The following is a 136,871-nucleotide window of genomic DNA, read 5'->3' as shown; positions in this document are numbered from 1 at the left end:
AGTCTTATGGCTTGGGGGTTGAAGCTGTTAAAAACTTCTTATGGCTGGGGGCAGTATTGAGTAGCTTGGATGAATAAGGTGCCCAGAGGTGCCCAGAGTAAACAGCCTGCTACTCAGTCCCAGTTGCTAATATATGCATATTATTATTAGTATTGGATAGAAAACACTCTGAAGTCTCTAAAACTGTTTGAATGATGTCTGTGAGTATAACAGAACTCATATGGCAGGCAAAAACCTGAGAAAAAATCCAACCAGGAAGTGGGAAATCTGAGGTTGGTCGTTTTTCAACTCATTCCCTATTGAAGATACAGTGGGATATGGGTCATGTTGCACTTCCTAAGGCTTCCACTAGATGTCAACAGTCTATAGAACCTTGTCTGATACTTCTACTGTGAAGTGGGGCCGAATGAGAGGGGAATGAGTCAGAGGTCTGGCAGAATGCTTTGAGCTCGTGACGCTCGTTCATGTGAGAGCGAGCTCTGTTTCATTTGCTTTTCTGAAGACAAAGGAATTCTCCAGTTGGAACATTATTGAAGATTTATGTTAAAAACATCCTAAAGATGGATTCTATACATCGTTTGACATGTTTCTACGGACTGTAACGGAACTTTTTGACATTTCGTCTGCTCCTAGTGAACATGCTTCGTGACTTTGGATTTCTTTACAAAACGCACTAACAAAAGTAGCGCGTTTGGACATAAATGATGGACATTATCGAACAAAACAAACATTTATTGTGGAACTGGGATTCCTGGGAGTGCATTCTGATGAAGATCATCAAAGGTAAGTGAATGTTTATAATGTTATTTCTGACTTCTGTTGACTGCACAATATGGCGGATATCTTTTTGTCTTGATTGGGCTCTGAGCGCCGACCTCAGATTATTGCATGGTTTGCTTTTCCCGTAAAGCTTTTTTGAAATCTGACACAGCGGTTGCATTAAGGAGAAGTGGATCTAAAATTCCATGTATAACACTTGTATCTTTGATCAACGTTTATTATGAGTTTTTCTGGAAATTGATGTGGCTCTCTGCAAAATCCCCGGATGTTTTTGGAACTACTGAACATAACGCGCCAATGTATAAAGAGATTTTTTTATATAAATATGAACTTTACCAAACAAAACATACATGTATTGTGTAATATGACGTCCTATGAGTGTCATCTGATGAAGATCATCAAAGGTTAGTGATTCATTTTATCTCTATTTCTGCTTTTTGTGACTCCTGTCTTTGGCTGGAAAAATGGCTGTGTTTTTCTGTGATTTGGCGGTGACCTAACATAATCGTTTGTGGTGCTTTCGCTGTAAAGCCTTTTTGGATGGTATAAGATACCATTTTAAAGGTCCTCGTGTTGTTAATCCCACCACAGTGTCCGATTTCAAAAAGGTATGTTTGAGGAAAGGTATGTTTGAGGAATTTTAATTATGAGATTTCTGTTGTTTGAATTTGGAGCCCTGCACTTTCACTGGCTGTTGTCATATCGATCCCGTTAACGGGATCTCAGCCATAAGAAGTTTAAGGAGCCTTTTGGTCCTAGACTTGATGCTTCGGTACCTCTTGCTGTGCGATAGCAGAGAGAACAGTCTATGACTTGGGTGACTGGAGTCTTTGACAATTTTTTTCGGCCTTCCTCTGACACCGCCTAGTATATAGGTCCTGGATGGCAGGAAGCTTGGTCCCAGTGATGTACTGGGCCATACACACTACCCTCTGTACCGCCTTCCGGTCAGATGCCGAGTAGTTGTCATACCAGGCGGTAATGCAACCGATCAGGATGCTCTCGATGATGCAGCTGTAGAACTTTTTGTTGATCTAGGGACCCATGCCAAATCTTTTCAGTCTCCCGAGGGGGGAAAAGTGTTGTCGTGCCCTCTTCGCAACTGTCTCGGTGTGCTTGGACCATGATAGTTTGTTGGTGGACACCAAGGAACTTGCAACTCTCGACCAGCTCCACTTCAGTCCTGTCGATGTTAATGGGGGCCTGTTCAGCCCTCATTTTCCTACAGTCCACAATCAGCTCCTTTATCTTGCTCACATTGATGGAGAGGTTGTTGTCCTGGCACCACACTGCCAGGTCTCTGACCTCCTCCCTATAGGTTGTTTCATCGTTGTTGGTGATCAGGTTTTTAAGGATCTCTCTGTACTTTGCTCTGTTCATCTTTCCCTCGATCCTGACTAGTCTCCCAGTCCCTGCCACTGAAAAACATCCCCACAGCATGATGCTGCCACCACCATGCTTCACTGTTGTGTCGTCAGCAAACTTAATGATGGTGTTGGAGTCGTGCTTGTGAGACCGTATATAGACAGGTGTGTGCCGTTCCAAATCATGTCCAATCAATTGAATTTAACACAGGTGGACTCCAATCAAGTCGTAGAAACATCTCAAAGGTGGTCAATGAAAACAGGATGCACCTGAGGTCAATTTTGAGTCTCATAGCAAAGGGTATTTTTTATACATTTGCGAACATTTCTAAAAACCTGTTTTTGCTTTGTCATTATGGGGTATTATGTGTTGATAGATGAGAAAAAATAAGGCTGTAACGTAACAAAATGTGGAAAAAGTCAAGGGGTCTGAATACTTTCCGAATGTACTGTATGTATTGTAACTGACAAATAAAATAAATCAATCAATCCAAACTGTGCCATGTGATGAATGGAAAGAGATATCTGTTACAAAACACAAAAAGTTTAATGACATTTAGAAATTGTAAAGCTAAACCTACGATATTGAGTTGGCCTTCAAGGTAGGGAGGGATGTGTTTTCTGTTTGTCGAGATTGACATAGTCTGTTTATTGTGGTGTTGAAAATGCAAACCATGATATTGAAGTGCACGAAGTCAGTATGCTTTGTTTTAGTTTTGTTGAGTGGTGCATTGGCAAATTCGTTGCACATTTTTTATATAATTATTAATATGGCATCAAATTGTTGAAAATCTGATTTCCCCGTAGCTGACCATTGTCTGCAGGTGGCTCCTCAACCATCTGGCCCATAGCCCTGCATGCTGTTACAGGCAGGGAGAGTGAGCTCGTCCGTGGTCGCTGGCAAACCCTCAACCATCTGGCCCATAGACCTGCATGCTGTAACAGGCAGGGAGAGTGAGTTCGTTCGTGGTCGCTGGCAAACCCTCAACCATCTGGCCCATAGCCCTGCATGCTGTAACAGGCAGGGAGAGTGAGTTCGTTCGTGGTCGCTGGCGAACCCTCAACCATCTGGCCCATAGCCCTGCATGCTGTAACAGGCAGGGAGAGTGAGCTCGTCCGTGGTCGCTGGCGAACCCTCAACCATCTGGCCCATAGCCCTGCATGCTGTAACAGGCAGGGAGAGTGAGCTCGTCCGTGGTTGCTGGCGAACCCTCAACCATCTGGCCCATAGCCCTGCATGCTGTAACAGGCAGGGAGAGTGAGCTCGTCCGTGGTCGCTGGCGAACCCTCAACCATCTGGCCCATAGCCCTGCATGCTGTAACAGGCAGGGAGAGTGAGATCTCCTCTTACAGTACAAGGGGAGAATCTTGTGAAAATATTTTATACGTTGGCGAGGGGGCGGGTCCATTTTTATAATGACTCCTTGAGTTCGACCAATCCATTTCGAACTCTCTCTCAATGTAGTTCCACCTCTAACACCGCCAAAACAACCTCTATGCAGATGTCAGCTAAAGCGGATCTGATTGAATAGAACCCCATGTGTTCTTTAGCACAGAAGTAGAAACACGAATAGGTCAAATGATTTAGGCGCATTAGCATAATGCGTCTTCTCTGTGTGTGATGAGAAAACCGTTCAGCAGCTTTTAATTTCTACGGGAAGTCGGGAAGTCCCTGATAACCTTTTCACACTATTTTGCCAAACCGGACTGTGCTGACTCGGATTTTTCATGAAACATTATCCTATCTAGCAGCTATAGTGAATGCTTTACCAGTACAGCTCAGTAGTGTGAGAAGGGTACATAAAATGTCTCTCTGTCGTGTTGTGACACAGAGCAGAAGTACCAGCGTGGATCCACTTCACACAACCTCTTCTCCAGAAGCACCGCACAGAGGCTTCTGTAATCACTCAAGGGCAAACCTAAGGCACGATCAGCATGTATTAAGCAGCCCTGGGAACTCCTCCTGTCAGAGACACAGAGCGCGGGAGAGCGACGTTATCCACCTGTCTGGCGAACAGGGAGGGAACACTTTAGAATTGCACGACTAAGAACTCCTTGGCAAAAACGTCAAAATGAACTACAGATTTCTTTGGTATTTTGAGGAAGTTTACTTTTGCTACGGCATCTCAACAAATCGTAATATTACCGCTTTTTTCTCGTTTTCTAAGCAAAGGTATTTTAAGGGCGTGTGCGAGCACAGACTTTCACTTCGTCCCTAATTCTGCTAGGAGCAAACTGAACCAATTATGTGGAGGCCTTTATCCCCCCCACCCAACTGTGATATGTGGTTGTCCCACCTAGCTATCTTAAGATAAATGCACTAACTGTAAGTCACTCAGGAGTGTGTGACAGTATATGTGTGTGTGTGTGTGTGTGTGTGTGTGTGTGTGTGTGTGTGTGTGTCAAATCAAATCAAATCAAATCAAATTTTATTAGTCACATACACATGGTTAGCAGATGTTAATGCGAGTGTAGCGAAATGCTTGTGCTTCTAGTTCCGACAATGCAGTAATAACCAACAAGTAATCTAACCTAACAATTCCACAACTACTACCTTATACACACACAAGTGTAAAGGGATAAAGAATATGTACATAAAGATATATGAATGAGTGGTGGTACAGAACGGCATAGGCAAGATGCAGTAGATGGTATAGAGTACGGTATATACATATGAGATGAGTACTGTAGGGTATGTAAACATAAAGTGGCATAGTTTAAAGTGGCTAGTGGTACATGTATTACATAAAGATGGCAAGATGCAGTAGATGATATAGAGTACAGTATATACATATGAGATGGGTAATGTAGGGTATGTAAACATTATATTAAGTGGCATTGTTTAAAGTGGCTAGTGGTACATTTTTACATAATTTCCATCAATTCCCATTTTTAAAGTGGCTGGAGTTGAGTCAGTATGTTGGCAGCGGCCGCTAAATGTTAGTGGTGGCTGTTTAACAGTCTGATGGCCTTGAGATAGAAGCTGTTTCTCAGTCTCTCGGTCCCTGCTTTGATGCACCTGTACTGACCTCGCCTTCTGGATGATAGCGGGGTGAACAGGCAGTGGCTTGGGTGGTTGTTGTCCTTGATGATCTTTATGGCCTTCCTGTGACATCGGGTGGTGTAGGTGTCCTGGAGGGCAGGTAGTTTGCCCCCGGTGGTGCGTTCTGCAGACCTCACTACCCTCTGGAGAGCCTTACGGTTGTGGGCGGAGCAGTTGCCGTACCAGGCGGTGATACAGCCCGACAGGATGCTCTCGATTGTGCATCTGTAGAAGTTTGTGAGTGCTTTTGGTGACAAGCCGAATTTCTTCAGCCTCCTGAGGTTGAAGAGGCGCTGCTGCGCCTTCTTCACGACGCTGTCTGTGTGGGTGGACCAATTCAGTTTGTCCGTGATGTGTACACCGAGGAACTTAAAACTTTCCACCTTCTCCACTACTGACCCGTCGATGTGGATAGGGGGGTGCTCCCTCTGCTGTTTCCTGAAGTCCACAATCATCTCCTTTGTTTTGTTGACGTTGAGTGTGAGGTTATTTTCCTGACACCACACTCCGAGGGCCCTCACCTCCTCCCTGTAGGCCGTCTCGTCGTTGTTGGTAATCAAGCCTACCACTGTAGTGTCATCCGCAAACTTGATGATTGAGTTGGAGGCGTGCATGGCCACGCAGTCGTGGGTGAACAGGGAGTACAGGAGAGGGCTCAGAACGCACCCTTGTGGGGCCCCAGTGTTGAGGATCAGCGGGGTGGAGATGTTGTTACCTACCCTCACCACCTGGGGGCGGCCCGTCAGGAAGTCCAGGACCCAGTTGCACAGGGCGGGGTCGAGACCCAGGGTCTCGAGCTTGATGACGAGTTTGGAGGGTACTATGGTGTTAAATGCTGAGCTGTAATCGATGAACAGCATTCTCACATGGGTATTCCTCTTGTCCAGATGGGTTAGGGCAGTGTGCAGTGTGGTTGCGATTGCGTCGTCTGTGGACCTATTGGGTCGGTAAGCAAATTGGAGTGGGTCTAGGGTGTCCGGTAGGGTGGAGGTGATATGGTCCTTGACTAGTCTCTCAAAGCACTTCATGATGACGGAAGTGAGTGCTACGGGGCGGTAGTCGTTTAGCTCAGTTACCTTAGCTTTCTTGGGAACAGGAACAATGGTGGCCCTCTTGAAGCATGTGGGAACAGCAGACTGGGATAAGGATTGATTGAATATGTCCGTAAACACACCAGCCAGCTGGTCTGCGCATGCTCTGAGGACGCGGCTGGGAATGCCGTCTGGGCCTGCAGCCTTGCGAGGGTTAACACGTTTAAATGTTTTACTCACCTCGGCTGCAGTGAAGGAGAGCCCGCAGGTTTTGGTAGGGGGCCGTGTCAGTGGCACTGTATTGTCCTCAAAGCGGGCAAAAAAGTTGTTTAGCCTGTCTGGGAGCAAGACATCCTGGTCCGCGACGGGGCTGGTTTTCTTTTTGTAATCCGTGATTGACTGTAGACCCTGCCACATACCTCTTGTGTCTGAGCTGTTGAATTGCGACTCGATTTTGTCTCTGTACTGGGACTTAGCCTGTTTGATTGCCTTGCGGAGAGAATAGCTACACTGTTTGTATTCGGTCATGCTTCCGGTCACCTTGCCCTGGTTAAAAGCAGTGGTTCGCGCTTTCAGTTTCACGCGAATGCTGCCGTCAATCCACGGTTTCTGGTTTGGGAATGTTTTAATCGTTGCTGTGGGTACGACATCGTCAATGCACTTCCTAATGAACTCGCTCACCGAATCAGCATATTCGTCAATATTGTTGTTGGACGCAATGCGGAACATATTCCAATCCGCGTGATCGAAGCAGTCTTGAAGCGTGGAATCAGATTGGTCGGACCAGCGTTGAACAGACCTGAGCGCGGGAGCTTGTTGTTTTAGTTTCTGTTTGTAGGCTGGAATCAACAAAATGGAGTCGTGGTCAGCTTTTCCGAAAGGGGGGCGGGGGAGGGCCTTATATGCGTCGCGGAAATTAGTATAACAATGATCTAGGGTTTTTCCAGCCCTGGTAGCACAATCGATATGCTGATAGAATTTAGGGAGTTTTGTTTTTAGATTAGCCTTGTTAAAATCCCCAGCTACGATGAATGCAGCCTCAGGGTGTGTGGTTTCCAGTTTACAAAGAGTCAGATAAAGTTCGTTCAGGGCCATCGATGTGTCTGCTTGGGGGGGAATATATACGGCTGTGATTATGACCGAAGAGAATTCCCTTGGTAGATAATGCGGTCGACATTTGATTGTGAGGAGTTCTAGATCAGGTGAACAGAATGACTTGAGTTCCTGTGTGTTGTTATGATGATCACACCACGTCTCGTTAATCATAAGGCATACCCCCCCGCCCCTCTTCTTACCGGAAAGATGTTTGTTTCTGTCGGCGCGATGCATGAAGAAACCAGCTGGCTGCACCGACTCCGTTAGCGTCCCTTGAGTTAGCCATGTTTCCGTGAAGCAGAGCACGTTGCAATCCCTGATGTCTCTCTGGAATGCTACCCGTGCTCGGATTTCATCAACCTTATTGTCAAGAGACTGGACATTGGCGAGTAGTATGCTAGGGAGTGGAGCGCGATGTGCCCGTCTCCGAAGCCTGGCCAGGAGACCGCCTCGTTTGCCCCTTTTACGGCGTCGCACAGGGTCGCCGGCTGGGATCAGATCCATTGTATTGGGTGGAAGGCAAAACACTGGATCCGTTTCGGGAAAGTCATATTCCTGGTAGGAACGATGATGAGTTGACGTTAATCGTATATTCAGTAGTTCCTCCCGACTGTATGTAATGAAACCTAAGATTACCTGGGGTACCGATGTAAGAAATAACACATAAAAAAACAAAATACTGCATATTTTCCAAGGAATGCGAAGCGAGGCGGCCATCTCGTTTCGGCGCCGGATGTTCATGTGACAGTATGTGTGTGTGTGTGTGTGTGTGTGTGTGTGTGTGTCTGTGTGTGTGTGTGTGTGTGTGTGTGTGTGTGTGTGTGTGTGTGTGTGTGTGTGTGTGTGTGTGTGTGTGTGTGTGTGTGTGTGTGTGTGTGTGTGTAAGCTAAGGGCTGAGAGATACCCTGGAGCTGAGGGATACCCTTGAAGTCACAGTCACACCCCACCAAGTAGAGAAGGCCAGTTGTGTTGCAGCCAGGGGCTATCTCATCCAAAGTCTGCATGTTTCAGCAGTAGTGGGACACCCTTCTGGTTACACATCAGTAAACAAAGAAAATAGGAAGACAGTTCAGGGTTGTCCTATTCCAAAATTACAAAGAGACCTTGGATCATAGGACTGTGATGTTGCTGACAGGGCATAGCCAAATAGTAGAGCTCAGTCATGCATAGTTGTATGAAAGAAGACTAGTGAATGCATGTATTATCTTCTAGACTCTTGCCCTGGATCCACACGTTAACAACACTGTCGAATCGTAATGTGACAGGTCAAATAAGGGTTAGATAGACATTGTTGAACAGACTTTTTAAAGACATTTAAAATGACAAAAAGATTGCGGGCAGGTTTGTATTTTCGTCAACGTTTCTGGAAAGTTTTGACAGCAGAGCCTCACGATAATTTAAATTCACCCTCCCCCTTGCAAACTTCTAGGAAGAAAAACAACATTCATATTATTACCAAGCCTCAAGCCCCTCTAGTCTCTGAGAGAGAGAGAGCAGAGAGAGAGAAAGGGAGAGACAGAGAGAAAGGGAGAGAGAGAGAGAGAAAGGGAGAGAGAGAGGGAAAGGGAGAGAAAGAGAGAAAGGGAGAGAGAGAGGGAAAGAGGGAAAGGGAGAGAGAAAGGGAGAGAGAGAGGGAAAGGGAGAGGAAGAGAGAAAGGGAGAGAGAGAGGGAAAGGGAGAGAGAGAGGGAAAGAGAGAAAGGGAGAGAAAGAGAGAGAAAGGGAGAGGGAAAGAGAGAAAGGGAGAGAAAGAGAGAGAAAGGGAGAGAGAGAGAGGGAAAGGGAGAGAAAGAGAGAATCACACTAGGTCATCAGGCAGATGGCCACAATTACATGGCACCTTTATGGCATCCATATCACAATGCACACGAGACATGAGAGGTCAAAGTTCAGCCTGCCTGCTGCCATTATTGTACCTTTCAAGTGTAGTGCTGCTAATGCTTTGTGTGAGGTGCAACTCCCAGTCGCTGCACGCTAGCCCAATGCGATTATGCAGAGTCTGCGTAGGGGAAGGTTAAAAGGGCTGCTACATTGGAATATTCAAGATTTGGAAAGGAAATAGGCCTTTCGGAGCCATGTGGGGGAGATAAAAATTACTCAGGTGGATCGATGGTTTGGTGGGCCAGTGACGAACAGGATACTATAATTCCCTTAGTGTGCAGTGAGCTAATGAGCCAACAAGCAAAGTGAATTCATACACATTGTAACCGCCACAAGACTAAAATTGAATTGAATTTGCTCTCCTGTTAAATAAAATATGCTTGTGAGAGCATTCAGATGTTGTTCATTGGAAATTCAATCCCTGTCGAAATACAATCCCCTTTAAAAAAAAAAACGACTTCACGTGGAATATGCTGATCATACTGGGAAAAACCCCTTACTGTAATTCCCCTTTGTCATACCTGATATTATCTGATTCCTGTTTAGCTACTTTTCAGTCAGGTTTGAAGAATGCAGGGGGTAATTCTGAGGAAGACAGATTCTCCTAGCTACCCCCTCATTCACCCGTGGCAAGCGCTGCTCCGCTCTGGCAGCCTCTCTATCTTTGGCCCTAGTTATGATGCCATTCTGGCTCTTCTCCCAGTGTCTGGGAGGCACAACCCTCATAGACTCACCCTTCTTGGTGGAGTATTACTCCTATCAGGGTCGGGGGTACATTTCATTTCAATTCCAGTCAATTCAGGAAGCATACTGAAATTGCAACTCCAATTCTCTTTTACGCAATTCAAAGATGAACATTTAGAATTAGAATTGGAATTTGGTTTACTTTCTGAATTGACTGGAACTGAAATGGAATTGACCTCCAACCCTGACTTATCTGCCCGAAACCTGTAGAAACATAGTATTGTTATGAATGGAAGTTGTTTAGGGCATAGGTAGACTTTCCCTCTACACTTACTCTACACACATCACAACTCTGGAAGGCAGCAGCAACTGGACGGGTGAGTGATAAGCAAGTGATTGCTCACAGGTGATCATTGTGGAGCGGTGGATTAAGTAGCCTTCCCGCGGTTGTTTGCTACATTTTTGCGATAGTATGCATTTTTCATGTCTTTCCATTGTTCGTTTGTGTCATTAGCCTCAACATTAATGATCTGCTTGGGATGGCTGACCTCCGAGTCAAGACAGAGCTCGCCCTGGATCCTGGTAAGAATGCTGTCACCTCGGCACCTGTATCTAACAGAATGAGTTACAGTGAGAGAGGAACAGTGTATGTTAATGTGTGTATGAATATAGAAACCAAGAGATTAAAGTTGAGTTTAGTTTATTAGGATCGCCGTTAGCTATTGTACATGCAGCAGCTACTCTTCCTGGGGTCCACATAAAATGTACAAATACACGATAATGTACAGAACGATAATAGACTGGAACAACATAAGATATTACATTCAATTCCAAATAAACACATTTTTACTCCAAGAGACAACAAAAATACTATTTATACACTATTCATATATACATATTCGTATTCCTAATATAAAACACAGTTAAATTAGATATTTGGAAGAGGAGAGGCGCTGTGATACACAATGTTTTTTATCCCAGGAAATGCTTTACTTGCTTTTTGTCTGAGTAACCTCTGGTGGCAGAGTATTCCACGATGACATGGCTGTATACGTAACTTAGCAACGCATTGTCTGTTTTTGGTTTGGGTACCGTGAAGAAACCAATAGTGGTGTGTCTGGTGGGGTATGTATGTCTGTTTGAAGTGTACGCAAACAGATTATACAAGTGGTTAGGCATTTTCAACACAAATGTTTCTTATTAAAAAATACAATAAGATTAGTCAATTTCTCCTCAACCTTCAACCATAAAATAATATTTGTATTTACATTTGAGTCATTTAGCCGACGCTCTTATCCAGAGCTACTTACAGTTTATGCATTCATCTTAAGATACTGTAGCTAGGTGGGACAACCACATATCACAGACGATCATGTTGTTGATGTTAGGTCTGTGTGTGTTAGTCATAATGCTCCATTGTTCTTGTCCTGATCCAATGCCACCCAGAGCCCAGAGTGGCACAGTTGGCATTCCAAGCACAAAGCCAAGACCTATTTTGCCAATGGTTGGCAGTGACTAGTACCTCCAGAATGCTACAGCATTGTATGATCCGATCCCCAAAGTCCAAACACAAAGAATAACCCTGGCGATAAAATGTGTAATTCCAAATGGGCTGTTAGGCCCATGCTATTGTACCTACTGTAAATCCCCTAGTATTGAAGTAATAACTGCTGGAACACAAAGCCACAGGAGTTGTTTGCTCTGACCACCAGTCCCTGTGCATTCTCCTGGAAATAACCCCAATGTCACTCATTGTGTCATTGTGTCATGTGTGACTCTTCGTTGGATGACGTCATTCCAGAGTCATTTCTAGAATTCATCTCTTTTTTTTCACTCTCTCAGGTATTTCCTCATTCTGTCTTCCCTGTCGCCGAAATGTAGCACGTAGGTCTGTTCCGTGGACTGAATGGAGGCATAGGTGGTTGACGTAGACCACAGGAGGTTGGTGGCTCCTTAACTGGGGAGGACGGGCTCGTGGTAATGGCTGGAGCGGAATTGGTGGAACGGTAGCAAATACATCGAAGACATGGTTTCCATGAGTTTGATGCCATTCCATTTGCTCTGTTCCACCCATTATTATGAGCCGTCCTCCCCTCAGCAGCCTCCACTGTTTGTGGACATCAAAGCACGTAGAGTAGGAATACCAGAGTAAAACCATTTGTTACATGGCATTTAGAATGAGTTTTCTGCATTCCTTGCGTAGCCACACATTTCATACTGCACCACACGTTCACATTAAAGCCATACATGTAGGCCTATCCACACATTGTGAATTATGTTATCTCTTCAATATGAGTGATTGAATGAGCTTTCCATTTGTTCCCCTCAAATCAAACACATGTAAGTGCACACGTTCTCGCCAGTCCACACACTGTCTGGCATGTATGTCTACTTCTCTCTCCTCCACTCCTTGTTCTGTTACCAGTGTTTTTCCTTATCAGTTGACCTCTGTTGTGTGGTATCAGGAACCCAGACATCCAGTTCTAGGCGTTGGGATTCATTTGCGTCCTGGCAGCCGCCCCGTGTTTCTGTTCTGTTACATGGATATGTTAATTATCTAGCACAACAACGGACTAGGTTCATTTCCAGCAAGTCAGCCATTCAGCCAGTCAGTCAACCAGCCAGCCAGCCAGTCAGCCAGCCAGTCAGCCAGCCAGTCAGTCAGTCAGTCAGTCAGTCAGTCAATTAGCTTGCCAGCGTCAAGTTCAGTCAGTCAGTCAGTCAATCAGCCAGCCAGCATCAAAGGCAGGCAGCACTGAGAGTGTTTCCCCCTCCACCCACCTGAAGACACCCACCATAGTCGGGGTAGTGGTGTGAGGAGGGTCTCCTTGGCTTGAGTTTTACAACCAATTTTACTCAGTAAAGTGAAGTAGACCAGGAACCCAGACATCCAGTTGTAGGCGTTGGGACTCATTTCCGTCCTGGCAGCCACCCCGTGTTTCTGTTCTGTTACATGGATATATTAATTATCTAGCACAACAATGGGCCAGAGTTCATTTCCAGCAAGTCAGTCAATCAGTCAGTTCTTCAGCCAGTCAACCAGCCAGTCAGTCATTCAACCAACCAGCCAGCCAGCCAGCCAGCCAGCCATTCAGCCAGTCAGTTGGTCAATCAGTCAGCCAGTCAGTCAGCCCGTCAGTCTGTCAGTCAATCAACTAGCTAGCCAGCGTCAAATTCAGTCACAGTCAGCCAGCCAGCATTAAAGGCAGGTAGCACTGAGAGTGTTTCCCCCTCCACCCACCTGAAGACACCCACCATAGTCGGTGTAGTGGTGTGAGGAGGGTCTCCTTGGCTTGAGTTTTACAGCCAACTTTACTCAGTAATGTGAAGTAGACCCCTTGCGTGTTATTAAACCACCACAAAGGTTTACAGGAAATTAGGCCGGATGTGTTAAGTGGAATGATGGTCTGGTGCTCACATTGTAAAGTCCTGATGGAGATATCAGGTTAAGTAGAGAACAGTAGACCCACATGCCATCTTTGTATTTGTCATGCCCTGACCGTAGAGATCTTTTTATGTCTCTATTTTGGTTTGGTCAGGGTGTGATTTGGGTGGGCATTCTATGTTCATTTTCTATGTTTTGTATTTCTTTGTTGTTTGGCCGGGTGTGGTTCTCAATCAGAGGCAGCTGTCTATCATTGTCTCTGATTGAGAACCATACTTAGGTAGCTTTTTTCCACATGGTTTTTGTGGGTAGTTGTTTTCTGTTTTTGTGTCTTCACCAGACAGAACTGTTTCGTGTTGTTACATTTTGTTATTTTGTCTCAGTGTTCAGTTTTTTAAATAAATAATCATGAACACTTCCCACGCTGCGCTTTGGTCCACACCTTGTTCATACGACGATCGTTACAGTATTAGCAAGGAATATATTGATGACCCCTTTCCTTAGTTAGTAGACTACCCGCACGAGGCCTCTGTCTGGAACTTGTGTGATGTTTATTAACAATGGCACAGAGGAATGTTTTAAAATCATTATTAAATCAGAATTTAATTTAGAAAAACTGAAATACATGGTTTTCCATTTCAAGCTCATACTACATCGTTTTTCATGGATTGTGTTTTCCCCACCACCAGTCCATTGGACAGACGGTGCCAAAATAACTTTCGTGCCAGCTACATTCACAAACCTGGGCTACATTCCAAATTGCATCCTATTCCCTATATAACGCACTACATTTGACCAGGTCTCAAAGGGCTTCTGTAGGGAAAAGGGTTCCATTTGGCAGGGTTCTCTTGTCCAATTTTAATATCTTCCTGTTAAGGGCTTCTAAAAGCACTTTAAATATCCAGTATCAAATGAATTTGTACCATTATGACTGTGATATTTACACAAATGATCGAATTTTGACGTGAACATAATTGAAACATCTATCTTTTAAGTGTGTTTGATATAAAACAATATTTCTCAAACACCATATTTACTTTGTATTATATCTCATTCAGCTTTTGATTATTTTCTTGGCGTTTCTTCTGTGGACACGAGTAACAAACCGTAGTTTGTTTTGGATAGGCGGCCAATAGTTCTAGTTTTGAATTGACAGGTTTGAGTTTGTGTTCCTCAGTCTATCAGATGTCACTCAGTACTTTATGGAGCTACAAGTAACTGAAATAACATAACAAGTCAACATTTGCTTGTATAACACACTAAACAGGCACATACAGGGCAACTACTGGCTTCTGAACGCAAAGGCTTTGTGAGGGCTGTGAATTTATACCCCTCCACCCTTACACCCACCCTCTCCATTGTTGTCCACTGAGTCAAAGACACACCCCTTTCCTAGCACAGAGACACACACCTATAATGGGAATCTACATCCCCCACACCCCTACACCCCCACCCCTTCACAGAGGTCATAAGTCATCCACAATTTCAATAGCAGGAAGAGCGCATCATAGTAAATAATGGGCACAATGATGGAATATACGGTGTGAACGCTTCGACTGTGCCACAAACGCTTATCTGACAATCAGTAAGACCAAGGCAATTGACACGGTTTCCTTCCCTTGGTGGAGGATATTGATCATCCTTTTAAGAACCTTTTTCGGTGGTTAAGGCGTTTGTTATTGTCAAACCGTCTCCAAGGGGACAACCCGGACAACAAACTATATTCCAAAGACATCCTGTGAAGTTAGATGTATTCATTGGTTTTAGGATGTGGATTGGTTAGTTGCAATGGTGGTTATCTCACATTTGAAAAGATTTGCTTCGTTTTATATATTATCATTTTAATTTGAGACTGGTGTATTTTCCTCCAGGACCTCTGTGTAACCTACAAGGTTCTTGCAAAATATTGAAGTTGAGAATTTAAATTAAAAGCAAAACATCTGGATTGGCCAAACTTCATTTTCAGCAAATTATACAAATCATCAAATATATTATTTTTGTTGATGCAGCCTAATTTTGCAACTCTTCTGTGGCAAAGGTCTTACTGTCAAACAGCGAAACTAAGAATGTTGGTTTTACAATTATGGACAGTAAGGTTTGATGCTGTACTGCCCTTTCTAGTTTGAAATCAATGCTGCGACAAAAGTTTGAATAGCACTGAAAAACAAACTGCAAACTGCAGGTAACTAAGAGGACTTGGAGACTTGTCTCTAAACTCAATGTCTCATGGGATTTGTATTTGTGTCCCATAGAGAAAGTATGACGTCTGTCTCTTGGCTGGAGAGAGAGAGACCTGTGAAACATAAAGGAACATGGATGATTTGTATAACAAACCTGTCACAATTTCCTCCAAAACGCTGACAGAGCTTCTTGTCGGTGGGCGGCTTGTTCCCCTTGATTAGAATGGATGGCCCTCTTCTGCAGTGTGGAAAGGAGCAAAGTGAGGAAAATATGAAGAGGAAGTACAGATGTAGGATCTTAATTAGAGAACTTTCCTACAATGAAGGAAATGTAAAACTTGTAGTGTATTTGAGGTTTAAATAGGCATCTGTAGTTTATAATTTTCACTTTGAAATTTCAGACTTGATTTTACCTTACAAAGGTAAAATCAACCCCTACCCAAAAATTCCCAGGGAATAATAATCAACATAAATAATTCACATTTCCTGTTGCTGCAGGATAACTTTCCTGCTATAGCAAACTGGCTCAAATTAAGGTCCTACATCTGTATGGAAGCTTAGACCAAGGTGTGTGTTAGGATTTAGACTAGGAATGGAAATCCGATCTAGCCTGTGGCATACACAAAGACATCAAAGGTAACTCGGTTAGATAGTTGGAGCCAGTTAGCTGTACCAAGCTTGTGCAAGCTTCTAGTCTTCGTCTCTTGAGCTGGAAGTTCAAATTCTAACACAGCCCAGCAGTATTTTTTGGGGTGTTGCAGTTTGTGGCCATGATGAACATCTGTGTCTCCCCGTGGCGATATTGGCACGTCGAGGCCTACTCAGTCTTTCATGGTTTGCAGAAGGAGTGTGAGAATTAGATTTTAAACGCTGTAGCGAATCAGTCTTCAACATAGTGGACCTCTCCACAATTCCCAACGAAAATACATTTAGACACCCTGCCTGTAACTTAATAGGGTGCTCATGAACCTCTTATAAGAATCTAAATTCACTATTGCTTAAGCTTCCCATGAACCTTAGAAGGGGAGACATAGTACAACTCATGTTTGTTTAAAAAAGCAAGTTAAAGCATTTTCTCCTTTTCAAAAACAGCATACCAACAAGTGTCTGTGACAATTAAGCAATTCCAAAACTTGAGAAAAGCAATCTTTAGGCAGAGACACAAAAGCCTTTCGTTTTCTAGGTAGCGTTCCGTGTTTATGGCTTAAATTGGACTTACTAGCTAATGGGGCGCATGCCATTGATTCTGTTTGAATTTCCATCCAAGTCTAAAAAAGATAATCATTTATGGGGTGCAGAGTGGGCCAGAAAAGGAGTGTTGTGGACAGATGGAAGCTCTCAGATTGATGTGGAAACGCTGGGTCATAACTCAGCTAGAGAGGACTACGATGCACCCCAAAGTCTACAAGCGCTTGAGTTATGGAACGAGGAGAAAACGAAGAGAAAATATTCACTTTTTTGAGAACTTTGAGAACCTTTTGTTCGTCCTAAAAGGGGTGCCAGTGAATTTTGTATGCATGTAGTTGAAATAAAATGATTGGAGGACATGTTTATCTGGGACTGTGGGTGGCAATTACGGTTAAAATGAAGCGCAACTGGCAATTACGGTTAAAATGAAGCGCAACTGGCAATTACGGTTAAAATGAAGCGCAACTGGCAATTACGGTTAAACTCATGTTCATACCCTCTTGCTTTAGTGAGTGACATTACTGATATAATGGCAGAACTATACTGTCACTTCCCTGTCACCAGCACGCACCCCATTACATATACAATAGAACCTACTACTGTATAGGCTTTCTTTATGGATAGGATTCATATATTCTAATTGGTGCCCATTCTTTGGATGAATTGTTGCCAAATCAGAGTTTTTTTCCCCAGTTTTAGTAGTAGTAGTATTGGAAAAAGCTGGATCCTCACTAGTTCCTCACTGTAGTCAGGCAGGCACACTGCTGGAGTTGACCTAGAGTTCAGGAGTCAGGGATCCATTGCTGAGAAGGTCATCTCAGTTAGCATCACCAGTGTGTGGCCTATGAGAACATAGAGCTACAAACCACCCATAAACACAGCGGAGTCTGTTGGGTATAACTCCGTTTGCGTGATCTATGGACCACTTGAGAATATGGTCAGATGGCTTTACACCTTGAGAGGAAGTAAGACTGAATCATAGCTGAGTGGACAGAAGATTTTTGGATTTGATGAAAGATGTATGTTTTGGTAAGAAAACGGAATGGTTGTTGTGATTGTCTAGCCGTGCCACAAATACACTTTCTAGTAATCTGTTTTAAGTACTCTGTGCTGTTTTTCTCCCCTATGAAAACAATGGTTAATTAAATTCATATCTACAATTGTTTTACACTGACACAAATGAGAATTGCAAGTGAAAATAAAAACGTGTTCAGTTCCAACTTTGTTTGCTTAACTTGTGTTACTTACAGGATACCGAAATTGGGCTCCAGTGACTTTAGTGCCTGTGAGAAACTGTCTGAGTAGTAAGGTTGGAACAGAGTAACGTCTCTGTCTCTATTCTCTTCTAGTCAGTCTAAACAATCAGTGGTCTTCCTCAGCTGTCTCTTGGAGCCATTTACGCTGAGGAGCAACATCACCGCATCATTTAAATGGGCAGAAACTCTGAGAAAACGGTGGGGTTCTGCCGCCTCTCACCGGACGTCTCGTTTAAAAAGCTATCCGTGGTGGGAAACACTAAACAGATGTAGTGTATTGTTTCTATGGTGGAAACGTAACAGTACACACAGTGAATATTGGACCAGTAATGATGCATTTCAATACTCATCCTTTACCCCGCTACTAATTGCTAAGCAATGACAAGACAACTTTTTGAGTTTTTGAGTTTGAGTTTACACAGCAATAGCAAGATCGAATGCATTTAAGTGAAGGGTATTCTAAGAAGATGAAGAAAGACTCATTTGAAAAATGTCCAAATATATTATATCGTTATCATGAAAGCGCCAAGTCTGTAAAGGAAAAAATGTATAAGATTAAAACAACCAATTACAGCCAAATCAAACAATTCAACAGTTGGGAAAAATATGTCAAGACAGGACAGAAGAACTTCTGCTACACAAAATTAGAGTAATATCCTGTTTACTTTTCTTTGACTTGTTTCAACAGTGTTCTGTGTACCTTGTGGTGGGGTTGAATTTGGTGCTGCCCCTCTTCGTCTTGATGTGACTAGTGTTTTTGTTTGCTCTGTAACCCGATTATTGGCTTGGTGTGGACCACCAACTCTCTCGCTCTGTCCATTCCTCACATGCTGGACCTTTCCTTCTCAGCATAACAACACATCCCCGTGGGTTTTAGAGAGACTAGCATGCCTAATCCATTACTCAGTCAACCAGTCACCGTAACAGTGTCCCTAATCAAGGTCCTTGAATACCCCTCTGTCGGTTTTACTAGCCATCTCTGATTTGGTTTCTCTGTCTAGACTCTTTACCTATTCAACTGTTTCTGAGGGACCCACGTCTGACATCAATCACTGTTATTAGTCTATAATACTACTAAATTAACAATAATTATCCATTTCCGACAGCGGATTTTAGAGATGGATGGAGCCAAAGAACAGAGCACCAACTGTTGGTCAAGGGTCTAAATTGTCAGGGCGAATTGTGCAGTTTCAGTTTCTGTTAAGATGCTGTCTTTTTACAGTGAAACTGTGAGTCATAATTTACTGCGGGTTTCAAACGTCATAATCACACGACCGAGTTACCAAAGGAAACTGTGCCTCTTTGAGATTTGAACAACCAAGCCGTGTTGACGTGACGATAAGGAATATAGCAAGCTCTTTGAGAACTCTGCATACGACACATACAACATACAACATCACCAGGCACATCCTGTAGGAATGGACCCCGAGCAGTAGGCTTTCTGAGGTCCAGTAATCAGAGAATGTGTGCTGGTGGGAGCGAGTGTGTTGTAATTATTGACTTCTTTTCTGTACAGGTGGACGTATGGACGTTTTCATTGCAGAGAGAAAAACACACCCAGTCTCCCACTTGGTCATTTCCACATCCTCCCTTTCTTGCCTTAAGATCCATTTTTCATTACTACTTAATGGTTTCCCTTTCCCACAGCCTAAATAAACACTAACCATTAGAAAAAGCTTATGCTCACCCTGGCTGGCCTCAACACACACACACACACACACACACACACCCTCTGATAGGGCTCAAGGTACTCTGACTCTCAGGGTGTTGGAACTCTCCCACATTTGATTTGACTTGTACCTGTTGGCGTTCAACATATATCTTTCTTTCAATTGATTTCAATCCAAGTTATTTTATGACTGTCAGATATATGGGATTGTAAAAAGGCAGGGGATGGGAAAATATGTTGTTTTTGTTATGAGGTGTGTGAGAAAAAATGATGCGGGTTTTAGTTCTACCGCAGTATGTAATGCGGTCATAGCTTTCTTTCGCCTAGGAACCACTTGGTAGGCGATTGTAGCTAGTATATACTGGTACATTTCTCCTGTTGATTGTTGAGTGGTTGTAGAAGAAAATGACTGTGGTCAGAGTACTAAGACAGGAAGAGGGTGAGGTCCAGAGACAGGAGTAGTCAGGCCACTGGGGGGTGGAGGAAACTTTGACCTGATCTAGGATCAGTTCTAGATCATAAGAAATAAGATTATATGGAAAGCGGGGACCTGATCCTAAATCAGCACTCCTACGCTATTAGAATACAGGCCCAGGACTATTCAACAGAGGAGAGAAAGAGAAGTGAGGGCCGGGTATTGTTCCGCATAACGTACGATTCATTTGAATTCCAAACTCTTTCTATAAGACCCCTGTGGATATTGCTGACGAATTGTGGACGGCCCAGTTCCTCATGAAATGTACCGTTTCATACATTAATAACACAAAAGTCCCATTTTGATCCAAATTCCGACAACTATCAGCTTGAGAGAGATCAATATTAGAGCAACCTTATGAGTCGTTTATGTCACTCATTTTCTAAAGGAACATGAACCATAAAACAATAGCAGAACTACACATCCCGGCCAGATCCATAAACCCACGGAGAGACAGAGGATACGTCCCAAAGGGAATTCTATTTCCTAGGTAGTGCACTATGCGCCCTGGTCAAAAGTAGTGCACTATATAGGAAATAGGGTGCCATTTGGTACGCACCCAAAGAGAACAATGGTCTTTTCCAACACGTCACATAACAGCCAAACACTAACATGATTTATGAGTTCTGAGAAGACAGAAAGACACAGAGTCTGTTTCCCATACCTGTCACTCAATCTATATCTGATTCCAAGTACATGTCACTGGGATACACGTTCACATCAGCGCATTGTAGTGGACGATACCAAATGGCAGGATTGTTGTTGTAACTGGAATGCAGTCAATGTAGCTAATGTGTGTGTGTGTGTGTGTGTTTGTGTACGTGTGTGTGTGTCTGTGTCTGTGTGTGTGCATTGATGTGTGTGTGTGTGCATTGGTGTGTGCGTGTGTGTGTGTGCTGTAGACATTAGGATAATCCTACAGAAAAATAAAATATAAGAATAGACCACAGAGTTTGGACTGAGGTGAAAGCCAGACCTCTCTGGTGGGCTGAGCGGGTGGTGTGTTCCCTAATCAGCTGTGAAAATAAGCTTCACCTCAACAGCTGTTTTAAAGGCAAACAGTACAGACAACAGACCCCTCAGACGCCATAATAACTCCATAACCATAATCCAGTTTGTGTTTAACGGTAATCTGAGAATGAGTTACTTAAGAAGTAAATCATAATGGATATATGTGTGGACATCAACTCTCGTACAGTATGTTACTGGCTACGGGCCGTACAGTTTTGACAGTGTTCCATTTGGCCTCAGTAATGCACCAGAGGTTAGTTATCAGCGCGTTACAAAGATGAATAATCGTTTTTAGGATCATTTCTAGTTGATTGTCGAATTAAAATGAATTTTGAGGAACACATCCCCTTATGACCAAAAGGCTTTTTGGTTGAACTATTTGCTGGCTAACGATGTAGCCTGTAACTATTGGCGGACTAACATTATATCCTGAAACCTTGGCCAGGTGGAAGATCTGCCGGTGACTGATAGAAGTTTAGGGGAACAGAAGAAGTACAAGGTGTAAGATCCATAAGGTAGACTTAACCTAACCTAAAGCTCAGCAGTTCCTCTGTCCGTACCTTCCTGTGAAACAGGGAAGCACTATTCCAGTAGCCCCTCTAGTTAAAACCTTCTACAAGGTTCTGTTGCTATTTAACATACTGGCAACTTGACAGACATGTGTGTAGTATTACACCACACCTGACCAACATGATATACAGTTGAAGTCGGAAGTTTACATACACTTAGGTTGGAGTCATTAAAGCTCGTTTTTCAACCACTCCACACAATTCTTGTGAACAAACTATAGTTTTGGCAAGTCGGTTAGGACATCTACTTTGTGCATGACACAATAACATTTTCCAACAATTGTTTACAGACAGATTATTTCACTTATAATTCACTGTATCACAATTCCAGTGGGTCAGAAGTTTACATACACTAAGTTGACTGTGCCTTTAAACAGCTTGGAAAATTCCAGAAAATTATGTCATGGCTTTAGAAGCTTCTGATAGGCTAATTGACATAATTTGAGTCAATTGGAGGTGTACCTGTGGGTGTATTTCAAGGCCTACCTTCAAACTCAGTGCCTCTTTGCTTGACATCATGGGAAAATCAAAAGAAATCAGCCAAGACCTCACAAAAAAATTGTAGACCTCCACAAGTCTGGTTCATACTTGGGAGCAATTTCCAAACGCCTGACGGTACCACGTTTATCTGTACAAACAATAGTATACAAGTATAAACACCATGGGACCACGCAGCCATCATAACGCTCAGGAAGGAGACGCGTTCTGTCTCCTAGAGATTAATGTACTTTGGTGCGAAAAGTGCAAATCAATCCCAGAACAACAGCAAAGGACCTTGTGAAGATGCTGGAGGAAACAGGTACAAAAGCATCTATATCCACAATAAAACAAGTCCTATATCGACATAACCTGAAAGGCCGCTCAGCAAGGAAGAAACCACTGCTCCAAAACCACCATAAAAAAGCCAGACTACGTTTTGCAACTGCACATGGGGACAAAGATCATACTTTTGGGAGAAATGTCCTCTGGTCTGATTAAACAAAAATAGAACTGTTTGGCCATAATGACCATCGTTATGTTTGGAGGAAAAAGGGGGAGGCTTGCAAGCCGAAGAACACCATCCCAACCGTGAAGCGCTGGGGTGACAGCATCATGTTGTGGGGGTTCTTTGCTGCAGGAGGGACTGGTGCACTTCACAAAATAGATGGCACCATGAGGGAGGAAAATTATGTGGATATATTGAAGTAACATCTCAAGACATCAGTCAGGAAGTTAAAGCTTGGTAGCAAATGGGTCTTCCAAATGGACAATGACCCCAAGCATACTTCCAAATTTGTGGCAAAATGGCTTAAGGACAACAAAGTCAAGGTATTGAAGTGGCCATCACAAAGCCCTGACCTGAATCCCATATAAAATGTATGGGCGGAACTGAAAAAGCGTGTGCGAGCAAGGAGGCCTAAAAACCTGACTCAGTTACACCAGCTCTGTCAGGAGGAATGGGCCAAAATTCACCCAACTTATTGTGGGAAGCTTGTGGAAGGCTACCTGAAACATTTGACCCAAGTTAAACAATTTAAAGGCAATGCTACCAAATACTAATTGAGTGTATGTAAACTTCTGACCCACTGGGAATGTGAAGAAATAAATAAAAGCTGAAATAAATCCTTCTCTCTGCTATTATTTTGACATTTCACATTCTTAAAATAAAGTGGTGAACCTAACTGACCTAAGACGGAATTTTTACTCGGATGAATTGTCAGGAATTGTGAAAAACTGAGTTTAAATGTATTTGGCTAAGGTATATGTAAACTTCCGACTTCAACTGTATATAGTATTAAAAACTGCGTGGTTCGAGCCCTGAATGCTGATTGGCTGACAGCCGTGGTATATCAGACCATATACTACGGGTATGACAAAACATAAATTTTTACTGCACTAATTATGTTGGTAACCAGTTTAAAATAGCAATAAGGCACCTCAGGGTTTGTAATATATGGCCAATATACCACGGCTAAGGGCTGTGTCCAGGCACTCTGCGTTGCGTCGCACATAAGAACAGCCCTTAGCCGTGGTATATTGGCCATGTATCACAAACCCTGAGGTGCCTTATTGCTATTTTAAACTGGTTACCAACATAATTAGAGCAGTAAAAATGTATGTTTTGACATATTGTGGTGTACGGTCTGATATACTACGGCTGTCAGCCAATCAGCATTTAGGGCTGGAACCACACAGTTTATATATAGTAGTGCACCACAGTGCACCACACCTGACAGCCATGTACCATACATTACACTGGATTAGTGAGAGGGGCTAAGTAGAGCAATAATAAATAACATGACTAACGCAGGCCTTGTTCACCACAGGAGACCTGGCCCTGGCACTAACAGCAGACAGACACAGAACACATAACTCAGCCCAGATGTAGCCAGGTCACTCAGGTGTGTTAGAACTACTACACAGCCTGACAATGAGACTGGAACGGTTTCATAATGATTTTAGGCCATGAGCACTGCACTCAGACCACACTCCACACAGACCACACACAGAGAGAGACCTCGATGTAGACGGTGTCACATATCGCATGCTTGTATAAATGTTATTCGTATTTTAGACTACCCCGAGATTTTTTATTCTCAATGTGATCTAGTTCATATCAATGTATGTTTCCTATACGATTATAGATTATTATTTTTTTACCACAGTCTTTGTAAATTTTCTACCTAAACACACCGTGTTCAATGTCTGGAACTGTAGAACAGACCGACTAAACAAGACCCTGGTTTGTTTAGACGGCTGTCTGCTCCATCCTGCAAAGTGTTTTTGTTTCCCGCTCGGCATAACACACCAATACCAAACAAAGGCCTGATCCCGTTCCCGTGGCGACCCACTTTAATACAGTGGAATGTAAACTTTAATCGTTGACCGCGAAAGTCAAAGAAGGGTTAAATCAGTGAGACAATGTTTTTTCTCTTTCAGCTTTCTTTCTTTCCTCTGTGGATGCGATGGCTGTTTCTGGTTTTCTGTCTGTTTCACGGTCCACAGTCCCACATGTTCTGTCCGACTCCTTCTGAGGTGAACCAATGGGAAAACCATTTGGACGGAATTCAGAGACAGAGCGTGTTCTACCATGTCATTGGAAAGCCCTGTTTCTGGAAAGGAAGGAACTTACTTTGAACATACAGACATACTTTGAACAGACATATATACAGTACCAGTCAAAAGTTTGGACACACCTACTCATTCAAGGGTTTTTCTTTATTTAGACTATTTTCTACATTGTAGAATACTAGTGAAGACATCAAAACTATGAAATAACAGATTGGAATCATGTAGTAAACAAAAAAGTGTTAAACACATATAATTTAGATTTTATATTATTCAAAGTAGCCACCCTTTGCCTTGATCACAGGTTTGCACACTCTTGGAATTCTCTCAACCAGCGTCTGGATTAAGATAACAAGTCCGGATAAAGATAAACAGTCTTGATTAATATAAAGAGTCTGGATAAAGAGTCTGGGTTGAAGATAAAGAGTCTGGGTGGAAGATAAAGAGTCTGGGTGGAAGATAAAGAGGCTGGATGGAAGATAAAGAGTCTGGATAATGATAAAGAGTCTGGATAAAGATAAAGAGTCTGGATAAAGATAAAGAGTCTGGGTGGAAGATAAAGAGTCTGGATAAAGATAAAGAGTCTGGATGGAAGATAAAGAGTCTGGGTGGAAGATAAAGAGTCTGGATAAAGATAAAGAGTCTGGATAAAGATAAAGAGTCTGGATAAAGATAAAGAGTCTGGATAAAGATAAAGAGTCTGAATGGAAGATAACGAGTCTGAATGGAAGATAACGAGTCTGGATGGAAGATAACGAGTCTGGATGGAAGATAAAGAGTCTGGATGGAAGATAAAGAGTCTGGATAAAGATAAAGAGTCTGGATAAAGATAAAGAGTCTGGATAAAGATAAAGAGTCTGAATGGAAGATAACGAGTCTGGATAAAGATAAAGAGTCTGGATAAAGATACAGAGTCTGGATAAAGATAAAGAGTCTGGATGGAAGATAAAGAGTCTGGGTGGAAGATAACGAGTCTGGATAAAGATAAAGAGTCTGTGTGGAAGATAAAGACTCTGGATAAAGATAAAGTCTGGATAAAGTGTAACAGAGAGTGAATAGGTGGAGGTAATGGAGGTAATGGAGGTAAAGTGCTCCAGATGTTTTACACTGGTGAAGTGAACAATGGTTAAGGGGTGAGGGTTGGGGGTTCAAGAGAACAAGGGCCCACCTGGTGTGTAAATAAGAAAGAGGTGGAGCTCTATTTAACTGGGGAGATAAGCCCCTTTCTACCTCTCACCCCTCCCCTCCCAATGGAACTATGAATGTATGGCATTATTGGGGGGCTATGCACTTTGAAATACTTTATAACGTAATGAGTGGTACCTCTAGTAGTTGAGGTAGGCCCAAAATGGTAATGTCCAGGAATATGGCATGCACACACACACACACACAGACACACACACACACACAAAGACAAAGACAAACACACACACACACACACACACACACACACACACACACACACACACACACACACACACACACACACACACACACACACACACACACACACACACACACACACACACACACACACAGGCACAGACGCACAGCAACAACAACAACAACAACAACAACAACAACAAAAACATACACATCACAATAACACTGATGCATTGGCGTGGGACAAGAGCAGCAAATGATTTACTATATTTACAGTGCTCAGACGAAAAGTGTGTTTGAATATCAGGTGGCCCCAGGCCAGTTCCAAAGCTCATAAATACACATTTATTAAGTGCCATCTGTGGTCTTTCACATACCAACCCGGTGGCTAGCTTGCATATCCATGTCAAGATAAACGCGTTCCAACTCTCCAGTTGAAATAAGCCAAAACCCACAGTCCATCTATCTTGCCTTCCCTTCCGCCCAAACGCTTTGCTGCGTCCATTTCTAGTTTCTCTGCACACAAGACAAAAGACAGGACAAGTAAAAAGGAACTATTTGCTTCCACATAATCGATCAACCGTCGGTCAGTTACATCAGTCCAATCACTGACTCAGAATAGCTGTGCGTCTTGCGAAATCGGTGATTTATTTTCCAGTAGAAAAACATAGGAACAATACAAATACAGTCGACGTAGAAAATGACCGTGACATACTTCAACACTATAACAACAACTCAACCTGCTCTTCTTTATACCCATACGGAGTGAGCACCTTAGAAACAATCTGTGTAACCATTTGTCCTTAGCCCGTTGTCTCTTTCATGGTAGACTTTGAAACATCCATTCACTTGTCCAATGAGTTTTGGTCAGAAGATTAGGAGCATTCTCATACTGGTCTTCATACTGCTGTACTGTAGACTGGATATCCTTGTCCATTTTGCTGATTTGGGTTCTCCATAGTAGTAGTATTCATTCATTGACAAGGCAGGATTCATGTATTAGTTCACGGTATCCCTTCCTTGGAGGTCTCCTACTGGTGATTTCCATTCATAGGATATCCTCATGTCATAAAATGGGCCAAACCTGGGAAAACGTATGGCCCTATCATCATGATCCTAGAACTGAGAGTCCAATGTTAGTATTGCTGGTGAGGTGGTTGACCAAAGATAAAAGTGATATATAGTATATTTTCAAGTATCTAACATAAATGTGTATGCTGTGGATGGCAGTTCAGAAATGACATGCTATTTTGGGTTAATTCATAATGGAAATTTAAATTACATTTTTGTTGTGTAAATATAGCCTGCCATAAGATCATAATTGTAAGATAAGTGTGTACTTTAGTTATTTACAATCAGTAACTACAATTCAATATGATAAACTAGATTAGAAATAAGTTAACAATATACAACTTTAATTTTAAAGAGGCATCACATGATACACACATATTGATCACAGTGTATTTTCTTGGAAAGGTTGAAATTGCAATAAACAAAGAAATTGCAAACATTTAGTGGCAATAAATTATATAATCAATATCTGACGTACGAATATCAAAAAAATACAAAATTGCTCCCCATCCTTCAGTCTTTTCATTAGATCCTCTCATGATATTTGGGGTTCACATCAATATGTCCATAATATGTCCCAAGTGCCACTTTATAATTCCAAAGTAGCCCACAAACTCTGTGTCCTTTCAACCCTTTCCCGACCTAGGTCCAGGCTAGGTACTTCTCCACATGATTGCGGCTAGCATAATAGATTATAATCATTATAATCGGCTAGCAGGTCAGCTGCATAATGTGAACTCAAAGTTAATCCTGTCTTCTCCAGTATGTTGGTACGCATCGGCAGACCTCCTCGCTGAAGTAAAAACCTGATGCACAGCGCCGATTCCTCCGCACGTCACACGGTGGTCCGTAGCAACTACGTAGGGGAAGACAAAGACGATTCATGTTAAAGGGACATTTAAAAAATTCATAATCTCCAGCACCACCCCAACATCAACATCAATTTCCCAACATATGGGAAAATGTCGTGTTTCTATGTTTTGTAGTAAAAAAAGGAAGATGTGTTTCCAATGACATCATCATCCAATTAGATGACTATTAGTAGACAATTAGTAGGCAAATAGTAGGCATTGCTCATAGTTGGTTAAAATCACATGATGCACACCGATGATGTCATTGGAAACACTTACGTTCCTCTATATTTTTTACAACAAAACACAGAAACGCGCCATTTTCAGACATGTTCATGTTGGGGTGGTGCTGGAGATGATGAATAGGAAGTTGCATTTTTTGTAAATTTCCCTTTAAATCATGTAATGTGCAGGAGTTCTAACCATATATATAACCACAGGTTTATTACTCCATTCTGGCATACTCTTTCTTTTAATATTTGTCCTACTAGGGACAACCTCTTACTCAGTATATGTTAATGGTATGGCATCGATATAAGGAAGTCCCTCAGGTGTCTGACAAAAACTCCCTCAGTTGGGGTCGAAATCAATAACACACATTTTCTTCAGGAAATTAACCTTTTCTAGTAAGTTTGGTATCAAATAAAAACAGGAATAAACGAAAACTGATTCTATTCTATCTGCCGTGTTCCCGACATTGGATCCTTACTGCAGATGGATAGTCATAAATCATATTAACGTGGGTTTACAAGGGGTCACCATAGTGGGTTGTGGGTTGTTCCTTCAGGCAGGGGGAACTAGCAGTTAACTTACAGCAGTGAGGCAGTGAAACCTTTTATTTGCCAGTGAAATATGTTGTACTGTAACCAATGAACACCAAGCCCTTAACGAGGGCTCATATTGACTAACTGGGTATAGTTTATCACCCTGGCACTGGTTTAAGACCACAGGAGCAGAACTGGCAACGTAACCTGAGTGAGATCACTGGTAAATGGGCTGCCCTTATTCCAGTGTTTTTATCGCAGGCAGGACTGCAAGTTCATTTACAACCCTGGGCGGATTTGTATTCACAGGACTTCTCTCCTTGCAGACTTCTAAAAATAAAGCAGTTGTCAGCTTTGAAATTAAAATGATTTATGTCGAATTTGTGTATGAGGGCATCTGGAAAATGAACATGTATGACTACCATTCATGCAATGTCATGTCACAGACATATATACACTAAATGGCCAAAGGTATGTGGACACTTGCTCGTCGAACATGTCATTCCAAAGTCATGGGCATTAATATGGAGTTGGTCCTCCCTTTGCTGCTATAACAGCCTCCACTCTTCTGGGAAGGCTTTCCACTAGATGTTGGAACATTGCGTGGACTTGCTTCCATTCAGCTACAAGAGCATTAGTGAGGTCGGGCACTGATGTTGGGCCTGGTTAAGCCTGGTTCGCAGTCGTTGTTCCAATTCATCCAAAAGGTCTTCGATGGGGTTGAGGTAAGGGCTCTGTGTAGGCCAGTCCAGTTCTTCCACACTGATCTCGACAAACCATTTCTGTATGGACCTCACTTTGTGCACGGGGGCATTGTCATGCTGAAACAGGAAAGGGCCTTCCCAAAACTGTTGCCACAAAGTTGGAGGCACAGAATTGTCTAGAAAGTCATTGTATGCTGTAGCGTTAAGATTTCCCTTCACTGGAACTAAGGGGCCTAGCCCAAACCATGAAAAACAGCCCCAGACCATTATTCCTCCTCCACTAAACTTTACAGTTGGCACTATCCATTCGGGCAGGTAGCCTTTTCCTGGCATCCACCAAACCCAGATTCATCCGTAGGACTGCCAGATGGTGAAGTGTGATTCATCACTCCAGAGAACACGTTTCCACTCCTCCGTAGGCGACGAGTCTTACACCACTCCAGCCGACGCCTGGCATTGTGCATGGCGATCTTAGGCTTGTGTGCGGCTGCTCAGCCATGGAAACACATTTCATGAAGCTCCCGACGAACAGTTCTTGTGCTGGCATTGCTTCCAGAGGCAGTTTTGAACTCGGTAGTGAGAGTTGCAACCAGGGACAGATGATTTTTACTCGGTACACGCTTCACCACTTGACGGTCCAGTTCTGTGAGCTTATGTGGCCTACCACTTTGCTTCTAGATGTTTCCACTTCACAATAACAGCACTTACTGTTGACCGGGGCAGAAATTTGACGAACTGACTTGTTGGAAAGGTGGCATCCTATGACGGTGCCACGTTGAAAGTCCCTGAGCTCTTAAGTACGGGCCATTCTACTGACAATGTTTGACTATGGAGATTACATGGCTGTGTGCTCATTTTTATACACCTGCCAGCAATGAGTGTGGCTGAAATAGCCAAATCCACAAATTTGAAGGTGTGTCCACATACTCTTGGCCATGTAGTGTATATAGTACAGCAGTTCATATGAGTTTCCCTGTATGCAAATAGACATGTTTTTGAGTCCTCAATTGTAGTCATCAGTTATTAACTAATTCATATATTCCAGTGGTTCGCTGACATAATAACTCTTCACGTTCTATTTGAGCCCGCCATTCTAGCTTTGTTGGAGTTCTCAATGATAGAACACTGCACAGCTCTGGATGTGCAGCCGCATACATTCTCTCCGTTACCCAGAGTCTGGAAGCATGGCTCTGCTACACACCAGCTGGAGAGGGTTACTCTTACACAGGCCAGGTCATTTTAGGGTTTGGCAAACACAGCTGTGGTACAGCCTTGTGGCTTCGCGGCATGGATCGAACAGGACTTATACCTAGGCTGCGTCCCAAATGGCACCCTGTTCCCTATTTAGTGCACTACTTTGGCCAAGAGCCGTATGCCCTAGTCTCGTCTCCAGTAGAGCACTGGGTTCAACTGGAACTGGAATATCATCAATAATTCAGGAACGCTCCAAACCACACTCTCCTCCAAGTCACTTAGTCTCTTCTTTCCACATTGCTCTACGGAGGAGATTTTCATCCCCCCCTTCAGTCCTTCATCTTGATTGGCTACCTGAATTACCAATGACTATGCTAATGTATATGGTCTGCTATGGAAATATGCACTGAAAAGACCTGAAAAGGCTGTCCCGATAGCAATTTGTAACGTCGTCATGAGACTTATCCCTATCCTCCGTTCTTTACCTTTCTCCATGTCGTCCTCCACCTCCTTTTCAACAATCCTTCTCATCCATCCTCCATCCATCCATCCATCCATCATCATCATCATCAAGCTGTATTTACCTGCAGGTGGCCTGGTGGAACCTTTTGCCTTTCAGGAAGCACCTGTTGGGTGACTCGTTGCACTCGCAGGCACATTTGGTGCGGTTGAGCGGCTGGTGCTTGGGGCACGTCCTGGCGCAGGAGCACTGGCACGTGTCTTTATTGAAAAGCTGGTGCGGCCGACAGGACGATGGGAGCGTCTTACACACACACTGGCACGTGTCTTTATTGAAAAGCTGGTGCGGCCCACAGGACGATGGGAGCGTCTTACACACACACTGGCACGTGTTCTTATCCAGGTAGCGGTGGAGTCCGCATGCGCCCGAGGCCCGAAGCTGTCGTCTGCACACACACTGACACGTCTCCTCGTCCAACTCCTTATCTGACCCGCAGACATCAGCTTCAAACGAGTCTAGAGAGATATAGGGGAGGAGATTAGATTAGAATTATACTGAGCAAAAATATAAACACAACATGCAACCATTTCAAAGATTTGACTGAGTTACTGTTCATAGGAAATGAGTCAATTGAAATAAATTCATTAGGCCCTAATCTATGGATTTCACATGACTGGGAATACAGATATGCATCTGTTGGTCACGGACCTTTAAAAAAAAGGTAGGGGTGTGGATCAGAAAACCTGTCAGTATCTGGTGTGACAACCATTTGCCTCATGCAGCGCGAACCATCTCCTTCGCATAGAGTTGATCAGGCTGTTGATTGTGGCCTGTGGAATGTTGTCCCATTCCTCTCCAATGGCTGTGAGAAGTTGCTGGATATGGCGGGAACTGGAACACGCTGTCGTACACGTCGATCCACAGCATCTCAAACATGCTCAATGGGTGACATGTCTGGTGAGTAGGCACATTTTCAGCTTCCAGGAATTGTGTACAGATCAGGCTGAAACATGAGGTGATGGCGGTGGATGAATGGAATGACAATGGGCCTCGGGATCTCATCACGGTATCTCTGTGCATTCAAACTGACATTGATGAAATGCAATTGTGTTCGTTGTCCGTAGCTTATGCCTGCCCATACCATAACCCAATAGAGTGCCCCAATGCCATGGGTCACTCTGTTCACAACATTGACATGAGCAACGACATCATACACGTGGTCTGCGGTTGTGAGGTCGGTTGGATGTACTGCCAAATTCTCTAAAACGACATTGGTATGGTAGAGAAATTAATATTCAATTATCTGGCAACAGCTCTAGTTTAACAATCCGGCAGTCAGAACCTGAGACATCTGTGGCATTGTGTTGTGTGACAAAACTGCACATTTTAGAGTGGCCTTCTACAGCTTGTTGACATGCCACACCTGTCAAGTGGATGGATTATCTTGGCAAAGGAGATATACTCACTAACATGGATGTAAACAAATTTGTGCAAAAAAATGTGAGAGAAATTAGCTTTTTGTGCATAATATTATGGAACATTTTTGGGATCTTTTATTTCAGCTCATGAAACATGGGACATGTTGCACTTATATTTTTGTTCAGTGTACATTACAAAACTTTATTGTCCATTAGGTTTGCACAAAATTGAATATTGGCTTTGGCACTCTTGGCATTGAAAGGATAAAAACAGACATAAAAACATACATTAAAAGCATAAAAACATACACATTACACACATTTAGCATTTCCATGTCAGTTCACCATATTCTTATTGAGAGACCAGGGTTGAGGTCAGTTATATTTCCATTCAGTCAATTCAGGAGGCGCTTCCTGAATTGAAATGGAATTGACCCCAACCCAGGAACAGGCAGGATGTGATCTGATCTGATCACATACAGGTGTTCTAAAGACAGATGTGTTTTATATCCCTGGTTGCTATCGTTTGTGAGTTGTCAGCACTTGTTAACAGATTGTGAAATGTTCTATTTTCGGCTGGTCGTCTGTGTGGAGACGTTGATGTTGTAACCCCCTGGATCGGATGGTATGGAACACTTTTCTCAAGAGCTTACAGATGTAGGATCTTAATTTGATAACCCTCTTGTTGCAGGAAATTTCCTGCGCAGCAGGAAATGTAAACTTGTAGTCTATTCAAGGTTTAAAAAGCTTCTAAAGTTTGTAATTCCCACTTAGAAATATCCGACTTGATTTGCCCTAACTAAAAATGTATCAACATCTATATTTGCTGTTGAGTGGCAGGATTATTTTCCTGCTGTGAGAAACTGGTCAAATTTAGATCCTGTATCAGTACATAAGAAGAAACATACCAGTATCCTGCAGACTTGAAAGCTAGCTAGAGTTGTTGTTTGACATCACAGCAGCAAACTATTGGAGATAGATTGAATAGAATGAGCCCTACATTCCTCACAATATATTTTCCCCCCAGTGGAGCAAACAGATGTTTTCTTTACAACACAGGCGAATAAACGAATGGGATATCTTCCAGAGAGAGAAAGAGAGATTTGGCTGCAGTCAGGAACTAAATTCCTGTCGTTTCTGTGTTTCTGTGTTTGCTGATGAACAGACCCAGATTGCGATGGCAACGCGTGGAGATGTTTACCACAGTGAGGTTTTCTGCACATTAATGGACTGTTTGATTGTATATGGGGCTGTTGTGGTGCTTCAGACAAAGAGAAAAATACATTTCCACTTTGAGCAAAATATCAATTCAGAATTCATGAGTCTTTAGTGATTGATGCTATTCAATAACACATCCGATAATTGGTCAAGTATCCCTTATTGGGTATGCTTGAATATGCATAATGTTGCACTGTGGTTTATCATGAATCATGAATCAATGTCAGTTGTCAATTATTGAGTTGAATTTACAGTAAATCATGAATCAAGTTTGGCTTGATTGGGAACGGTCCAACAACTTCGCAGTCTGAAAATAATCAACACATTTTCAGTGGCATCCAAGTCAACTTTTTAAAAACAGTTTTACACAGAAGTTTGACACTGTGCCCGCTGACGTTGACCATAATTAACGATGTGCCGACGGTGTCTCTGTGATTTTGGTGATCATCAGGGAGGTAGTGTACTGTAGTTAATGGAGCTAGAAAGGTCTCTCACGGATCTCCAGCTCCTCTGTCTTGTGTAGAGATCATTATAAGCCAATGTTCTGCTTATCTGAAGAGAGAGAGACAGGAGGGAGTAAGGATCTAGCTGCCATCCAAACTCTGGTTTATTTGCAGAGGGAGTCACCCATAACTACCATTACTTATGTGACTTATGAGATCACCACAAACCTTGAGACGTGGTAGAAAAAAAGAAAACCGTTAATTACCTCTACGCGCTCGCTCGCTCTCTCTTCCCTTCTCTTTCTTTCTCTCCCTCTACCTTACTCTCGCTCTAATTTTCTCTCACTCTCACTCAACCACTCAATCACTCACTCTCTTTATGCAAGAGGATGTGATCGCAGAGAAATAGGAGAGAGAGCCCTCTATTAGTCATTAGTGACAACCCTGATGCAGTCGAACCAATGAAAAACAAAACCCAGGTCTAGCTACCCCACCTCCCTCTGTGAATGATACCGCACTCTAGATGATGGTTAAATCCGGACGGACATTAACCACGGCACAATGACGTATCCGTCTCCCTAAATCAAAGTCCTAATCCCCTATAGGAGTAATGACCCCAACTGTATATTAAACAGGCGCTATAACTGTCCAGCTCTAGGGTTTTGGTGTCTGCTCCTCTGAAGACTTCAGTTGGTGTTTCATACTGACCTGGGGAGCCTCTGACTGCATAGCGGAGGCATTCTATTCCATGGTTGCGTCTCAAATGTGGACATTTGGGATAAACTGTCCCTGTGAGCGGAGTAGAGCAGAGCACGCACCTCTAAGCTTCTAGATCTACCTCTGATTGGGCCTGTCAAAGTTGGTTAGCGTGAAGAGGAAACCCAAATCAGCTCTGCCGCTCTCGCATGGCTATCAAGTCCTCTCGTTGATGTATTCGTCTGTAATGTGGAGGATATAGGCCTAGCTAAATGTTTCTTTGGGTTCCATCAAATTGTAGAACATGGCAATGGGGTTGAATGATAATCAATGAGAAATTCAATGAACTGTCAGCCAGTAAATGTCATCGTATGACTGGACAATAAACCTACAGATAACCAACGTCTTCTTTAATCTGGTAACTGCATGATAAAGCTATGCTTTGATCATAAAGTCAATATCAGCTGATGAAAAAGGGTGATCCCCATTAAACCAAATCTTGATGGCTCGATGTTCCCAATTTACCCAGACGCTTTTTAATATGAGTAAGTAAACTTTGAAGCCAAGGTCTGTTAAGAGAGATTAACTTTCATGCAACAACAGAGTTGTTTGATTGGCTTCCTGCTTTCATTGCCTCATAAACATTTTGTGGCTGGGGTAGAGTGGCGTGAGCCATGGGCTTCGTCCCAAAGGGCACCCTATTCCCTACATAGTCCACTATGGGTCCTGGTCAAAAGTAGTGCACTATAAAGGGAATAGGGTTGCACTTGGGACGAAGCCATGGAATCCAGTGCTCTGGGATTCTTTTTGAATTCTTCTGTCTCTCGTTTGTTCTGTCTACTGCGTAGCCACGTCTACTGAAAAACAACTGCCATGTTGTGTTTTCATAGTGACAACTCACTGGGTGCTTTCAACATCTGCCTTAGAAAAAAAATGGGCTCAGGTTGTAAATAGTATATGGGGATCACGGGTACGTTCTCGTGTCACATTGAGTGGAGTGTAATGACTTGTTCTCTTGTTGGTGAGTTGTTGAAGAGACTCAAGTGCTGGTCTGTGTCTCTGTGAGGATTTTGAGGGCTGTTGTAGAAAACCAAGAGCACATTGTCCTTCTCTGTATCCGTTTTTTCCCCCTCTATGATACTCTAGCATGTCGCTTCACTCTGTCACAGTCTTGTAAGAGGCCATTAAAAGAGCGTTAATCGTGCACAACACATTCTCTTGACTCCACATTTCAATCCATACCACAACTAGGACACCCTCAGAACAGCATAAGCCTACTTAGTAATATTGAACTCAAAGAGAAACATAATTCACCACATTAAGCGGTAATTCAGTCTAATACGCAGTAGCTAATTCAGTCTGATAAGCGGTATTTCAGTCTAATAAGCAGTAGCTAATTCAGTCTAATAAGCAGTAATTCAGTCTAATAAGCAGTAGCTAATTCAGTCTAATAAGCGGTAATTCAGTCTGATAAGCAGTAGCTAATTCAGTCTGATAAATGGTAATTCAGTCTAATAAGCAGTAGCTAATTCAGTCTAATAAATGGTAATTCAGTCTAATAAGCAGTAGCTAATTCAGTCTGATAAATGGTAATTCAGTCTAATAAGCAGTAGCTAATTCAGTCTGATAAATGGTAATTCAGTCTAATAAGCAGTAGCTAATTCAGTCTGATAAATGGTAATTCAGTCTAATAAGCAGTAGCTAATTCAGTCTGATAAATGGTAATTCAGTCTAATAAGCAGTAGCTAATTCAGTCTGATAAATGGTAATTCAGTCTAATAAGCAGTAGCTAATTCAGTCTAATACGCAGTAATTCAGTCTAATAAGCAGTAGCTAATTCAGTCTAATAAGCGGTAATTCAGTCTAATAAGCAGTAATTCAGTCTAATAAGCAGTAGCTAATTCAGTCTAATAAGCAGTAATTCAGTCTAATAAGCAGTAGCTAATTCAGTCGAATAACAGGTAATTCCATCTAATAAGCAGTAGCTAATTCAGTCTAATAAGCGGTAATTCAGACTAATAAGTGGTAGCTAATTCAGTCTAATAAGCAGTAATTCAGTCTAATAAGCGGTAATTCAGTCGAAATAAGCGGAAATTCAGTCTAATAAGCGGTAGCTAATTCAGTCTAATAAGCAGTAATTCAGTCTAATAAGCAGTAATTCAGTCTAATAAGCGGTAATTCAGTCTAATAAGTGGTAATTCAGTCTAATAAACAGTAGCTAATTCAGTCTAATAAGCGGCAATTCAGTCTAATAAATGGTAGCTAATTCAGTCTAATACGTGTTAATTGAATCCAATAAATGGTAATTCAGCCTAATAAGCGGGAGCTAATTCAGTCGAATAAGCGGTAATTCAGTCTAATAAGCGGTAATTCAGTCTAATAAGTGGTAATTCAGTCTAATAAGTGGTAATTCAGTCTAATAAGCTGTAATTCAGTCTAATAAGCGGTAGCTAATTCAGTCTAATAAGCGGTAATTCAGTTGTGCAACAGGTGCAGTATCAGCATCAGTACTAGGGCCTACTCACCCGAGCGTTGTGTCTGGGGCAGGGAAGGGGTGTTGCGTTGCACCGCCATACATCTGCACAAGCGGTTGCTCCAGCTGTGGTTCTTTGGGCAGGTTTTATTGGCTACCAGACATCTGTAAGGGGAAAGCAGTTATTAGCATTAGAAGAGGAGGAAACCGACAGACCGAGGCTGTTGACCAGAGCCATATGGGCCCTGGTCAAAAGTAACGCACTATATAGGGAATAGGGTGCCATTTGGGTGCCAGTAGCTGGAGAGGGAATTCCTCACTTCATCGACATTCATTAACCACAAAGCTGTGTAGCATTTGATGTTGTTTTGGTTGTTGGATGAAATGTGACAGGGATGGACTGATAGGGCTATTTTAAGGGTTATCAGCACATCGATCTTAGAGTGAGAGTGAATAAGCCAATTGGCTCTGATGACATGAAACATTTCTGTCCCCTTAAAGATAAGAGGGATGCTGATTGGCTGAGTTTAGACAAACAACCATCAAAGAGAGAGGACTCTTGGGAAGATATAAATGGACAGCAATGGAAAAAAAGTAAGAAGAATATACACTGCTCAAAAAAATAAAGGGAACACTAAAATAACACATCCTAGATCTGAATGAATGAAATATTCTTACTAAATACTTTTTTCTTTACATAGTTGAATGTGCTGACAACAAAATCACACAAAAATGATCAATGGAAATCAAATTTATCAACCCATGGAGGTCTGGATTTGGAATCACACTCAAAATTTAAGTGGAAAACCACACTACAGGCTGATCCAACTTTGATGTAATGTCCTTAGAACAAGTCAAAATGAGGCTCAGTAGTGTGTGAGGCCTCCACGTGCCTGTATGACCTCCCTACAACGCCTGGGCATGCTCCTGATGAGGTGGCGGATGGTCTCCTGAGGGATCTCCTCCCAGACCTGGACTAAAGCATCCGCCAACTCCTGCACAGTCTGTGGTGCAACGTGGCGTTGGTGGATGGAGCGAGACATGATGTCCCAGATGTGCTCAATTGGATTCAGGTCTGGGGAACGGGCGGGCCAGTCCATAGCATCAATGCCTTCCTCTTGCAGGAACTGCTGACACTCCAGCCACATGAGGTCTAGCATTGTCTTGCATTAGGAGGAACCCAGGGCCAACCGCACCAGCATATGGTCTCACAAGGGGTCTGAGGATCTCATCTCGGTACCTAATGGCAGTCAGGCTACCTCTGGCGAGCACATGGAGGGCTGTGCGGCCCCCCAAAGAAATGCCACCCCACACCATGACTGACCCACCGCCACACCGGTCATGCTGGAGGATGTTGCAGGCAGCAGAACGTTCTCCACGGCGTCTCCAGACTCTGTCACGTCTGTCACATGTGCGTGTGAACCTGCTTTCATCTGTGAAGAGCACAGGGCGCCAGTGGCGAATTTGCCAATCTTGGTGTTCTCTGGCAAATGCCAAACGTCCTGCACGGTGTTGGGCTGTAAGCACAACCCCCACCTGTGGACGTCGGGCCCTCATACCACCCTCATGGAGTCTGTTTCTGACCGTTTGAGCAGACACATGCACATTTGTGGCCTGCTGGAGGTCATTTTGCAGGGCTCTGGCAGTGCTCCTCCTTGCACAAAGGCGGAGGTAGCGGTCCTGCTGCTGGGTTGTTGCCCTCCTACGGCCTCCTCCACGTCTCCTGATGTACTGGCCTGTCTCCTGGTAGCGCCTCCATGCTCTGGACACTACGCTGATAGACACAGCAAACCTTCTTGCCACAGCTCGCATTGATGTGCCATCCTGGATGAGCTGCACTACCTGAGCCACTTGTGTGGGTTGTAGACTCCGTCTCATGCTACCACTAGAGTGAAAGCACCGCCAGCATTCAAAAGTGACCAAAACATCAGCCAGGAAGCATAGGAACTGAGAAGTGGTCTGTGGTCACCACCTGCAGAACCACTCCTTTATTGGGGGTGTCTTGCTAATTGCCTATAATTTCCACCTTTTGTCTATTCCATTTGCACAACAGCATGTGAAATTTATTGTCAATCAGTGTTGCTTCCTAAGTGGACAGTTTGATTTCACAGAAGTGTGATTGACTTGGAGTTACATTGTGTTTTTTAAGTGTTCCCTTTATTTTTTTGAGCAGTGTATTTGGTAGCCTAGTAAACATTGGTTAGCATTGGTAAGACCCTTCACTTTAGATTAGAGCTGTATTCACCTCTTCTTGAGCTTCCTTCCATTCCACATAGTAATACATTAGAACGTAGCACTTCAATCGCCCCTGGATCTGTCAACGGGGATGATCATTTAGGGGGAGGAAAGTGAAAAGGATAAAAACCGGAGACACTGTCTGTCGCTCTAACTCAAAGCACATAGTGAGGCTGGCACACACATCTCTCTTTCTCTCTCTCTCTCTCTCTCTCTCTACTCACACACTTTCCATTGGCTTTCCATTGACAAAACACATTCGACAAATGACTGACCATCGTGGACAGTGTGTTTCACACGCACATCTGACACTTGCCAGACCAATATGGGTCTATTTAGTTTTGACATTTCTGATATCATCCACTTCGGAGCCCAGTGCTTTGCTTTTTCTCATACTGTTACACATTAGGCTAGACCACTGCTGAGAATCCAGTTGAAATCACATACTGGCAACCGACCCACACTGACTTGATCAGAGCCAGGGTCAGCTGCATCCATCTGTCTTTTTGCTCTGAGACAAACGCACGGCTCGTGCTACAGTGCAGCCGCTGGCCAGCGAAAGCACGGTCGCATTCCAAGCTAAACTTGATTCTGGCTGCTTTACCTGTTGTGGAAGAAAAGGGATATAGCTCTCAGCAGGGTGGAGTTGTGGAGTGACATGTTTGTACTATCGAAGATGCACTGGAGTGCATTTGAAACACGTCAACTCTATATAAACTTCATATGGAGAAGGACTGTTGTTGTGCAACATCTAATCCACATCAATGTAACAGCAGTCGAATTGCAAGAGCTTTGACGCAAAAAATAAAATGGCAGTATATCCAGTTAAAATGTATTGAAGTGAATTGGTATTTACACTGAACATACTGAGGAGTATTTCTTTCTGTTTGACAGACCTTTTGTGGGGAAAAACTCATTCTGATTGGCTGCACCCATGGCTGCACCCCTGCCCCGTCATGTGAAATCCATAGATTACGGCCTAATGCATTTATTTCAATTGATTCATTTACTTATAGGGACTGCACTGAAAAGAGAACCACATTAGTTCCCTTCAGCCTCTGAAGAGAGAGCCAACAAATAGCACTTAGCGCCTCAACGGGGAATCGTTGTTGTAATCCTTTCAAGAGGGTGGAGAATACGAATGGAGCAGGTGGGAAGTTTACGGTAAAGAAAACAAGTGTATGAAATGAATTATTGCGTTTACTTTCCGGTGTGCTACACACAAGGGTAGGTGCTGTGCTAGAGCTAAGGCTTCCGCTGTAGCTCCTGGAACTCACACTCGAAGCTTCATGTGTTTAGGTGCAAAAATGCTAACAAACTCTACTATCCCCAGCATGGAACATTCCTAAACAGTTTGATAAAGCTGCGTTCAACGCACACGTGCGTAACTAGCCACCGTACTGTGAGTGCATGCAGGTCTAAGGCTTCATTCAACGTGCAGTACAACTGTTTAACTAAAGTGTTACAGTGCATTCAGCTGGTCAGTGCAGTTGAAAAGGCATCCGTAAGGGCAAACCCACTGTTAAAAAACGGGCCTCTGGTTCAGTAATATATCCTTTTTCTATAACTCTGTCCTGAGGAAATGCCAACCATGCACAAGCTGTGCGAGAGGCAAACTAACGGCTTGACAGTGGAACTTAAACCTTTTTTTTTCATGAAAATGTAGACCACTTGTTTCCTCATGGAAGTGAAAAAGCAGGTCTTACCCTTTTCTGGTAGTGATTTATGACTCTCCCCCTCCATCTCAACCTCCGTCTCCCCCTCAGTCTACATCCGTTTCCCCCTCCGTCTCCCCCTCTGCTCTGGCAGTTTGATTTAAATGGTCCAGTCATGGCAGGCAGCTCAACGAACGTCCAGGGCATCACCCCCAATATCACCCAAATATCAGACCTGATCTGTAAAATATCACCCCAAAAGCAGACCTGATCTCTAATATATCACCTCAATATCAGACCTGATCTCTAATATATCACCCCAATATCAGACCTGATCTCTAATATATCACCCCAATATCAGACCTGATCTCTAATATATCACCCCAATATCAGACCTGATCTCTATTATATCACCTCAATATCAGAGCTGATCTCTAATATATCACCCCAATATCAGATCTGATCTCAAATATACTGTAACACCTCAATATCAGACCTGATCTCTATTATATCACCTCAATATCAGACCTGATCTCTATTATATCACCCCAATATCAGACCTGATCTCTAATATATATCACCCCCAGCAGGCAGGGGTGCAGGGGTTCAGCCTCAAGCTGACTGAGTCCACTATAAGGGACAGGAGGACCCAGACCCATGCCCCGCTCCAAGCCTCCAAATTCTGCCCCAAGGAGCAATCCCTCACCTTTGCACCGAGCCCCACTGAGAAAGTGGACAGATGTAACAGCTAAGGTTACCCCCCTCTCTGCGATTGATTGAGCCCCCTTTGTCGGGGGGTGATGGGGTGAGAGGGGTGAGAGAGTGAGACGAGTGGCACGGTCAGGGGTTTATCATACACAAACGTTCAGGTAGGCCTGGGAGTCAGGTAGGGAGGCATGAAGCCTCCTTCACCTTCCCCATCTCACGTCCTTGCCCTCTCACCTCTTCCCTTCTCTCTGCCTTCTTCTCCCCAGGTCTAGGATCATCCTGTCTTCAAACGGAGGTCCTGTCTGATATGTGACCCTGGTACAACATTCTGTCAATGGAGTGCGTTGGGGTGAGTAAGGGGGATGGGCGGGCACTTTTATTATGGAAATCCCGGCAATAACAAAATTTGTCAGGCCTCTTTGAGTTCAGAACCTCTGAAACTCCAAAAACATATCTGAGACGTTCCACAATTGGTGTGCTAATCACAGTAAACATCCATATGCTTGAAAGCAGGGGCGCTACTTTCGTTTTAGAAGTGGGGGGGACATAATTCATTACATTTTTTTATCCAGTCAGACAAACACTCCAAACAGCCTACCCGACCGTTCAGAGGCATTCACATGGTCCTAAAGCACACAGTTGCCTTGTCTTGTATCACAATCCAATGATAAAACTGTGGCGGACAAAAATGCAATTTCAGAACATGTCCACCCCCCTGTCCCCAGTGAAAGTTGTGCCCCTGATTGAAAGTGAAGAGTGAGCTTAGTCGACCTGATAACAAATTACAGTTAGTGGTTAGAGCACTCCAGAAAAAATAAACTGTTTTGAATTCACAAAAGCATTCGTTTCAAATGCAACAATGCAAACAGATGTTGGCTAAATTGAAGTTTTGGGTTGATTATCTACGGAAAACAACAACGTACCCTTTCGACTATTTATTTGAAATAAAAGTTGCCATGAAACGGCTCAATGGCCGCTCTACACGTTTGAGGGATTGTCAATGTGCTTTCAATTACCATACACGCAGTGGCTTAAGCAGACACCACATTCCAGCACATTCCAGGCCTGCTAACAAAGAACAGATTTTGTCACCGCAGTGACACCACCTGCGTCACTACCTGTTGACTACCTGTTGAGTCTGCAGACGTGTTGCTGTGCGTTTTGCTGCCAACTTTACTTTACTTTGCTAGCTGACAACTTTACGTTTTTTTTGTTTTGTTTTTAATTACCGTTTATATTTTTCGTTTTTCCATCGCAACTTTCTTCCCTCATTCAACTTTTTCACTCCGGACGCTTTATCTGGACATGGTTCGTCAACACCTTCAACAGCCGAAGCTAAGTACTAACATTAACATGATGTCTTTTAATTGCAGTCGCTGTACTCATAATATACAGGAGAACGATCGCCTTACGGCGAGAATAGCTGTGCTACAAGCCCAGCTTCAGACGCAATCGTTAGGCAAGGGTAATTTCAGTGTAGGAAAGGAAGAAACAGCGTCTGTGCCACCAGTAAGTACAGATAGTAACGTTAGTATAAATCCCCCCGCACAGTCCCCGCAGCCGGACAACTTTCTCATGGCTTCTGGAGGGAAATGCTGTTGGAATGCTCAACCGGTGTCGCTCATTCAGCCGACAGAAACTTTCAACCGGTTCTCCCCATTATGTAGCGAGTCGGAGTCTGAGTCTGAGTTTTCTCTTGTCTCTACTCCTCCCGTTACGGGGTCTGAGACGCCGAAGGCTCCCACCATTAGCTCTGACAAATTGAAAACCCTAGTCATTGGCGACTCCATTACCCGCAGTATTAGACTTAAAGCGAATCACCCAGCGATCATACACTGTTTACCAGGGGGCAGGGCTACCGACGTTAAGGCTAATCTAAAGATGGTGCTGGCTAAAGCTAAATCTGGCGAGTGTAGAGAGTATAGAGATATTGTTATCCACGTCGGCACCAACGATGTTAGGATGAAACAGTCAGAGGTCACCAAGTGCAACATAGCTTCAGCGTGTAAATCAGCTAGAAAGATGTGTCGGCATCGAGTAATTGTCTCTGGCCCCCTCCCAGTTAGGGGGAGTGACGAGCTCTACAGCAGAGTCTCAGCACTCAATCGCTGGTTGAAAACTGTTTTCTGCCCCTCCCAAAAGATAGAATTTGTAGATAATTGGCCCTCTTTCTGGGACTCACCCACAAACAGGACCAAGCCTGACCTGCTGAGGAGTGACGGACTCCATCCTAGCTGGAGGGGTGCTCTCATCTTATCTACCAACATAGATAGGGCTCTAACTCCTCTAGCCCCACAATGAAATAGGGTGCAGGCCAGGCAGCAGGCTGTTAGCCAACCTGCCAGCTTAGTGGAGTCTGCCAATAGCACAGTCAGTGTAGTCAGCTCAGCCATACCCATTGAGACTGTGTCTGTGCCTCGACCTAGGTTGGGCAAAACTAAACATGGCGGTGTTCGCCTTAGCAATCTTATTAGGATAAAGACCTCCTCCATTCCTGCCATTATTGAAAGAGATCGTGATACCTCACATCTCAAAATAGGGTTACTTAATGTTAGATCCCTCACTTCAAAGGCAGTCATAGTCAATGAACTAATCACTGATCATAATCTTGATGTGATTGGCCTGACTGAAACATGGCTTAAGCCTGATGAATTTACTGTGTTAAATGAGGCCTCACCTCCTGGTTACACTAGTGACCATATCCCCCGTGCATCCCGCAAAGGCGGAGGTGTTGCTAACATTTACGATAGCAAATTTCAATTTACAAAAAAAAAAATGGCGTTTTCGTCTTTTGAGCTTCTAGTCATGAAATCTATGCAGCCTACTCAATCACTTTTTATAGCTACTGTTTACAGGCCTCCTGGGCCATATACAGCGTTCCTCTCTGAGTTTCCTGAATTCCTATCAGACCTTGTAGTCATAGCAGATCATATTCTAATTTTTGGTGATTTTAATATTCACATGGAGAAGTCCACAGACCCACTCCAAAAGTCTTTCGGAGCCATCATCGACTCAGTGGGTTTTGTCCAACATGTCTCTGGACCTACTCACTGCCACAGTCATACTCTGGACCTAGTTTTGTCCCATGGAATAAATGTTGTAGATCTTAATGTTTTTCCACATAATCCTGGACTATCGGACCACCATTTTATTACGTTTGCAATCGCAACAAATAATCTGCTCAGACCCCAACCAAGGAGCATCAAAAGTCGTGCTATAAATTCTCAGACAACACAAAAATTCCTTGATGCCCTTTCAGACTCCTTCTGCCTACCCAAGGACATCAGAGGACAAAAATCAGTTAACCACCTAACTGAGGAACTCAATTTAACCTTGCGCAATACCCTAGATGCAGTTGCACCCCTAAAAACGAAAAACATTTGTCATAAGAAACTAGCTCCCTGGTATACAGAAAATACCCGAGCTTTGAAGCAAGCTTCCAGGAAATTGGAACGGAAATGGCGCCACACCAAACTGGAAGTCTTCCGACTAGCTTGGAAAGACAGTACCGTGCAGTACCGAAGAGCCCTCACTGCTGCTCGATCATCCTACTTTTCCAACTTAATCGAGGAAAATAAGAACAATCCAAAATTTCTTTTTGATACTGTTGCGAAACTAACTAAAAAGCAGCATTCCCCAAGAGAGGATGGCTTTCACTTCAGCAGTAATAAATTCATGAACTTCTTTGAGGAAAAGATCATGACCATTAGAAAGCAAATTACGGACTCCTCTTTGAATCTGCGTATTCCTCCAGGGCTTAGCTGTCCTGGATCCGCACAGCTCTGCGAGGGCCTGGGATCGGGAGAGACACTTAAGTGTTTTAGTACTATATCTCTTGACACAATGATGAAAATAATCATGGCCTCTAAACCTTCAAGCTGCATACTGGATCCTATTCCTACTAAACTGCTGAAGGAGCTCCTTCCTGTGCTTGGCCCTCCTATGTTGAACATAATAAACAGCTCTCTATCCACCGGATGTGTACCAGACTCACTAAAAGTGGCAGTGATAAAGCCTCTCTTGAAAAAGCCAAACCTTGACCCGGAAAATATAAAAAACTATCGGCCTATATCGAATCTTCCATTCCTCTCAAAAATTTTAGAAAAAGCTGTTGCGCAGCAACTCACTGCCTTTCTGAAGACAAACAATGTATACGAAATGCTTCAGTCTGGTTTTAGACCCCATCATAGCACTGAGACTGCACTTGTGAAGGTGGTAAATGACCTTTTAATGGCGTCAGACCGAGGCTCTGCATCTGTCCTCGTGCTACTAGACCTTAGTGCTGCCTTTGACACCATCGATCACCATATTCTTTTGGAGAGACTGGAAACCCAAATTGGTCTACACGGACAAGTTCTGGCCTGGTTTAGATCTTACCTGTCGGAAAGATATCAGTTTGTCTCTGTGAATGGTCTGTCCTCTGACAAATCAACTGTACATTTCGGTGTTCCTCAAGGTTCCGTTTTAGGACCACTATTGTTTTCACTATATATTTTACCTCTTGGGGATGTTATTCGAAAACATAATGTTAACTTTCACTGCTATGCGGATGACACACAGCTGTACATTTCAATGAAACATGGTGAAGCCCCAAAATTGCCCTCGCTAGAAGCCTGTGTTTCAGACATAAGGAAGTGGATGGCTGACAACTTTCTACTTTTAAACTCGGACAAAACAGAGATGCTTGTTCTAGGTCCCAAGAAACAAAGAGATCTTCTGTTAAATCTGACAATTCATCTTGATGGTTGTAAAGTCGTCTCAAATAAAACTGTGAAGGACCTCGGCGTTACTCTTGACCCTGATCTCTCTTTTGACGAACACATCAAGACTGTTTCAAGGACAGCTTTTTTCCATCTACGTAACATTGCAAAAATCAGAAATTTTCTGTCCAAAAATGATGCAGAAAAATTAATCCATGCATTTGTTACTTCTAGGTTAGACTACTGCAATGCTCTACTTTCCGGCTACCCGGATAAAGCACTAAATAAACTTCAGTTAGTGCTAAATACGGCTGCTAGAATCCTGACTAGAACCAAGAAATTTGATCACATTACTCCAGTGCTAGCTTCCCTACACTGGCTTCCTGTTAAGGCAAGGGCTGATTTCAAGGTTTTACTGTTAACCTATAAAGCGTTACATGGGCTTGCTCCTACCTATCTTTCCGAGTTGGTCCTGCCGTACATACCAATACGTACGCTACGGTCACAAGACGCAGGCCTCCTAATTGTCCCTAGAATTTCTAAGCAAACAGCGGGAGGCAGGGCTTTCTCCTATAGATCTCCATTTTTATGGAACAGTCTGCCTACCCATGTGAGAGACGCAGACTCGGTCTCAACCTTTAAGTCTTTACTGAAGACTTATCTCTTCAGTAGGTCATATGGTTGAGTGTAGTCTGGCCCAGGAGTGTGAAGGTGAACGGAAAGGCTCTGGAGCAACGAACCGCCCTTGCTGTCTCTGCCAGGCCGGTTCCCCTCTCTCCACTGGGATTCTCTGCCTCTAACCCTGTTACAGGGGCTGAGTCACTGGCTTGCTGGTGCTCTTTCATGCCGTCCCTAGGAGGGGTGCGTCACTTGAGTGGGTTGAGTTACTGACGTGATCTTCCTGTCTGGGTTGGCGCCCCCCCTTGGTTTGTGCTGTGGTGGAGACCTTTGTGGGCTATACTCGGCCTTGTCTCCGGATTGTAATGTTGGTGGTTGAGGATTTCCCTCTAGTGGTGCGGGGGCTGTGCTTTGGCAAAGTGGGTGGGGTTATATCCTTCCTGTTTGGCCCTGTCCGGGGGTTTCTTCGGATGGGGCCACAGTGTCTCCTGACCGCTCCTGTCTCAGCCTCCAGTATTTATGCTGCAGTAGTTTATGTGTCGGGGGGCTAGGGTCAGTTGGTTACCTGGAGTACTTCTCCTGTCTTATCCAGTGTCCTGTGTGAATTTAAGTATGCTCTCTCTAATTCTTTCGTTCTCTCTTTCTCTCTGAGAACCTGAGCCCTAGGACCATATGTCAGGACTACCGGGCATGATGACACCTTGCTGTCCCCAGTCCGCCTGGCCTTGCTGCTATTCCAGTTTCAACTGTTCTGCCTGCGGTTACGGAACCCCTACCTGTCCCAGACCTGCTGTTTTCAACTCTTAATGATCGGCTATGAAAAGCCAACTGAGATTTATTCCTGATTATTATTTGACCATGCTTGTCATTTATGAACATTTTGAAAATCTTGGCGCTCTCTAATTTTCTCCTTCTCTCTTTCTTTCTCTCGGAGGACCTGAGCCCTAGGACCATACGTCGGGACTACCGGCCGTGGTGACTCCTTGCTGTCCCCAGTCCGCCTGGCCTTGCTGCTATTCCAGTTTCAACTGTTCTGCCTGCGGTTATGGAACCCCTACCTGTCCCAGACCTGCTGTTTTCAACTCTTAATGATCGGCTATGAAAAGCCAACTGAGATTTATTCCTGATTATTATTTGACCATGCTTGTCATTTATGAACATTTTGAAAATCTTGGCTCTCTCTAATTTTCTCCTTCTCTCTTTCTTTCTCTCGGAGGACCTGGGCCCTAGGACCATGCGTCGGGACTGCCGCCCGTGGTGACTCCTTGCTGTCCCCAGTCCGCCTGGCCTTGCTGCTATTCCAGTTTCAGCTGTTCTGCCTGCGGTTATGGAACCGCCACCTGTCCCAGACCTGTTGTTTTTCAACTCTTGATGATCGGCTATGAAAAGCCAACTGAAAATTATTCATGATTATTATTTGACCATGCTTGTCACTTATGAACATTTTTGAACATCTTGGCATAGTTCTGTTATAATCTCCACCCGGCACAGCCAGAAGAGGACTGGCCACCCCTCATAGCCTGGTTCCTCTCTAGGTTTCTTCCTAGGTTTTGACCTTTCTAGGGAGTTTTTCCTAGCCACCGTGCTTCTACACCTGCATTACTAGCTGTTTGGGGTTTTAGGCTGGGTGTCTGTACAGCACTTCGAGATATTAGCTGATGTACGAAGGGCTATATAAAATAAAATTGAATTGAAATTCCAAAGGGCTGAAAAAAATTACTAAAATCACCCTCCTGACATGTTTGTGGCTTCGTAGGAAGACACGTAATCTGATTAACAACACGTGCACCGTGCACCTTTCATAACACGCAACAGACGTGTCCGTTTAGACAGCCGAGGTGTCACCACCTTGATATTACTGTACATAGGCTGGGGTAATCCCAGGAACATGTTAGTTCCACTTCAGCCGGGAATCTTTGCTGCATGGGATTTGATTAATACAGTGCAACTACTGTCTACAATTCATCTCAGGATGGGATTTGTATGTGGTATGTGCAGACCTCTGGCATGTGTTGTTTTGATTCATATAGCAAATCAAATGCTGTCTATATTTCCTATGATAAATGGATTGGTATGTTCAGGGCCTCCTCTGGAATGTGATGAATTGAAATGAATAATAACTGTGTGCATAAATAGAAGGTAGACTATGTGTTAGCGGGCTATCCACCTGATTTAGTAGCTTTTCTTATGTTAAATTGATCTGGTGATATAGATCATCACTGCACATAATGTTATATATTATAGCTCTGCAGTCTTGGCGGTACCTGCTGTAATGTCCTTTCCTGCTCCAACTTATGGCACAGGTCTACAGAGTACGCACGTCAGCATTCCATATGCCAAACGTCCTCTCGTTGTATAGGTCCCCCATTTAAATGTTCATCTGTAAAACTAGCTACGCATCTGTTGCAAAAAGCCTTCATCTTTCAGAGTAGAGAGTAGCTTCACTCAACATTTTACCCACACATACTGTACAAGCTCAAGCAAATGTGTTTATCTTTTAAAAGTGGAGGAACAAAGCTTTAGCAGCACATCTGTGTTACGTCTCTTGACATCAAGCGTTTTATTGGCACTGGGTTTTTTCCCCCACCGACTGACTGACAGCCGCACGCCAGGATAAACGTCATCTTAGATAACGGATGGGATGCCCTTTGAGCTCCTCCTCGCTCCTCTCGCTCGGGTAATGGCTAACTGTTTATCCTGGGGTATCACAGAGAGAGATTTTATTTTCATTACGCCTGTGAGTAACTCACAACACCTCCATCCCAAAGAACAAGCAAGCGAGCGTGAAACTCTTAGCCAACTTTTCATAATTATTACCAGTCTTTTCACCTCACACACACTCTATTATTTGACATTTGAGGAATTGGGATGACCTTACACTCTCAAGTTGAAAGCATTTCTCTTCACTCTGAAGAGTAGCTCATCTCTCTAATGGTTTATTATGTCCAGTGTGTGTGAGGGTAGAGAGCTCCTTCTTTGGCACTTCTTAGCCCTGGGTCTTGATAAGTAACGTTAAACCACATTGTGTCAACTCTGGCAGCCTCCAGACTACTATATGATCACGAGATGTTGCCATTCAGACAACAGCGTTCTCCATAGGTTTTGATACGTGTCTATTTATATGACAGCTGAACTGGCCAACATGTATTAGACTACCATTACGTAGCATCTCCTCATGATTCTTCTACTGATATCAATAGGTGAGATCCTTACACATGTTGAGAGACCTGTGCTTGTAATGGTCTGTGTGTCCTGAGCATTTACAACAGTTAAGAGTAAAGGTCCATGGAAAAGAACCGCAGAGCAACAGACGAGAGAAAGATCAGAGCTCTACTACTGGACCCACGGGTCTGTTTAAGTCTTTAGCAGCTAGCTGAATCCGCAGCCCAAACTAATCAATTATTATTAGCCCTCACAGCTTAATTTGGTCTTATTTCTGTAATCCGGAATAATGCTGGGGATGGATTGGTCTAGACTAGACTCCATTAGGTCACTTTTAGATGTTGTATACAGCTTTAATGCCTCTATATCCACAATCAGAACATAAACTGTTGCTGCTATGTAACCATACCCCCACTGGAGCTACAGACAGAAAGGAATGGTGGAAAGAGACACCCCTTAGTGTCAAGGCAAAGAAGAAAAACACAAGGGATGTGTCCCAAATGGCACCCTATTCCATATATAGTGCACTACGTTTGATTAGAGCCAAATGGGCCCTGGTCAAAAGTAGTGCACTATGAAGGAAAAAGGGTGCGATTTGAGATGCATGCTAGCAGAACAAAGTTCTGCTCGCCGTAGGAACACATCTGCTTTTTCTTACGCGAGGCGCTGAGCGAAGCCTGGCGATGTATGAGAGAGAGAGCAGCTCACTCACCGAGGGATGATGCGTTTTCCCCTTCCCTCCTGCTATTGAAAATCACTCTGACAGAGGAGCAGGCAGAAAAATACTGTTGTAAAATATCCCGTAATAATAAACTGGTCTGCTGACTCTCTCTGGAATGATAGTTCTGACAACTCCAGGACCAACTCAGGGTCTTAGGGGACGAACGCTGATCATTTGTCAACTTCATTCCCTCTGAAATAAAACCTTTATTCCATCATTTGATATGTGATGATGTCACAGCCAGATAAGTCATAACATCATAGGCATCCTGAATATGAACTCTCAGCCTCTAACATATTTTTAAAATTTGACTTAATCCTTATTTTACCAGGTAAATTGACTGAGAACACATTCTCAGTTACAGCAACGACATAAAGAGGACCATGCATTTCAATTAATCACGTCAGGTAAGATTCTATCCATTAATCACACATTGTTAAACGTTACTACTGAACTCAAGCATTATACCATGAATAAACGTTTCCGTAAAAAAAACACTCAGTCACCTACATTGTAATTCATTGTGCTTCAACCTATCCTATTGATTGGCCCCTATGACACGGCTAGTGCAAAACAGCCTTGTAGCATGGCTCATATCCTGCCATAGATCTTTCAGTCAGGTAGTCACGACCTGGACCTCTGGTCTCCATCCCAAATTGCACCCTATTCCCTATGGGCCCTGGTCAAAAGTAGAGCACTATAAAAGGAATAGGGTACCATTTGTAACGCAGCCCTGGATCTGGCTGTAGCAGGCCTCTCATCTGGGATCGATCTGCAGCTCTCTCTTGGCAATACTGTCCTCCCTGGTCGGTCACAACAACACCACAGCTTTAGGACATGGAGAACATTAGGGCTTACAGATCAATGGTGTTCCAATTGCCATTGCATTGCTAGAGGAGAGTTTTTCACCTTGGGGAATGAGTCATTTCTCGGCATGCCGGCGCATGTCAAGAACGGGCGAAAGGCTAATCCTTCAGTCTGTGGGGTTGACACAAGGGCAATAAACATTTACACTAGTCGCACTGTAACAGCGCAATGCCGAGCAGAAATAGAGAGCAAGATCCCTTGTTAGTATACAAAGCGCACGTATGAGACTTACAGAGATTTACAATTGATCTAAACATTGTGTCTCATTAGAGACTATAAATTGACAGTACATGACATGACAAGGCCAGTGAACATGTCGGTTGGTGTTGAGTTTCTTATTTTGGTTTGAAATGAGCCATTCAATTTTGGGGTGAGGAGTTTTTCCTGAACATGTAAACTGAAACAGGTCAAACTCTGGGCCTTTGTTGATTATACCTATGCTCCAGAGTTATACATAGTACAACTTGTTTTTAGCTATGAGCTCATTGTCTATAGAATATTCTAAGTGTTTATGGAGTGTTGCTCTTAAGCCTGTTTGCTTGCCTTGTGCAGCCCTGGTCTTGCTCTCCTCTCCTTGGGGTGTTGACAGGCCCTCCCCACCCTGCTGCTCCTTATATCACCACTGTTACTGCTACTGTTAGTGCTACTGCTACTGTTAGTGCTACTGCTACTGTTAGTGCTACTGCTACTGTTAGTGCTACTGCTACTGTTAGTGTTACTGCTACTACTAGTACTACTGCTACTACTACTGCTACTGCTTCTACTACTACTACTGCTACTGCTATTACTACTGATATTACTAGTGCTACAGCTACTACTAGTGCTACTGCTATTACTACTGATACTACTGCTACTACTACTGCTACTGCTATTACTATTGATACTACTAGTGCTACTGCTACTGCTACTACTAGTGCTACTACTAATGCTACTACTACAACTGCTGCTATTACTACTGATACTACTAGTGCTACTACTAATGCTACTGCTACAACTGATGCTACTGCTACTGATACTACTAGTGCTACTACTAATGCTACTGCTACAACTGATGCTACTGCTATTACTACTGCTACTACTAGTGCTACTACTAATGCTACTGCTACAACTGCTGCTACTGCTATTACTACTGATACTACTAGTGCTACTACTAATGCTACTGCTACAACTGATGCTACTGCTATTACTACTGCTACTACTAGTGCTACTACTAATGCTACTGCTACAACTGATGCTACTGCTATTACTACTGCTACTACTAGTGCTACTACTAATGCTACTGCTACAACTGCTGCTACTGCTATTACTACTGATACTACTAGTGCTACTGCTACAACTACTTCTATTACTACTGATAATACTTGTGCTACTGCTACTGCTACTGTTACTGCTATTGCTTCTACTACTGCTACTACTACTACTACTACTACTACTACTACTACTACTACTACTACTACTACTACTACTACTGCTGCTATTGCTACTGCTTGGTGGAAAACCTCTAGATACATGTACCGTAGAAGAAGGACTGCTCTAAGTCTGGTGGAGGCTCTGGGAACATTATTGTCTCCCGACTTGTTCTGATTAACTCTCCTACCGCTCCCAGAAAACGACTGTATGTAAACACGGCTTAATGTACAGTACATGTGGGGGCGTGAGACTGGGGGCCGGGCTAGGTGTTCGGGTCCGGGACCAAGTCTACACTATATCTTGCTCATGATATACTGAAGTTTTCATAAGGTAAGGCAGGTTAAGTTATGCTTCTGGACGTTTACTACAGGAGTAGCAACATCTCATCTTTACACCACCCAAGTGGGTGCTGCACAGGTGTGTGTATGATGGAGGAAATTACACTAACTCTAATTATGTAAAAGTGATTTCAGGTCTGGTGACAGAAACGCAATCCTTTTAACTGTCCTCACTCTACGTAGTGACTATGGACTCAGTCCATAACGCTCCACAGTGCACTGCCCTGCCTAGATGGAAAGTTAATCAAGGTTCACTGCTGGGATTTCCTGTAGTAGCACCTCTTCTATCAACACACTGACAGGAAGCCTTCACAGCACAGGAACAATAGGTGTCCACACTAAATTGGCCAATATGAACCTCTATATCCGTTCAAGGGAAAATACTGATGCTGTACAACATAAGGAAACCTCCCACTGTATCCAAAACACACACAACCCTTTCACCACATATACTCCCAATAAAGACAACCAGAATCCAGGAACTGACTGGAAAAACTGAGCGAGTTTGTTGGAACTGGGGACTTTTGGTTAGCATGCTGACAGTGGAGACGCTATCCTTCGTTTCTTGGTGCGAGAACGAGCTCTCTGCAGGCTTAAATACATCCGCAACATCTTGCAAACTGTGCTTGAAGTGTATTTCCTGTCCTTTGGTGGACAATGCCTCCTTCTCACTTTCTGGGCATTTGGAAAAGTCCCTGTGACAGATATCTGTTAGAATGCTTTTAGCAGTTCATTCAACGGACCCAATGTACTGGATCTGAAAACACAAGGCATAGACTGGATTAAGAATCCAGAAAAAAGGCACTAGAAGAGGCCTATATAATGCAGAGAAGATACTTTACAGAACTACTCCTACTATTACTACTACCCCTAACTCCTACAGGGGTAGGATCAGATCAACATAGCTAAGTTAACTAGTACTACTACCCCTAACTCCTACAGGGGTAGGAGCGGATCAACATAGCTAACTTAACTATTACTACTACCCCTAAGCAGATCAACATAACTAAGTTAACTAGTACTACTACCCCTAACTCCTACAGGGGTAGGAGCGGATCAACATAGCTAACTTAACTATTACTACTACCCCTAAGCAGATCAACATAGCTAAGTTAACTAGTACTACTACCCCTAACTCCTACAGGGGTAGGAGCAGATCAGCATAGCTAAGTTAACTAGTACTACTACCCCTAACTCCTACAGTGGTAGGAGTGGATCAACATAGCTAACTTAACTATTACTACTACCCCTAACTCCTACAGGGGTAGGAGCGGATCAACATAGCTAACTTAACTATTACTACTACCCCTAAGCAGATCAACATAGCTAAGTTAACTAGTACTACTACCCCTAACTCCTACAGGGGTAGGAGCAGATCAACATAGCTAACTTAACTATTACTACTACCCCTAACTCCTACAGGGGTAGGAGCAGATCAACATAGCTAACTTAACTAGTACTACTACCCCTAACTCCTACAGGGGTAGGAGCAGATCAACATAGCTAACTTAACTAGTACTACTACCCCTAACTCCTACAGGGGTAGGAGCAGATCAACATAGCTAACTTAACTATTACTACTACCCCTAACTCCTACAGGGGTAGGAGCAGATCAACATAGCTAACTTAACTAGTACTACTACCCCTAACTCCTACAGGGGTAGGATCGGATCAACATAGCTAAGTTAACTATTACTACTACCCCTAAGCAGATCAACATAGCTAAGTTAACTAGTACTACTACCCCTAACTCCTACAGGGGTAGGAGCAGATCAACATAGCTAAGTTAACTAGTACTACTACCCCTAACTCCTACAGGGGTAGGAGCAGATCAACATAGCTAAGTTAGAGGACTGGATTAAGAAAAGGAACACTTACTCTGGTAGAGATCGTCGTATGATGGAGTGTACTTGTTTGTAGGCGTCCAGTTTGGACAGACAATTGCACACGGTGTGGTTGGCAAAGCTGATAGTCACTAGGTTGTTAATTGTACTGCTGGAAACTGTGATTTCAAACAGCTAGAAGAAACAGAGAGAGAAAATGAGTCAAGTAACAGATAGTAGGACTTTTAGACTTTTTTCTTTAGTCAACATAATGGTGAAACCTACAATGAATAGTGGTTTCCAGACAGTTATGAGAGAAAAAAAAAACAATTATCAAGCAACTGACAGAGATAATAGTACTTTGTAGGACCTGTATTTGTCTTGTTGATGTCACGGTGCAACCAAACTTGATGATCAACCTTTTGCCACAGTTTCTTTGCAGCATTCTAGTCAGAACCATTTGAGGGTTGAAGATTAAATCTAAAAACAACCAGATAAGTAGGGCTAAGAATGGGGCATGTTGTGCAACTCTAAATTCGCAGACCCCTGACACACAACCACACTGTGTATAAACTCTCTAATCACAACTACAGACAACAATGAAGTGGATGGGATAGCAGCCATGAAAGAAGGAATGAGGCAAGGGAGCTTGTTTTTATTAGTGTCGGCAGGAGCTTTCTGTATCACGGCTTGATCAATTAATAAACACGATTCATTGAGGTTACTCAGTTCTAGGGCCGCATAGGGAGGAATGGAGTAGAATCAAGCAGTGATTGAGAGTGAGTCTGTGAATGGCCATTGGCCCCAAAGCATGAATAGCAAACAAACGTCTCTGTGACTTGAATCCAGACTTTTCTTCCCTTCAATGAAACAGGTCAGTCCACATTCACTCAAAAAAATAACAGACCACTCAATGAGGACTATAGTCCTTAAGGATGATTAAAACTGACCTAAGCAATCACCCCGATCCTCCTCCTGGCAGACATGTTACCAATGCAGCCCAGTCTGATTAGTCTCAGCACTTTGGCATGGGCGTTGGCGTAGGCCATTCCAGCTTCCTTTTAAGAAAGCAGTAAAACCTGACAAATGCCCACCACAATAAATACTGCAACCCTTATCCCAATACATTGATGAGATTGGGAATGGTTTATAAGTGAGGGGAATACCCGTGAATACCAAAAATACTGTAATAACGGGATGATCTGACCCCCATGCCCTAACGTCGTCCCAGAAAGTCCTCCCTGGTGACAGGGAGGTGTGCTTCCCTACCTTCCCCTACCTGCCCTTCCTTCCCATCCACACCCGGCTCCTTACAGCCGTGCTTATGCACTTACACTGCATCACACATCCCCCCCACCGCTCTAAAGACAACACACTAACCCCTCGTTAAGCTGGCAACGTACATGAGAGAAATTCCTTAAGGCGTCTTGATGTACTGTACCTGACACTGGACTCTACGCACATCTGCGGAAAGAAAGTGAGCACTACCAAAGAGTTGTCTTAAAGAACACTCCCACTGTACCTACAGAATAGTTCATTGAGGGAAGAGGAAAGAAATGCTTAAAAGATCCGTAAAATCAACTAGCGATGCTCAAATAAAATAAAATAAAATGTTATTGGTCACATACACATGGTTAGCAGATGTTAATGTGAGTGTAGCGAAATGCTTGTGCTTCTAGTACCGACCGTGCAGTAATATCTAACAAGTAATCTAACACATTTCACAAAGACTACCTTATACACACAAATGTAAAGGGATGAATGAGAATATGTACAGTTGAAGTCGGAAGTTTACATACACCTTAGCCAAATACATTTAAAATCAGTTTTTCACAATTCCTGACATTTAATCCTAGTAAACATTCCCTGTTTTAGGTCAGTTAGGATCACCACTTTATTTTAAGAGTGTGAAATGTCAGAATAATAGTAGAGAGAATGATTTATTTCAGCTTTTATTTCTTTCATCACATTCCCAGTGGGTCAGAAATTTACATACACTCAATTAGTATTTGGTAGCATTGCCTTTAAATTGTTTAACTTGGGTCAAACGTTTTGGGTAGCCTTCCACAAGCTTCTCACAATAAGTTGGGTGAATTTTGGCCCATTCCTCCTGACAGAGCTGGTGTAGCGATAGTCATTTAGTTCAGTTACCTTAGCTTTTTTGGGAACAGGAACAATGGTGGCCATCTTGAAGCATGTGGGCACAGCAGACTGGGATAGGGATTGATTGGATATGTCCGTAAACACACCAGCTAGCTGGTCTGAGGGCGCGGCTAGGGATGCCGTCTGGGCCGGCAGCTTTGCGAGGGTTAACCCGTTTAAATGTTTTACTGACGTTGGCCACGGTGAAGGAGAGACCACAGGCTTTGGTAGCGGGCCATGTCAGTGGCACTGTATTGTCCTCAAAGCGAGCAAAGAAGTTGTTTAATTTGTCTGGGAGCAAGACGTCGATGTCCGCGACGAGGCTGGTTTTCTTTTTGTAATCCGTGATTGACTGTAAACCCTGCCACATACGTCTCGTGTCTGAGCCGTTGAATTTCGACTCTACTTTGTCTCTATACTGATGCTTTGCTTGTTTGATTGCCTTGCAGAGGGAATAGCTACACTGTTTGTATTCTGTCACGTTTCCAGTTGCCTTGCCATGATTAAATGCGGTGGTTCGCGCTTTCATTTTTGTGCGAATGCTGCTATCAATCCACGGTTTCTGGTTAGGGAAGGTAGTAATAGTCACAGTGGGTACAACATCACCGATGCACTTGCTAATGAACTCGCTCACTGAGTCAGCGTATACATACATTTTATTGCCTGAGGCTACCCGGAACATATCCCAGTCCACGTGATCGAAGCAATCTTGAAGCGTGGAATCTGATATGTCAGACGAGCGTTGGATAGACCTGACCTGTTTTAGTTTCTGTCTATAGGGTGGGATCAACAAAATGGAGTCATAGTCAGATTTGCCAAAGGGAGGGCGGAGGGGGCAGGGGAGGGCTTTGTATGCATCGCAGAAGTTGGAGTAGCAATGGTCGAGAATGCTACCAGCCCGTGTCGCACATTCGATATGCTGATAGAATTTAGGAAGCCTTGTTATCAGATTAGCTTTGTTAAAATCCCCAGCTACAATAAATGCACCCTCAGGATGTATGATTTCCAATTTACATAGAGTCCAGTGAAGTTCTTTCAGGGCCGTCGAGGTATCTGCTTGAGGTGGGGATATACATGGCTGTGACTATAGTCAAAGAGAATTCTCTTGGTAGATAATAAGGTCGGCATTTGATTGTAAGGAATTCTAGGTCAAAATGACTTATTAAGTTCCTGTATGTTGTTATGATCTCACCATGAGTCATTAATCATAAGGCATACACCCCCGCCCTTCTTCTTACCAGAGAGTTGTTTGTTTCTGTCGGTGTGATGCATGAAGAAACCAGACGGCTGTACCGACTCTGACAGCCATGTTTCCGTGAAACAGAGAATGTTACAATCTCTGATGTCTCTCTGGAAGGCAACTCGTGCCCTAATTTCGTCCACCTTGTTGTCCAGAGATTGGACATTGGCGAGTAATATGCTCGGAAGCGGTGTATGGTGTGCTCGCCTTCTAAGTCTGACCAGTAGGCCGCTCCGTCTGCCTCACCTGCGGCGACCATGTTGTTTTGGTCGGCCTCTGGGATAAGATCCTACGTCCAGGGTGGAGGTCTGAACAAAGGATCCGCTTCGGGAATGTCGTATTCCTGGTCGTAATGTTGGTAAGTTGACGTCGCTTTTTTATCCAATAGTTCTTCCTGGCTGTATGTAATAACGCTTGAGATTTTCTGGGCTAACAATGTAAGAAATAATACATAAAAAAACTATTTACTGCATAGTTTCCTAAGGACCTGAAGCGAGGCGACCATCTCTGTCGGCGCCATGATACTGCAGGTCACGTAAAGTAAAAGTCAGGTAAACTGTTTATTAATTAAGTTCACCCTAACTATTCAGCGAGTCAATCTGTCTCACTGCCGGCCCTGTCAAACACACGAGTTCGTTGAGTCATTTACAATCCACTGAGCCTGCACATTGTTTGGGTTCAGGTGGGCATAAAGCCAAATAAGAGGTATCTGGAGAGACTTTTGATTGGCCATTAGTTCTGGTAGTGGAAACCAAACAGTAGGCCTACAGACCAACCCACCTGTCCACAGACAAACCCGCCTGGCTACAGACCAACCCGCCTGGCTACAGACCAACCCGCCTGGCTACAGACTAACCCTCCTGGCTACAGACCAACCCGCCTGGCTACAGACCAACCCGCCTGGCCACAGACCAACCCGCCTGGCCACAGACCAACCCGCCTGGCCACAGACCAACCTGCCTGGCTATAGACCAACCCACCTGGCTACAGACCAACCCGCCTGGCTACAGACTAACCCTCCTGGCCACAGACCAACCTGCCTGGCTATAGACCGACAGATAATCCAAAGGTTGTGGGTGATGTCAGGTGGAGTAGACACAACAAGCTAGTCTTTCTCTGGGGATACCCAGTAGTAACATGAGTCACTGGTTTAGCTATGAGTCTCCAAGTAAGCCAATCAAAGAGTCATGGGAGCTGTAGTTGGGCTTGAAATCAATCAAATGTATGGACAGAATAGCATGGAAAACACATGCTTCAATTTTCAATCTGAATCCAATCACACTTCGTTTGTATCCAACCACCAATGTTTAACAAGTAGTTACGTTACCAAACACATGTAGGCTATATTACTTAGCTGTGTTATTGAACTGCAGGTTTCAATTTCATTTTTTGGTGCCCTGCGTCTTGCTAATTAGAGCTATATAGAAATATAGAATCCTTCACTTAAATCTGACCCCTTTGGATGGAGAACATATGTTTTATCTGCATAGATCAGGGCACGCCAGCGCTCAGCTGAATTGTACAGACGAGTCCTAATCTAACATCTATGCTCCCCCAGTGTCTCCTTGAATGTTGACGCATACCTATACTCTGACGCAAACACAGCATAAACAGAGACATCAGTTACTGTACCACACAGAGCAGAACCCCCCCCCTCAAATACCCATCCCCCCCCCCGCCCCCCCCCCCCCCCCACACACACACAGCAGATCACATCTCAGGGCCTTATGAATCTAGTTCACTGGTCATAAAAACACTGCACTGTTGATTTGCACGAAAACAATTGCACAACTATTACGGTATTTTTTTCTGATCCCCTAAAATAGAGATTCAAATTTATTGAACTATACAATACAAAAAAATGCTATACAAAAAAATGTGTTAGGGCAGTAAATATTATAGGAAGAGCCCTTAGGTTCCCAGGGGTGACCAGGATTAAGTCAAGTAGGTCATTGAGCTACACTTACAGAGGCTGTGGTAAGTCTCCATACATTAGCAGTCTAACAACAGTTGTAATGTTAAGGCCTTGACCAGGAGGACTCAGACTCAAACCCCTGACTGTGAGCGTGTCATGCTTTAAATCACACAGACTCAGAATAGCCCGGCTGGGGTCAGCCCACCCAAAATAAGTGGACAATTAAAAGAGGCCTAGCCGCTAATAACTCCAACACACACACAACCTTGCAGAAGACCCCCTGCCTGCCGTTTATCCCCTGAATCAATGTGGGACACTGAGAATGAGCCCCTCACTCACCTCAGTCTAGTAGAGAAAAACTAAGCGCAGGCTTTAAAGAAGCTATAAGCACATCAGAGTACATCCAATACGTCATTGGAATTTCCACAGATCACACTCTGTAAAAACAATGCGTTGTTTTGGCATTTTCATGCAAATCAACTAAACCATTTCTAAATCATATGAAGCAAGGCTTTAACCCAACTCCAGTCCTCAGGGGCCTGTGTGTCTAACGGTTTTCAGGTCTTGCCATTCAACTAGTAAAATGATCTGTGAGTGATCTGTGACCTCCGATTTAATTGATCGATTGAGCCCCTGGGGACAAAGCAAACCTGAAGATACTGTGGCCTGTGAGGACTGAAGTTGAGTACCGCCGCCACGCACACACACGCACACTCACACCCCCACCCCTCCCTCTTGCTGTCCCCCAGGTTATGTGCAACTCACCGTCTTGCTGATGTAGGAGGTGCTGATGTTCATACACTGATGCGCCTCGCTGTTGCAGCAGCCCCCACATCTGTAGACAGACACGCAGGGTGGTTTATAGAAGGTGTTTGTAGCCGCCCCAAACTCTTTCCCCACATCTAAACAAACTTCTCGTGGCATGCACTGGGTCTTTTTCCACTCTGACTCAATACCTGTTGGATGCACGTTGAGAGAATCAGACAGGAAGACCAGAGCATTAAAATTACATCATCATTCGACAAACCATGTATTGACGTCAGTCAAGATAAGTGGCCAATCAAATGTATTTTCTTTTTTAGGTGATAAAAAATTGTTTGCTAAAACTAAGCACTGATCTAATTGCTTGTCATAGTCAAATGCTACTATCCTACAAGGTCAGTTGGTCAACACCCAACAAATCTAGACAGGCCAACAGTGACAGAGAAAGCATCTCCTGAAAACAGACACTTACTTTTCAGTGTGTCAGGGTTGAAGGGAGCACCAGCGTACGCCGGCAGTTCGCCGCTCGACCGCGTTTCCGTGGCTGTGTGTTCCCCTCTCAGGGTGAAGCGTGCTCCCCGCTTTGACCGGCAACTGAGCATGCTGTAGTAGTTAGGGTACACTATCCTCATCAGTTCGTCAACACTGGCCACGGAGCGCAGCTGCTGCTCAAGGTCTGGCTCCGACGGCTCCTGGATGGAAAGAACAGAGAGACCATATAAGGGCTGATGTACTGGTACCGTTATCACACGTTAAGAACTGTGGAGAAGACATGAAGGTATTTGGTTTGAGGAGACCTCCCACAGTAGTGTGGTGAATGATACAGATAGGGTTCACGAGGAACTGTGTTACCAGAGTCAACTCAGAGTCAACTTAGATCGTATTGTTATTTGTTAGGAGGAGGAAGAGTGTTTAGAAAGGAATCTCATGGTGATGGTTTTGGCTCACGGACATAGACATGTCACTAACCCCCTAGAAAGTGTAATAAATGCTTGTTTAGCCATATTGAGCCTTCTCATTAGTTGATATAGTTTGGGTTCTGCTGTGTGATGCTGTTGGCCTTTTGGATAAAACCATTTCAATTGCATTGGTAAAGCATTTCCTGTCCTGACGGCCAACAACGATGCAGTGGAATCAGGTGATATGCATTTTATATACAGTCTTATCCAGAGTGACTTACAGGAGCAACTAGGGTTAAGTACCTTGCTCAAGGGCACATCGCCAGATGTTTCACCTAATTGGCTCGGGGATTCGAACCAGCAACGTTTCAGTTACTGGCCCAACGCTCTTAACCGCTAGGCTACCTGCCACACCGTATGTAAGCTCTTTGAGCAATCAGTCGCTCATTCATTCACGGACTGCAAACCAGGCCTTAGTAGGCTCCTGTACTTGTTGATCTCCCATGACCTGCCATGAATCAGTTCAATCTACTAACTGTGTTAGTTTTACTATTCATTCCAAAACATAATTCTCATTCAATGCTGAGAATCTCGATTTATTGCGCCGCCTTTAACAGTTGTATCAACCATAGACCAGTATTGAAATGAGAAAATAAAAATGATAACCACAAATAGGTGCAGAGTGAATGATAAAAAGCCTTTAACGTATGGGCTAAGACATTATTAAAATACACCAACACGTATCGGTTACGCCTTCAGGGTGTCTACACAGTGGAGAGGCAGACCAATATTGTCTGAACGGGTAGGGAGACGTGAATAAAACAGAACAGTTGGTGTGAGGGTAGCTACTATAGCTAATGACCTGTTCTCCTTCAACAGTACAACCAACCCCTGGAAGACATCTGTATCCGAATCGTCTAGTACACTTTCAGCACCCGGTCGTCCCTCACCGACCAAACAACTGACAGGCTGCTTACACAGTAAGCCGAGCAGGGTGTTAAACGCGGCCTGGGAGTTGAGATCTTGAGCTGAAGCAGCGTCCGCAGCGAGAATGTTTCATCGTGCAGCCGTGCCTCCCCCTCTAACGTAACCCTCCCTCCACCCCGCCACTCCTTGGGGGATACGAGTTTGCAAAGTGTGAAAACATGAGCACTGTCTAACAGAGTGTACAGGAGTCGCCGATGAAAAGTGATACTGCTGTCTGGAACATTCCAGAAAACATGCCCAGTAACCCTCATGAGTCATGACTGATCACCCCCGATGATAACCAAAAAAGAGAGGGAAAGAAAGAGAAAACCTCCCTCCCTCACATTTGTCTCCCTTCAAGGTGTCAAAAAGCGAAAGTAAGAAAAAAAGGGGGGTTAAATGTTTTTTTAAATTTCAGACAGACTCTATCTGGGTAATTCATCATAGTTTATTATCCAAGACCGGGCTGGGATTATTAAATGGACATTACATTTTATTCTGTGCTGACAACCATGGATATGTAAGGTTCTTGACTCTAATTTACAGAGAACACATCTCTTAAATGCTTGGCTTGGAGAACATGATAAATTATAAATACACATGGCTCATATGTTTGCCTTAAAGCTTGTGGGATGTTTAGTGTTTTAAAACATGTTGACAGGATAGGCAAATTCAACAAAGACATGAACCATTATGTTTTCCCGAGTTGAGTTGTTTCCAGAGAAGGTTACTTAATAATATGTTGATTTGTCTAGTTCATCTTGTCTTCAAAGATGAGCCATGCGCTGTTTGCAAACATTTCACCCAAATGATAATAAAGAGGATTGAACTGAAAGGGGGCGTGCTTTGCAGTTCGCAGAAAATTGACAGATTGGTAACATACTGATTGTATTATTCAGTTCAGGGAATGCTTGTTGGACTCCAATACCCTCCAAGGACACAGGTTCAGGCCTTTGCTATGACATCAGATGTCATGACTTAATAAACAAGGCCGTGCAAATAACGGGATGGAACAGCAGGTCCATCTTTTACTCCCGTATCGCCAATAGTTAACGGACAATACGACCTCAGCTCCTCTGTAATTGACATCATCCAGAAACAAAGAGAGAAAGAGCTTGACCTTTCTATCAGGTTAAAGTGGAACCTTAGAGTCGTTCACATGTTGGAATCTACAGTGTACTGCCTGTACAGCAGTGGTCTTCAACTCTGGTCCTCTAGACATGCAACATCTCTCTCCCGAGCACTGCTTCCTCATCAAAGTATCAGTTGAAGAGGTAGAATTCAATTCCTTGTAGGAAGCGGCCATTTTCCCCTTTATTTGTTCAGGAAAGTCAAACACCAGAGAAGCCCTGAACAAGACTATTGTATTAGACTCCTTTCATGTGTTAGTTTACAATGGTCCTAGAGATAACACGCAATGGTCTGTTTCCTACCAGAAACAATAGACACTGTGTGTGTGTGTGTGTGTGTGTGTGTGTGTGTGTGTGTGTGTGTGTGTGTGTGTGTGTGTGTGTGTGTGTGTGTGTGCGTGTGTGCGTGTGCGTGTGCGTGTGCGTGTGCGTGTGCGTGTGCGTGTGCGCGTGCGCGTGCGCTTATTCACACCTTGGTCCACCCTCACGTTCTTTCACTAGGGAAAGAAGCGTCTGACGTCTTAAATCAATTTTAAGAGGCAAAGGCGAACAATGAACAAACGTATCTCCGACTAAACATTCCGTTTAACTAGAAATAGAACCTATTGTTGTTTTACTATTGACTTGGGAGCACAGAGTACAGAAGACCAATATGGAAACACACAGTAAGGATCCACAGTGGAATTCATCCACCAGGCAGTAGACACTTGACAGTATAGTACAGTAGAAAGGCTGAACATTCGATAGGTAGCCCTTTCCTGCAGTCAAATGAGTGGCCTCATGGGTGGAATGTTATTATTATTTTTCATAATTAATACACTTTTGTTTTTAAATCACGCCAATAATCCGGTGTTTCTATGTCAAACAGTTTTGTTATATTTCAGTCGATTTTGATGTATATAAAGTATATTATTGGGATGCAAACTCAAAATGTAATACATTTCAACTCTATATCTGACATGGTACAGGTGTCTTCTTTTTTTTAAGCCCATAACCACGTGTGTGAGGTGTATACTTTGTTTCAAAGTAGATTTGTTTAAGACTACCAAGAAACGCTGTGTGACCTTGATTTAGCCCACTGCAGTGAAAAGCTTCAAATGAATCACGTCCACCACAAAACACATCCCTTTCATTGGCTCCATGCAGTTTAGAACTCTGCCAAGCAATCCCACTGATGACACTTACATTGGCTACTTTTGACTAGGGTTCATGTGGTGAAAGTTTGAAGTCACAGGATATGAATGACCGCGCGGACAGACATACAGTCCGGATAAAAGAATGTTCAAAATGCAACACATGAAACCTCAGCCAAAGTTCATTTTTTGTCAGTCCTGGTCTTCATCCAAAATGACACAGTATTCCCTTCATAGTGCACAAAAGTAGTGCAAGTCTCTGCTGTTAGTGGAATGCACTGCCACGGGCACAGGAAGGTGAATGTATGACCCAGGGATGGTCATGGAACATTATTGCCACACTACAAGCAGACACAGGAAATCCTCCTGACCACTATGACAGTAATAACATGCCAGTGTGGTTTAATCATCAGCGTGTGTGGTTCCAATTACCAAGCAAACATGCGCACCCTTGCCTAAAAGCTGTTGTGTTTGCACTTGAATGACCTCTTAACAGTATTGCAAATTTAAATGACTTTCAATTGTTCACTTGACACAATTAGGAGGGAGTGGCTAGGGCCAGGAGTTTTCCCTGACCATGTGATCTGACCAGGAAAAAGGAGATTCCCCTTGTCAGGGAAAACGGACAATAAATAATGTCAAGATGGAATCATATGTGTGGGAGTTACTTTCTGTAACGAACAGAAGACAACTGTGGCCTAAGTGATGGCCTCAGTACTGAGTTCCTGGAAGGCTGCTACATCCTATACTGTACAGTATGGCTCTAGGTATTTCCTATGATGACAGGTATAAACCACAGCCTGGGCCTGGGCTGGATGGTGAAGGAGCAGTGTTTGTGCTTCCTCTGACTAAGCAGAGCAGAGCAGAGCAGGTTTATGGGTACCAGGCAAGCCAACCTCCCCCCTCCCTCCCCCTCGTCCCCTCTAAGATCCAGGATCCAGCAGCCCCAAACGATCTTCCCAATCTGAGCCTGGAATTCCTCTCTTCCGTTCTCCTGCAGGGCCAGGGATTTAATCCGTGTTGCCAGGAATCAACTAGAATCTAACTCTTCAAATATATTACCATGTATTGCCATGGGGAGTATATGATACTGTATGGTCCGTTTGTATCTGTTTTACACTGCCTAAAGACGGAGCCTGATGTCATGTTCTGCATTAGAGTGACATTTAGTGAGCAAACCGCCTGACAAGATTTTTCCATTCCCAAAAGTGATGTCATAATCAATAAAAACACAGTCAAAATACTGCCAAAGTCAGACAGTGACTCATCAATATTGCAAAAATAGTGAATTAAAGATTTCCTAATATGTCCAAACCGCTTAATCTAATGATATGAGTCATATTGAAAGTAAAATAACCGATTTAAAATGGTTCCCTTAAGAACAAACAAGCATCCTGGTTTGGGAAAAATGCTATATCAGTGGCCAATAATTATTTACAATGATGTATTTGATGTCAACGGAATGACAGGAAAACCTCAAACTATTCCTGTCCTTAACTTGTGAAAGTAACTTATGTTAACTCCATCCAACAATTTAAAACTGATAGTCTTCCACTTCCCAAATCAAATTATTTTTATTTGAAACCAAACAAAGAATTGTATTCGCTGTTGTACATCAGGACAGAACTCACTAAACAGATCCATTAAAACCAAGGCATATCCTCTTTGGGTCAAGTGAGATCCAACATTCAGTCATCTGAAGTTTGATCTGACGACATTATGTTATAGCCACAGATGTGAAACCACTAAATATTCAAACCAAAACAGATCCATGACGAACCATAATATCTTGATGTCTGCATATCATCCACGGTCTGTACATGAGGAGGAACCATAACCGCGAAATGGGTATAAGAGTTTATGGAATGGCATGTAGCCAAAGACAAGGTGGAACAGAAGGCTGCTAAAGCAGGATATGGTCTTTTTCGCCATAGCCTGATCCCACTACTAGCTACCTGCACAAACACAGGAATTACACGTGTAGCATCTGTTGCAGCCATTACTTTGATCCATATTTATTAGACCCTCAGGACCAGGCATAGAGACAGAGAACAGGAAGTAATGGACCTAGAACAAGCCTAGCTAGTGTAGGACAGGACAGGCTTAGAGACAGAGAACAGGAAGTAATGGACCTAGAACAAGCCTAGCTAGTGTAGGACAGGACAGGCTTAGAGACAAAGTTCAGGTTGTAATGGACCTAGAACAAGCCATGCTAGTGTAGGACAGGACAGGCTTGAGACAGAGAACAGGAAGTAATGGACCTAGAACAGGCCTAGCTAGTGTAGGACAGGACAGGCTTGAGACAGAGAACAGGGGGTAATGGACCTAGAACAGGCCTAGCTAGTGTAGGACAGGACAGGCTTGAGACAGAGAACAGGAAGTAATGGACCTAGAACAAGCCATGCTAGTGTAGGACAGGACAGGCTTGAGACAGAGAACAGGAAGTAATGGACCTAGAACAAGCCTAGCTAGTGTAGGACAGGACAGGCTTAGAGACAGAGAACAGGAAGTAATGGACCTAGAACAAGCCTAGCTAGTGTAGGACAGGACAGGCTTAGAGACAAAGTCCAGGTTGTAATGGATCTAGAACAAGCCTAGCTAGTGTAGGACAGGACAGGCTTAGAGACAGAGAACAGGAAGTAATGGACCTAGAACAGGCATAGCTAGTGTAGGACAGGACAGGCTTGAGACAGAGAACAGGGGGTAATGGACCTAGAACAGGCCTAGCTAGTGTAGGACAGGACAGGCTTGAGACAGAGAACAGGAAGTAATGGACCTAGAACAAGCCTAGCTAGTGTAGGACAGGACAGGCTTAGAGACAAAGTCCAGGTTGTAATGGACCTAGAACAAGCCTAGCTAGTGTAGGACAGGACAGGCTTGAGACAGAGAACAGGAAGTAATGGACCTAGAACAAGCCTAGCTAGTGTAGGACAGGACAGGCTTGAGACAGAGAACAGGAAGTAATGGACCTAGAACAAGCCTAGCTAGTGTAGGACAGGACAGGCTTAGAGACAAAGTCCAGGTTGTAATGGATCTAGAACAAGCCTAGCTAGTGTAGGACAGGACAGGCTTAGAGACAGAGAACAGGAAGTAATGGACCTAGAACAGGCATAGCTAGTGTAGGACAGGACAGGCTTGAGACAGAGAACAGGGGGTAATGGACCTAGAACAGGCCTAGCTAGTGTAGGACAGGACAGGCTTAGAGACAGAGAACAGGAAGTAATGGAACCAGAACAGGCCTAGCTAGTGTAGGACAGGACAGGCTTAGAGACAAAGTCCAGGTTGTAATGGACCTAGAACAAGCCTAGCTAGTGTAGGACAGGACAGGCTTGAGACAGAGAACAGGAAGTAATGGACCTAGAACAAGCCTAGCTAGTGTAGGACAGGACAGGCTTGAGACACAGAACAGGAAGTAATGGACCTAGAACAAGCCTAGCTAGTGTAGGACAGGACAGGCTTAGAGACAAAGTCCAGGTTGTAATGGAACTAGAACAGGCCTAGCTAGTGTAGGACAGGACAGGCTTAGAGACAGAGAACAGGAAGTAATGGAACTAGAACAGGCCTAGCTAGTGTAGGACAGGACAGGCTTAGAGACAGAGAACAGGAAGTAATGGAACCAGAACAGGCCTAGCTAGTGTAGGACAGGACAGGCTTAGAGACAGAGAACAGGAAGTAATGGAACCAGAACAGGCCTAGCTAGTGTAGGACAGGACAGGCTTAGAGACAAAGTCCAGGTTGTAATGGATCTAGAACAAGCCTAGCTAGTGTAGGACAGGACAGGCTTGAGACAGAGAACAGGGGGTAATGGACCTAGAACAGGCCTAGCTAGTGTAGGACAGGACAGGCTTGAGACAGAGAACAGGAAGTAATGGACCTAGAACAAGCCTAGCTAGTGTAGGACAGGACAGGCTTGAGACAGAGAACAGGAAGTAATGGACCTAGAACAAGCCTAGCTAGTGTAGGACAGGACAGGCTTAGAGACAAAGTCCAGGTTGTAATGGACCTAGAACAAGCCTAGCTAGTGTAGGACAGGACAGGCTTGAGACAGAGAACAGGAAGTAATGGACCTAGAACAAGCCTAGCTAGTGTAGGACAGGACAGGCTTGAGACACAGAACAGGAAGTAATGGACCTAGAACAAGCCTAGCTAGTGTAGGACAGGACAGGCTTAGAGACAAAGTCCAGGTTGTAATGGATCTAGAACAAGCCTAGCTAGTGTAGGACAGGACAGGCTTGAGACAGAGAACAGGGGGTAATGGACCTAGAACAAGCCTAGCTAGTGTAGGACAGGACAGGCTTAGAGACAAAGTCCAGGTTGTAATGGATCTAGAACAAGCCTAGCTAGTGTAGGACAGGACAGGCTTGAGACAGAGAACAGGGGGTAATGGACCTAGAACAAGCCTAGCTAGTGTAGGACAGGACAGGCTTGAGACAGAGAACAGGGGGTAATGGACCTAGAACAGGCCTAGCTAGTGTAGGACAGGACAGGCTTAGAGAACACTGTACTGAGGAAACGGACCTAGCCAGAAGCATATTCATATATCTACATATAGAGTTGAAGTCGGAAGTTTACATACACTTAGGTTGTAGACGTTAAAACATGTTTTTCAACCACTCCACAAATTTCTTGTTAACAAACTATAGTTTTGGCAAGTCGGTTAGGACATCTACTTTGTGCATAACACAAGTCATTTTTCCAACAATTGTTTACAGACAGATTATTTCACTTTTAATTCACTGTATCACAATTCCAGTGGGTCAGAAGTTTACATACACTAAGTTGACTGTTCCTTTAAACAGCTTGGAAAATTCCAGAAAAAAAGATGTCATGGCTTTAGAAGCTTCTGATAGGTTAATTGACATAATTTGAGTTAATTGGAGGTGTACGTGTGGATGTATTTCAAGGCCTACCTTCAAACTCAGTGCCTCTTTACTTGACATCATGGGAAAATCTAAATATATCAGCCAAGAGCTCAGAAAAACAATTGTAGACCTCCACAAGTCTGGTTCATCCTCGGGAACAATTTCCAAACGCCTGAAGGTACCACGTTCATCTGTACAAACAATAGTACGCAAGTATAAACACCATGGGACCAAGCAGCCATCATACCGCTCAGGAAGGAGACGCGTTCTGTCTCCTAGAGATTAATGTACTTTGGTGCGAAAAGTGCAAATCAATCCCAGAACAACAGCAAAGGACCTTGTGAAGATCCTGGAGGAAACAGGTACAGAAGTATCTATATCCACAGTAAAACAAGTCCTATATCGACATAACCTGAAAGGCCGCTCAGCAAGGAAGAAGCCACTGCTCCAAAACCGCCATAAAAAACAGTTTGGCCATAATGACCATTGTTATGTTTGGAGGAAAAAGGGGGATGCTTGCAGGCCAAAGAACACCATCCCAACCGTGAAGCACGGGGGTGGCAGCATCATGTTGTGAGGGTGCTTTGCTGCAGGGGGGACTGGTGCACTTCACAAAATAGATGGCATCATGAGGGAGAAAAAGTATGTGGATATATTGAAGAAACATCTCAAGACATCAGTCAGGAAGTTAAAGCTTGGTCGCAAATGGGTCTTCCTAATGGACAATGGCCCCAAGCATACTTCCAAAGTTGTGGCAAAATGGCTTAAGGACAACAAAGTCAAGGTATTGGAGTGGCCATCACAAAGCCCTGACCTCAATCCTATAGAAAATGTGTGTGCAGAACTGAAAAAGTGTGTGCGAGCAAGAAGGCCTACAAACCTGAGTCAGTTACACTAGCGCTGTCAGGAGGAATGGGCCAAAATTCACCCAACTTATTGTGGGAAGCTTGTAGAAGGCTACCTGAAATGTTTGACTCAAGTTAAACAATTTAAAGGCAATGCTACCAAATACTAATTGAGTGTATGTAAACTTCTGACCCACTGGGAATGTGAAAGAAATATGAAAGAAATCAAAGCTGAAATAAATCATTCTCTCTACTATAATTCTGACATTTCACACTTAAAATAAAGTAGTGATCCTAACTGACCTAAGACAGGGAATTTTTACTTGGATTAAATGTCAGGAACTGTGAAGAACTGAGTTTAAATGTATTTGGCTAAGGTGTATGTAAACTTCCGACTTCAACTGTATACCACTCCGGACTTAGCTACAGTAAGACAGGACAGGTTTAGAGAGCACTGCACTGGGGGAGCTGACCTACCTAGAGTAAGTCTGGACAAACACCTGACTCCACTGACCTAGCTATAGTAAGACAGGACAAACACCTGACTCCACTGACCTAGCTATAGTAAGTCTGGACAAACACCTGACTCCACTGACCTAGCTATAGTAAGACAGGACAAACACCTGACTCCACTGACCTAGCTATAGTAAGACAGGACAAGCACCATACTCCACTGACCTAGCTATAGTAAGACAGGACAAGCACCAGACTCCACTGACCTAGCTATAGTAAGACAGGACAAACACCTGACTCCACTGACCTAGCTATAGTAAGACAGGACAAGCACCATACTCCACTGACCTAGCTATAGTAAGACAGGACAAGCACCAGACTCCACTGACCTAGCTATAGTAAGACAGGACAAACACCTGACTCCACTGACCTAGCTATAGTAAGACAGGACAAGCACCATACTCCACTGACCTAGCTATAGTAAGACAGGACAAGCACCAGACTCCACTGACCTAGCTATAGTAAGACAGGACAAACACCTGACTCCACTGACCTAGCTATAGTAAGACAGGACAAGCACCAGACTCCACTGACCTAGCTATAGTAAGACAGGACAAACACCTGACTCCACTGACCTAGCTATAGTAAGACAGGACAAACACCAGACTCCACTGACCTAGCTACAGTAAGACAGGACACACCAGACTCCACTGACCTAGCTACAGTAAGACAGGACACACCAGACTCCACTGACCTAGCTACAGTAAGACAGGACACACCAGACTCCACTGACCTAGCTACAGTAAGACAGGACACACCAGACTCCACTGACCTAGCTACAGTAAGACAGGACACACCAGACTCCACTGACCTAGCTACAGTAAGACAGGACACACCAGACTCCACTGACCTAGCTACAGTAAGACAGGACACACCAGACTCCACTGACCTAGCTACAGTAAGACAGGACACACCAGACTCCACTGACCTAGCTACAGTAAGACAGGACACACCAGACTCCACTGACCTAGCTACAGTAAGACAGGACACACCAGACTCCACTGACCTAGCTACAGTAAGACAGGACACACCAGACTCCACTGACCTAGCTACAGTAAGACAGGACACACCAGACTCCACTGACCTAGCTACAGTAAGACAGGACACACCAGACTCCACTGACCTAGCTACAGTAAGACAGGACACACCAGACTCCACTGACCTAGCTACACAGCACAAACACCAGCTCTGGATGGCTGAGCAGACTCCCACCACAATATAGATGGAAGGAGTTGTAAGGGGAAGAGAGGGCCCATGCACCGCCATGCCTCCATCCATCTGGTGTGCATGGTAAGCCAATATCAGGGATATCTGTCCTATTCTACTGATACGGACCCGAAATGAACCGAGATACAAATCATCATGTAGGGACCGCTCAGCAGACCAGAACCCAGACAGACCGCAGGTTTCATTTGAATAATGCTATTCATCACTAATCATTTCCTGGGTTGCGTCTCAAACGGCACCTACTCCCTTTTTAGTGCACCACTTTTGACCAGAGCCTTATGGGCAACCTGTCATCACTATATAGGTGATAGGGTGCCATTTGGGACGCAGACCTGGTGTGATTGAGATATCTCCCGGTAGGTAGGAAGACTCCAACAATTCCTCATGTACATCACGCTACAGCTCATCCTAAGGCCAGCATCATTCCACCCTCCTTCTTCCACACTCTCTCCGCCACGTGCCTTCTTCCTTGGGGGAATGGCTTTTCCATTCCTAGCGCTAGAGCTGCTATAGTCATTAGATGTAAAACTGGCACTGTGCAAAGTCTGAGCAAATCAAATATCACAGTCAGTGTTATTAATAGTATAGGATTAGGATAGGATCTATAGGATCTATAGTATAGGATTAGCCTTGAAAACCCCAATAAACTATTATTGAATAATTGCCAAGATACAGTCAGCTTTGCAGAAGAACTTGGAGGAAAAGGGATTTTGAACACTGATCTTGTAATCCTCAACTGGCTTCCATTTTGTCACCCTTCCTCTTTGACTTTGCAGATTCGTTTTGCAGATATCTGACAGACATGAGGGATGTTTTTTTTTTGTGTTTATCTGTGAATGGCTGCTTGCTTTAGGGTTTCTGCGGAGCAATAAAGCAATCGTCTCAGCCTATTTATCTGGCTCTATAGGACCACCGGGAACTAGAGCCTGATGTAGCATAGCCCACCTTCTGATCTCCCCTTCCAGGGTGTTCTGCCTGGCCGACTTTACATCCCCACACATCAGCCTCCACTGGGTTAGCTAGCCTCCACTGGGTTAACTAGCCTCCACTGGGTTAGCTAGCCTCCACTGGGTTAGCTAGCCTCCACTGGGTTAGCTAGCCTCCACTGGGTTAGCTAGCCTCCACTGGGTTAACTAGCCTCCACTGGGTTAGCTAGCCTCCACTGGGTTAGCTGAAATGCACAAAAAACTACTTTTGATGTACATTTGACAAAAGCTAGATCCATTCAAGCCATGACCCCACCACTGGTCTACCAATGCATCCTGAGTCTTTCCAACGTCATCTCAACTTTCAAATACTGCAGCAGGTTGAAAGGCGAGGGAAAACCTCAAAGCATAGGACAGGAGAAAACGTGTATCTTACATGCTGTTCTATGCTAATTGTCCTGGTTGGAGTCTGAGAGTTAACCCGTTGGTTTCTCTTGACAGGGCAGGTCCTGTATGTGCAAATCCTTGAGATACACTTGAATAACTAGAGTTTCATGTATTGTCAAGAGACAATTGTGTGAACATTTGAACTACACTCACAGATGTCTAATTGTAATTGTTTTCACAGAGCAGTTGGAAGTGCTTAGCTGACAGAGTACAGAGGGAGCCCGCGCTCCCCAGAGCTCATCGCTCTTAGCGGTATTGGCCGCGAGGGCGTTGCGTCACGACTTGTTGTTTTAGCGCTGGAGTGCTGCGGTTGCACGCTGCCAGTCGTGGTGTCAGCTGACTTAGGAGCGCAGAGCCGTGTGTGTGTGCTTGGGTTTATGTGTGCGCGCTCATTTGTGAGTACGTGTGTGTCCCTGTCGTAACTTCAGACCAGGCATGCAGCTCACACTCCTCTTCTAAACAAACGTCGTGCCTCAGTGAGTTCTCAATTAATCAAAGACTTCTAAGCTAACCCGCTGTCTCCAAACCAGTTTACGGACAGTCTACATGCACACTCTGCTACTCCTGATGAGGAGACCACCTATCTAGCCCTCTGGTTTAGTCATGGTGTCAGTGCGTTCAGAGTTACTGGGGGCCCCAAAACATGTACCCATGACAAACAGGGAAGCTTGTGAGGACCCTTTGCTTTCTGAGCGGCATGACAAACAGAACAATAGAGATTAGTCGAACAGAACAGTCAATTGTGAAACTTGTAACGAAAGTCAATCAACTCGGTGTACCCACTGAAATGATCACTATGGAGGACTTCGTATGTAGCATGTACCATGACAGACTTAGGTTATAAGGCAGTAGACAGAGACATTATTGGTTGAATTCCATTCCGGAAGTAATATTGCCACAATCAAGAAATACTATCTAATATGACCCTGGGTCTTCTCCAGTCGACCAGTAAAGCTTTTCCCCCTGACTGCTCTGTGCCTCTGTCAGAGGTCCAGGACATTTGAAATGACCCCTTTCTTTAAACCGGCAGAGCTTAAAGGAAACCAGGCTAAGAATGAATGGGGGATTTTTCCTCTCTCTGCACCTCTACCACCTTTGTGCACTTCCAAATGGCAAGTCCTTATGTTGGCGGTATGAATAAAACCGCCAATCACCTCGGTTCTGTAGGGCTGCATTTAAAGGCGCGTGCACAAAGTCAACGCAGAGAGGCCAAGAGTTAAGGAGGAGCGGCTGGGAGGTTAAAGTCCCTCTCCTCCACATCTCATTCTTCTTCCCTCTCTAGGCTCTCTCTTTTCTAATTAAACTTCAGTTGATGGATGCTCTTCTACGCTACTGTTTTAGAAGTGGTAAAACACATGTAGGGGATTAGATGTACTTCCATATGTGAACAGAAGAGGCTGAACAGGGAAGAGAAGAAAATGAGACGGACTGAAAACTGGTGCAGTTATGAAAGGCAGATCTCTTGTCACCTGCTATTGATGTCTTCCAGGACCATTGTGGTCTCTGTAGTCTAGTGTGGTCTCTGTAGACTATTGTGGTCTCTGTAGACTAATCAAATCAAATTTGTATTATTCACATGCGCAGAATACATGTGAAGACCTTACCGTAAAATGCTTACTTGCGAGCCCTTAACCAACAGTGCAGTTTCAAAAAATACAGATAAGAATAAGAGATAAAAGTAACAAGTAATTAAAGAGCAGCAGTAAAAAATAACAATGTATACAGGGGGGTGCCGGTACAGAGTCAATGTGCGGGGGCACCGGTTAGTTGAGGTAGTATGTACATGTAGGTAGAGTTAATTAAATGACCATGCATAGATGACAACAGAGAGTGGCAGTGTTGTGGAGAGGGGGGGGGGGGGGCAATGCAAATAGTCTGGGTAGCCATTTGACTAGATGGTCAGGAGTCTTATGGCTTGGGGGTAGAAGCTGTTTAGAAGCCTCTTGGATCTAGACTTGGCGCTCCGGTACCGCTTGCCGTGTGGTAGCCGGGAGACCCTAGTCTGTGGCTGGAGTCTTTGACAATTCTTAGGGCCTTCCTCTGACACCGCCTGGTATAGAGGTCCTGGATGGCAGGAAGCTTGGCCCCAATGATGTACTGGGCCGTTCGCACTACCCTCTGTAGTGCCTTGCGGTCGGAGGCCGAGCAGTTGCCATTCCAGGCAGTGATGCAACCAGTCAGGATGCTTTCGATGGTGCAGCTGTAGAACCTTTTGAGGATCTGAGGACCCATGCCAAATCTTTTTAGTCTCTTGAGGGGGAATAGGTTTTGTCGTGCCCGCTTCACGACTGTCATGGTGTGCTTGGACCATGTTAGTTTGTTGGTGATGTGGACACCAAGGAACTTGAAGCTCTCAACCTGCTCCACTGCAGCCCCATCGATGAGAATGGGGGCGTGCTCGGTCCTCTTTTTCCTGGAGTCCACAATCACCTCCTTTGTCTTGATCACGTTGAGGGAGAGGTTGTTGTCCTGGCACCACACGGCCAGGTCTCTGAACTCCTCTCTATAGGCTGTCTTGTTGTTGTCGGTGATCAGGCCTACCACTGTTGTGTCATCAGCAAATGTAATGATGGTGTTGGAGTTGTGCCAAGCTGTGCAATTATGAGTGAACAGGGAGTACAGGAGGGGGCTGAGCACGCACCCCTGAGGGGCCCCTGTGTTGAGGATCAGTGTGGCGGATGTGTTGTTACCTACCCTTACCACCTGGGGCGGCCCGTCAGGAAGTCCAGGATCCAGTTGCAGAGGGAGGTGTTTAGTCCCAGGGTCCTCAATGAATAGCATTCTCACATGTGTTCCTTTTGTCCAGGTGGGAAAGGGCAGTGTGGAGTGCAATAGAGACTGCATCATCTGTGGATCTGTTGGGTCGGTATGCACATTGGAGTGGGTCTAGGGTTTCTAGGATGATGGTGTTGTTGTGAGCCATGACCAGCCTTTCAAAGCACTTCATGGCTACAGACGTAAGAGTGCTACGGGTCGGTAGTCATTTAGGCAGGTTACCTTAGTGTTCTTGGGCACAGGCACTATGGTGGTCTGCTTGAAACATGTTTGTATTATAGACTCGGACAGGGATGGTTGAAAATGTCAGTGAAGACACTTGCTAGTTGGTCAGCGCATGCTTGCAGTACACGTCCTGGTAATCCATCTGGCACTGCGGCCTTGTGAATGTTGACCTGTCTAAAGGTCTTACTCACATCGGCTGCGGAGAGCGTGATCCCACGGTCTTCCAGAACAGCTGGTGCTCTCCTGCATGTTCCAGTGTTATTTGCCTTGAAGCGAGCATAAAAGTAGTTTAGCTCGTCCAGTAGGCTCGTGTCACTGGGCAGCTCTCGGCTGTGCTTCCCTTTGTAGTCTGTAATGGTTTGCAGGCCCTGCCACATCCGTCGAGCGTCAGAGCCGGTGTAGTACGACTCGGTCTTAGTCCTGTATTGACGCTTTGCCTGTTTGATGGTTCGTCGGAGGGCATAGCGGGATTTCTTATAAGCTTCTGGGTTAGAGTCCTGCTCATAGAAAGCAGCAGCTCTAGCCTTTAGCTCAGTGTGGATGCTGCCTGTAATCCTTGGCTTCTGGTTGGGGTATGTATGTACGGTCACTGTGGGGACTACGTCATCGATGCACTTATCGATGAAGCCAATGACAGATGTGGTGTACTCCTCAATGCCATTGGAGGAATCCCGGAACATATTCCAGTCTGTGCTAGCAAAACAGTCCTGCAGCTTATCATCTGCTTCATCTGAACACTTTTTTATTGATCTAGTCACTGCTGCTTCCTGCTTTAATTTTAGCTTGTAAGCAGGAATCAGGAGTATGGAATTATGGTCAGATTTGCCAAATGTAGGGCGAGGGAGAGCTTTGAATGCGTCTCTGTGTGTGGAGTATAGGTGGTCCAGAGTTCTTTTCCCTCTGGTTGCACATTTAACATGCTGATAGAAATTTGGTAAAACTGATTTAAGTTTCCCTGCATTAATGTCCCCGGCTACTAGGAGCGCCGCCTCTGGGTGAGCGTTTTCGTGTTTGCTTATGGCGAAATACAGCTCATTCAATGCTATCTTAGTGCCAGCCTCTGACTGTGGTGTTATGTAAACAGCTACAAGGAATATAGATGAAAACTCTCTCGGTAGGTAATGTGGTCTGCAGCTTATCATGAGAAACTCTACCTCAGGCGAGCAATAGCTCAAGACTTCCTTAGATATTGTGCACCAACTGTTGTTTACAAAAATACATAGTCCGCCGCCCGTTGTCTTACCAGACGCCGCTGTTCTATCCTTCCGGTACATTGTATAACCAGCCAGCTGTATGTTTATATTGTCGTCGTTCAGCCACGATTCCGTGAAGCATAAGATGTTACAGTTTGTAATGTCCCGTTGGTAGTTTAATATTCCCAATTACTCATCCGTTTTATTGTCCAAAGATTGCATGTTTGCAAGCAGAACTGAGGGGAGTGGGGGTTTATTCGATCGCCTCCGACTCATCAGAAGGCAAGCCCGACCTCCAGCCTCTCTATCGCCTCCTCCTCTATCTCCGCCTCCTCTTCACGCAGATCACTGGGGTCGGGGTCTGTTCCCGAGGGAGCTGTATATCCTCCGTCAGAGTCGTGAAAGAGAAAAAGGATTCTGCTAATCCGTGGTGAGTAATCGCAGTCCTTATGTCTAGAAGTTATTTTCGGTCATAAGAGACGATAGCGGCAGCATTATGTACATTATGTACAAAAATAGTAAAACAATAAGTTACCAACAATGCAGATAAATGAACAAAAAAACACAATCGTTTGGGGGCACGTAAAACGTCTGCCTTCTGCTCCGGCGACATCTTACTAGCGTGGTCTCTGTAGACTTGTGCGGTCTCTGTAGACTAGCAGGGTCTCTGTAGACGTGCGCGGTCTCTGTAGACTATTGCGGTCTCTGTAGACTATCGCGGTCTCTGTAGACTTCCACGGTCTCTGTAGACTATCGCGGTCTCTGTAAACTAGTGCGGTCTCTGTAGACTATTGTGGTCTCTGTAGACTAGCGTGGTCTCTGTAGACTATTGTGGTCTCTGTAGACTAGCGTGGTCTCTGTAGACTATTGTGGTCTCTGTAGACTAGCGTGGTCTCTGTAGACTAGCGTGGTCTCTGTAGACTAGCGTGGTCTCTGTAGACTATCGTGGTCTCTGTAGACTAGCGTGGTCTCTGTAGACTTGCTCGGTCTCTGTAGACTATTGTGGTCTCTGTAGACTATCGCGGTCTCTGTAGACTTCCACGGTCTCTGTAGACTATCGCGGTCTTTGTAGACTTGTGCGGTCTCTGTAGACTTGTGCGGTCTCTGTAGACTATTGTGGTCTCTGTAGACTAGCGTGGTCTCTGTAGACTAGCGCGGTCTCTGTAGACTATCGCGGTCTCTGTAGACTAGCGCGTTCTCTGTAGACTAGCGTGGTCTCTGTAGACTTGCGCGGTCTCTGCAGACTATTATGGTATCTGTAGACTAGCGTGGTCTCTGTAGACTTGCGCGGTTTCTGTAGACTATTGTGGTCTCTGTAGACTAGCGTGGTCTCTGTAGACTAGCGTGGTCTCTGTAGACTATCGCGGTCTCTGTAGACTTGCTCGGTCTCTGTAGACTTGCTCGGTCTCTGTAGACTATTGTGGTCTCTGTACACTAGCGTGGTCTCTCATCTTAGCTGTTGTGATTCGGTTAGAATTCATCTTCCATATGAAATTGGTCCCATTTGTCCAGCTTTGAAATGCTGCATAATATGTCATATCTCGTTCCAGAAGATATTCTCAAACACTAAGATGTTATCATAGCAAAATTGCTTAAATTCAAGGACCATGACCATGTCTAGCACACATTTCTGACTACAGAGAGTTGGATCTGATTATCTAATCACAACAGAAAAACAAACTGGGCACCTTTCACATTCTCTTTCATCTGCTTTCATTTTCCTAGTCAGAAAAGACCTGTTGTGGAGAGCCAGGATCAGCATAACAATGAGAAACAGGTTAAATGTTAACACCTGAAGAGCTCGGAAGCACCGCTCTACACAATGTCTGCTACCAACAAGAACCCTGAACTGAGCCTATTCATGATGCATTCTAACCTCATTGACCCCCATTCAATCTCCCCACTGCAGAAAATGGGAGTTGGGAGTTTTGTATATCCTTTGTGAGTCTAATCCAACTCTTTACTCTTCAGTCTGAAGATGTTAGGTATACTAGGAACGTCAAGCCTTCAGCCCGCTGCACTGACCCTACGGACGCTCCAGTCTACAGCGCCTGGTTCAATTGTGCTTCGGAGCATTTAAAAAAAATCTCTAAATGGTTCAGCTAGTGATAAATATTTGGAATTATTGTAAAAATCTGTGTTTCATTCATTTACTATAATTAATTTCCTATTTTGCCATATCTAATTAATAATTAAGAGTCTATTGACACACCCCTACATAAATCTAAGTAACATAATACAGAAATCCCCATCAAAATCTGTATTTTTAAGCTATAGGCTCAATTCACTGAATGTATAAAAAATTAAGAACACCTACTGTTTCCATGAGATAGACTGACAAGGTGAATCCCTGTTTGATGTCACTTGTTAAATCCACTTCAATCAGTGTAGATGTAGGGGAGGAGACAGATTAAAGAAGGATTTTTTATTTCCCTTGAGACAATTGAGACATGGATTGTGTATGTGTGTGTATGAAAGTGCCTTTGAACAGGGTACGGTAGTAGGTGCCAGGCGTACCGGTTTGTGTTAAGAACTGCAACGCTGCTGGGTTTTTCACTCTCAACTGTTTCCCGTGTGTATCAAGAATGGTCCACCACCCAAAGGACATCCAGCCAACTTGACACAACTGTGGGAAGCATTGGAGTCAACATGGGCCAGCATTCCTACAGAACGCTTTAGACACCTTGTAGAGTCCATGCAACTCAATATTAGGAAGGTGTTCTTAATGTTTTGTACACTCAGTATATATATATTCAATATTTATTTGACCTTTATTTAACTGGGCAAGTATAGCTTCTATTGCTGTGTTACTTTCTCAGTTTTTCTCGTGTGTTTTCTTACTTTTCAATTCTTACCTGTATTATTTCCTTGACATTATTTTCTCTCACCTTGATAATGAATTGCTGTGAAGTAGCTTGCAAGTAAGCATTTCACTGTACCGTTTTACACCTGCTGTCTCCTGTGCACGTGACAAATAAACGCTGAAACTTTGTAGTGACACGCGGTGTAGTATCGTAGTAGGTGATACCGTGCTAAAAGGTCCATATTTATACTGATATCTCTAGCCCGTGTTTGGTGTTGTTGTGTTCTGAGAGATGTTGCGTTTATTAGTTAAAGCATTCATCCAAATGAGTTGTGAAAAGAATGGAACGTTCCTTGGCAGTTCAGTACCTCCATTATTATGGGATGTTCTGTTCTCTGTCAAACACAGTACAGGAAACGTGGGGGAAAGAGGCAGATGAGTGAATTACTGTTTGCACTGATAGGATTAAACCTGTATGCAGTGACAGACCTTGTCAGTAACCCCATGAAAGCATGGCAGATGTTCTATGTTAGGAAGAAATGAGACTTGCATAACGTCACTGCGAGCTGGTGCTAACATCAAACAGAAAACACAAAGCAATTAGCTTTTTTTTTTTTTTTTCACCAATTAGGCCCAATATTTTTAGGGAGCACTTCAAGAGAAAATGCGTTCAGCCTTGATTAAATCATGAAATACTTGTTGCATCATCTTAACAATAGGAATTAAGCATTGTTTGGTCACATGGCACCCTACGCACCTGGCACTGCGGCTACCGTTCATTTCCAGCTCCCAAGAGCTGAACTAAAGGGTCTCCACTGCAGATAAATGTGTTTTGAAAATGTCCAAAACTTCTTCTGACGACCGTGAACTCATTTGGCCTCTTCTTGACTGCACTGTTTCCAGGAAGTTGGTGAGGCGAGGGCAAGAGAGTGTCAGAGAGGCACCATTAGTTGTCCTGAAGGACCATGGGATTACATTCTTCTCTCTGTTCTCAGCTTTACATTAACCAGACAGAGTTAGCACACAGCTATACATCTGACAGTGATGTTGATCCTAGCTTACGGTATGGCAGCTCTAGTTTTGTTAGGAGCTACCACCTGCTGGCTGCTGTGTGAGGGAGCTGGATGGTTCAGTAGCAGACAGACAGACAGCACTGGTAGTCAAAGGCTGCTACTGTCACAGACATATGGACACACTGAGGATTCAACTGAGGATCATTGACTGCTTGTTGTTCATAAGGTTCACTATACGGCCTGGGTTTATGAGGGGGTCATTAGTAGCGCTTTAGTAGCACAGACTGAATGAGGCAGAAATAGAGAAGAGAGAGGTGGAAAGATGGCATGAGAAGCAACTGAGAGAGAGAGAGAGAAAGAAAGATACAGAGAGAGAGAGAAAGAGAGAGAGAGAGAGAGAGAGAGAGAGAGAGATAGAGAAAGATACAGAGAGAGAGAGAGAGAGAATAACGTGTTTGTGTGGGAGAGAGATGGAGAGAGTGAGAGCATTGTACTCCTGGGTGGGTACAGGCATGTATACATTAAGGCGTCTAAGCATTAACTCAATTGTTAAAGCAACATCAACATCATCTAAAGAAAAATGCCTTGTATATATGTGTTTATGTTTGACCTCTTATTGTATTCCAGTGCTTGGGACTCCCATATCCTCCACTGAACCTTTGACAAGGTTTTTTCCCCCTTCATTTTGGCAGGCACTCAAATACTTGCCAATGTAGACATTTCATAACCACATTGAAATGGCTAGTTTGTTCATAAAAGTGACAGCTCTCTTGTAATACTGACTGTAATTGCAACAGTGTACTAACTCAAAGGACGGCTGAACTTCGACCCTCTCTCCCTTTGCCTAAGCCACATCCAAAACCTACAACCGTATGTCACCGACTCATCTAGCTCCTATTTGATACTCTGACCCGGTGGTCTTTCTTGGTGAAAACGGATAAAGTGCTGAAAAGAGGTATCCAGTGGTAAGACTAGGAGTTGGGACTGGTGGGTTGTGTAACAGAGATGACCTGGAGATAAAGTCGAGCTGAGGAAAGCAGCTGTGAGGTAATCGCTTCCACCTGGGTTCTAACTGTTGGGCTTACGAGAACAACGGATTACTTCACACACTACACTGACTGTCATGGAGAAGACAGGAAACAGCCTTTAACCCCTACTCCCTACCTAGTCTCTTCACATACTACACTGACTGTCATGGAGAAGACAGGAAACAGCCTTTAACCCATACTCCCTACCTAGTCTCTTCACATACTACACTGACTGTCATGGAGAAGACAGGAAACAGCCTTTAACCCCTACTCCCTACCTAGTCTCGTCACATACTACACTGACTGTCATGGAGAAGACAGGAAACAGCCTTTAACCCCTACTCCCTACCTAGTCTCTTCACATACTACACTGACTGTCATGGAGAAGACAGGAAACAGCCTTTAACCCCTACTTCCTACCTAGTCTCTTCACACACTATACTGACTGTCATGGAGAAGACAGGAAACAGCCTTTAACCCCTACTCCCTACCTAGTCTCTTCACATACTACACTGACTGTCATGGAGAAGACAGGAAACAGCCTTTAACCCCTACTCCCTACCTAGTCTCTTCACATACTACCCTGACTGTCATGGAGAAGACAGGAAACAGCCTTTAACCCCTACTCCCTACCTAGTCTCTTCACATACTACACTGACTGTCATGGAGAAGACAGGAAACAGCCTTTATCCCCTACTCCCTACCTAGTCTCTTCACATACTACACTGACTGTCATGGAAAAGACAGGAAACAGGCTTTAACCCCTACTCCCTACCTAGTCTCTTCACATACTACACTGACTGTCATGGAGAAGACAGGAAACAGCCTTTAACCCCTACTCCCTACCTAGTCTCTTCACATACTACACTGACTGTCATGGAGAAGACAGGAAACAGCCTTTATCCCCTACTCCCTACCTAGTCTCTTCACATACTACACTGACTGTCATGGAGAAGACAGGAAACAGCCTTTAACCCATACTCCCTACCTAGTCTCTTCACATACTACACTGACTGTCCTGGAGAAGACAGGAAACAGCCTTTAACCCCTACTCCCTACCTAGTCTCTTCACATACTACACTGACTGTCATGGAGAAGACAGGAAACAGCCTTTAACCCCTACTCCCTACCTAGTCTCTTCACATACTACACTGACTGTCATGGAGAAGACAGGAAACAGCCTTTAACCCCTACTCCCTACCTAGTCTCTTCACATACTACACTGACTGTCATGGAGAAGACAGGAAACAGCCTTTAACCCATACTCCCTACCTAGTCTCTTCACATACTACACTGACTGTCATGGAGAAGACAGGAAACAGCCTTTAACCCCTACTCCCTACCTAGTCTCTTCACATACTACACTGACTGTCATGGAGAAGACAGGAAACAGCCTTTAACCCTTACTCCCTACCTAGTCTCTTCACATACTACACTGACTGTCATGGAGAAGACAGGAAACAGCCTTTAACTCCCACTCCCTACCTAGTCTCTTGAGTGTATCTGGGAGGACTGGCTAGTGGTCTTTTGTAGTTCAGTTGGTAGAGAATTGTGTTTGTAACGCCAGGGTAGTGGGTTCGATTCCCCGGACCACCCAAACGTGAAATGTATGCAAACATGACTGTAAGTTGCTTTGGATAAAATTGTCTGCTACATGCCATATTATAGGTGTAAGAAATATGGAGAAAATCATATCTACCCTACTAGAAGATGAGGTGGAGCTACAACCATATTGATTACACTTATAGCCCCCTCTGCCACATCTACATGAAGTCCTCTAGGGGTTAAAGGTTGGGCTAGGATCTAGGGGTTGTCTCTATACAGGGGATACTGGACTAGGGGTTAAAGGTTGGGCTAAGAGCTAGGGGTTGTCTCTATACAGGGGATACTGGCCTAGGGGTTAAAGGTTGGGCTAGGATCTAGGGGTTGTCTCTATACAGGGGATACTGGCCTAGGGGTTAAAGGTTGGGCTAAGAGCTAGGGGTTGTCTCTATACAGGGGATACTGGCCTAGGGGTTAAAGGTTGGGCTAGGAGCTAGGGGTTGTCTCTATCTTACAATGTCCAGAGGGATTCCCCTTAACAACACAGTGCGAAGCTAGGCTAAGTGCTAAGTCCAGGTCAGGTCCATTGTCTTAGGGAGCAGTAGGTAATGGACCCTATCCCACAGCCACTCTCTAACACTCCAGGTCTGTGCACTTCATCGCCTCAGGAGGTTTTCACCCGGCATTCTTCACCAACTGTAACACAAACACCCAGGCCTCCTGTACTTACACTACCAAGAGCCCCCCTTACAGAGGTGTGTGTGTGTGTGTGTGTGTGTGTGTGTGTGTGTGTGTGTGTGTGTGTGTGTGTGTGTGTGTGTGTGTGTGTGTGTGTGTGTGTGTGTGTGTGTGTGTGTGTGTGTGTGTGTGTGTGTGTGTGTGTGTGTGTGTGTGTGTGTGTGTGTGTGTAATAAAGCAAACAGTCACAAAGCAAGCAATGTTTCAACATGAAATAGCTCCAGACCAATTATCCAGACCAGACTATTGAGACAGACCCACCGGCATGCACAAAGGTCTACGCTACGGTTGGGTTGAGGTCAGATCCAAACCTCAAGGTGACCACAAATTACAGCCGCCCCTCTTATCCCTAACAGCACCTACCCTACTCCTATTCACCCCCATGGACGTACCCCTTCTCAACCCTCTCAACCCAGCCCCATTCTACTCTCTAGCCCCATTAGAACAGCCATTCATCCTCAGTACTCTTTCGAAGTGGATGTCTCACTTCGATGTGTGTGTGTGTGTGTGTGTGTGTGTGTGTGTGTGTGTGTGTGTGTGTGTGTGTGTGTGTGTATGTGTGTATGTGTGTATGTGTGTGTGTGTGTGTGTGTGTGTGTGTGTGTGTGTGTGTGTGTGTGTGTGTGTGTGTGTGTGTGTGTGTGTGTGTGTGTGTGTGAACCCAACACTGAGTGATGCAGCCAGATGACCTCTAGTTGTAGGTGAGTTATAGTGTAGTTACAGTACTGAAGAAGTAGACACACTGAACCTGCACAGGATGTGTTTCTTACTATAAAATCACACATGGTCTGGGTTCCAGTGCATTTATTGGACAAATATTCACCGCTGTATCCTAACCATGGTCATCGTAGGATAAATACCTCCCACTTGCATTTTTAAAAAGTAAGGTTGAACATGTTGTCCTTGAATTCCGATTAAATTTATCTTAATTACTTTGAATTTAATAACGACTCCAGGGGGTTAATATAACTGTGATTACATACACCCAAACACACACACACACACACACACACACACACACACACACACACACACACACACACACACACACACACACACACACACACACACACACACACACACACACACACACACACACACACACACACACACCAGTTCCTATGGGAGGTGTTTAATGTTTTCATTAGATTTTCTAAATGTATGGCATATGAGGTCATTTATTTACACAGTGAATTTCATAAGCCAGAATGATACGCTTTGATATCAGAGGTAGGTACTGGAAGTGAAACTATCCAGACAGGAAATCATGTTTTTTCAGGTCATGCAGACGTATTACTGTAAATAACCTTTATGAGCCAATGGGAGTACATAACAAGATCATTACTGAACACACACACACACACACACACACACACACACACACACAGAGAAAGGAGAAGAGAGTTTAAGAATGAGAACCTGTGTTTTCAGTGCATCATTACAGCTGCAGGCTCATTTGAGACACTAAAAGTCAACTAGTAGCAGTGTTAATCCCACCAATTAAGTGTCATATTATACGATCAAATAGCCACGTGTTTAAGATTATCCCTGTCTCCTTATCTCCTACTGCTACTGAGGAACACACACACACACTGAGGAACACACACACACACACACACACACACACACACACACACACACACACACACACACACACACACACACACACACACACACACACACACACACACACTCACACACTCACACACACACAAACACTGAGGCACATACACACACACTGAGGCACACACACACACACTGAGGCACACACTGAGGCACCCCCAGGTTTAGACACAGTGACACCTGCCTCCACCCCCCTTTCTTCTGCTAATTTGAAAGTGCTCTTCTTTAATCTCCTCTGCATCCTTTCACTGTGAGGAATTCTCACTGCTCTCTCGCTCCCTCTCATCCATGATAGCCTACTCCCCCCCTCCCCTCCCCCTCAGCTGTGAGAGGGAACATACTGGAGATAAATATCATCCTGTCTATGATTTCATTACTTGAAAAGGTATATGCTTAGTAAATCAAATGCCATGTATCCCGAGCCTTTTCCCCATTTTCCCATTAAAAGTTCAGATTAAAGGACCTCCTGTTGATGTGCCCCCTTGTTTCAGTGATGTCTATATTCACTACATACTGTACGGTAGTGAATGTTCAGTAAGTTACATCATCACCAACTTATTATGACTTGCATTATGGCTTGACTTATTATGTCAAATATTATGACTTGTATACCCTCCACTCCTTCCCACATTCCCCAATATAATGTTAAAATGTTTTTGAACATCAATTGAATAGTTTACAATGCATAATAGTAATGCATAAAGTAATGTAAATAGCATGCGTTAAGTAGAACACTTGTATCCAAATACGTACCGGTGCCTCCCCTTGATCCTGATCATAATCATAATAGTCATGACTGAATTCATGACTCGATTCACTGGCTAGATTTGCGTAGAGAATCGCAGAATTGGCAAGGAGAACAGATATTCCAAATAAGTGCATTTTAGAAGTCTTTATCCGGAGCAAAAAAACGTACTCCTTATTTATTGACCTCTTTCGGTCAAGCGCTCTTTCTCGAGTTCTTTTTCCTCAAAAGAAAATTAATAGCGCATCTGATATACGAATTTTTCGTGAGACCACTGTCATAAAAATGATGGTGCGATGGTGACAGGTAAGTAAGGCCGTTATTGTCTCCGTGAAACGAAAGCTGCCGGAGACAACTCTTTTCACTTGTGAGCTTTCTGCGTCAAACTTCTGTCGGCCGCGGCATCCATTCAGCGAGCAGATGAGAGTTTGGGGAGCATGGACGTCCTCGGAGCAGAGAATGGCATGTTTAATGCAATTTCACGGTGTCACTAGATTTTCCTCCTCCCCCTGCATGCGTTTTTTCGTTCCAGCAGCTCAGTCTGTTTCTCCACCGAATAGCTGCAATTTACTACTAGAAATATGAGTTGGGACACGCGCACCTTCTCTTGGAGACGAATCCCTTGTGGACTCAACATGCAGAGTGAAATGTCCTTGCTGTATTTCAATAGTTGTACACCGACTGTACTGCATATTTATATAGCAGAACTATGCTAAACATCGCCACGAGTCAACACTTTTACCAATTATCAAACCCGAAGGATACGATTCATTTCCCTGTATTGCCATCATTACACATTTATGCAAGGTGCATTCTGTGGCCGCTACTAATGATTTACAGATTTTATTTAACCCATAACAATCTGTGTCATAATGCAAGTGTGGTTTTATTATCTGAAGCCTGCCATATTAAGTATATAATAGATTACTTTACTACAATATTCTCATATGGTTTTATTTACGAGTTATTGATGTAATCCACGCCACGGGGCACTACCATATGTCTTAAGCTTTCTACTTCATTTAACCAGATTTGTGTGGGTTCGGTGTGGTAATTTAGAACGAAATAATTTACAGAAACGCTGCCCAACATGAGTATAGCATCATCAGCGTGAGAGACAGAACTTGCGTGTGTAATATTTACTGTTCACTTTTTATAGTTTTTTTTTCACTTTTGTTTAGAAATTTCACTTGCATTGGCAATGTAAACATATGTTTACCATGCCAAAAAAAGCCACTTGAATTGCAATTGAATAGAGAGAGAGAGAGATCAGCGCGGTTTTGGAGTGCTCTGCTCTGCAGGGTCTCTACTCAAATTCATCGAGGGCTCTTATAATACTTTGGGATGCAAGCCACACTAAAGGATTTCCAACCCCCTTTACAGTCTTGTAAGTGGCCCCTCTTCACTTAGCTAGAGAACCACCAATAGTTTTAATGGATTTGTTAAACACACACTGTTATACTGTATTGTATTATGCTAGCCGCTTAGAATTTGTTCCATCTACATCAATTGAGGATGATATATTTATTATAAGGTTTATGGGATGTCAACTTATATAATACAAGTTAATCACACTTGTTGCGGTGGCGTCTTTTTAGGTGCTGCTGTGTTTTCATGTTCGCTGTGTTTTATGTTGCTGTTTTGGTGTGTGATCACCAAGGATAAGGATTTGCTAAACGTCTGATTTGTTGTGGCTGATGTTAGCTAGGTGGCTAGGTGGCTAACGCTAATGTTAGCTATGCTAGGGGTTAGGGGTAGAGGAAGAGCTAGCTAACATGTTAAGTAGTTGCAAAGTAGCTAAAAAGTTGTAAGTATTTGCAAAGTTGCTAAAATGCTTACGTTTAGGGTTAGGGTTAAGTTAAAAGGTTAAGGTTAGTGTCGAGGGAAGGGTTAGCTAACATGCTAAGTAGTTGCAAAGTAGCTACAAAGTAGTAAATATTTGCATTTTTTTTTTCTTTTTCCTTTTGGTAGGTAATTTCATTATTAAACATGAGCTAAAATGCTAAAGTTGTCCATGATGATATTCGAACACGCAACCTTTGGGTTGCTAGACGTTGGGTGAGTTGGGTGAAGTTTAATCTAAAGTAGAAATTGAGTCATTATTGTATAATAGATATCAGACATTGAATCAGTTGGCAATGGTCGACTGACACCTCAGGATGCTGGTCGATATTGTCACGTTCTGACCTTAGTTCCTTTTTTATGTCTTTATTTTAGTTTGGTCAGGGCGTAAGTTGGGGTGGGCATTCTATGTTGTTTTTCTATGTTTTGTTCTATACGTTATATTTCTATGTGTTTGGCCTAGTATGGTTCTCAATCAGAGGCAGGTGTCGATCGTTGTCTCTGATTGAGAATCATACTTAGGTAGCCTGTTTTCCCACTATGGGTTGTGGGTAGTTGTTTTCCGTTTCAGTGTTTGCACCATTCGGGACTGTTTCGGTTTTCATTTTGATTCTCTTGTTCTTTTTGTATTTTTTATTCATTCTCATTAAAAGTTATTATGGATACGTACAACGCTGCATTTTGGTCCTCTTCTCCTTCCACCAACGAAAGCCGTTACAGATATGCCACATGCCCCACACTAGGATGAGGAGTGTATCTATGTGCCATATCCACCAACAGCTGAACCATGCCGAGGGAGATAAACGGATTTTCTCCCCAAACCCTGTAGGCTGAACCATTGCGCCTTGAGTCCTAAACCCTAAGGCCTGTTATGAATGGCCCATGACTACAGAGGTTGCTGATATTGCTGGGAGTGACTCAGGTCACGGGTAACATCAATTGTGTTACTACCACAAGCTGGACGATTGTAGATAAAAGACTCAGCCACTAATTGTTAATCTGACATAGGATCTTGCTTTGGTTTTCGTGTGTACCAAGAATTTGTAGGACGTAATGTAAAGTAAACCCGCATGTATTTTCAAATAGTGTTTCACATGTTGATTTCCCCTTTGGGATAGCTGTCAATATGGAGTCTATTCGCAGACATATCCAATGCCAGACTATTTCACAATCACTGTTTGGTTGAATGGTAGCACTGCTGCTGTGTATGTTATTACACGTTACCAGGCAACCATGCAGCTATACTGTTCTTAAACATGATCAGTAAATGCCATAAATATGGTGTACATATGAGCACAGCCTCAGGTAGAAGAAGTTGGTGTCAGATACATGCGTATGTTCCTACCGATTCACGGTTGTCTGTATGACTCACAGTCAAAGTATTTGTCCCTCTGTAACCTTCCTGCATACTAAAGTCCCAGAAGTCCCTTGGTACCAGAAGTCTGTTTTAAGCTGTCACTCAAAGGAAGTCATTAGCACTTATCGTGTTTTTGTGACTTCCTTATTGTTTGACGTACTTCGATAAACTGGAGGCATCTTTATAAAAAAAATTTGGTATCTCCTTTCTGTTTTGGGCCTGTGTGTTTATTTTCTTTGAAATAGCCAATCACATCCACCACGTCAACCATGGCAGTGGCCATCGTAGCGCCCATCGCTGTCGCAGAGTTCTGAAGTTAAATGTCTAGAAGACTTGAAGGAATGGAGAGCTGGGAAATTCTCACTGACCTATAACGGCGGACCTCTAAGCTCAGTGTCATTTAAAGAGGTGGCACCGGATCAACTTCCTGTCAGAATATCTGAACAGCAACACAAAAGGATGTCGACATGGATTAAACTGAGCAGCAACCTCAATTTAAATCTGAAAGGGGTTTAAATTATTTGAAGTCAAATCCGTCCTCTCCAACAATGTTCTCGCTCCATCTGGCTTTGTCGTCTAGTTTGACAATAATTGCCTGCTTCTGACAATGTAGGCTGCTACTCTTTCCACTCATTACTTAGACATCCTGCTGTGAACCACTCTTTTAATGTGTGTTGGTTGAGCGTCATATTTACCACTTCGACAAGTCAATGCATGTAGATGTGGAACTCTCAGTGTGTAGATTTGTCCGCCATTACCAATTTAAAACCCTTTGTTGACATTGTTAATTGTCCATCTTGATTTTCTCACACGTGGTAAAAGTTCCCCTCTTAGCCAAACAACACAATGGACACATCTCTCATCCATGAAGACTTGTCTTCCTTTTCTTCACCCTCTCCTCTGATTGGTCTATACTGACAGGGAGCGTCGCAGTCGCACCTTTTCGACACACGAAACCACCGTGAGGGATGGCACTTTGACCTTTCACGTGTCGTTAAACATAAGCACTCCATAAGACCCCCCCCCTCCATATAGGAAGCCGCGGCGGCCACGCAGGAATTTATATGAGGAAGCTACTTCTCTACTAGCAGCATCCCATGGCCGAGTGAAGCCTGACGTCTGTTCAGCCCGCTGGTCTGCTCATGTGTGTACAGCTAGTTCCCACAGTGGGAATGACTGCTGGGCGGAACTGGGGAACAATGGAAGGGGACCATATGACTGTAGCCTCTGCTTTGGGAACTGGTGGCCCCAAAAAGTGGAATTTGCAGTGTGTGTGTGTGTCCACACGGCCCTCCCATCCGCTCCCCCTTTGGCTAAGAAAACCTCCCCAGGTTCAGCCGTGTCTGGGCGGCGATCAGTTTGGATGACGGGATGGGAGAAGAGGGGTGGTGGGATGGTAGAAAAGAGGGCTAATCTTGTTCAGTCCCACAATCCTCTGCTTCCTTTCCGTCCTTCATTTTCTTAACTTTTTCACGGGAGAGAAATTAAATCTGTGACTTAATTATTTCAAAAAGGAGAAATAAAAGGCTCGGAAAGAGTTTAAAACTTTCTAGAAGTAATCATATTCAGTTTCAAGACTAATCGTCTACGCCATACTGTACAATGCACCCATACGTGTGGGTAAGGCAGCATATTCTATCTGAGGGAGGAAATTGAGCCGGGATTACAAATGATTACATTGTCTTTCAGCCTTCGTTGACTAGCTCAGAACTACCAGCTTAATCAGCTTGAGACTACTAGGGGCTAGTAGGGGCCACAGCGCATGGTAATCAATGGAGGGAAAAGAGTTCTTTGTTGGGAATGTTGACGCCGAACACAATTAATTACCCTGAAAGAAGAAGGGAAACGTGGAAATACCCTGTGTGTGCGGGCTGGCTGGGTTTCTGTGTTGGAGGGAAATGTTGCATGTTCTTTCCAATGAGTTTCTAAGACTGAAATACCTCCCTTTGCAAGGAACATGGGTAATATTTCACGAAAAGAAGTTGGATATGTGTTGAGCGATTCTTCTCTACTTTTGAACTCATTACAGCAAGTTTCTTTCAGTGCATAATCCATTTTAGACTGAAACCTTGCAAAATATTCAGTGTTGAAATTGTGTAATCTTGGGGTTTCAGCTTAATCTACCTAGAGCTCTGACTGATTGTGTTATGATCTCATAAACATGCCTTGTGTGAGACTCAGCTATTACACTTGTAAAGAGCTCTGGTGTCTCTGGTGTTTCCAATGATCTGTCCCAAATGGCACCGTATTCCCTAAATAGTGCACTACTTTTGACCAGGGCCCATAGGACTTTGGTCAAAAATAGTGCACTATGTAGGGAATATGGTGCCATTTGGAACGTAACCTCAGTCTAACTCCATGACTCGGTGATGTACACACACAGATAATGGAGCAAATCCCCCTAAATTCTCCCCTGAATCCAACCTTAAACAACATTCTGTCAATGGAATTTCAGCCAAGTCAAAATATACACTACCGTTCAATAGTTTTGGGTCACTTAAAAATGTCCTTGTTTTTGAAAGAAAAGCACATTTCTTGTCCATTAAAATTACATCAAATTGATCAGAAATGCAGTGTAGACATTGTTCTTTTAATTTTTTAATTTTTAATTTCACCTTTATTTAACCAGGTAGGCCAGTTGAGAATACGTTCTCATTTACAGCTGCGACCTGGCCAAGATAAAGCAAAGCAGTGCGACAAAAACAACAACACAGAGTTACACATAAACAAACGTACAGTCACTAACACAAAAGAAAAGAAAAATAGAAAAATGTTAATGTTGTAAATGACTATTGTAGCTGGAAACGGCAGATTTTTTAATGGAAAATCTACATAGGCGTACAGAGGCCCATTATCAGCAACCATCACTCCTGTGTTCCAATTGCATGGTGTGTTAGCTAATCCAAGTTTATGATTTTAAAAGGCTAATTGATCATTAGAAAACCCCTTTGCAATTATGTTAGCACAGCTGAAAATTGTTATGCTGATTAAAGAAGCAATAAAACTGGCCTTCTTTAGACTAGTTGAGTATCTGGAGCATCAGCATTTGTGGGTACTGTGACTTCATACTTTTGAACGGTAGTGTGTATCGACCAAAGCAATGGTTGAATAACAAGAGAAAACATCCTCATCGCTCTCCCAAAGTTCATCGCAAATGGCATCGAATTCTTTACATAGTGCACTACTTTTGACCAAGGCTCATAGTACACTATATAGGGATTAGGCTGCCATTTGGGATGATAAACTCCAAATCTCACAGTTCAGCACCATCCATTAACAGCCAGGGCTCCCTCTCCCTTTCCTCTTCCCCTACCTTCCTCCCCCTTCCTCTTCCCCCAACCCTACCCTACCCTCCTCTCCCCTTCTTCTCCCCTACCCTCCTCTCCCCTTCCTCTTCCCCCAACCCTTCTCTCCCCTTCCTCTTCCCCCTAACCTCCTCTCTCCTTTCTCTTCCCCAACCCTCCTCTCCTCTCCCATTCCTCTTCCCCCTACCCTACCCTCCTCTCCCCTTCCTCTTCCCCTTCCCCTCCCCTCCTCTCCCCTTCCTCTTCCCCCTACCCTCCCCTCCCCTCCTCTTTCCCCTACCCTCCTCTCCTCTCCTCTCCCCTTCCTCTTCCCCCTACCTCTCCCCTCTCCCCTTCCTCTTCCCCCTACCCCCCTCTCCCCTTCCTCTTCCCCCTCCCCTACCCTCCCCTTCCTCTTCCCCCTACCCTCCCTCTGCCCTTCCTCTTCCCCCTACCCTCCTCTCCCTTCCTCTTCCCCCTACCCTCCTCTCACCTTCCTCTTTCCCCTACCCTCCTCTCCCCTTCCTCTTCCCCCTACCCTCCTCTCCCCTTCCTCTTTCCCCTACCCTCCTCTCCCCTTCCTCTTTCCCCTACCCTCCTCTCCCCTTCCTCTTTCCCCTACCCTCCCTCTTTCCCCTCCCCTCCCTTCCTCTCCTTTCCCCTACCCTCCTTTCCCCTTCCCCATACCCTCCTCTCCCCTTCCTCTTCTCCCTACCCTCACCCCCCTTCTTCTTTCCCCTACCCTCCTCTCCCCCTTCCTCTTTCCCCTACCCCCTACCCTCCTCTCCTCTTTCCTCTTTCCCCTCCTCTCCCTTCCTCTTTCCCCTGCCCTCCTCCCCCTTTCCTGAAGGACTTTGGGAAGCATACATGCATCTGTGAGGAAGCCTTTTATCATTTGACGTTCTAGTGCCCCACTTCATCAAAAACATCAAAATAGTAATTTACCAGGTCGCCATTTGACCTTGCACGGCCATTGACATATTTGCCCAGCAAATTCCTCGCAGGCCAGTGAGCAACCCACCTCCAAAGGCAGACCAGGCAGCTTTGACGTGACCCGCGGAGGGCCGGGCTGCAACACCATAACACAAGGCCCCTACAGATCCCCTCCTATCCCAACCTCTGGCCCTGCTGGCATTCGTATGGAAATCAGTCATCCTGGGAAGTTTATGTTTAAGACCTCTGAATGGGGATTAGCCTGGCTCCCAGTTCACTAAACACTGCATTTAATGAGCATACTTCTCCCTCACGCCGGCCGACTGGCCCTGATTAAATATGGCCCGCGCGTGTGTTAGCGATAAAACCACCACGCTCCAAATATACATTTACTTCACACAGACTTGTAGGATTATTCCGTGTGATGTTATTACATGTAGCTGTTTACTCGTATGAGAAAGTCTAAACGGGTGTGGGGTTCTGCTTTCTGCAAGTGGTTGTTATAGCGATGAGTTTGATGTCCAAATGTGGAGGGAAACATTCAATGACCAAGTAAAGGCAGAATAATTGATATTATCCCCTCATACAGATGCCACAAATAGCACAGCTCTCCATACATAGAACGATTAAAGTATTTCATTAAACAGCCTGCCTGGGAGTTTATGCCCTAAAGTCTTAGGATTTTCAGGTCAGTCTTGAAAGCGTCTGAATGTCTCAGGCTTAAGGACCTTGACCAGGCAGCCTGCTTCCCCCAGAGGGTTGTGGGTAATTACCAGACCTTAAAGAGGCCATTACCCAGTAGAACAGGCCAGAGGATTTGTTACTGTTGTTTATGTAGCATGGGTCACCCCATCACGACCAGGCAGGCTCAGAGAGAGAGACGTGCACGCACACACTGACCAGTATACACTCTCTCTCTCTCTCTCTCTCTCTCTCTCTCTCTCTCTCTCGCTTGCTCCACCCCTCTTACAAACGTTAGCTGTGATGATAATAATCGTAATGTGTGACTCAGCTATTTGGATGTGATTCGTGTGATTTTTCCACTAAATAATAAAGGTGTGTACAAAAGGTAATTATTCAATGGATTCTGAAATAGTGCAAAAAAACCTACAACGTCCTGGAATGAGTCTGGTTTGGCCGATCTAATGGCTTATTGCTCATGTAGCAGTTCCCTCCCTGGCTGTGTTGAGTACTGCTTTCTGCAATGAGCTGTGGGTGAAACGTTCAACACACCACAGGGCATCACCAAATGATGCACTATTCCCTATATTGTGACTACTAGAGCACTATGGGCCCAGGTCAAAAGCAGTGCAGTCTATAGGGAACAGAGAGCCATTTGGGGCGCAGACTGTCCACTCATTAAATGACTGTCAGACTATTTGATGGAAGGAGCAAATTACCTAAAGTACAATTAGATTAGAATGAATATGTTTCCCAAATGGCACCCTATTTCCTATGAAGTGCACTACGTTTGACCAGAGCCCTATAGGCTTACACATGGGCACTACATAGAGAATAGGATGCTATTGGGACACCGACTTATTCACTCTGTTCTCCATTTTGCGTTGTCTCTGTAATAGCGTGACAGTGTACAACCGCGTGTGTGATTTTTATCTGTCAGTGTGACACAGCTTAATTAATGCTAGCATATTAGCCCTGCTGCACTCTTCAAGTGAAGCTCAATGAATAGCTCTTTGGCATTTCCCGACCTTTGACCTACAGTATGTAGTTGTTGTGTGGCTCCCCAAACGTCCTATCGTAACCTTGCAATGGAGGACGAAGCACTTAAGGTTGTGGAAAAACAAATTAGACCGTGACGCATTCCTTTCGTTAGGCCCAAACCGGCCCGGCAGGACCCGGAATTTATGTCTCTTTTGGTCAAAAGCTGTTGAAAGTATGTGTCTCCATAACACAGGAAATCAAGCAGCACAAGGCCTTGGCTTCTTCCCAAATTGCACCCTATTCCTAATTTAATGCACTACTTTTGACCAGGGCCCTATAGGGAATAGGGTGGTGTTTGGGACACAGTTCATATGTGAAGGGTAGATGCCGAGTACGAAAGACAGAGCGCGTTGTAGCGATGACTTAGTTGACTTAGCTGATAGCCTCTCGCACACGACCAATCTTGCAGTGTCACTGGCTTCCCTCATCAGAGGTTCCCTCCGGAACAGTCACTTGGAATGTGAATTTGGGGAATTTTTCAGAGTTGGAAGACAGACAGAGTGACGCTTTCTGAATATTCCCATGACTGACTGAAACCTGGCGACATACTACAGCATTCCATGAAGCTTTTATGGGTAGAAGAAAAAGCATTTTATAGTCTAGAAAACTACGTAAATCAACCTAGTGGGATGCAGGCTCGTGAACTGATTGGGAGAGAGGTGTGTGTGAAGACATAGAACAGTACGTGTGTGTGTGTGTGTGTGTGTGTGTGTGTGTGTGTGTGTGTGTGTGTGTGTGTGTGTGTGTGTGTGTGTGTGTGTGTGTGTGTGTGTGTGTGTGTGTGTGTGTGTGTGTGTGTGTGTGTGCGCGCACGCGCGTGCACGTGAGTGTGTACGAGTGTGTGTGTTTGCATGTATCTGTATATCCGTGTCTCTGTGACTGCACGGGGGTTGGCCGGTGGACAAACGTTGAACTAGCGGAGCCCCGCTCAAAGAAAGATGTCCTCCTCACCCCACGCAAACGTTGAGCAACTGGAATGTAGAAATATACGAAATGAGCATCGAAATGCGAAATTACAAAAGGTCCGCTGCCAAAGAAAATGTTCTAATGTTGGAAAAGAGAAAAGGCACTGCTGGATACCGATGAAACCCCAGACTTGACACTTTTGGCCTCTTGGTTCTCGTCTGTTGATGCTCTTGATATTATTCTACTACACTATAGTATGTGGTTATACCCCCCCACCATTTTACAATACAACAGACTTGAACGATGGGAGCTAAAACCACAGCTGTGTCAGCCCCTCTGTTCGCTGGGTGGCTGAGTGACGGCTCCCTGTGGCATCAGCCACGATGGACACCTTCATCAACCTTCATCGCCTTCCCCTGCCTAAAGCCATCAGAGAGGCCCCTATAATAGTAAGGAACATCACCCTTCTGAGAAGTGGAGGGAAAATACCTGTACTGAGACCCAAATGGCACCCTGGGCTCTGGTCTAAAGTATTGTTCAAGCACTTGGATCTGAGGAAATGTCTTGGTTTATTATTTTATATTTCAACCTCGTGGATAAATACTCCATCATATATAACCAGGATATTGTTTTGAACATTGAAACATGCTAATTGTTCACGCCTCCTTCAAGAGCATCGTAAAGTGTGTATTGAGAGTGAGGCAATGGCTCATCAGCGGTAATGCAGTTTTCACAGACAACATTATCGTAACAGGAAAAAACCCTGAAAGGTGGGTCACATCCCACAGGCATGTCATCCCAACGAGGGCAACAGAACACTTTGTTTTTCCTTCTATAGCATCAAAACCTGGTCCTGCGGCAGTACCAGCCCTCCTCGAACGGGAGACTGGAGGGAAACTGGGACAAAATGAGAACGTGCTGAGAAGCGGATCGGAGCGACTTGACCGGGGAGGGGAGTAGGGAGGTATTCAGGCCATTTCCCAGAAACGTTTGCCAGGTTCTGTCAAGGATAATCCCGTAGGAGAAACAAGCCCACTGTTTCAAAGCACTTCTGCTTAAGTAATGAGAACATTCCTCCCGGCTGCCTTTCTCCAGTCTTTAATGGGACCAAATGAGGCTTTTGTTTTTTGGGGGGGAGGAGAGGAGACAGATACTGCTGTCCTGCGTCTCGTTGACTTCTTAGCTCATCTACTTGACCTCTTTTAAAGTCAGCAAGGTGGGCCAATCATCGTATGATTGTTTCAGAGCAAGCAGTTAACACGAGTGTCAGATGAGTGCATAAAAAAGGAATTCAAACCAATGAGGCAAAGTATGTTGTTGGATGCAAACCAAGCAAGGACTTAGCCCATAGTCTTACTGTCTTTCTGGCCTGCGTCAATGTCGTTAGGTAATTGCTTGTAACTGCATTCGCGCTGACACTTTTGTTAGCTAATGAGTGTGTTTTGTGATGGTACGGTCTTGAGACTTTTCCCTAGGGCACTACTTTTGAATTCGATAGCATTTGGGATGCACTTTGGGAGAGCGACGATGATGTCTTTCTTGTTATTCAACCATTGCTTTGGTCGATATATATTTTGACTGAAATTCCATTGACAGAATGTTGTTTAAGGTTGGATTCAGGGGAGAATTTAGGGGGATTTGCTCCGTTATCTGTGTGTGTACATCATCGAGTCATGGAGTTAGACTGGGGCTATGTTCCAAATGGCACTGTATTCCCTACATAGTACACTACTTTTGAGCAGGGCCCATAGGGCTCTGGTTAAAAGTAGTGCACTAAATAGGGAATAGGGTGCCATTTGGGAATGCTGAAGGCTATCTTAGACAATACTGAGAAACTTAACTAACGACAGACTGGAGACAGCAGACATGTCTTATCTTAGTACTTAGGTCAACGTATTGATGTACCTGTCATCTTAAATTTACTGAGAGATTTTTACGAATGACCAAACAAGCATCCTTGTCCTTGGAATGTCAATTCTTCCTGAAAAATTCTAAAAACATGTTTTCACTTTGTCATTATGGGGTATTGTGTGTAGATAGGTGAGACGTTTATTCTCTCCATTTAATCAATTTTGAATTCAGGATGTACAATAAAATGTTGAAAAAGTCAAGGTGTATGAATGATTTCTGAAGGCACTGTAAATGTTTTTATCTGTGAAAACACGGAGGGTACATTTGAAAGTCGACAAGGTGGGAAATCAATTCAAAGACTGTTTGTTTTCCTAACCAACCTAGTTAAAGAACAAAGGGGAGGCCGAGAGAAACACATACCCAATTACCCTGACTAGGCCACAGCAAGCCAACTAGGCTTGAGCTGAGATCCATAGCGTCTCATGAGGGTCGACTAGTTGAGTTCATGTAGCAGCCTAAGCGGACACTTGTTGACCCCTGTTGACCCTTTAATTAACCTATTGAGTCGTCAAGATGCTAAGCTCTGTGAAATGCATGCATGACGTTTGGAAGTCAAACAAGATTACGCAGTGAGACAAAACAGTAGTGACACTTGATGTTGCTGATCTATTCCTGATTGATCTATCTGATAATGTTCATTTGAGTCATTTGGGAATTCGAGACTGAAGTCGTGGACGAATAACTGAGAAGATGTAGATTCTACATCCAAATTGCACCTCTGGGACTATACAAGGTCAACCTTGTGTTAGACAAAATGTATATAAAATATTTTAGTGACACAAATCATGAATATGTTTTTGACTAGAAGGGTAAGGGTGTTAACAACTGATAACAATGATAGTGGCGGCCTGGTTTCATTCCGTATGAAATAACATTTAAAACATTTATCATGTTTTATCAGGCTAAAAGCATATATATTTTCAGTTTCACCCTTGACCACACGCCACTCTTTGCCAAGGAGGACATACTGCCGGGCCGTATTGCCGGAATGCGTGTACCCCTAACAGGAATTGCCTGCAGTTTATATAACCCCCACCCCACCCCTCAGAGCAAACAACGTTCTGTCTTTTAATTTCTAACCCCACTGCCTTATGCCGTAACCTCACAGTGGAGCCGAGTGATTTATCACCTACTGTAACAGTAACATGACTGCGTGCGTTGTGCAAGCGTCCCTTCCCGTCCGCCTGTGTAGAAAAACATTCAAAAATACATTCGCATTTGAATTCTCATAAATCAATTTATTGCCATAAATCAGTGTTTGTACTGTATTACTGTATATCACCACTCTGCATGGAGATGCTGTCAGTTGGACTTTATAGAGAGATGGAGGGAGGAACTCCCGACCACCTAGAGACCAGCAGAGATGGACCCAGTCTAGATCTGGGTCAATATGTCCTGTACTCTGGCCAACCCCCGGTCCCCAGTCCACTCACCTGTCAACGTGGATTTTTATCAGGTTGTAGAACACATTGGCGCTCGTGACTGTGAATACACAGGTGGCTCCATAGATTGACTGTACTGTGGTCTTTTGAGGATGTTAGTGAAATGTTAAACTGTGGCTTGGCCTACAAGTACTTGTTTTGCAAGTCTAGCTGGATGGCTGGAGAGCGTGGACCCTGGTTGGGGCATTCTGCGTGTTTCGAGGAGTTAGATTTAGCACAGGTTAAGGAGCAGAATTTTTTTTTTTATGAAATGGTCCTGTCAACATTTGTAAAACAACAGCTGAATCTCAATTACATCCAACCGAAGATGCCAATATGATGAATATCTGCTGTACATTGGTGATTTACTGTATATTACTTCATTGTCTCTCAACATACAGACTTCCACTCTGACCAGCTGTATTTTACTTTAATATCTCAAAATACAGAATGTCACTCTGAACGCTAATAATAAACAGTCAAGAAAAGTGTCGGTCTTCTGCCAACTGCAGTGGAAGTGTAACGGCAGCCTTCCTCCTCTTCGTCTGAAGAGGAGGTGTAGCAGGGATCGGACCAAGACGCAGCGTAGTTTGTGCTCAACATGATTTAATTAAGACGATAACGTGAACACTTACAAAATACAAAAATAACAAACGTGGCAAACCGAAACAGTCCTCTCTGGTGAAATGAACACAAAGACAGGAAACAACCACCCACAAACCCCAACACAAAACAAGCCACCTAAATATGATTCCCAATCAGAGACAACACAAAACACCTGCCTCTGATTGAGAACCATATTAGGCCAAACATAGAAACAGACAAACTAGACACACAACATAGAATGCCCACCCAGCTCACGTCCTGACCAACACTAAAACAAGTAAAACACACAAGAACTATGGTCAGAACGTGACAGGAAGCATTTTGATTGCAATCAAAATGTACATTTATAGATGGAATTAAGAGTCTGTTCTTTATTGTATATAAAGGTGAAAGCTTGTGCCTCTGTGAAAGAAATGTGTGTAAAGGTTACTACAAGCTTCACTTCGTTGGTCTACGTGCGTGCCCATGGGTGGAGTGGGATTCTTTGGAGTAGCGGACACTATTTGGTAACACGATATCCTCGCCGGTCCCACTCCCATTCACAAGGGGCGATAGCAAAGTATTTTATTTTTGTCTTTTCATTTTGTGAAAACAAGAAAGAGACGCCTTTCCTTTCTAGTTGTAGCTAGCTGTCTTAAACCTCGCTAAAAACAGCCTTTTCAGCTTCCCACGTCGCCATGTGAAATAATCAGATTTATAGTAAAACAATATGACCTGTCAAATATTCTTATACTTGCCGGTGTAACCTAAAACATTATCCCTGTTTGATATGCTGCTTGTGTTTTCATTCCCATATCAGCTAAAAATAGAACGTCTTTGGTCAAGGGGATAAAAGCACATGGCTAGCTTGTTGGCTACAGCAGGTTCTACCATTTAACAATTACATTTACATTTACATTTAAGTCATTTAGCAGACGCTCTTATCCAGAGCGACTTACAAACAATAGCCTGGAGTTGTAAACAAAATACCCTTTTGGGTGGATTCTTGCTGTTTGGTTTACTGTTTGAACAGTCGCTGAGATTCTATTTGGTTATCAATGCAAAAGATCTACTTTGATGAACAGACTATAGATCAGATCAAGGAACCAAGCGACTACACCGCCCCCATACGACTGCGGAAGGAATGATAGTGTGGATCTCCATTTTCAGGTCGTCAAAAAGTATGTCGACTGCAGGGGCGTATTATTTTGTGACAGAATCGACATTGCAACACTCCGAATCTTGCGTCTGTTTAGAGCTTGTAGTAAGCTCAAGAGTTAGGAACAGATCTAATAGGGTGCCAGGTAGCCTAGCAGTTAGAGCGTTGGGCCAGTAACCGAAAAGTCGCTGGTTCGGTGAAAAATCTATTGGTGTGCCCTTGAGCTAGGCACTTAACCCTAACTTGCTCCAGGGGCTCTGTACAACCGTGGCTGACCCTGTAAAACAACACATTTCACTGCAGCTCTATGGTGTACGTGACAATAAACTGTATTATGAAGCCTGTTATATTAATGTCCCATAAAAACGGTTTGATATGCCTATCGTGGTGTGTTATTTGAGGAGATAACAGTTTGTAAATGGAATCCTTATGGTGGAGCATTCGCTTTGGGTAAACACAATTGTGTTATTGCAGGCCATTAACAGGTACTGAACTAAGCAATGGTACATTTGCTTTGGGTTTTGCACAACAGACTAAATACTGCATAGCCAGTGAGTACAGCAATCTGAGTACATATGGAAAAGGTACGTTTATGGCACCGGTTGCAGCACTACTTTGCTTTGGTTCCAACGAGACATAAAAAGCCTTTGATTTGTGCTCTGCTTCTCAGCACCCTACAGTCATATTATGTCTCTTTATGGCCTCCTACTGAAGAGCTGCACTCTAACTAATATCACAGAAGGAGTACAGGAAATAGTCAAAGTGTACATTTTTGTCTGATGGGAGATGTCTTGCAGTCACACATCGTTCATGAGACGATACGAACCATAAAGCCAGCGTCCTCCCTGTGTTTTTACTTACTCTAGGCTTCCCTATTTTTAACTTCAAATGAATGTGTGCCTTTGCATGATGGTTTATGTTCAGTTTGTTTGTGTCGTCATAGCCATAAACCATCTGAAGGTTGTCCCTGGAGCAGGTTCGCTTTCAGATACATTAGAATAGTGTGTGGACGTTGCCTTATTTCTCTGGCTTGTCCTTTATTGTCCAGATCCTGCAGACAGCCTAGCGGTTAAGAGCGATGGGCCAGTAACTGATAGGTCGCTGGTTTGAATCTCTGAGCTGCTAGGTGAAAAGTCTGCCGATGTGCCCTTAAGCAAGGAACTGAACCCTAATTGCTCCTGTAAGAGCGCCTGCTAGATGACTCAAATGTAAATGTAATCCTATTCCAAGTTTGGAAGTGCGTAAACGCTCTCGTTTCACGCATTAGAAGAGACCGAGTTTTACAGAAGTGCTATAGAATACTAATGTTGTTTTGTCCTAGGCAGGACCACGTGGCTGTTATGTTTAGGGTACTGTATAGAGCGATTTCCCTGGCTTTTTCTGGCCTAAACATGGCCCTGGCTGTGTGAGTCTGTTTAACTTCATGGGACTTGTTCATGCTTATATCCTGATGAAAAAGGAAACGTAATCCCCTCTAATACTGCACTTTGTAAACGGAACCAAAATCCTCCTATTCATTACATGTCGGTAAGTTTGTGTCTCCTTCCTTAGCCTACGGAGGCTGGTAGGGTAGGATAGCTTGTGTGCTGTGCCACTAGACAAGGGCACTGATTATTACTCTCTCTCCTAGCAGTCTGTGCTTGCCTCCTACTCATCAAAAGGTGAGCTCAGCACCGCGGTGAGCAATTAGCCACACGCTAGCTAGCTTAGGGAAAGTTAGCTCATTTGCCTTCTCCTTATATGGCACTGAGTGGGACTAGCTGAATTCAATAGACTCAGAATGAAGCAGACTGAGTCGAGAGTCTTTTCATTACTTTGTCACAGATTTTGTTTTGGGATGCCTGAGTGTGTGTCCCCTGCTCACCCTCGAACCAGACAAGTGTCCCTGTTTTGTTTGTTGAGCCGTTCTGGGTTTTCGCGGTCGCTCAGGTTTCGAGGTGTTTGTGTTTTTTCGACTGGGGGACTTAAATAGACCTTGCAGTGTGTTTGTTGGTTTTCCTGGACGCACACACAGGTCTAAACCCCCCCTCTCACAACAGAGGCGTCGGAGGCCCCTGAAACCCGAGCCAGAGGATTCGGACCACCTCAGAACAGGACGGCCAAATATCCCCCCCACTCTCTATACACCCACCGCTTGTTAACCCCATAGAGACCTCATCCCCCTCTCTTTTGTCCGCTGAGAAAACAAGCATTTTGTTCTGTTCTCTCTCTTTTATCTTTCCCTCTATCTATCTCCTCCGCTCTCTCTCCTCACTAGCCCTCCTCTCCTCCATTCACGTTCCTCTCATCCTTTTACACCCCTCTCCTCAACCTTTCCCTTGTAATTCACATCTGGCAACTTGACCTTCAGTGTGTTACCGCTGTACCGCTTTATCTATCACCGCTTTTCCTGGCAACCCCCGGATGTCCACGTCAAGAATTCATGGACTTTCGTGCCTTCAACTGGTTGATAAATACGTGATTTCAAGCTCCCTCGTAGCCTGCCAAGAAGCCAGACAGGGTACTTCAGTTCACTGTCCCAGTAGGGTATGTTGAAATACAGGCAGTCTGTGGTTGCATTCCAAATAGCACCCAATTCCCTATATAGTGCACTACTTTTGACCAGGGCTCACAGGGTTCTGGTCAAAAGTAGTGCACTATGTAGGGAATAGGGTGGTATTTGGAATGCAGCCTGTGATCCTAGCCCAAGGAATGCTGCCTCTTTAGGTTATACTAACGTATACTGTATATGCACGCTGAGGCATTATGTACCCTACATCTCTGAGGGCACAAACTCCCTCCACCAGGTCAATAGAAGGCTCTGGCATCATCAATACCTATCACTAGCTGTTAGGACTTTTCTCATTGATGATGGACATAAAGGATCTTGAAATGTTGTTGTTGCGTTTGGTAATATGGGCACCTAGATGATCTCTTGGAGTGAGAATTATATAATATGGGAAATTTGGTTTCTTTATTAAAATGGTGTTGAAGAGGTGTAGTGTTCTTTTCGATGAGCTGTCATTTTGACCAAACTGATTAAGCAAGATCAGCTTTGGGGGAACCAAAGCAATAAAAACAACAATCAGTTGTATAATCAAAATCCAGCATTTCTGACAATATCTTCTATCAGCTATGTGCAAACAAAAATAGTTTGGAGGGACACAGGCTGTCTGTACTCACATATTGTGTATACATTGCACATGGACAGTATTCAAGACCAACAGCTGTCTTGGACAGTGCTTTTAAGTTAATATTGATAGAATCAACTATTCCAGCAAGTACTAAATGTTTTATTTCACTAACGAACTGCACATTTATGCTGTTTTCTGATGGGAAAAACCATACATTTTTCTACCTTTGATGAGGCAGTATTATTGTTCAGGGGTCATGTATCAGTGTATCAGTATCTTGCCACAACTTTATGTTACTACTCACTGTCCCTTTTCCCGTTTGCTCTGGTTGCCTACTGGGTAATGGAGTTTTTGAATAGATTCATGGTCATACTGCTCTTAAACTATAATTCCCTGTTCTGTTCTTGGCTTTTCAGGACTAAAAGAAAGAAAAAAAACTCCCACACTGTCACGTTTCCTCCCGCTCCCCCTCTCCGGCACTCGACGTCGCCAGTTGTCTCACCATTACGCACACCTGCCACCATCGTTACGTGCACCTGTGCCTCATGACACTCAACTGGACTCCATCACTTTCCTGATTATCTCCCTTATATCTGTCACTCCCCCTTGGTTCTTTCCTCAGACGCTATTGACTCTGTTTCTGTTTCATGTCTGTACGCTTTTCGTGTTTCTTATTTGTTCCATGTTTTATTATTGAATGATTCACTCCCTGTACTTGCTTCCCGACTCCCGCTACACACACACAAGGTTTTACCAATCTGCCATTTATTGTCGTTAACGATTTGGTTCAAGACCTTTTTCACTTGCTCTGCCTCCTTGAGAGAAGCAGTGGGCCTGTTAAGCTAGTGAGGAAACCAAACACTTAAAACAAATGTCCCGCTGATGACAATGGTGTTGGCCATGGGCCCAAAGTGCAGTTCGGTCACAAATCAACTGTGTGTGTGTCCATATTCTTCTGTGTTGATTTCCCAACATATAACAATACACTCTACTTATGAATAATGTTGCTGCTGTCACCGCAGCTCCATGTTTTAACGGGTGGTCAGGGCAGGCGAATCTATGCTGTACATTTGTCAACCTCGCAACACATTTGGGTTTTATTGTGCGGAACCTGCAGGAATCTCCAGTTACCCAAGGTGCCTTCACACAACCTCACAGGGACTATCCATCACTGAAATGTCCAGACATATAAATCAAACGTAATGATTTCTTACGTTACGTTCATTGATTGTGATTGTGCTACAGCAATAAACAATTAGATAGCCTAAATGTATAGATAACAGTGGATAAGTTACTGTATTTTGTTTTCAAGACATTTTGTAGGACTGTGTTGCTGAAAATACTGAACATTTTATACTTATATTGAAATAGTGAAGTGAGATACTGATCTGCCCCCTAATAATGCTCAACGTGTGTTTCTAAGGCTTTTCCTTTTAAGAGGTTTAATATCTGCAAAGAACATACATGCCTTGGCTGTCCCTTTGTTTTCGTACACCAGAAGGGTCCTGGCATGGGAACACCACTAATCTGTGCCCCAAATGGCACCCTATTCCCTATATAGTGCACTAGGGCCCATTGGGGTTTGATAAAAAAGTAGTGCACTGTACAGGAAATAGGTTGGCATTTGAGAGGCACACCTAGTCTGAAACACAATCATTCAGTAGTAGCTGTTGTGCTGAGGTTTTATGTAAAATGGATTTTATTCAGTTTGGCGTAGAAAAATACAAGAATCTGAGGAGACAAGTGGTTCCATTAATGAAATGGAATGTCAATGGGTTCCAGATTGGAACGGCTGCAACGGCAATGCAACGTAATGTTCGGAAACCTTAGACCATGGGTGTCAAACTCTGGCCCGCGGGCCAAATTTGGCCCGCGGGGTAATTATATTTGGCCCGCGAGACAATACCAAATTACTACTAGAGCTGGCCCGCCGGTATTATACAGCGCATTCACCGCTAATACTACGAATCCCATAATGCTCTGCTGTTGTTTTCGCGCGCCAATCAGGACAGGACCCAGAAACGCCCTCTCCTCTGTGACAGTAGTCATAGCAACATAGACGCTACAACTGTCAGCGCGCTATCCCTTCCCAAAAATGGCGAAAAGAAAGGCAGAAAACAGGAGCTTTCTGAACAAGTGGGAGGCAGAATATCTGTTTACATATGTAAAAGACAAACCTGTTTGTCTTGTTTGTGGAGTCAACGTGGCTGTAAGTAAGGAGTACAACATTAGACGACACTATGAAACGAAACACCATTGACAAATACAAGGACCTGGACATGACTCAAAGGAGCCAGAAAGTAGAGGAGATGAAAATAAGTTTGGTTTCACAACAGAATATGTTCAAAAAAGCCACATCACAAAGTGCTGGCTTGGGCACATCAGATTAGATCAGTGTGCAATAATTAACGTTTTCTTTGTGCACTTTTTCTTGCTACAAGGCATGGGCTTGAATGGTTGATTGATTTATTATCATTTTATTTGTAAAATTATTAGCCAGTGGAAAAAGTTTATTTTGGTATTTAAATCAGAAGGCTGCAAATAGAAAAGAGGCATACGATTTTTATTTACATTTTATTTATTTAATAAATGAATGCCATTGATGTGTTTTTTCATTTGAAATTCGATTTTGCATGTCTCCACTATTAAATTATATATTGTATGGTAATAAGCGATGCTTGTTCCATATTCAATGTTAAAGCAAAACTTGTTTGGGTCCATATTAAAAGGTTAATTTGTTCAATGTTGGCCCGCGACTTTGTTCAGGTTTTACATTTTGGCCCACTGGGTATTTGAGTTTGACACCCCTGCCTTAGACAGATTTCCATACAGCATTATGGCATGACCCCCAGTGGTGATAAGGAGAGAGGGGAGAGAGAGGAGAGAGAGAGAGAGAGAGCGAAGGAATCCCCATAGGTTGAACCCTTTATTTTGTTAGAACTCAGAACTCTAAATTCCAACCAGGTTCAGTCTAGAACAGCAACAGGATCTCTGTTCCAAATTCATTATCTACAGTATGATTTGATTGGAATTGCGCAACTTTGACAATTTCATTTGCTACATTTCACAGTAATAGAGTGATTATGAGTGTTGATATGAATGATATCCAGGACAGAATTATAAAAAAGTCAGCAACAATAAAATAAAAAAATGTTGAACAAGGTGTTCATCTGCATATATGGAAGAACAAAAATCTTGGAATAGACAAATGACCAATGAAATTGCTCCATGCTCAGAAGACTGCCTGTCCAGGTGTTTTCAATTTTACACAGCATTCATTCACAATTATTACCAGCAATAGGGCGTATGAATACCAAGTGACCTTTTCAAACACAGGTCATAGTACAGAACCGAGCCTCAGCTCCGCCAAACAGGTCGTTTTATTTTAGTGATTGAATTCATTGGAGATGGAATCATATGTGTGGAATTCCGGTGGAATTATGACTACCAGTCTGCAGGGCACACACACACACACGCACACGCACACACACACACGCACACACACACACACACACACACACACACACACACACACACACACACACACACACACACACACACACACACACACACACACACACACACACACACACACACACACACACACACACACACACGCACACACATTGAGGGATGAGGTCATCTCACAACCTGTCACAGCTTCCAGATTGTACCCTTCCTGTCTGCCTGAAACATGAGGAAAGACTTCCACGAAGTTACTATGAGTCATGATCGGGTTGCCTACTGACTGAAATATGCTAAACAGGAAATGACGCTGTGATTGATGGAAACTCCTGGAGGGAGCAGGTCTGCCGGGTCTGTCAAAGGGGCAGCCACTTATAAACTTTACCTTTTTAACATGACCCTTTGTGGACAGATTGTGGAAAACCAAATGTCTGGAATGCTTTGTGGTGAAAATACTATGGCCAACTTTGACCATTTAAAATATCAATATAATAATATTTTGATGAGGGGGTACAGTTGATCTAGCAGTCATCATACGGTGTAAGATCATCGTAAGTGTAGGTAATGTTTATATACAGTTGATCTAGCAGTCATCATACGGTGTAAGATCATCGTAAGTGTAGGTAATGTTTATATACAGTTGATCTAGCAGTCATCATATGGTGTAAGATCATCGTAAGGGTAGGTAATGTTTATATACAGTTGAAGTCTGAAGTTTACATACACCTTAGCCAAATACATTTTTTAAACTCAATTTTTCACAATTCCTGACATTTAATCCTACTAAAAATTCCCTGTCTTAGGTTAGTTAGGATCACCACTTTATTTTAAGAATGTGAAATGTCAGAATAATAGTAGAGTGAATGATTTATTTCAGCTTTTATTTCTTTCATCACATTCCCAGTGGGTCAGATGTTTACATACACTCAATAAGTATTTGGTAGCATTGCCTTTAAATTGTTTAACTTGGGTCAAACGTTTCAGGTAGCCTTCCACAAGCTTTCCACAATAAGTTGCGTTAATTTTGTCTCATTCCTCCTGACAGAGCTGGTGTAACTGAGTCAGGTTTGTAGGCCTCCTTGCTCGCACACTCTTTTTCAGTTCTGCCCACAGATTTTCTATAGGATTGAGGTCAGGGCTTTGTGATGGCCACTCCAATACCTTGACATTGTTGTCCTTAAGCCATTTTGCCACAACTTTGGAAGTATGCTTGGGGCCATTGTCCATTAGGAAGACCCATTTGCGACCAAGCTTTAACTTCCTGACTGATGTCTTGAGATGTTTCTTCAATATATCCACATAATTTTCCTCCCTCATGATGCCATCTATTTTGTGAAGTGCACCAGTCGCTCCTGCAGCAAAGCACCCCCACAACATGATGCTGCCACCCCTGTGCTTCACGGTTGGGATGGTATTCTTCGGCTTGCAAGCCTCCCCATTTTTCCTGCAAACATAACAATGGTCATTATGGCCAAACAGTTCTATTTTTGTTTCATCAGACCGGAGGACATTTCTCCAAAAAGTACGATCTCTAAAGCCAAGACATAATTATCCGGATTTTTCAAAGTTGTTTAAAGGCACAGTCAACTTAGTGTATGTAAACTTCTGACCCACTGGAATTGTGATACAGTTAATTATAAGTGAAATAATCTGTCTGTAAACAATTGTAAAAATTACTTGTGTCATGCACAAAGTAAATGTCCTAAACAACTTGCAAAACTATAGTTTGTTAACAAGAAATTTGTGGAGTGGTTGAAAAACAAGTTTTAATGACTCCAACCTAAGTGTATGTAAACATCCGACTTCAACTGTATAAAACTATGCATCACTGCCAAAATAGTAATAACAATGCTTTATTCTCTCACTAGCCTTTTGATCCACTGAGCCACAAGTCACAGTGCCAAAATGACCTTAAGATCCACATGTCACAGTGCCAAAATGACCTTAAGATCCGCATGTCACAGTGCAAAAATGACCTTAAGATACGCATGTCACAGTGCCAAAATGACCTTAAGATCCACATGTCACAGTGCAAAAATGACCTTAAGATCCACATGTCACAGTGCTAAAATGACCTTAAGATCCGCATGTCACAGTGCCAAAATGACCTTAAGATCCGCATGTCACAGTGCTAAAATGACCTTAAGATCCGCATGTCACAGTGCCAAAATGACCTTAAGATCCGCATGTCACAGTGCCAAAATGACCTTAAGATCCGCATGTCACAGTGCCAAAATGACCTTAAGATCCGCATGTCACAGTGCCAAAATGACCTTAAAATCCACAAGTCACAGTGCTAAAATGACCTTAAAATCCACAAGTCACAGTGCAAAAATGACCTTAAAATCCACAAGTCACAGTGCAAAAATGACCTTAAAATCCACAAGTCACAGTGCTAAAATGACCTTAAAATCCACAAGTCACAGTGCAAAAATGACCTTAAAATCCACATGTCACAGTGCTAAAATGACCTTAAGATCCAGAAGTCACAATGCTAAAACGACCTTAAGATCCGTATGTCACAGTGCCAAAATGACCTTAAGATCCGCATGTCACAGTGCCAAAATGACCTTAAGATCCGCATGTCACAGTGCCAAAATGACCTTAAGATCCGCATGTCACAGTGCCAAAATGACCTTAAGATCCAGAAGTCACAATGCTAAAACGACCTTAAGATCCGTATGTCACAGTGCCAAAATGACCTTAAGATCCGCATGTCACAGTGCCAAAATGACCTTAAAATCCACAAGTCACAGTGCTAAAATGACCTTAAAATCCATAAGTCACAGTGCTAAAATGACCTTAAAATCCACAAGTCACAGTGCTAAAATGACCTTAAAATCCACAAGTTACAGTGCAAAAATGACCTTAAAATCCACAAGTCACAGTGCTAAAATGACCTTAAAATCCATAAGTCACAGTGCTAAAATGACCTTAAAATCCACAAGTCACAGTGCTAAAATGACCTTAAAATCCACATGTCACAGTGCTAAAATGACCTTAAGATCCAGAAGTCACAATGCTAAAACGACCTTAAGATCCACTGAGCCACAAGTCACAGTACTAAAACAACATTAAGATCCACTAAGCCACAAGTCACAGTACTAAAACGACCTTAAGATCCACTGAGCCACAAGTCACAGTACTAAAACGACCTTAAGATCCACTGAGCCACAAGTTACAGTACTAAAACAACATTAAGATCCACTAAGCCACAAGTCATAGTACTAAAACGACCTTAAGATCCACTGAGCCACAAGTCACAGTACTAAAACAACATTAAGATCCACTAAGCCACAAGTCACAGTACTAAAACGACCTTAAGATCCACTGAGCCACAAGTCACAGTACTAAAACGACCTTAAGATCCACTGAGCCACAAGTTACAGTACTAAAACAACATTAAGATCCACTAAGCCACAAGTCATAGTACTAAAACGACCTTAAGATCCACTGAGCCACAAGTCACAGTACTAAAACAACATTAAGATCCACTAAGCCACAAGTCACAGTACTAAAACGACCTTAAGATCCACTGAGCCACAAGTCACAGTACTAAAACGACCTTAAGATCCACTGAGCCACAAGTCACAGTACTAAAACGACCTTAAGATCCACTGAGCCACAAGTCACAGTACTAAAACGACCTTAAGATCCACTGAGCCACAAGTCACAGTACTAAAACAACATTAAGATCCACTAAGCCACAAGTCACAGTACTAAAACGACCTTAAGATCCACTGAGCCACAAGTCACAGTACTAAAACAACATTAAGATCCACTAAGCCACAAGTCACAGTACTAAAACGACCTTAAGATCCACTGAGCCACAAGTCATAGTACTAAAACGACCTTAAGATCCCCTGAGCCACAAGTCCACTTGTGTAAGAAAACCCCCAGCAGAGTTATTTCATTCTATTATTGGAACATTTGAACATGAAGCTCAAATCAATCACTGTGCTGTTTGAGGGAGAGCCGACGACTAAGTGCTGGTTCACATTAAGTCCCTAGTTGTCTCCCAAATGGCACTCTATTCCCTATATAGTGCACTACCTTTGACCAGAGCCCTATGCTTCCTGGTCAAAGGTAGTGCACCACTATAGGGAACATGGTGTCATTTGGGACACAGTTCCTGTTTCTCTCTCAGTTGAAGACCTCGGAATAGTACAATAGTTTAGTACAGGAAACACTTTATAATTGGGGACATTTTCATGTACTGGAACGGAGAGAACAGAACCAAGTTCCCAGACGGATGAAATTAGGTTTGGATAACAAATCTTCTTAGAGGTTGTGTGACTTATAATGTTTGTTTTTTTATGAACATAACAAAACAAAACATGCGCATTTATTAGGCTGACAAAGTTTATTAGAAGTTAAAGAATTTAGATAATTCACTGAATGACTGCGTTCGACCGTATACTGTAGGTTATACTAATCTTAATTTATAGTATACACACTACCGGTCAAAAGTTTGGGGTCACTTAGAAATGTCCTTGTTTTTCAAAGAAAAGCACATTTTCTGTCCATTAAAATAAAATAAAATAGATCAGAAATACAGTGTAGACATTGTTAATGTTATAAATGACTATTGTAGCTGGAAACGGCAGATTCTTTTATGGAATATCTACATAGGCGTACAGAGGCCCATTTATCAGCAACCATCACTCCTGTGTTCCAATTGCATGTTGTATTAGCTAATCCAAGTTTATCATTTTAAAAGGCTAACTGATCATTAATAAACCATTTTGCAATTATGTTAGCACAGCTGAAAACTAGAAGGCCAGCATCCCGGAGTCGCCTCTTCACTGTTGATATTAAGACTGGTGTTTTGCAGGTACTATTTAATGAAGCTGCCAGTTGAGGACTTGTGAGGCGTCTGTTTCTCAAACTAGACACTCTAATGTACTTGTCCTCTTGATCAGTTGTGCACCAGGGCCTCCCACTCCTCTTTCTATTTTGGTTAGAGCCAGTTTGCGCTGTTCTGTGAAGGGAGTACTACACAGCTTTGTACGAGATCTTCAGTTTCTTGGCAATTTCTTGCATGGAATAGCTTTCATTTCTCAGAACAAGAATAGACTGACGAGTTTCAGCAGAAATGTAATTGTTTCTTGCCATTTTGAGCCTGTAATCGAACCCACAAATGCTGATGTTCCAGATACTCAACTAGTCTAAAGGCCAGTTTTATTGCTTCTTTAATCAGGACAACAGTTTTCAGCTGCGCTAACATAATTGCAAAAGGGTTTTCTAATGATCAATTAGCCTTTTAAAATGATACACTTGGATTAGTTAACACAATGTGCCATTGGAACACAGGAGTGATGGTTGCTGATAATGGGCCTCTGTACGCCTATGTAGATATTCCATAAAAAAATCTGCCGTTTCCAGTTACAATAGTTATTTACAACATCAACAACACACTGTATTTCTGATCAATTTGATGTTATTTTAATGGACAAAAAAGGTACTTTTCTTTCAAAAACAAGGACATTTCCAAGTGACCCCAAACTTTTGAACAGTAGTGTAAGTATTTCATGCTATATACTGTACATATGTGATTATGTGAATTGCTGCATTGACAATGGGGTAAGAGTCATTCGTATTTATGACTATGCCTACAGAACGTCATGCCTATGTCACTGTGGAATGTCACTGGATTCCGGAATCTGGTTGTTTTTGTTTCAGGATGAATTCCTCCGGTGATGCCAAGAGAGGCGGGAATGCCATTCTGCTTCAGTCATTCTAAAGGGGTTTCCTCCTGGATCCATTGGGAAGCTTTGTCAAGCAGAATAACGTCCGGAATATCACCTGATTCCCAAGGTAGTTCATGGGCTTTCCCCCCCCCCTCTCTTTCTGTGTGAAAACACACCAATTATAATCTGTTTCTATATGATAGATGTCTTTCTGGTGACCTCTCTGCATTGACTTCGTACCCAGTGCTGGAAATCACCTGGTCTAGAAATGGGCCTATAGATTCCAATGTTATGTACACTTTCATTGCTTTTGGAAAACTTGAAAGATCAAAAGCCCAAATGACAGGCTCAGATACGACAAAACCAATTGCAGAATCATTGTCAGGGTATCAAGAAATGAGCATTTGGTGCCCATTCTGCCCCATTCAGTCCCTAGCCTCTCTGAAGAAGCAAGCCAAAACACTGCCAACTCGTGGGGGGCGTCATGTGTCACTAGCACCCATGAGTTTACTGAACACCAATGGTCAGACATAATGGCTGGCCTAATGCTCCAGAGTGTGACAGACAATCATTCTATACTACCATTTAGGGAGCAATTATCCATGAGAAATGGCCATTATTGGAGAGTCAAATTACATCGCATTCTATACATCAGCAACACATCATCTATCAGGATGATACCGATACTAAATAGGCTTAGTACATGTCTGGAATGAGCTGAATAGATGCCCTCTCCATTCCTATCCTCCTATCTCTCTCTCTCTCTCTCTCTCTCTCTCTCTCTCTCTCTCTCTCTCTCTCTCTCTCTCTCTCTCTCTCTCTCTCTCTCTCTCTCTCTCTCTCTCTCTCTCTCCTCCTCTCTCAGGCCCTAACTACATACTAGAACAAATAACAATTGGCTCACAACTGTCCTTTGCTCCCACTTCCTACCAGAGCTAAAAAAAAAAAGAGCCCAGCCACTTGACAAGTCTCAAAGACAGGATCTCCATTGGATGGCAGAGAGAGGTCAGAGGTCAGGGACGTTGACAATGAGGTCGCCATGCTGGCAGCTTCTCGTGGGACCATGGGACATATTACCCCACAACAGCCCTCTGAGAACCGGCCTTGGAGATGTACCACTCGTTATCTGCGACTCGTTTGGGGCCAATATGTCTAAATGGTTTGCAGGATGTGAGCTTTACTGTAATAGACAGTGTGTATTTTGGCTCCGTGAGTAACCTACAGCACATTATTCAGTTTGCTATGCTAAGTAATACATCTCTTTTGAGGAACCTGACTACATGAACGTTGTCTGCTTTCACTCTGTGGTAATGCCACAATTCAGACAACTCCTTTGACAGTTTCCCATGGACTGTCCTGGTTTGACTCGGTACGTCTCTGCTTCATCATCATCATCATCATCATCATCATCATCGCACTGATAACTTCAAGGTTTCAGTCTTGGTCCAGTCCTCGTCTGCAGACGGTGCAGTGTGTCGCCCAGCCTGTGGGAGAGAGGACTCAGAGAGAGAGGACCCTACGGGTTAGACAGAGACGTTTAGTACCAGCGATGTCCGCCACATCACTCACTGCCCTGACAGACGCACAGACCCATCTACTCCACTCTTATTTTCTCTGGGAAATCTCCAGCAGCAATTTCTCAAGTCACCCCAAATGATTTCCTGGCCAAGAGTGAACAACTTAAAAGTACTTAATAGTTTTGATGAGGGCCAGCGTTTAACCCCGAGCCCCCTCTGTCTAATCTCGAGTGTGTGGGTAGGCCTTGTCAAGAGGACTTGGAATGCCATTTGTCATGGGTATAACTATTTTAATTGTGACAGGAGGTCGACATGTGTTGTGGAGTGTCACAGGAGTGATGCCAGTTAAAACATAGTAACAGGCCATCATTAGGAACACTCACAGACTACACACACAAGGTGAACCTGTCACACCTAGAGTATGTGGGGTTTATTGTTGGCGTCCGAAAAAGGTCTGAGCTGAGCTTGAGGCGGGAGTTCATGACCTCTTATGACCCTGTGTTGCCATGGTGACCAACCCAATTTTCACGGTCCTGGCCCTTCTTTCCGAGTGGAGAGAGACCTCTAACAGATACACCTCTCACTCCTAATTTGCTCCTTGATTTACGATGGCGCTTGGAGGTCTGAAAAAAATGACAAGGGGTTAATTAGGTTACCATGGACACCATCATAAATCTAGGCCGACTTCAGAGTCAAGAAGCAGTGCTGTTTTAAATGGACTGTAGTCAATGGGTCAATGACTATGCGGAAAAGGTCTAAACACACAATTGAACAGAATCTTGGTGTTACACAAACACAATTTGGCAGCATTTTATGTAATGAATTGCCTGTTTGATTCGCAGTTTAAAGGGAACACATCAAACACATTTTACTCAATCAGTTGTTGTAGATTCTTGACATGTTTGTGCTTTGCTCTCTGCCAAGAGGAAATATCACCAGATAAGAGAAAAGCAACAGGTCAGGGATGTCACAACATGGAAGTAGATATCCTCTTTAATGATAAAGCAGTACATTCAAGCTCAGCATTTGTTGTAAACACTAGAAACTTTCCCACGTGTGTGTTTTTCCTCTCTGTACCTTTAGAAAACGACCCAACGCTGCCACCTTCTGGTTGTTGCCCTCAACTGTAAGAATCCACCAGAAACGTTCTCCACAGGTAAATGTGTTCAAAATTCATGCCTCTTATGTTAATACATTTAGAATAGTGTGTATTAAAGGTTTATATAACAGAGGTGGGGGAATGACATTTTCCTCCTCTTGTAGCCTACCTGTTTACCCAAGGAGGAAGGCACAAAGTGTAGGTTTATATATCAAATAAAATGGTGCCCATCTATCTGAATGGTAATTCAAAAGTGGTGAGATGTGCTGTGTGAATTACACAGTATATAGTGCTGGCGAACTCACGCATAAACATAAACACACACACACACACACACACACACACACACACACACACACACACACACACACACACACACACACACACACACACACACACACACACACACACACACACACACACACACACACACACACACACACACACACACACACACACACACACACACACACACCAAACATTGTTAATAGGCTACAAATGTATACAGCTAAATGATTTTACATACACTTTCCCATTTTATTTGCTTCCATCATCATGGTTCTATGAATACTGTATCAGCCCCCTGCTGTAATTATTAATACTGGGTACATACAGTACTTAAGAAGAGAGGAGAGACTGTCCTCCATCTCTCTGTCTCTGTTTGTCTCTCTCTCTCTCTCTCTCTCTGTCCACCTCCTTTCTCTCTCCCCCCCTTTCCCTCTCTCCCGCTCGCTCGCTCCCTCCCTCTCTCTCTCTCTCTCTTTCGCTCTCTCGCCCTCTCTCTCACTCACTCACTCATTTCCCTCCTTAATTTCAAACACTCTGAAGAGAACAGAGGGTGCTTATTCTTATTCATATCTAACTAAATGTCTCCCCTCTAATGGCTCGACGAGCACCTCTCCCTATTGTCTCCTACTGAAAGAGACTGCAATTGATTTTAATTAAAGTGAAGTGAAAACCTTTTGAATTGACTTAACAGCCGTTTGGCAGGTGGAAAGACGAATAAATGCCCCGGTCGTAAGCTAATTGATGTGTTTGCTCATCAGGCTAATGCGATCTCCCTACTGTCATTAGGGCAATCATTAGAAGACCCAATTGTTTCCTTTCTTCATTTCTAAATTACAGTCAGAGGCTACCGTTATACAACTGAACTGTCATCAAGGCCACATAAATTCAACCCACAGTCTGTTTGCTCTCTGTGCCCTGCCTACAGTCTATTACTAACACAGTCTAGATGAAAAAAATACTAGTGTATAGACTATTATATACTATAGTAATTACTGTAGTGTTTTTGCAGACTGTAGTATTTACTCTCTGTGTTTTATTATCCTTTACATAGAAGTGGGTGGCTTTTCTCCTTGAGGAAACCTAGCAGAGAAATACTAAAAGAGACAATGTTCCATAAGCTGTAGGAGGGACTGAGTTTCACAGGAGGTTGGTGACACCTTAATTGGGGAGAACGGGTTCATGCTAATGCCTGGAGCGGAATCAGTGCAATGGGCTCAAGTACATCAAACACGTTGCTTCCATGTGTTTGATGCCATTCCCTTTGCTCCGTTCCGGCCATTATTATGAGCTGTTCTCCCCTCTGCAGCCTCCTGTGCTGGTTTCTGAACGGAGAGTACAGCACTTCTGCTCTTGTCTTTAACCTGTAGGGAACACAATATATGGTCTATACTTGGCGTGTAGGTTTTTCACTTACGGGTGGCACAAATTGGGATATGGAGCAGAGTATATGCAAATAGAATACTGTAGTATTTACTATAGTTAAAACGGGTAGTGTTTTTGCGGACTGTAGTGTTTTTGCAGACATTTACTACAGTTTATTTTGTGTGGATAAAACTAGTATTCTATAGTAAGTACTACACATGATTTAGGGATAGCATTCTACAGTACACTACAGTACACTACAGAATTCTATAGAAAGTACAGTAGTATTCTATAGTAAACTGTAGTATTTTTAATGCGGGATCTCTTTCTTCCTTTCCGTCTTTCTTTCTTTCTTTTTCCTTTATTCTATCGTTGTCTCTCTTTTTCTCTCTCTTCCTCTCTTTCTCTAACACACACACACCTCATCAGGTTCACTGAACAGGCCGGCCACTATACGGCCACCTGTGTCAATCTATCCATATTTGTCTATGTTTTATGGCAGTGTGTGTGACGGCATCACCCCTATATCCCCCCTACCCACCAATCAGATGCAGCTGTAATTCCATCCACAGATGAACCATCATCCTGGGCCGGCCAGACGAGGCATGTCACCGCCCGGGAATCGTGACAATGAGTGTTCCGTCACGCCAACCTGACAGGCTGTGCTCAGTGTCTCCCTCCTGTCTCCCCCTTCCTCCCTCCTGTCTCCCCTGTCTCCCCCTGCCTCCCTCCATCCTCCCTCCTGTCTCCTCCTGTCTCCCTCCTGTTCTGTGTTGGGAGAGGGCTTTGCAGGGGGATGAAGAGTAAAGCCCCAAACGGCAGTCAGCTCTCACACTGCTGTTTTACCATACTTTGGCATTTGTTCACTTCGTGGGTTTGAAGGAAAGAGAGAGAAAGGGGGGATGTGTTGTGTTGTGTGGGGCTGTAGGCTACCAAGCGGTTGCTACTGGGAAAGTGTGTGTTGTACAGACTAAAACCTCTTGGTAAATGGTGTAGGACACTGGGGAGTGGTCTCTGTAAATCTACAGTGAATGTTTATCTCAAACAATCATTAAACGCGTCCATTGATAAGACTACAATTGGTGAGAAAGTTATGTTCACCCAAGGTATGTTCAATCGAGGGTCAGTATTATTTTCAAGTCAGAAGCTATTTGAATATGTCAAACCATGCACACACGACTTGTTTTCCCTAAATAATTTTTCATTCATTTCCAGGAGTGATTGATCCCGTTGGTTGTGGAGCCGTGTCGGAGCGCTGTGGTTGGTAGACCGAGGTGGAGCGGGTCATGGCCTGTCAGTCAGTGGCTTACAGCAAGATCATACAACTTCTCACTGGAAGGGAATCAACTGAATATTTAGTTAAAACCGCAATAACCAACAACGTTCTCCTCTCTCACTCCCTCACTCCCACTCTCTCTCTCTCTCTCTCTCATTGTCGGAGAATATACCTTTGTGAATCTCTGTTGTCTGACAAGAACATGCGTTCTGCGTTCTACTGTTTGAGCATCTGTGTCCTGTCCGTCAGTCAAGCTGAAAGAGGGAGATGGTCTAGTTGGCCCCTCTTTTTTCCCCCTGAAGTCGTGAGGATCCACAAGAGGATGTGTAGCCTAGCATAGCGTATCATAGCATCCCCTGGGTGTGTCAGAGCTATGGTTCTGGACTGTTGGAGCAGATCTTGGTGGACCACTGTGTGAGGGAAGCTGTCTAAGTTTCCCCTCATAACTACTTGATTCAAATTCAATGTTGTTTATTTATTTTCTCCCTCTTTCATTACATCATTTCACATTCATTTAAAAGTTTTTCTAATGTATCTGAAACGTATGATTGTTAAAAACCTGGAAATAAATAAACTCACGAAACAGAAACAAAGGGACGAACATGGGCACAGGAAATGTTGCAGTCCAGGTGGCAGACTTTTTTAAAAACCCAAAATGGTTCTTTATGATTATTGGATGACAAAGGACCACTAAACGTCACCCCCATTATTTTTGTACATCCAGGAACTTCACCATGCCTCTGGACTGCATCACTTCCTGTGGGAAGATTCTGATGAAGGCATTCCATAGTTTATTATGCCCTCCCAGACCACAGAGAAACAACAGGCACTCAGTCAATGGGAAGCACCTGCTCTGTTAAATCACTCCGCACTCAAACACACCTGTGACTCTCATTTTCCCATGCTCTCAGCAGTGGGCTATTCACAGTATATGAATGCAGCATGATATGAATACATAGATCAATCTATGATCCACACATGCAACATGAATTATTCAACCTTTATTGATAAATCTATTTTTTATACATGTACTATTTACATAACGTTCTTTTTTATTATGAATTATGCATTTATATATAATCATGCAAGTGAGAGCTGCTGCAGAGAGAAACCTGAGTAAGTAAATCATTATATATATATTATTATTTTACCTAGGCAAGTCAGTTAAGAACTAATTCTTATTTACAACGATGGCCTACCGGGGAACAGTGGGTTAACTGCCTTGTTCAGGAGCAAAATGGCAGATTTATACCTTGTCAGCTTGGGATTTGATCCAGCAACCTTTCGGTTAGTGGCCCAACACTCTAACCACTAGGCTACCTGCCACACCAAAACATCATTCAAGGATTTTTCTTTATTTTGACTATTTTCTACATTGTAGAATAATAGTGAAGACATCAAACTATGAAATAACACATATGGAATCATGTAGTGACCAAAAAAGTGTTAAACACATTTTTGATTCTTCAAAGTAGCCACCCTTTGCATTGATGACAGCTTTGCACACTCTTGGCATTCTCTCAACCAGCTTCATGACGAATGCTTTTCCATCAGTCGTGAAGGAGTTCCCACATATGCTGAGCACTTGTTGGCTGCTTTTCCTTCACTCTGCGCTCCAACTCATCCCAAACCATCTCAATTGGGTTGAGGTCAGGTGATTGTGGAGGCCAGGTCATCTGATGCTGCACTCCATCACTCTCCTTCTTGGTCAAATAGCCCTTACACAGCCTGGAGGTGTGTTTTGGGTCATTGTACTGTTGAAAAACAAATCAAATCACTAAGCACAAACCAGATGGGATGGCGTTTCGCTGCAGAATGCTGTGGTAGCCATGCTGGTTAAGTGTGCCTTGAAGTCTAAATAAATCACAGTGTCACCAGCAAAGCATCCCTACACCATCCCACCTCCTCCTCCATGCTTCCCGGTGGGAACCATACATGCGGAGATCATCCGTTCACCTACTTTGCGTCTCACAAAGACACGGTGTTTGGAACCAAAAATCTAATTTGGACTCATCAGACCAAAGGACAGATTTCCACCGGTCTAATGTCCATTGCTCGTGTTTCTTGGCCCCATCAAGTCTCTTCTTATTATTGGTGTTCTTTAGTAGTCGGTTCTTTGCAGCAATTCGACCATGAAGGCCTGATTCATGCAGTCTTCTCTGAACAGTTGATGTTGAGATGTGTCTGTTACTTGAACTCTGTGAAGCATTTATTTGGGCTGAGGTAACTCTGGGTCTTTTCTTTCCTGTGGCGGTCCTCATGAGAGCACTTGAAGGTTTTTGCGACTGAACTTGGAGAAACGTTCAAAGTTCTTGACATTTTATGGATTGACTGACCTTCATGTCTTAAAGTAATGATGGACTGTCATTTCTTTTTTGGTTATTTGAGCTGTTCTTGCCATAATATGGACTTGGTCTTTTACCAAATAGGGCTATCTTCTGTATACCACCCCTGCCTTGTCACAACACAACTGACTGGCTCAAACACACTAAGAAGGAAAGAAATTCCACAAATTAACTTTTAACAAGGCACACCTGTTAATTGAAATGCATTCCAGGTGACTACCTCATGAAGCTGCCAAGAATGCACAAAGCTTTCATCAAGGCAGATGGTGGCTACTTTGAAGAATGTCAAATATAAAATAGATTTAGATTTTTTAAACACTTTTTTGGTTACTACATGATTCCATATCTGTTGTTTCATAGTTTTGATTTCTTCACTACTATTCTACAATGTAGAAAATAGTCCAAATAAAGAAAAACCCTTGAATGAGCAGATGTGTCCAATCTTGACTGGTACCGTATATAGATTTGTAATACTTATATATAGAATGGAGGAAATGCACGGACAATAGATGACATGGCTAAAAACAAAGGTCAACTGATGGAGCAGTGGACTGTTACTGAGGTGGAACCTGGACGTACCATGCTGGCTGACTGGGCAGAGAATGTATCATTGGATGGCCTTTGACACTGGGTGGTCTCTGTCATGGTCGCCTCCTGCTCTCCTCTCCTGACCTCCTGACACAGGTACCCCTATGGTTTCTCCATTTCCCTCTGTGACACCAATGATTGAGATCACATCTGGCTACTGAAAAACAAAACTGTCAAAATAGTACTGATAGTTTTCTCATAGTTTAACTCAACTCTCCATAAGAGCCTTCACTGTTAAATAAAAAGACACAAAACTCCGCCCTCGTGTAGTAAAACCATGTAAAGTAGTGCACCTTAGCTGAGATCTGGTGTTTGGATGTAAACCCAATGTAAGTGGTATACACTGGATGCATTCCCAAACAGAATGGAAGTACTCTGAGGCACCAATCTGAATGTTTGGGTTTTTAAGAGTGCTGGGTGTTTTAATGCATGTGAAAGGTAGCATCCAAACACAACATGTGTTGTCAGACTGTGTCTCTCATATAATCAAATGTTTCTAAATTGCAAATGGTTTACAGCATAAATATTGATTGATTATAAATATTGATATATCGATTTCACTCAATATTTTATTAACTAACATTTAAAAAAAGACACTGGGAATAGAATGCTTTTCCTAGGGTATACTTTGCCACTAATTATAGGCTGCAGTTGCCAGGCAACTTTGTGATATAAATAATGTTACCATCAAAATGTTTAGGGCTATGTAAGTTATAGCAGAGTTAAAATGTATAAAGTGAGCCTTTAACACTGGTAATCATGTGAAAAGGTGGAGGTGAACCCAGGTCTCTTGCTTGTCAAAACACTGCCTTGGAGTCCACTCAGCCAGTCTTCAGGAGTAAGCTGTTGTGCTGAACCACCATCGTTACTCTGATCACAGGGCCCGATTCAGACTTCAGATAAGTAGACTTAACATGGACTGAGGAAGAAATTGACTACAGTCATCAGTCCACGTTAAATCAACTTATCTGAAGTCTGAATAGGGCCTAGTGAATGTTTCGTTTTTTTGTGCGAAAGTCCACCTTTATTTTTTCATACCTTAATATCAGAAGATAAATGTTGAAATGAAAGGCTACATTTGAACTTCAAACATTGTGCTTTTGTACTGCTCAGAATTCCCCAAGGCTGAGGCATAGAGGTGGAGGGCATTCCTGAATTTTTTTTTTTACAAGTCTTGTATGAGTGCTAGTTCTAACATTAACAGTCATTGTCTGTATTTTTTTCCATGAATGTGAAATGTAACGCCCCATTTCTGTTGATTTTGAAGAATATGATAAATACCTTACAGATCTTTGAACTGTCTTTATCAATATAAAAATGTTTAAGGCCTGTGAATGTTTGTCATTTGATAATTTGATAATAAAGCTTCAATCATGTCTTGAAAAAGTTTGTGTGCTCTTTAATTAATTTCCTGGACAAACCAATTCATTTGTATTTTCCAAACAAAACAAAAAATACTTGTGTCCTTTGTTTGAGGTAATACTGTCCATTTCACCTTTTGGAATTACTGATAAAGAGTTTATAAACACCATATAAAATCATGGAATACACAATAAGAGGAGGGACCATTTACAGTATTTGGAAACTACAGAAGAAGGGATATAATTCTGCACTAGACCGGATTCGAAACACCATAATAGTGTTTTCAACCCTTTCTGGGTTAGGACTCCCAGTCTCTGGCAAGGTGTTGCACAATTCTTGATGATGTGGTGTTACAACACACCATGTCATGTTTCAGAACACCTCAGGATGAATGTTTCAGAACACCTCAGGATGAATGTTTCAGAACACCTCAGGATGAATGTTTCAGAACACCTCAGGATTAATGCTTCAGAACACCTCAGGATGAATGTTTCAGAGCTCCCCAGGATGAATGTTTCAGAACACCTCAGGATGAATTTTTCAGGACCACTTAGGATGAATGTTTCAGAACACCTCAGGATGAATGTTTCAGAACACCTCAGGATGAATGTTTCAGAACGCCTCAGGATGAATGTTTCAGGACACCTCAGAATGAATGTTTCAGAATACCTCAGGATGAATGTTTCAGGGCACCTCAGGATGAATGCTTCAGAACACCTCAGGATGAACGTGTCAGAACACCTCCGGATGAATGTTTCAGTACACCATAAATCTGTCCCAATGCCTTCACAACCATGTTTCAATACTCCAGCAAAGTTAAGGTTTCGTCTCCTGGTGGTGGCAGCTCAGTTGCCACTAGTTTTAGTGTTACCAAGCACATTTTCACAGTGTTCGTTCTCATGTAACTTTAAGACTTGTGACAGCTTCTGAAACCAAACCCCCAAATGGTTTAGTCTCTCACCTATCCATCCAGGCCATTGTCCACTTCAGATTAGTGATTGAATCAAGTGTCCCCTTTAGGACAGACCAATGTTTGTTAGTCACCTCCAAGTGAGCAGAATGTGGGATGTTAAGAGTCAACAGCTCTCTGTGTGTATGTTTGTGTGTGTATGTGTGTGTGTATACACACACGTGTGTGTCAACAGCTCAGACCACCACGATCCCCAGCTTTACAGAACCCTACCACATGCCCACTCCTGTCTGCAGGGATCCTGGGTGTGCGGGTGTGTGTGTGGGACTTGTGTGACATGCATTATGCATCGCTTGTGCATTAAACAATGCTAATGATGGCTCAGTGTGCAAAATAAGCAATGGTCCCCTACTGTGCTGTATGAAGCTGGTAGACACCAGACAGACACGCAGGTTGCTGTCAATGTCACGTCGCATTTTTTATTTTTATTTAACTAGGCACGTCAGTTAAGAAAAAATTCTTATTTACAATGACGGCCTACAACGGCCAAACCCGGACGACGCTGGGACAATTGTGCCTCGCCCTATGGGACTCCCAATCACAGCCTGTTGTGATACAGCCTGGAATCGAACCAGGATGTCTGTAGTGACACCTCTAGCTCTGAGATACAGTGCCTTAGACCGCTGTGCCACTCGGGAGCATTAGAACTGAAAACAAGGAAATTAAGTTGTATGACATCATGAATAAACCATACATACATTTAAATAAATGCTCTGTCCCAATTTAGCATGTACACTCTAACGTGGCACTTTTTTCATAATGTTTTACAAATTATTCTTAGAAGTAATTCATTTGTTATCGTGTTGAATATATTTGCCATAGTTTAGGTCTACTTCAAGGACTCGAACATGCGAGCAAGAAAAACCAATCAGTCCCCATTGTTTGTTCATCTCACCGGTACCATCCTTTCCCTATAACCAATGCCTAACTCCTAATGCAGCCGGGTTCTAATGTGCTGAGTATCTGTAATTACTGTAAGTCAAACTGCCTCCCTGCCTGTCTCCCCAAGATGGCTTAGTCTGGTAGCTTTTCACACTGTCATCGCTAACCCATCCTATAGCAAACAAGAACAAGTAGACCTTATTCAAAATCAGTAGGTGTCTAATGTCTAATGTTAAGCACATATCATTCATGTACAGTAAACCAAGCTGCTCATTGCTCCCTGCCTGCCTTTCTCTCTTCCCTCCTCCTCGTGATGCCGGTAGAAGTCAGTACAGCAATCAGCACCCAGCTGAACCCACTTCCCTCCACAGCCCCATAGTCCATGTCCTCCTCTCTGTCTTGTTATGTCTGCCTTTAAATCTCTGGGATGCTGGCTTGGCAGGCCAGGAGATGTGTATTCCCCAACACACGCGCTAACTACCTCTCTACCTCCCTTACTGGTAACCGTCGTTGCAGAGTATCACACTGGAGCTCCAGTCTGCATACTCTCCTGTATTGCAGCCCCGGAGCCGCAGACACCACCGGCTATATTTAGTAGGACTAATTGGGAGAGGTAGAATAACTGTCGGAAAGCAAAGTGACACCTCTGAAGAGAACAGAACCCCCCCAGTGTATTCTTTTAACATTCTCTTTTCTTGTTGTTGCTTTGGTTGGTGCCAAGGTAACAAAAACAAGGGGTTTGTGTTAATAGGCTTTCGGTGGAAGAAGGGGAAGATATGACAGCTCATTTAAAGGAGAAGAAAAGTAAAGAGGAACAGAAGACGGGGGGATTGTTGGTACAAATCAGGGCTTTGTCCTGTCGCAAAACGAGATCCCTTGTGTGTCGTGTCCTGTGGCTTCAGTCTCATAACTAGACAACAGAAATAAGGACATATATATATATATGAGAGGACTGTGAGGTTGGGATGCTACCTGGGGATAAGTGGTATTCCTCTTGTGCCCAGCCCTACATATAGTTCTTCTCTAGCTTAAAAAAAGGAAAGAACACTTCTGAAAGCAAGGACCTGAAGGCAAGGATCTACAGTCACAATCCAGATCGTCAAAATGTGAATCTATGAATTTGTCTTACTGTCTTTGTGCTGTGATTACGTGAGAATTGTGTGGGTTTTTAAAAGCTCTTAAAATATTTAGATGGATCAAAATAGACCTCAGAAAAACATACAGAATTCAAAGCATTATTCACACACGCAATAATGCAATAACGCAGTTACACATCACCTACCGGGCACAGACGTCAATTCAATGTCTATTCCACGTTGGTTCAACGTCACTTCATTGAAATGACGTGGAAACAACGTTCATTCAACCAGTCTGTGCCCAGTGGGTAAGCATCTCTGTCTGATACAGCTACAGGAGAGAGTGGAATGAAAAGAAAAGAGCCTCATTAACTTGTTAGTCAAATTGTACTGCCAAAACTAGACGTAATGCCATGCTAATTAATGCATTAAATAATACAGCCGTTATTGATGCAAATGGCAAGAGGAGCCTTTCAAATGGAAACCTACTTTGCTCTGTGGTCCAAGAGATCTAAGTCAGCTAGCGCTTGCCTAATCACATTTCAGACATCAATTGGCGAGGAAAATGGAGAAGGTTCTCAGTGTGTATTTAACAGGCGGTGCGGGAGGGAGGGAGGGAAAGAGAGAGAGGGCGAGAGAGATGGAGAGAGAGGGAGGGAAAGAGAGACAGAGAGAGAGGGGGAGAAGGAGGGAAAGAGATACAGAGAGAGAAGGAGAGAGCGCGAGACAGAGAGAGAGAGAGAGACAGAGAGAGACAGAGAAAGAGGGAGGTAAAGAAAGACAGAGAGAGAGACAGAGAGGGAGGGAAAGAGAGACAGAGACAGAGAGAGACAGAGACAGGGAGAGAGAGGAGAGAGTTTATATTTCTGTGTGTCAGAGAGTGTGCTTTGTGAACAGTTTGTTTTCTGTACGTGCCTGTGTTAATTATAATCATATTAATATATGTGTGTGTGTGTGTTTGTGCGAGTGTGTATCCCTCATCCCTACCTTTGTGTTTCCCTCCTCTCTCTACCTGATATAGTGTACACTACACTGAGCTCTGTACGGTAATTCCCCAGCCCCTGGGGGATACATTTATGCAGTAACATTGCGTGCAGGTTTTTAAACGCTGAGGTCTCGGTTCGCTGTGCCCAAGTTCTTCCAGGTCATCCATTGTCTGTTAATAAGTGCTGTGAGAGAGCACTGCTTCTCTACAGATAATTGACATGAACAAACCCACAGGGGACTCATTCCACTGCTCTTATTTACTGACATTATCTTTCCTTCTCTCACTGACCTTTACCTATCAGAAAAACATGCCAGGCCTGGTTTGAAATGACAGAGTGAATATTAGTTTTTAAGGTAGGATGGATGTAGTTCACGAAGTGGCCAGAAGGTGGCGTTGGAGGACATTTGAAACACGTGCGGTATGCGTATTGGATGAAATGACATATGGGTTCAAGTTCAGTACAGGTGCGTCGGTGGTGTGTGTGAAATGCTCTTTACTGACCCTTGCAGTCATTTTCCAATAACAATAATTATTGCCGACTATGGTCATTTGAGGGGTAACATTGTTGACGTTTGCAACTTCGTTGAATTAGGGAGAGTATTGGTCAAGTGGTATATTTAAGCTTTGTAATGGTTATATTGAAATGTGTACAATAACATAACCAACAATCAATGCCTGTGTGTTAGTAAGTCTGTGACGATAAACAATGTGTTCAACGTGTATACGAACGTCATCCTTGTGGGTGTGGCATGCTGTGTAATGACACGCGCCTCCAGAGGCTTATGTTGCGTCGCGCTAGTCCGAACTAGGAAACGGACATTTCTGACTTGTTAACTGGTTGTAGTTATACACGTTCCGCGTTCAAAGAATCAGCAAGTCGGAAATGTTCGAGTTTCCTAGTACCAACTATGTGAATGCACAATAATGGTAAGTAATATGCCATAGTCTTCTGAGGTAAATAATGTTAAGGTTATAAAACATGTACAAAGGATATTCAGTGTCACATTACAACATATTTTGTAATGGGATGTAATTGTGAATCAAAATGATTGTAAATGGTTTTCATGCTACACTCACCTTCCTAGAATATTGACATTTTGAGAGTGTCCCAATTGCCTACTGTCAATCTGGAACATTCTTCTAGGTCATTTTAATGGAGAAAAATACATTTAGGAGGATTATGAAATACATGTTTTCTTTAACAGAAATCAATTTTCTAAATAGGCTCAAATTTTCAATTTCATTTTCCTCAAGTCTGCTATCAGTTGGCTTGCTAGCGAAAGCTAGCATAGCTGCGTTTTTACTTAGAAATATATTACCTCACCAACATGAATAACCCAAGCAGGAAACTGTATATTCTTAACAATACAGGTGTATATATAACAATAAAACAGTCGTTGAAATTGTTGAGGGGTGAGGGGTGTGTCTGGTTGCATTTTACTAAATGTCCACTAGCGTAGCGTCGAGAATGTTGAGCTGATAAGTCTAGATGCAGTTCATTAGATTTTATTTATAGACTACACAATTATACATACATCATTTAATTATAATCAAGTATGATGATGTTGATATTAATAATAATAATAATGATGATAATAAATGGGCATGATTCATATTCCACAGGAATACCTAAAGAATGTTCTAGTAAGGTAATGGTAAGTGGCTCCGTTGGTAGAGCATGGTACTTCAATGCCAGGGTTGTGGGTTCAAACTCCTGCGGGGGACCAGGAAGAAAATGTATGCACTCACTACTGTAAGTTTCTCTGGATAAGAGTATCTGCTAAAATGTAAAGTACTAATTCATCTCATTTGTATGAATCACTGAAGTGACCAATGCGCACTCATTTCCACTTCAGAGTTAAGTGTCCCATTTTGGCAGTATCAACTGAAAAAAAATGTGGTCTCAGGACAATTTATATTCGATGAAGAAAGAGTCATCCATCCTATATTTAATATTCCTTCATTTTTTATTTTGTATAATGTAGTAGAGTCATTTAGAAGGGTATCTAGATTCGTTTCATATTGGGGGCTAAAACAATGGGGTGATTCTGTGAGATGTTCCCAGAAAGCTAACTTTCAAAAAGTGTCCCACTTTACCAATAAACCTTCTAAGTTATGGACCTGTATGAATCATCCTCCTGTATATCAATAATAGGAATGCTATATAAAACATCAATATCAATCCCATGTTCTCTTTCTGGCACCCTGACAGTGGCCATTATACTCCTTGTATTTTTATCCCCATCGTGGGTGTCTCTCTGTCTCTCGTCACGGACCGAGCAGCCACCGAAAAGAGTCCTCAAACTCTGTGACACATGCCCGAGTGGAACGTGTGTGTCTGTCAGAAATACCTGAGATAAATGACAGGCCGCTGTCCGTCTGGCGCTCGTAAATGAGCTTCGCCGTGGTAACTCATCTGTCACCGTGGCGACAGAGATGGTTAACATACTCAGCCTTGAAGCTATCTGTCCAGTCTCCAGGTCAATCCTGCTGAGTTCAGAAAATCGTACAAAATCCCTAACTGAGGCATAGCCACACACTCCCCAGAAATGTACTGGTACCGGTGGTAAACAACATGAATGGGTTGGGTTTGTGTCTTAAGCTTTCTCCAAGGTTAACAACTACCATGTAAAATGTAAAAAATGTACAGAGACCAACAGTGACAGTTGTAGTTGGGGAATTCCACGGTAACGGATTTACGCTTATGCCAAACAAAAACCGTTGATTTAGCAAATTTAACAAACCATAGAACTGTAAAGAACAAGGACTACTTTTAAGAATGTGCTGATGCAAAATTTGGTAACGGAAATACAGTAAAATCTCCCTCATGTTTTTATGCGACCATATTTTCCAAATATATAATATCTGCTCCGAATTAAGACTAAAAGATGTTTGCAGAAAGAATGGGGTGTCAGCTATGACATGACACCTTGACTTTGAAAACATCTATTTTGGTTATTGAACTACAGTGAGGAGGAAAATGGAATTACGGTAACGGAATTACATCATGGGTATACTGTACTACACAGACATGCAAAATTCACAGCCCAGCAGAGTACAGTAGAGTACAGTGCAGTACAATACAGCAGAGCAGAGTAGAGTAGAGTACAGTGCAGTACAATACAGCAGAGCAGAGTAGAGTAGAGTACAGTGCAGTACAATACAGCAGAGCAGAGTAGAGTAGGGTAAGGTAGGGTAGAATTCAGTACAGTGCAGTAGGGTACAGTATAGTTCAGTACAGTACAACTTTTCTTTAATGTACTGTATTGTATTGTACTATCCAAACATGTGAAACATACGTCTATGAGAGGTTCAGATTTGGTCCAGTCCAGCCAGTCTGTGCCAGTCCAACCTGACATCAAGGCCAGGTTGGACTGACCAAATTTCAACTACTTTTTAATGGACGTCCGGTGTGGTGCTCAGTGGGTTCTGCTTACAGTAAATGGGTAGGTGTCAGTAAGAGACATTACAGTTTTTCTCAATTGCTAAAACACTAAAACCCATTGGCTGAACAAAGTTCTCAGTTGCCTGGACTCATTTAGCTAATTATGCAGTCTGTTGTCAATACCTTAAACCATTTCACATGGTAAAACACAATTTGCAGATCTCACTTAGACTTTTCAGCAAAACTCTAAACACATTCTCGTTCTCAAAACACATTCTGCACTCTAATGCACACGTCATCCATACTGGTAAACACAAGTGGCAACAATCAAATACAAATAGAGAACACATGTCATTGATTGAACACAACCACTCAAAATTGATTTAACCTGTTTGAAATGATGCGACACAACCAATATAAGCCAGTTCAGAGAGCAAACAGGTTGTTGAAGGTGGGAAGGAGAAAGTCTGAGAATGGATAGAAGAAACAATGTGAGAGGACGAGGACGAGTGCGTATGCGAGGTGGGCGACGAGGAGGAAGAGGAGGAGGAGGAGGGCAAGAAAGAAGAAGAGGAGGACGAAGAGTGGAAATATCTGATGAAATTCGAGCAACAGTTATAGACCATGTTCTTGTCCATGGACTGACAATGAGGGAAGCAGGACTTAGAGTGCAACCCAATTTGAGACGATTTTCTCTGTCCACCATAGTAAGGACATTCAGAGAAGAGAACAGGTACTACTACTGTATTTTTGTAATTGCAAATTTACTGTACTACACTATATGCAGCTGTTTCAATAGACATTTGTAAAGTTAATCACTGTATGTATTGTACTGCATGAATATGTTTTGTAACTGCACAAATACTTTTTGTAGAATTGCAAGGCTGCCACATGCAGGTGGAAGGACAGCTATATTCACTCGGGAGCAAGAGGCCGTTATAGTTGGCATGGTCCTTCAAGATAATGCAATACGACTCAGAGAAATCCAGGAACGAGTGATACAAGACAACACACACTTCCAGGGAATCGACAGTGTGAGCATTTCCACAATGGACCGTGTCCTCCATCGTAACAGGATGCGAATGAAACAAGTATACAGAGTACCTTTTGAGCGCAACTCACCAAGGGTGAAAGAACTGCGAGCTCAGTATGTGCAAGTAAGTGTACATTCAGAAACATTTACTGTAATCCAGATTGTCTACAGTACTAACACATACTATGTGAATGACATTACTCTTCAGTACATACAATGTATGTGAATCAGAAGCCTAATTGTACTCTACAGTATAGCACTGTCTCTGTACGACTTACAAAATCCTACATACAGTATATTGTATTTCTACACAGACAATATTTGACTTGGAATCCTTGGACAGACCCCATGAGTTCATCTTTGTCGATGAAGCAGGCTTCAATCTAACAAAGAGGAGAAGGAGAGGCCGAAATATGATTGGACAGCGGGCCATTGTTGTAGTCCCTGGTCAACGAGGTGGCAATGTCACAATCTGTGCTGCTATCAGCAACCATGGTGTTCTACATCACCATGTTACACTCGGGCCATATAACACCCAGCACCTTCTAAGATTTATTGCCAATCTAAGAGATATTTTATTTGAGCAGCAGGTTCAAGAGCAGCAGGGTCAAGAGCTAAATGAGAATCCCGTTCCCACCTATGTGATAGTGTGGGACAATGTCAGTTTCCACCGAGCTGCTCAGGTAAGGGAATGGTTTAACACCAATGGGCAGTTTATGAACTTGTACCTCCCTCCATACTTGCCTTTCCTGAATCCGATTGAGGAGTTTTTCTCCTCTTGGAGATGGAAAGTGTATGATAGACAACACTACACTAGAGTAAATCTGCTGCAAGCCATGGATTTAGCCTGTGGTGATATAGGTGAGGAATCATGTCAGGGCTGGATACGGCACACACAAGGCTTCTTCCCCCGTTGCCTCAGGAGGGACAATATTGCTTGTGATGTCGACGAAGTGCTCTGGCCTGACCCAGCCCAAAGACAAGAAGAAGCACATTTATCACATGTTTACTCCTTTGTTTTTTGTCCCTTTTAGTATTGTATACTGTAGTACAGTGCATTGTAGGCTGTATACTGTTCAATGGACAAATTGTATGGCCCTGAACATTGTGCTTTCCATTTATTAACAGTACTGACTGCTCAATAGATTTTGACTGGTTGCAGGTTCATATCAACAAAGAACAAGAATTACAGTATCACAGAGACAAAGGACAAGTTTGTGAGATGCAGGGTACAGTACTGTAAAAATGGGGGTACAAGGAGGAGGAAGAACAAAAAAAAAATTGCAAAGAGCAAAGCAGAGTAGTAATTTCTGATCAATTTTGAGCTACTATGATAGAACATGTTTTCGTTCATCAAAAGACAATGACGGAAAAATATGATTTTTTTTTTTATTAAAAATGTACTTCTCCCTGAGAATTGTATGTTTTGAACAATGTGTTTTCTATTTTTCGGTGTATTGTTTACTGACTGCTTGAGAGTGTATATCATTTTGATCACTTTGTTTATGATTTGAGAGCCGTGTTTGATTTTGAACACAGGTAAAACTGTTATGAGGTTATGTAAATAGTGCTTGAAGATGAGGTTTTGTGTTTAATGTTTTCAGGAAATGGAGCAAGGTTTCAGAAATAGTGTTTTAGCAATTGAGAAAAACTGTAAGGAGAGAGAGAGAGAGAGAGAGAGAGAGAGAGAGAGAGAGAGAGAGAGAGAGAGAGAGAGAGAGAGAGAGAGAGAGAGAGAGAGAGAGAGAGAGAGAGAGAGAGAGAGAGAGAGAGAGAGAGAGAGAGGTTGTCCAGACTCTGTTTTAATTCTCTTGGTTTGACCCCGAGACTACAGAAAGAGAAATAAAACAATTATGAGCTGAACTTAACAGTATGCCAGTAGCAAGACAGTAGCAGGTGACCCAACTGTGGACTATTATGATGCAGTCATTCTGTTACCAATTTTTTGGGTAATTTCGTTACCCCTTTCTAACGGAATTACGAGTTTGAGTCACTTAATAATTCATTACAAAAAAATCAGTAAAATCACTATAAATAATTGGTAGGTCTACCATTTCCTGTAACTTCTGTGAACTTTCTCCCTCAAGAAGGAGAGAAATTAGAAAATATCTTACAGATATGTGGGTTTTTGGTAATATTAGGGCAATATTTCTTAAACTTACAGAAGATAAACAATTTCTCCCCTAAATATTGATATTGATATTAGTTGACAGGAGTCTCTTCAACATTATTGTGTTTTGATGCATTTTTAATACCTTTTATTAAGACCTTTTTTCTAAGACCCCTTTTCCATCTGTTTGACCTGAAATCAAAGTTGAAAGATGTGTCTATGCCTTCATTTCCCCAATACACAGACTCTGAGCTTTTATTTAACACCTCATTTGATATACCCCTATGAACTTCTCATGTTGGTGTTCATGGGTCCTGTTCGATGGAAATGCCCAGTTATAGAAAGTCACAATCTTATACAGTACACTTTAAATGCTCTGTGAAAGTCCTGCTGCCATCAGGCCAATCTACAGTATAACAAAAAGACTTGGCGTTATAAAAAAGATGTGGCATAATTTCTAATATTTAATTATTCATTTCATAAGTACAATTTGACACAATATCTTATGCATAACCTTTTGTCAATAGGGGGTGCTGTTAGCACTTTTATTTTTTTGACATTGCCAAATTAAACTGCCTAGTAGTCAATTCTTGCTCGTACAATATGCATATTATTGTTATTATTGGATAGAAAACACTCTCTAGTTTCTATAACCGTTGGAATTATGTCTCTGAGTGGAACAGAACTCTATCTACAGCACTTTTCCTGACAGGGAGTGAGATTTCAGAAATCTTGGCCTCTGGTCCCAGGTCAGTTTTAATGTCCCTGTGAATGCTATGAGGATACAAACACTGCCTACACCTTCCTCTAGATGTCAGTAAGTGGTGACAATTTGAATGGAGTCGATTGCGCAATCAGGGCCTGTATAAAACAGAAAAGACCGGAAGTAGCTTTCTTTTGGATCCTGCGCTGGACGCATGAAGGGCGTCGGACCGACCCC

General features: G+C 43.4%; 1 protein-coding gene across 1 annotated transcript; it reads right to left on the bottom strand.

Annotated features, from left to right (window-relative positions):
• Positions 1–26,670: 26,670 nt before the first annotated feature.
• Positions 26,671–88,984, bottom strand: vegfc (vascular endothelial growth factor c). Its single transcript, XM_071407387.1, has 7 exons — positions 88,271–88,984; positions 62,102–62,321; positions 61,633–61,823; positions 55,626–55,765; positions 37,386–37,498; positions 31,210–31,600; positions 26,671–27,968 (listed from the first exon to the last, which is right to left on the bottom strand). The coding sequence occupies exons 1-7, from the start codon at positions 88,397–88,399 to the stop codon at positions 27,857–27,859; spliced, it is 1,296 nt and encodes a 431-aa protein (XP_071263488.1). The 5' UTR covers positions 88,400–88,984; the 3' UTR covers positions 26,671–27,856.
• Between the last annotated feature and the right edge of the window lie 47,887 nt (positions 88,985–136,871).

This window comes from Salvelinus alpinus, chromosome 6 (assembly GCF_045679555.1).
Source record: "Salvelinus alpinus chromosome 6, SLU_Salpinus.1, whole genome shotgun sequence".
NCBI classification, from domain to species: domain Eukaryota; kingdom Metazoa; phylum Chordata; class Actinopteri; order Salmoniformes; family Salmonidae; genus Salvelinus; species Salvelinus alpinus.
This window is presented reverse-complemented; position numbering and strand designations above follow the sequence as displayed.

Bases quoted from the DNA above. Each gene is read 5' to 3' on its own strand.
- vegfc (XM_071407387.1), bottom strand. From the start codon at position 88,399: ATGCACTTATTTGGAATATCTGTTCTCCTTGCCAATTCTGCGATTCTC. The intron at 61,824-62,101 runs GTAAGTGTCTGT...TGCATCCAACAG, and splicing joins CAACCCTGACACACTGAAAA to GTATTGAGTCAGAGTGGAAA. The intron at 55,766-61,632 runs GTGAGTTGCACA...TGTTTCTTCTAG, and splicing joins CCTCCTACATCAGCAAGACG to CTGTTTGAAATCACAGTTTC.